This window comes from Salminus brasiliensis, chromosome 6 (genome assembly GCF_030463535.1).
Source record: "Salminus brasiliensis chromosome 6, fSalBra1.hap2, whole genome shotgun sequence".
NCBI classification, from domain to species: Eukaryota; Metazoa; Chordata; class Actinopteri; order Characiformes; family Bryconidae; genus Salminus; species Salminus brasiliensis.
This window is the reverse complement of record NC_132883.1, coordinates 40,013,698-40,157,876: the sequence shown is the minus strand read 5'-3', so window position 1 is coordinate 40,157,876 and position 144,179 is coordinate 40,013,698. Positions and strand designations below refer to the sequence as shown.

Here is a 144,179-nt window from a genome sequence, read left to right as displayed (position 1 = left end):
GCTCTGCACATGACAATAAACTCTTGAATCTCTTGAATCTTGAATCTTTTAAGTTATTGAGACTCTTAACTAAACGTGAATTAGGCAGCATTTTATTAAGCAATATTTCTTTAACTATTATTAATCTGTCAGAAACACAGACAGTGTAATCGTGTGTTAATGAAGAGTGAACACAACCCGGACAACAGCAACTTCCTCTTACAGCCTTTAACAAGCTAAGGCCAAGCAGCCAACCGCTACATAAAGCACATAAAGGCATCCATAGGAAAGTGACTGAGGGTGCAGGACACTCCCAATATGCAAATAGATGATATCAGGAGCCAAAGGGAAAACTTTGAGCTGTTACGTGAAGATACTGGACTTGTTGAGAAGCATTAATATGAGAGAAATCAGTGCTGTTTCTATTTTTGTGTATTGTTGCCATGTTTTATACTGCACTGTCCAGTCACTGTCCATTTACCAACTGTCTAAACCCTTTGATTTATAAAACATTATTATAAGCTGATTCAACTCAAACATCCCTTTTAGAATCTGGACACTGTGTCACATTTTCACTGAAGTCAGACTAGTTGAGTAACGTGAGATTTGTCCAGCTTTATCTACAGCAGACTCCTTAAAGAGCCTCTTCTCTTGACTCGAAGAGGAGTGACCTGATGTGACGTCCTGAGGTAAGATGACATTATAAAGCTTATTATTAAAAGCTTTTAATGCTCTTTGCTTTTGGACAAACTGAACAAAATACCGGTTTGAGCTGGAAACCATGTTTTTTAACCAGACCAATGTAACAAACACCCTGTAAATGATGGACATGGTCGCTTCACTTTCAGCGCAGCTGGCCCTTAAAGCTTTAACAGTCTGTTACAGAACACAAAGGTGAGAAATCTGAAGGTGAGAAATCACTGGGCCTTGCACCGCTGTCGTGAGGTCAGTCCTGGTGGGCCTTCAGTTCTCCTCTAGACCAGAAGCTTTTGTACAAGCTCTTAACACACCTGAGCTGAGAAATACATTTTTCTGCTGTGCTTCGGCGCCTCAATTACAGCAACTAGGAGAATGAATAGAGTCGAGAGCGTAAGTTTGAATGTCAAGGACTGTTGAAGGGATTGTACAGTTGGACTAGGTAAAACAGCTACGGCTGTGGAATGAGCCTGTGGAATACGTCAATAGTTCTTGGTTCTCCCAAAACAAGAGGAGCATTGTTTGTTTGTTGTTGTTGTTGTTGTTTTATATATACAAATCATCTTTATCTACACCTGGGATGGAGATTTGAGGGCCTGATTTTGTTGAGGTATTTCGAGAAAAAAAAACTTTCAGTCATTGAAACATCTCTCATAGTCATTCAAGTTTCCAATCAATCAAAGTGCTTCAAAAGTGGTGAACTGCTTTCCAGAGAAACTTACAGAGTTCACACTGTTCACAGTGGTGATGAATGAAACCGGATGTCTGTATAGTTTAAGCTATATAGTTGTAGCTACATCCGTTGGCTACCCTAAGATGTACTGGTGCCATGTCCAGGATCAGTTCCTGCCACCCAACTGACCAGGAATAAGCAGATGAGGAGATAGATGGATGGATGGATGGATGGTTGGTTGGATGGGTCATTAGACCCTGTGTTTACTGGGGCACACACCCCAGTAAAATCGTCAATTTAATCCTGGATTGCTGACCAGAACTACAGGACATGCCACGCAAATTGCCACTACAGGCACTACATTTCCCATAATGCCCCAGCATCCTTTCAATAACTTGAGCAGCTAGCTAGCTAGTTTTCAGTCAGAAAACATTGTGTTTTGGGTTTTTGCACGAAGTAACAGACTTTAAAAGTGGTATTAAAAAGAAAGTCAGCCACCCAACAGAGTAGGCAACAATAGCTCAGCCATTGAACAGATGTTAAAGCAACAGTAAACTAGAGCTGGGCAATATGCTGATGTTTTATCGTATTGTGATTAAGTTTGTTATCATGATATCGATATTGAGGATATAGTCACTGGATGAAGTGCTGCAGATTTGAATGAAAATCACTGTACAAAATGTGATCTGTGATCAAAACTGTCGTTGTAAATCCTGTGTATCGTGAGAATGTCCTTAAATATCATTACATAATATTTTTACTTCACTGAATCAAATTTCCAGTCTGATGCTGATTAATTTCGTTTGCATCCTGAAATAATATGAAAACAACGTTGAGATTTTATCAGAAATCCAAAACTACTCCAATCATCTTTTAAAAAACTTTTTAAAAATCCAATTACTGCAGTAAAATACGGGACATCAGCCCTGCTTTGCCTACAGCAGGAGTCATTTAGTCAAAAGCAGAAAATGGAAAAGAATAGTGAAGAGAGACTCCGCCAAATGTAGCGCTGTCACTATAATCAGAGGATCTCTGGTTCGAATCCCGGTCATGCTGCTAGCCAGCGGCAGCTGAGGCCCCGGGAGAGCACAACTAGCCTTGCTCTCTCCAGGGTGGGTAGATGGCGCTCTCCCCCCACATCGCTTCGCCGCGGTGCTGGCCGTCACTGGCGCCTGCAGGCCGAGTATGCGGCGCTTCCCTCCAGGCGCGTTGGTTCTGTCAGGTCAATCGACTTATAGTAACTGAGTTTATTGGGTTGCCATAAGTAAATGGACAGTAACACAAAAACACAGACTGATGTTGACTCCTCAACAAGTCCAGTGACTGAGTCGGTTGTGCTGGGTCAGTAATGTACAGTGGGGTTACAAACTGTTTGAGTAAAACTCACAACTTTCCCATTGGCTCCTGGCTCCAGCTATTTGCATACTGGGTGTGTCTTTGGCCCTTCACTCACCATCAATGTGAAGCCATTCCTGCCTAATCTAACCTTCCCCTGTTGCCCTGTGATGTTGCTCTGATGTTGCCCTGTGATGTTTCTATTTCAGCTGATTTTTCACCCATTTTCACCACTTACCCAACCCCTATGTACCCCCCCATCACACACGATGCCCCCCAACACTAGTGTTGGGGGGATAAATAGGGGTTGGGTAAATGGTGAAAATGGGTGAAAAATTTGCTGAAATAGAAAAGAAATATCAGTAAACATCAGCACAGAAATACGTTTACATTAATAAATACATTTCTTGCATATATGCCCCAATAAATATTTGTCATTTTCTCGTAGGTTTTTGTACTACTTACTTATTAAAGATACTTCAATGCTGCAAAATGTGAACCTTGAGAAAGAAAACCAGCAGAGCTACGAGGATGTACGAGAACTACATCACATATCCATGTTATATTTTACCCTGCATGAGAACTTCCAGCATGTTCCTCCTCCCAAACATCCTGGAATTTCATAACATCATAAAACCCCACTGGCGGCAGAGTTCAGCTGAGCAAATACAATGGATATGTTTGAGTATCTGAGTTGCAGACATCCCCTCTATTCAGAGGGAAACAGGCCTGGGACCGGAAGGTTGTTGGTTCAATCCCTAGGACCACTTTGAGCAGAGCTCCAGCCACCAATTGCTTCCTGAGCGCTGAAGGTAATGGTGTAAGTGTGTTTGTGTGCATATGAGTGTGTGTGTATGTGTGTATGTGTGTGTTCTCTGCTATTAACTGGGTTCAATGTGGAGCCTGAAATCCTGCTGCACTGGCGGAGCAACGACGGTCGAGGATGATTAATCCTACAAGCCAGAAGACTTTTCAGAAGCACTGCCTTGTTAGAAGGCCTGGATACCTGGCATTCCTATTCTGTCACATAAACAGGGTTCCAATCAGACATGCTGTGCTTAGGGAAATGCACTCTGTGGTAGATAAGGACTGATACTGCCATCTAGTGGATGTGGCAGTCCTCTGCTCTCAGCATACTGCCTGAAAGCCTTTCTGAACACAGCCTAGTTGATTTGACCAGGAGCCTAAGAGTTTCTCAGAGAGTCCCCAACAGCTGGTGCTGAAGATGGCCTTCCGGTCCAGGAGGTCCCGAGGCGTCCAGTGGCTGGTTTTATACCCAAGTAAAAAATTATACTTAATTATATATCTATATATTATATATGAAATATATCTTAGTATAAGATATTGTTGTGATTGTCATAATTCTGTACTTATTATATATATATATATATATATATATATATATATATATATATATATATATATATATATATATTATTACTATATATTTATTGTTATACATATTACTCAACTGTTTGGAGTTGGTGAACGTTTGTAATCATTTTACAGATCTTTCAGTTCAGTCGACTTATAGTAACTGAGTTTATTGGGTTGCCATAAGTAAATGGACAGTAACTTAAAAAAAACAGCGCACACAAAAACACAGACTGATGTTGACTCCTCAACAAGTCCAGTGACTGAGTCGGCTGTGCTGGGTCAGTAATGTACAGTGGGGTTACAAACTGTTTGAGTAAAACTCACAACTTTCCCATTGGCTCCTGGCTCCAGCTATTTGCATACTGGGTGTGTCTTTGGCCCTTCACTCACCATCAATGTAAAGCCATTCCTGCCTAATCTAACCTTCCCCTGTGTGGTCACCTGAAGTTCCTATGGTGTTGTTAACATGTGGCCTCTGTGTTAAAGGCTGTGAGAGTGTGGCTGCGTAATGGCTGCGTTTATGTGCTAGTGTAGACTGCAGGAACTGCACTGGAACTGAACTCCCTCTCTGTACATTAGCTGTGCAGTGCTCTTTCACCTGACCACTGGCTGCACTTATTGTTTTACACCACCAGACTGGTCCACATCAGCATACTCTCCTCAACCTCCTGTTTACTCTTCATTTACATTTACACACACAACACATCCATCGCAGCTCTATGTATTTATTCCATTGTGTTTTTAGTACAGTAACACATTTGCACATTTGTACATATTTGTTGTCTGATTTTTCACCCATTTCCTCCCCAATTTGGATTGCCAATGACCCAACTCTAATACAAAAATGTACAAAAATCTATTTTAAAGAAATATATTAAATTAAAATATTAAATTAAATATTAATTATTTGTATTTTGTATTAATTAAACTGCAAGTAAACCACCTTTTAAAGGTGATTAAAGGTGAAAAAATTACTTGCAGCTATTTAATACAAGCATAATTTGAATGTATTTTTGTATTTAAAATATTTTAAGTTCAGAAATATGATATATGATAATATAATATATGATCAGTATATTTACAACATACTTCAAACCTCAGGATATTTTAACACAAAGTTTTTTATTTTTTAGATATTTTTTTTAACATGACAGTTTATGAACTGCAGTTTCTTAATAGAACTATCTACTTTACTAAAGAACCCTCGAGGAACCTTCTTCCTCCATCATTTTAAGAGTGTATGGGTTCAAGTGCACACTAGGTTTACAAGTTCCTCCTCATACAAAACTTCCACCACTCTGCCCCTAAAAGCAGCAGGAGCAAGTAACTGCAGTTCTGAACTGAACCACTAGAGGCATACTTGCGCCGTTCTGTAAATGCAGCACTGTGGCTCTGGAGTTGGAGACTACAGGAGGATGGGAGGATGCTGTACAGTCATTTTGCCATAGGTACAGCCCCATGATGTGTAATGCATTATGAGACACTTGGCTGTGCAAAGTCCACCCAAGTCACCTCCTGATGCAGCCTCCTGATAACACAGGCTTTCTGACTGTACTTGGTTTGAACGGAGGAATATTGGCCTGCAACTGATGACATTTCATGCATGATTTAGGGCTTGTCAGTGTGTCTTTGTTATCGTAACAATGGGAAAGGTAAAGGCATGTACTGAGTCTTTTAATTAATCATGGGTGTGTTTTTGGCATAACATGCAGTAATAAACCAATCAGCATGTCGCTCACCATTCCCTGGTGAGGTCGGACTTTGGCGGATGACAACTCACTGCCAAGATAGCAATGAACCTCTGACTGTTGACATCTGCCTAGGTTGTTTTTTTAGTCAGTGGAGCTCCTGTGTGTTCTGTTGCAGAGATAGCGATATGCCAGAAATTTACCTGAACACACCTCATTTCGAGACCACCGCGCCCATCAGTGTAGATATATTCACAAGCAAAAACATCGCAGGCGGAAAGAGTGGAAATAGACTGTTGGTGGGGTGTAAGATAGGGCCTCAAATGTCCATATTATTAAATATCTTCAACACAAACAACAGTTTTTCATGGGGTGTCCGATCGTTTACGTGAAAACTGCCGAGTGTCATAGGGTTCAATCATAAGGCCTATGAAGGTTTTGTAAATTAGAATAGTAATGAAGTTGGGGCCTATATACAGGGTTGAAAGATAATTTTGTAGCACATGGTCAATAAATAAATATATATTACAACACTGAAGGCATCCTAAAATATTTTAAAACATATATAAAAAAAAAAAAATCAACTCTTGTCCATATCCATTTGAAGCAGGTCCAGGTTTCTTCCGTCTTTTATAGGGTGTCCACTCCGAGTCTGCAAAAACCTTGAGGATTTATTATCGTAATGAAAAAGTCGGCGACATTTTAATAGTCCATAGTTTTATTGAGGTTTATAGAGCAGATAAATGTACACAAAGCTACAGAAATAATTAAGAATCTTACAAAAACTCTCGACGCAATAAACAGATAAACAATTTATTAAACAGTAATATACATACTTTCATATTCAAAATATCTTTGATCATCGGAATGTAGAAAGAAAGTATTGGATAGTGGGAACAGAGAAGGCACAGGTACGCAAATCAAATGACAGTCTTATTGCAATGACCTTAAAGCCTCAATCAGGGCCTGAGTTGTGGCATCAACGGCAGCCATACACATGCAAGGCAGCGGCCCTGCAGTGGTTTAGCACAGCTCCCTTATAGCAGTACCAGACTTTGGCCTGTTGGTTACAGCGGTGCCTGTGTGAGCACACTGCAAGACAAGCTCTTCTTCACAGAATAACAGGTCTATTCATTTATAGTGTCTGAAAAGTCAAACCTGCCATTTTCTTCAAAAAACCTGGTAACATTTCTGGTAGCTTTTGACAGTGGTGGCAAGTTCAGGTCCAGAAGTAAAAAAAAACGTCCCGAATTTTGTTCCCATTTTGCCTGGGAAGAGCAGCTGGACCTGAATTTGCCATCACTTGCATTTGCAATCTTTAAAGGAAGCACTTTTCCTCAATTGTACACTCTTACAAATGGAGGTGCTACAAAGGGTTATTTGAGCAATGCCATAGAAGAACATCTGCAGTTTCATAACCAATCAGAATTCAAGAAATGGTTGTTCATGGAGCCAACTATGTTTCTTCTTGGTCATGGATTAACCCTTTAAACCCTTCGTTAATGATTAAGGTATTAATCCCAAAGCGAAAACAACTAGGGCCTAAAATAAAAGTCATGTACATTTTAATAGCAACACGTGTGACGACATACAGGGTTTAAAGTGTTTACGGGGTTTAAAAGAACCCTTGGTAGCACCTTTTGTTTATATTTAGAAATATTTCAACTGTCAGTTGGACCAAAATCCTTAGGTTTCTTACTTTCTGGACCCGAATTTTCCATCTCTAGCTCTTGGAATCTTGAAAGGAAGCACTTTTCCTCAATTGTGCACTCTCAAATAAAGGTGCTACCAAGGGTTCCTTGAGTGATGCCATAGAAGAACATATGTGGTTCCATAAAGAACCTTTAAATTAGTAAAGTGAACCTTTATATATACACAAACACAATATTTTAAACCTTGTAAAAGTTTCTATACATACACCTGAACACTTGGTTGTTTATAGAGCCAAAAACGGTTCTTCCATGGCATCACTTAACCCATTAAACCCAAGGCCAAAGATCAGTCATTAATTCCAAAGCTACGACTACTGTAAAGCAGTTTAGTTTACCAGATTTTGGGAGTGCCACAGGGTTCAATCATAAGGCCTATGGGAGTTGTGTAAAATAGAATAGTAATGAAGTGAGGGTCTACATACAGAGATTAACTGGGTTTAACAAGGTTGAAAGACCCCTTTGTAGCATGGTCAGTAAATAAATATATGTTACAATACAGAAAAGGCATCCTGAACAAAGCGATTTCATAAATCAAGATCCAGGACAGCAGTTCAAACAATAAATAACGATAAATGCTAAAATACCTTCAAACACATAAAAAACAAACTCTTGTCCACGAAATTTGCAGCAGGTTTGGAAAACGCCACACAACAGTCAGATTGGAGAAGACTTCCTGGCAAAAGACCAATAACCGTACATGCTCACCATTAGTGTAATTCTACAGCAGTAGTAGTGTAGCCCTCAACTTAGGTAACTGTAACCGTAACACCCATCTTGCAACGGTCACCCGAGGTATGAGGTAACAAGATTAAAACAGCACGAATACAGGCACTGATTCATCTGCTGATGGGCTGACTGTGCTGAAAAGAGGACGCACACAGTGGAGCACAACCACATACTTTATGACCCACAAAGCCATTTTTGGACTTTTTAGAAAAAGCCTCAAATGCAAAAACAGCAGTTTTCACTGACGTCACTGTAACACAGCCCAAACACCTGCAGTGAAAACACAGGCCGTGCATTTACAGCAATGAATAAATCAACTGCTGTCATCTAAATGCAGCGTGCTTTGCATAAGTACATACACAGTCATTTTCCCCAAACAATAATTAAGCCTAGTCCTGGGTTCAATTTTCCTTTCAAAGGACTGGATGGAGAAACTCCATTCAGAATGCTCTATAGTCCAGGACTAGGCTCAATCCCTGTCTGGAAAACCAGCCCACAGCGTTAATGACTAAGAAGAGTTTTAAATTAAGACAGAAGCTTATTAAATTAAGACATAAATCCAGCATAAATCCCTAATCCTTCATTCATCACCCTTCTGTGATTTGATCTTCCCATCTAGAGCTAGGTACAACTAGGTGGACAGCAGATGCACAGCACGGTAGAGATATGGCTAGATTAAGATCTAGCTGCAGCAGTAGGGGTCCAAACACATTCACACAACAGTTTTACCAAAACAAGCTAAAAACCAAAGCCTTGATGTGCCTCCAGTCAGTCAGGTAGAATGAATGTAGAGCCGTAGTGCACAGGTCACTGTATACACTATAAGAACACTACTTGACTGTTTGATTTGACTACCTGACACTACTTGACTTGACTGTACCAAATCTAGGCCTAGTATCAACACCAGCCAGCCAGCCCCCACCTCACTACATCATAGGGTCACAGTGTTTATAAGAGGCTTGAGAAGCCTCACCCTAAGCTTTAGAGTTAAGAGCCAACAGGATGCTGGGTTTCTCATCAATGACGCGCACCAGCAGGTTGTCGATGTAGTCTTCCAGCTCGAGGATCTTGGCGTCTTTCTTTGAGAGCTCGGTTTGCTGCTTCACCACCAGCGTGATCAGCTCCTCCTGAGTCAGCTGAGTATACGGGCCACTGTCCACGGTCTACGGAAAGGAAATGAGAGGGAGAGGTCGTAAGAAATTAAAGGTTAGTGGGGAGTACCTAACAACATGAGCTTTTGCTACACCAAAAGATGGACACCCATGAATAGCTAAGCGAGTAAAAGATGACCCAGTTTTCAAATAACAACAACAACAAAAAAAATAATTAAAAGGGTGCAAATCAAATGTTTGGGGACTCATGGTCAGTCATCAACTATCACCACTTGTGTAGCAGCAAAGAGTCCTTCAGTTCTTGTTGGGATTTTAGCCCGTCCGTCCTTGCACAAGGCTTCTAGTTCTCTGAGATTCTTGGATGCACACAGAACTGTAAGCTTGTACTAGTACTTTTCCCCCATCACACGTAAAGCAGACATTTAACAGACCAGGGGTGCCCAAGCTCTTGCATGCCACTGTACTTGTTTATAGTGTTTGTTTAATGGGGCGCACCTTGGATTTCTCAGCCACTTCTCGGATGGTTGGAGCCTTCAAGTCTTTGCTTACAGAAATGCTGCTGGGAGGCTGGCTTTCTGTCGAACTCAAGGGTTTTACAGGGTGTGGTCTGAGGAAAAACAGAGAAACAGACTTCAGTGAAGAAAATCAGCACAAATAAGCAGGAATTGCTATCTTGAGAGCGATAAATCAAGATTGTTTTCTTAAAACTTGGGTTAAAGAGAATATCTGTGATTCAAAGAATTACACTTCATCATCAAAAGCAGCAAACACATGTGAGAAGGAACAAAAAAGTACAAGATGTGTTAGTTCTCCCATCTTATACGAACCGTCAAAAGACTATTAAGCACATCCCCAAGAGTCAAACTTAGCTTACTGATTCAAACCAGAGTTTCCTTATATTATCACGATAAAATAAGGGAGTACAGACACACGCAACTTATAGGTGGATGTGGTCCAACAAAACCTCCATCAACATATAAGGTCGTAGAAATACAAGCATTGTTTGGCGTACCATTCCCTACAATTTCATTAGTTTAAAAGGTGGTTTCCTGGGCAGATAAGGCCTAATCTTGAACTAAATGGCTTATGGCTAAATGGTTAATAATGGTAATGCTTGGCATAAAACCCTTCTCATTGTAAGACTAGGCTTAATACATGTCCCAGAAACCAACGTTTAGGTCTTTGGGCCTCAAAAGAGAAGATCACTGCGGCCGTGAATCACCAGTAATTCGCAGATTAACCATCACAACCCCAGAAGGGAAAAGAATCCTAATGATTTCACAGAGAGCAGAAAGCGCGGCACCTTAGACATAAGAGCCAGAGAGGGTCCCAGGGTTAGTAGAAGTTGCTTCTTAAAAGAAAGGATGCCATTGGGGGACTGTGGGTTGTTCTCACCTGCGAGGGATTAAAGCCCCACTTCCACCACTCTGCGAGCTGATGGACTGAACCTCGGAGGGTGAGACCCAGGCACGAAGCATGGTCCTGCCCCCTAAACCCGGCTCTGGTGTTGCTGATGTGGACAATGCTTGAGAGGGGGGCGCGAAAGGATCCATTCCCCAAAGGTCTGCTTTTGAGGTGGCCATTGTGTTTTCGCCACTGTGAGGCTCAGCAACACTAGTAACGGTCAATTCAACATCTTCTGGGTCTTGCACAAACTGAGGGACTGGTTTGTCTACAACACGCTTCTGCGATACAGATTTCTCCAAACTAACTGGGGGTTGAGGAGCTTGCCTTTTTCTTTGGGAGTATCCTTTCTGAAACGCTGGACTGGACTCTTCTAAACCACTTTCATCTTTTTTTGATGATCCAACTGCTCCAAAGAATGGATCATTTTTGTCTGTAGATTCGATTGATCCAAAGAATGGATCGTTTTTGCCTGTAGATTCGACCGATCCAAAGAACAGATCTTTTTGATCATTAGAGGCAGACGATCCAAAGAATGGATCTTTTTGATCTTTGAGGGCAGATGATCCAAAGAATGGATCTTTTTTACCTTTGGGGAAAGACGATCCAAAGAATGGATCCTTTTCGTCTATAACAGATCCAGAGAACGGATCCTTTTTATCACTGTCTGCAACAGATCCAGAAAATGTTGGTGTGGATCCACCAAATACACTTTCAAAGTCTTCTGGTGATAATCCCAGACCTTTAGGATCCTTTGCTTTTGGTGGGCCACCAGTGAAGGGGTCATCTTGATCCACGCTTTGCTGTGGCAAGGCCCAAGGATCATGAGAGATTAGCTTATCATTTGGGAAAGGGTCAGAGTTCATCAGTCTTTTCTCAGGATCTTTGGATACATCTGCAACTGACTGCGTTTTTGCCATTTCATCAGTTCTGGCAGTATCAGGTGTACCTGACACTTTCCCAACTGTGTCTGAACCTGTATTTTCCCACAAGCTCCTACTAGTCATGGGACCTTTTTTCCCTTCCACCTGGGCACTTTCTGATAATGCTGAACTTCGAGGGGTAGGCTGCTCTGGTTGAACTGCTCTGACTGGTTCTTTGCTTGATGCTCTTTGTCTGGGTTTGGCTAAAGGCAACTCTGTAGTTTCCTCGTCAGAGTTTGAATTCTCTTGCGAGTTAGATTTTTTTACAGCTCTGGCAACTGGTGTCGGCTTCTCGTTTGTCTCTGGGCTTTGGAAAACATTCTCAGGAGAAGTGTCCAATGTTCTCTTTTCCTTCTCTTGAAGTTCAGGCCCACTCTGGAGCCTTTGTCTGGTGTCAGTACCCAAAAGTTTGGCAGCAAAACGGTTGGACTTATCCACAGTGGCATAGACGGGTTCAGGGGTGTGAACTTTCTCGGAATTAACCTCAAGCATCTGTCTTGTTGGTTTGGGCTGGACAGGAGCCTGTTTGGCTGAGATCAGAGCCTGTTTGGGTGGTACCAGGGCCTGCTTGGGTGGGATCAGGGCCTGCTTGGGCTCAGTTTTCATTTTGGGAGCCGAGGATTTCTCTGGATGATCCTTAGGCTGCTGGTCGAAGCTTGGTGATTTTTTGGGCACTGCTTCATTAGGGCCATCTACGCTCATTTCTTCTCTGATATGAGGAAGGTGGGAATCTATCTTTCTCTGGTTGACTTCTGCTATGATGTGTTCCCAACGAGTGCTAGTCATTACCCCATGCCTCTTTTTGGGAAACAGAACTTCATAATCAGGCAGAGGAAGAGGAGGTCTTTGCTGGGAGGTTGCTGAAACTGCTCCACTTGCTCCATTCTTGGATAAATCTCCAGGGTAGCTAGGCGGTCGAGTGTCTCTATGATTTTTTCCTGACATGTTAGCGGTATATTCACCACTTGCCAGGTTTTCCATGCTGCCACGTGGGGACTCTGTGAAAGTTCTCTGGGGCTTAGGAGGTGCCACAGAAGAGTGAAAGTCGGAAAACGACATGTCGCAAGACTCGAAAGGGTCGCTAAGGGCAGATGGTTCGGGGGAAAGGCTAGAGGCAGGGAAAGTGGTCTGGATGTCTGAGGTATTATCTGTATCAGGCTTTGGACTGAGAGCCAATCTGCCAAGGAGCAAGAACACAAAAACACCAATTTGTGAGTCCCAGTCCACAGTTACCCATCAGGTATATCCTAGCTTTAAACAAACATGCTGATAATCCTATATGACTGAATAAAAGAATACTAAAGAGCTCAGACCAATGCTCTTGCAGTCTCATCATTTATTCATCCCTTCCCCCATTAGTTGTGCTTAATAATGCAACCTTTTGAACAGTATACGTTAGCCATTATACTTAAGGGCTGTCCTTATTTTAAAAGGATCCTTAAACTGAAGCCCACACAAAACCTTGTAATTGCCACAGTGGTTTCACCATATATAAATCTTTATTTTTGAATAATTCATATGCATTACATGCATGAATCAAGTGATAAGTGCAAGTGGATCCGAGACTAAATCACATGAGAATCGACGTGTAAGCCATTTATATTACAACCAATAAAATCAGTTTATATAAACTCATATTTAGAGTCAACTAAGAGCCGTCAACCTCCCTAAATCTGCACAAACCACACTACTGGTTTCTCTACAGTGCACCTAAACGTCTACTATACATCTAGAAAACAGGGAAATGATAGTGTACCTAACCCCAACACAAACACGCAGTACCTAACTCCAAAAAAACACACCACTTAAACATTATAATTATTATTATTATACATTTCCATCTCCAGTCAAGAGCCAGCGACTTCATTTACCTTCATCACTGCAATCCCTACAGCTTGCTTACTCACCCCTTGGAGGAAACTCATATTCCCAAAGTAGAGTGGGACACACAAAGCAAGTAAGTCACAGTCTTCCTCTTGGTGCACAAGACATCCCATCACCCATCTGCAACCTGTTTATCTCCATACCTATGCATCTCAGCTGACACACCAGGCCACATTCCCTCACTGCCGACCAATCAGACAGCCTCTGTCTAACTGGTCCTGTAGGCTAGTCTTAAAAGTCAGAAGGAAAAGGCAAGGAGGAAAATGACATTCCTTTAGCTTGTAAGACCAGGTATGAGAGGATTTAGTTGGTATCACTTAAGGTAAAAGCATTCTTTTAAGCCTCAATCTACTCACTTTCCTGATTCTCTTCTATTATCGATAGATGTAGTTTCCTTCATTTTCTATAATTGTCTGTGATTTAGGTTGAGCGGGACTAAATTTGACCGAATCTTTGACTGACGAACCAAGAAAGAACCAAAGGTTAACGATAGGTTTCCTTTACCTACCTCGAATCCACTAGATAATTCCACTAGTTCATCTAACCTGCGCCTCCCTAAAACACAGCACCACCTCAACGCAAGTCTGCCGGTCACACTGACTCCACGCTTCCTAGTTTAAGCTCAGTGTTCTAGATTATGGTTCTGGAAGTGTAACCATCTCGTCACATACGTAGAATACTTCTGCCTTTTAATTTAGAAGGTGGCGATTTATGTAAACAGACACGGCTGCAACGAGGCTGGAGCTACACTTCACCTTCTTACTGAAGGTAAGGTCATTTTTCATTCCACCTTAAATGGTGCAGAGCTCACAGGAGGCAGAATGGAACAGTGATGGTTTTTAAGGTGGAATTTCAGCTTCATGCTACAGTATGACAATTAATATCAGTCAAATCCAGTGAATACTAGGGATACACCGATCCGATATTAGGATCGGGTATCGGTCCCGATATTAACAAAATTAGCTGGATCGGGTATCGGATAATTAGGTTGATCCACAGAACCAATCCTTTCACTTTAATTTGTTGGTGTGAGACTGCATTAAATGTGCAAATAAATAAATGACAAATGGCAATTAGGTACATTTATATCTATGTTCATTTGTTATATTATATAAAGTCATGTGATGCCTTAAGTCTCTCCCACACGGTGAGGTGTAAGGTTTATTAATTCAGCAATGGTATCGGAGTGGTATCGGGTATCAGCCGATATGTAAAGTTTATGTATCTGTATTAGTATAACTGAAAAAGCCGAATCGGTGCATCCCTAGTGAATACATGAATCAGAGTCAGGAAGGGTCACCGATTTATTAACATGCAAAAACTGTCTATAATAATAAACAGAAGCATTTTAGGTATACGCCTTTTCTTTAACTACACCGGCGCCTCTATTGACAGAGGTTGTTTACGCTGCCATTTTGCTGCCACAGCTTCTTAGAGCATTTCACTATGATTAAACTGTATTAATATATGTTGAATATAACTTGGGGAAATGCTGATTCTCTGGCATAGCTTAAATGTTAGAATTAAAGAGAATTCGTAGATATTTAAAACCACTAGACAGGGGCTGGGAGAGTGAAGAGCCTTTAACGAACCATTAGCTTGGCTTCTTAAAACCTTTTAAATGTTCTTCACATTCACTAGAAACTATTAACTATCTACACCATGATTATTATATTATGATTATGATCAGAGCAGTTCATCAGTTTAGATGGTTTGGTAACTTTTATCAATAATTTATAAATAGTTCTGATCAGAGGAGGACGGGTCGGGTCCCTCGTTTCTTCCTCCAGCTCTGAGGGAGGTTTTCCTTCCACTGTCGTCGTTGGGGCTCACTGGGGGTCTTGGATCCTTCTTGTCTTCATACATTATTTCTTTTTTGTCTGTCTTTTACTAATTACTAATTATGTAAAGCTGCTTTGTGAGAACAACAGTTGTAAAAAGCTATACAAATAAATTTGACTTGACTTGACTTGACTGGGCAATATGACAATATTTTATGGTATCGTGATCAATTTTGTTATCGTGATAGCAATATGCTTTTCTAAGCATATGGAGGACACCACTGATCAGCTGCAGGGTTCATTACAAACAGTGTGATTAGACTGGTTTAATTAGATGAAGAACAGCAGATTTTGTTATACAAATCACTGCACTCAGGATGGGAGAGTCTCTGAATAGTACTTTATAAGAATCTGTGGTTATTGATATTTTTAGTCTGTGATGTATGTATCGAGATCAATATTGTGTATCGTGAAGAAAATCTTTAAATATCGTGATTTAGTATTTTTACCATATCGCCCAGCCCTTCTTCCCACACATCTCTCTCTCAGAAAATGGTTCTTCTATGGAATCACTAAAAGAACCCTTTTTTAGTCTCTTTATTTTTTAAGAGTGAACATGAGGCACAAATCAAACTGATAAATATGAGAAAAAAACATCTGACATCATCCATAGCCGGATACCAACCAGCTAGATCATGTGATCGGGAGAGGAATTTGCCATCAGGAGAGGGAAACAATATTCATCTTTGTCTTCAGCTGATCAGTTTAGATCAACAGAAGCTAGAATTACTAAGAGGACCCTGCTCAGGGCCCTTAATCCAGCCCTGTAGAAACCTAACGGCAGCTCGGGTTTCGAACCACAAACATGTAATCAATAACTCATAGCTCTAACCACAGAGCCGATGTCCCCGAATAACAGAATGACCAGTGAGGACAGGACCAGTTTCATCAGATCTTACTTATGAAACACGATGGGTAAAATACAACAGTCTGACAAAGAGCCTCACGTCAAGATTAGGCTGTTTGTTTTTTAGGCCAAGCAGACAGAGGTTTGGGGATTGGAATTACAGCTCTCTTATCTAAGCTACTAAATGCATTAGCTCAACTTACCATTTCACTATGCAGCCTTGGCTCAGAGATGAGCTGACAGTTACACAACCCTAGAAACTGACATCAGCCTCATTCGCCTCAGAGATTCACCAGACTGCCCAATACTTTTGTGATGGTGTTATCAGGGGATGCACAACAGCAACACAAATATATGGGCAAAATATCAGCGAATAATTGCTCCAAAAAATATTGGCATCAGACAAACGTTTAGATTTGACAGATATTCCACAGTATCAAACAGATCAAACTAATTAAAGCCAAATGTGTTGATTTGATTTTTTAAAATAATTTGTCTATTTTGTTTCACCTTTTTCATCCAACATGCTACTGCCACTTAACCCACCTGTTCGTAGCTCCCCCTAGCACTAGCAATGCTCCAAACACTGGATTGGTAAGCACATAACATCTCCTGCGATACATGCAAAGCCAGCCACTGCCTCAAGCTCAGAGGAAAGTGCCAGGTCCCCAGCTCCACCGCACCAGCCAACGGTCACCTGTACCGCTTAAGGAGTGATGAGGAGTGAGGGCGCCATCTACCCAACTATGCTCTTTCTGACTCCTGCTGCTGGTGGTGGCAAACGGGGCATGGCTCGGGACTCCAACTCGCCACTCCTTAGCCATAGTGGTAGAGCATTAGAATGCTGGGCTACTTTATAAGCTGATAAGTAACCAACTTCAAGCTCAAGTTCAGGAGGGTGTGTGGCGGTCTGTGACTAGTGGCATTTAGTTCTGGGTGTTTCCCCACTTCAATGATCAGCTTCTCCTCATTAATCACCCACAAGGGAGGTTCTTGCGAGCAAAACACACAAATGTCACAGAGTCATCCTACTCCAAGTGAAAAGGTTCTTTTATTATGACAGCTTAAGTTCCATTAAAAGACTCTAATGCTACATCACCTTAACCTCAACCAATCACCAGCATCCACCTTTTTTTTTTTTTTTTTTTTTTTTTTAAAGACCTTTTTTTTTATAATTCTTTACATGCATGCCAGTATCCCTGCTTTTATATGCTTTTGTATTTTCCCTCCATCCTCCCTTGGTCCTGTCTGGTTGCTCAGGGGGTTGGCTCTGCCCCCCCTCTTCTCGTACGGCAGGATCTGCGAAGACCTGGGCTAATAATGGGGCCTACGCCAAAGGGCTTTACCATGCATCATATTATATCAAACAACATATCATATCATATCATATTAAAGGCTTGCCTCTTGTACACTGGAGTCTTCTAAAATAAATTCTTGCATTTTATGTCAATTTCAAGTCAAAAGTCAGTCATACACTATTGATTTTGGTGTATCGTCTTGGTTTTACTTCAATGTAATGATGATAAAAACAATCCTGAGTGGACAGCTGTGACGCACTGAGGAACTGAGCAGGGCCCAGAGTCCATTAGTGTCGCCACACATTGGTGCTGGTGTGTATACCTCCATTAAAAATGATAGTGTCCTGTGTGCAACGCCCTTAAGAGATAGGTTTGAGGTAAGTATGAGCTCAGAGATTTTTGCATGTGCGCTCATCTATTTCCAGTCAGAAGCAGCAAAAAACTTACCGTAGATCCCTGAATTTCCTGTATTTTCCTAATTAAGGATATATTAGACAACCATTACCACTATTTCTACATTTCATAAATGTTATCAGGGGATGAACAGATTCCAACTTCAGATTCTTTACTAATAATTTTTCAATTTTTCATTTTTCAAGTGCTACCCTTCACTTTTGAAGAGCCTGGAGGACAAATGTATCATGTGACGTCAGGAGGGACGATCTTTAGGATCACCCAACCCCTCACGAGGTGACCCTGACGAGGTCATTCAAGTGCAGTAATAAAACATCTGAGAACGTACCTTGGCTTGACTGCAGAAACCTTGGCTGCTGTGCGCCCAGGGAAGACACTGGTTGGTGGCGTCGGGGTAAAGGTACTCCGCGCTCCCTTTTGGGAGTCTGCTGGGCTCTGCTCCAGGAAAGCATTTGCGGTGTCTGGGCTAAGAGGAATTTCCTCAAATGGGTTTGTGGAGGCAGGAACTTCCACATGTTTGGGATTCTCCCCTGCTGGAGGGCTGGGCTCCTCCTTCTTCTTCCCCAGGCCAAAAAGAGAAGTCAGCCTTTCTGCTACTCTGGACTCCTCTTGGCGCCTCTGCTCCTCAGCTTTCTTTGCCTCTTCCTCACGCCTCTTTCTTTGACGCTCTTCCTCCTCCTGCCGCTCCCGCTCTTCCTTCTCCAACCTGCTCTTTTTTTCGTCTTCCTGCTGTTTTCTCATTCTTTCCTCTCGCTCCTGTTGCCTCGTTCTCTCCTGCTCCTCCTGCCTGTCTAGAAGCTCCTGCAGGCGTCCATCTTTCTTGTGCTTCTTCTCTTCATCCTCTTGAGGGTGCTGTGGAACGGGTGAGGCTTTCTCCACTGACTCAGGCTTGTAGGTAGGGATGCTGAGGCCTTTGAAGGAGTCGGCTGAGACATCGGATGCGTTGCGCTCATGGTATTTCCGCAGGTCTTCCACGGAGCCCTTTGCAGAGCTGCTCAGGCTAAGAGAAGATCCAGAACTTGGCTTGGGTTCTTGTTCCTCAGCATAAACGTGGCTGCCGTTGATACAGAGGTTGTTCTGCTCTGGGATGTTCTGTTTAGAGCGGTTCAGCAGGGAGAAAGGGCCCAAAGATACTTTGCTGTCTGTGCTACTGGTCCGCTTGTGGCCCAGAAATTTGAATTTGCTCTTCACTATGAGAGAGAGAGAGACACAGAGAGAGAGAAAGAGAGAGGGAGAGAGCATACTTTATATATATATTGACTTTATAGGGGTCATACATAGAGGGCAGAAAACTATTTTACTATGGTAACAACACCAGCAACTTCTACTGAACAGTGTCTGGACATACCTTCAGGGGACTCAGCATTGAGCCCTGAGGACCGGCTACTGCTTAGCGGGCTATTCTTCTCAGGCAGTGTGCCAAGCGTGGACATGGACTGGGACACGCCCCTGTGAAGATTAGACTTCGGTGCAAAGAGAGACTTCAACTTTGAGGACTTCTTGCTCTTTGTAGATTGTACGCTAGCCTCCCCTTCCCCTTCGCTGTCCGTTAGCACTTGGCTAACCGTAGAAGGCACGATGGCGGAGGCCGAGTCGGACAGTCCTTCCTTCTTCTTGCCGCGCACCTTGTCTTTGAGCTTGGAGATGCGAGACCGAGGCTTGTCCTGCATGGAGAGGTCGAACATGCTGGCTGTCATGTTGTTCCTCATGAACTGGATATCCAGGAAAACCTCGCCTCTCTCTTTATCAGCTTTTCCATTTTTATCCACCAGCTTGTACCAACTGAAAACAGACAAAGCATATGTTGTGTTAAGCTGGCATCTTCACCGTGACCTTCAATTTCACACTGAACTCAGGCTGGTATTTGGGTCAGACACACATTAGTTTATGTCAAAATAAATCTTGATGATCTGCTTGATGCACCCAACTGGTAAATAAAGTATGGAAACAGAATAAGGCTTTTGTGACTCTTCTGGACACAACCGCCAGTTCCAGCAAATCACAGGTCATGAAAGGCAGCGGGTCAATAATAAACACAGACAATTAGTCTTTGTGCAGCCTCTGCGCTGGACTCCTCTGCCCTGTATGGGGATTAGCCAGTGTTCAGCACAACGGGCAGATAGGAGTGTTCTAGAGAGCCCTCTCGTTAAGTAGAAAAACATGCCTTTATCCACCCACGCTGTTGTCATAATACACTCTGACAAACACAGGGAGCTGCAACTGCGCTGGGATGCCACACAGCGACTCCCACGGACAGGCCAAACGAACTGTGGTGTGGACACGAAGGGAGGGACTACAGGGACAACATTCAGAGGAGCGGCCTTGGCTTGTACTGCATAAAGTTTTCACTTATCTGAGGACTACTCCTATTGGTATAAGCAAAGACCTTCATGTATATTTATGATGCACTACATGGACAAAAGTATTGGGACACCTGCTCATTTTGTTAATGTTGTTTCTTCCAATATCGAAGAAAAACAAAATCAATATTTCTGCTTTTGTTGGAGTACCTGTATCACCTTCAGAATCTAGCTAGATAGCTTGGTATATGGGTTGCTATGTGAACCAGGCCTTGTGACTGTGCCAGTGTCTTCTCACATTCAGCATGCGACAAAGCAAAAGCCGGGCGAGCAAGCTAAATGCTAGACGATACTAGCTTTTACCAGCTCTCTTTTCTCCAGCTTCCACTTCCTCACAAACTCCTCTACCTCAGCTGACTACCAAACTGATGCTAAACGCTAGAGATGGAACGACAGATCGGCTATGGATCGGTAGCGGACAATTTTCAATCCAAATATGCCTAAACTGGCCGATCCTGAGAGCTGGTCTGATGATATGATCCATATTGTGCGAGTTACTGGAGCTCTGGGCAAAGTCACAGGGCACTGCAGTTCCTCATTTAACTGCTAGATGTCAATACAGATCTCACTTACAGCTGCAAAAACCCAGCGAAGCCAGTGCTGAAATTCGCTAGTCTGATTTTTTTTTTTATTTAGATTTTTTTATTTATTAAAAGCATCTGACTTAAACTCACATATTTGTAGAATTTATAAGTGACACGCCTCATAGGGGAAGCAGATTTAACACCACTATCTGGACACCCAACCCCCCCCCCCCTCTCGAGAGTACTCTCAGCCCAGTACAGAGAGTATCAGAACCCAGCAGAGCTAGCAAAGACATATGGCTGGCTAACGATGCTTTGAGCTCTACAGTGCGATTCTGCACAGGATTTCGCATGAGTCGCTCAGCTGGTGCTCGACAAGGTTTGACATGGTTTTACATGTGACTGATTCCAAAAGGTAGAGTACATTTAATCTTGAGAGACGATGCAGGAACATAGCAGAAGCGCTGCACAGTGATTTATTACCAAGTCTGCCTGGAAAGTTGAATGTGGCATCCAGTGCCACCCTCGCCTCCAAAACACTGATTGGTCTATCTCCACTAAACACACATCAGAAAGGGAAAGTCTTCGTAAGCCTCTTACTCCATCGGCTTATTTATAATTCCTGTAGGCCACATCATACAAAAATAGCCTCCATAAACAGCATGTAATGACAGCACAATGAACACAGACGGTTGGTGGACTTGTACCCCACACCGCAGGAAACTCAAGGCGTAGATCTAGGTGTGGGAGAAGTAACAGGAAAAGAAAACCGTCAACAGAGCAAGAAAAACCAAAGCTCATGGAATGTACTGGTGATGTCAGCGCTTGGATTTCGATAAGGCTGTACTCTTCAAGATAAGCTCGAGGAACCAGCCAATCTGCTCTGCTGCAGTTTGTTTGGGTGAACTTCAAATGTCAGTTGAGAATCAGCAAGAAACCAAACTCAATATTGCATCAGTGTAGCAATGAGCGTTCAGCTCTGCCTTCAAATCATGGGTCATACCAGCTAGGACACAAACGTCAACCCCCCCCTCTGTTTTTTCAGTAAAGAACAAAGAAAAGGGGGGTGGGGGTGGCAAGAGCAGTGAAAGTCAACCAAATGTTATGTTCCATACTCATAAAAGCATCAGTGCATGACAGCAGAAACGCATTGTAGCCAGTGGAAACAAGTCACAAAAGCTTCCTGAGGGACGTATTTCTTCCCTGAAGGTGAAGGGCATAAGTGCATTGGCCTAGACCATGCTGTTAATGGTGAACAGTCAGGGAACCAGGGCACTGGAAGCCTTCAGGAAGCCCTGACACAGACGAGAAATTGACTGAAAGGTTTCGTATGAGAAGGCCATGCCGTTCTCAACGCTGTGCTATAGATTACAGCGCAGTAACTGTTAGGGGTCAGTAACTGTGATCGTAGTCGTAGTTAAAAGATTGCTGAATAATTGGCCTTATGATGACTGCATGGAAACTGTTTATCAAAAAGGCCAACGTTATCAGAGGTAGAGATAAACTTGAGAAGTTGCTTATCGGTTTGACAGCTGAAAGTACAATCGTAGCTTACCAGCAGCTGTTAGAATATGACCTTGCGCAGTTGACAACACTAGGACATTATTCTCATTCCAGAACATATGAAGAATCGTATTCGGATTGTTGAAAGACAGTAAGAAGTAGCGAGTATTTTTTTGCGTTTTACACTTAGCACAGCAATAGTGGTGGGTGATCTGGAAATACGGTATTGTTACAGGCCTGTGGTGGTAACTTATTTGGGTACCTGTGAGAACAATAACCATGGTAAAAGTCTAAACCAAGGCTAAACCAGTTCAACAACAGGAGCTTGTAACTGCTAATTACTTGGCAATTATTATAAGAAATTATTCAATATTACTAATAATATATCAGTAACTCCTACAAATTATTCAGTAACTGCTAATTACTTGGCAATTATTATAAGAAATTATTCAATATTACTAATAATATATCAGTAACTCCTACAAATTATTCAGTAACTGCTAATTACTTGGCAATTATTATAAGAAATTATTCAATATTACTAATAATATATCAGTAACTCCTACAAATTATTCAGTAACTGCTAATTACTTGGCAATTATTATAAGAAATTATTCAATATTACTAATAATATATCAGTAACTCCTACAAATTATTCAGTAACTGCTAATTACTTGGCAATTATTATAAGAAATTATTCAATATTACTAATAATATATCAGTAACTCCTACAAATTATTCAGTAACTGCTAATTACTTGGCAATTATTATAAATTATTCAATATTACTAATAATATATCAGTAACTCCTACAAATTATTCAGTAACTGCTAATTACTTGGTAAAGACTACATTATAAAGTATTTAGTATTAAAATTACCCATTTTACCTGCTAATGACTCAGTACTACTATCAAATATTCATGAACTAATTATTTGGCAATTACTTTTACTTTGAAATTCTACTATTCAGCAACAGTTCAGCAACTGCTAATTACTTGGTAATGACTATACATTATTAAATAACTTCAAATGTTTTAGTACTACCACACATTATTCAGTATTCAGTCACTAATATACACAAACTAATTAAACTAAACTTTCACAAACTAATTCTTTGGTAATTATAGTAGTTACTGAATATATATTATATATACACACACACATATTTATATTTACTACTGAGGACCAACCTATAAAAACTGAGACGTCCATCATTACCGTGGCTCCTTTTTGCCTCCCCCTAACTGGCCCTCCCAAAACAACCAGAGAATTAAAGATGGAAGCATAAAAGAGCTTTAGCTAATGGCACCAGGAAATGAGAATCCAGAGCCTGCATTCCAACCTAGTGGTCCCAGGCCACTGTGGGGGTGGGGAATGTGTCCATCAGGGGAGGTCAGAAAAACAGACTGTGCTATGCGGTTACTGCCAGCGCCTTATCAGCCCTTATAAGACCTGAGCTGAGCCAAGGCAAACAACCAAACAGCAGCTACGGAAATGAAACCCTGTTTGTACGTATGAACTGAATTTGATACAGTTGAGATGTTTACAGTCTATTACGGTCCAAAGGTCAGAGAATAATTCTGACATACCTGACCACTGTTTGACAGTAATGGCTAATAGATGTGGTTTAACGGTAGTGTAAGGGGTTAACAGGAACGATGACTTCATAAGGATCCCAGTGTCCTCTGCTTCATGTATCCATGTTGACAAAGAAAACACTGAACTGATGTCTCCAGTCACACATGGGCCTTAAACACTGGACCGGTCCATCCAGTCTGGTCAGCCTTTTTATTTAAAAGACCAGCTGGTGAATTCTCGATAGGGCTGAGATGCAATATTTGACGACATCGCTGACGCGAAGCCACTCACAGGTGTGTCAAGCTTTAAGGCAGATTAAGAAAATTAAAAGTACTGACGTTACACTCGCTACAAAGGGTTCTTTGAACAATGCCATAGTAGAACCATCATTGGCTCCATAAAGAACCAAATGTTTGTGGACACCCCTTCTAATGAATGCATTCAGCTACTTTAAGATGTGCAAATGCAAACACACAGCTTGTCTAGTCCCTGCTGAGCAGTATTGCCAATAGAATAGGACTCTCTGGAGCAGATAAACCTTGACCTAATGCCAGGTGGAACAGGCTAGCAGTGGAACTGTTCTCTCTGGAATGATGGCTGGTGCTCCATCCAGTACTTTTGGGATAAACCGGAGAGTTGGTGACCACTTTAACGCTCTTGTTGCTGAACACAATCAAATCCTCACAGCGGTGCTCCTCCAAGACCTAGTAGAAAGCCTTCCCTGGACGAGTGCTTTTAATAAAAAACTCTTGAGTTCAAATGACCAGATGGACAAAAGTATTGGGACACATGGTGTATCTATGAAAAACCCAAGTCAATTATAACATAACATAAGTCAATTATAAGGTTCTTAACCAATCAGCTAGCTTCTAAAATGTGGTTCCTCCATGGCATCGCTCAAAGAACCCTTTAAAGCGTCTATTTGGGAGTGCAGAACCCTACATTCAGGCACATACACACAGGATTCCAGTGTTTTGTGGTTGTTTGGCTGGGATGCACTTTTTTATTTATTTATTTTTAATAAATAAAATCATAGTGGTGGGGCAATATTTCAGAAGGTCTGACCCATACAGAAGGTAAACCCCATCACAAGGGATAAGGACACCCTTGAAGGCAATGCTGATCAATGTCAAGCTGGGCCCTATCAACGTTACACTGAAGTAGGACAGTAACCCTACACCAGTAAGCACCAAAAAAAAAGGAGAAGCAGAATTCAATAGCCTCGCGTGAAACACCTGAGAGAGATAGAGATAGAGATAGAGATAGAGATAGAGAGAGAGAGAGAGAGAGAGAGAGAGAACAAAACTGCACTCTGAACCCTACAATATCCTGCCATATGATAATACGCCTTCAGCAAGACAGGCCTCCACAGCAGACAATAACGCCACAGATTACTAATGTGCTGTAAACACAATGGATGAGCTCATCTACGAATGAGACGCCCTCGATACTCCACCACAACAAACGGGCAGGGACACCTTCCTTCAACGTGGACCTAACGTGATGGAAACCTGTCCTTTTCGCCCTGTGAAAAGAATAAAACACACTGACATTAAACAGGCACGTAATCTCATTATGTAAAGTTCAGTCCTCCTGCGTCCTGCTCCGTTTCAGCTGTCAAATGTCAAGCCTGTTTTAGCTAAAAGGCTGCACCCAAATGGCGCAGAAAATGTCTCACAGCAATTAGACCAACTCCCACGCTATTTTTAAATCGAGCAGCGTAAGCAGCGCTAACTGGGAACCAACCCAAAGCAGACGGACAGGTATCCCCACCCCAACGTCTGAGCAGGGAGGGTCCCAAAGGGTGGGGTGTTTGCGGCCAAACATGAACATCATGACGGGATATTAAGGTTTGAGAAGGATCAGGAGGTGGAAACATCAAACAACTGGTGAAAATCTGATCTATACACCATGTGTCAAATGTTTGTGGACACTCCTAATAAATTCGTTCAGCTACTTTGTGGCTAAGTTCGGCCCACTGAGATGTCTGCAAATGCACGCACACAGCCTGTCTGGGCTAGAGGGTTAGAGAGCCTTAGAGCTGTGGAGCAGTGGAAGAACCGTGTTCTTCTTCTTCTGGAATGATGGTTGGGATGAGTAGAGGACTTAGGGAAGAGGTGGGGTGGGTGATCATTTAACATTCTGACCTCACTGAACGCTCTTGTTCGTCCCTGAATGCAATCAGATCCTCACAGCAGTTCTCCAGAATCTAGTAGAAAGTCTTCCTTGGATAGTAAAGAGAGTTACTCCAACAATTTTTGGGAGAAATCTTTTTGATTTCAGAAGAAACAAAGAATGAATCCCAATACTTTTGTCCAAAGAGTGTATCAGCTCTTTTATCAGGCACACATTTGTTCAGTGTTGTATAAGTACTGGCGACGACTCACTGCGCCATAATTTACATAATTACGTACTTGAAATAACCTACAGCACATCTACTCATATCTCCAATTCAACAAACATTACTGTAGGAGAAAGTCATTTTGGTGCATTTCTATTGGTCCATCACAGAATTCACTTTTCACATTGAAAAAAAAAGTGAAAAATATCAAAACTGGAGATACAAGGATTTTGCATGATGGCGTGCCCCCAGAGGCACCTGAACATGGCCTGAAAACATCATGACCTGAAAGGCAAATAAGAGGAAACTCGCCCACTGATCAGTTTGCATAAAGAGCAGCATTGGAAGACTAAAAGCTTCCAGCTAACAGACTGCATCGGCTGGACACACTTTACCACAGAGCTGAACTTCCTTATATATGGGAAGTCGGCACAGAATAGCAATACAAGCAGTTACAAAAAAAAGAAAAAAACCACAAGGTACGAACTGCTACCGAGACTACGCTCATGTGGGAAGCTGGCACACAGTTTTGGGAACATGGGGGGGGGGGGTGATGAGGTGGGAATGAATCACAGATGATTCAGCACACATACTGCCTATGAACCATCACAGCGCCCTTGAACAGGGTCCTCCAGAGCTCGACACAGTCTGTAATGGCTGACCTTGTCCTCTGATCTTCCATTTGTCAGACGAGAGATGGGTGAGTGCAGCGATTTTCACCGATTTTCGAAGCTGCCCCAGAACTGTGTGGAAGTGACATACCATGAACCTCTGAAAAGAAAATCCAGCATCACTAAAACAGAGCTGTAAAACTTTTTAAAAACATTTTAAAACCCACAAAACTGTGGACTTACAAGGTTTACCAACATCTACATACGCCCTGCCCATTAGCGAAAGCCTTTCGAGGCTAAACGCAACAACTGCTTCAAAAACGGGAATTTGCAAGCAAGGCTAAAAAAGGCTTAAAGCTAATAATAGGCCGATTGAGGAAAGTGCAGTTTACAGGGATTTGCGTAGTCAAGCCGAGAGACTGTGCCACTTAGGGTTGGAGGGTTGGTGTGCAGCTAAAAGGCTATAAACCAATGCAGAACACAGATTAACAGTACGTGCCCACATGCAATCAAATCCTCGCAGTAGTGCTCCAAAATCTAATAGAAAGCCTTCCTTGGACAGTAGACAGTTACTACAGGATGATTTTTTTCTTCAATTCAGAAAAAAAACACAATGAATGGGCAGGTGTCCCAATACTTTTGTCCAAAAAGTGCATCTGCTCTTTCACTGGCAATGATTCACCTAATTACTTACAAGAAATAACCTACAGCGCTAACCATATAATATAAGCATATAATTAGTGAAAGCCTTCTGAAGCTAAGCGCAACGGCTACTTCAAAAGGCTAAAAGCTAATGATCGATCGAAACAAGTGCAGTTCAGAAATTTGGGTATGGAATCTGAGGGACTGCGCTTTCAGCCACGGCAGCAGGTTAAAAGCTAATGCTAGGTAGATGTGAGAAAATAAAGACACCGCACAGAGTGGATCCAAGTTGATGAAAGATTTTCTCGGCCAGCAGAACATGCCGTAGCGGTACGTGTCCACTCCCAGCTTGCACACAAATACCGCGATGGCCCCTATTCCTGCAATAATGCATGCTGCGGTTGTCTTGCACATGCGGAGAACGCACTGAACCTTTCTGACTGGGAATGTAATCAGACACATGTGTAGACATGACTATTATTCTTATTATTTATTTAGACTGGTTTGATTAGATGAAAAGCAGCAGATGTTTAATACAAATCACTGTATTCAGTCTGGGAGAGGATCTAAATAGTAGTTTTTAAGGATCTGTAGCTACTGATGTTTTAGTCTGTGATTACATGTATCGTGAGAAAGTCTTTAAATATCATGATGTAGTATTTTTACCATATCGCCCAGCCCTAACGTACCCTATTGCGATTGAGTCAGACTCTTAGTCGGATTATCAACGGATTATCCGGCTGCGTGTAAACGTTGCTATTAAGAATATATATGGAAATCTGCAAGTAAAGAAAATCGCAGAATAAAACCCAGTGTGATTGGTGGCTTAAGGCATATTAACAGGGTGGTAAATAGGCTTGTACAACAGCATCTGAGCATTTCTTGCCCCCAACCAAAGCTGTTGTCTTACTACTGCTACTGATACAAGTTAAAATACATTCTTAGGCACCTTTTTATAAACAACAACAACAACAACAGTCAGTAAAGTAGGCTGTGTAGAACGTGTCAGTAAAGTCACGGATACATTGGTTAGAACACCACAAGATTCTCTGGGAGCTCCAGCAACTGTATGGGTTTGTTCAGTTCCACCAGCAGCTCTGATTTAACGAAGGACTGATTGGATAACTGATTCTGACTTGGTGTTGAATGGGAACTGGAAATACCGGCCTTCCTCCAGGAGGGCCTGAGAAACGGTTCAGCACCCAAAATCATATTAAACCTAACAAGTTTCACAGTACAGTGTATTTAGTCCTCACTGCAGATGATAAGAAACTGCGCCTGTACACAGTGTTCTTCCTGGACCGTCCACTCTATTACCTTACTACTAAAGACCAGGCCTGGGGGATGCAACTGAGCTGGCCGAGCTGCTGTGATTACAGAACAGAAGAGAAACAGAGTAGATGGGGGACCCATTTTCCATCAAACTTCAACCCAGAGATGCCCACGGCCTTTAGTTCTCATGCCATATGATACCATCACAAAAATGCGCTGGTGTGTCTGCCCCGAGAGGGAAAGTCTGCTGACAATGCAAACAGATGAGGTCACCGGCGTGCACTTTAACCATGAAGACCAGCATGCTGGCTGATTTATTGATCTCAGCGCTCTCTATCTTGATTAAGTGAAACTCAAACAAGACTGGGCACTGCAGAGAGATGGCGTAGCGCTGCGGACACTCAGCAAATAAAATGAACGCGAGATTGATCAAGAAGTCTGGATCAAAGACACAATCAGCAGAAAGAGAAAGACAAACACTAAACTGGCAGCAGGAGTCGATACGGCGCGCGGCTGTGCTAATACGTCAACTGTGAGAACAGTAGAACGGATAAAGGCCTTTCCTTTCAACCATAACAAAACAGATGATGAAGCACAGATCTTGTCCCAGCCCTGTCAGATGGGCTGGAATGATGTCCCTTGTGGCACTGGGCGGGCAGGCCTTATTAAAATACCCGTTTAATAGCTTTTGTCTGGGTGTGAAGCCCTAGAGTACAACTGTAATTATGAGAAAGAAAAAAAAACGAAAACCAAAGCCATGTAAAAATATCCACATCGATTTCATATTCTGGGTCAATGTCATATATATATATATATATATATATATATATATATATATATATATATATATGCTGATTTGGGACACTTCTGGGCCCCATAAAGTGTTCAGTGCTCAGCATAGAGTGTTCAGTGTCTGTCTGTCTGTCTGTCTATCTCTATCTCTATCTGTCAAACTGTCCCAACTGGCTTCGCCTAATGACTATGCTTGTGAAGCAGAACTGAAGAGCCAGCTGGGCTCAGAAGCTCTCCATCCCTGCCCTCCAGACAGAACACAGCCACAGATGTGTTCTGCACTCTCGGGCCAGAGGAATGCGAGTTACCCTAACAGAGAGAAAGTGACGTGTGTGTGTGTGTGTGTGTGTGTGTGTGTGTGTGTGTGTGTGTGTGTAAAACGAAGTGTCCTTCACGCTTCATACTGGGAAGCACAGGCAGCTACATAGTCAAGGGGGTGGGACGAGTCAGGTGGGTCATTCAACCAAGCCCAAGCAAACACAGAGCTGAAGAAGGTCAAAAACTCTGTTGAAATCAACTCTCAGTACAGGGTAAGCTTTAACATAGGCTCATACACTGAGCCATAGCATTTAGGAGGGCACTTTATTGACTTGTTTTTGTGTCAGTCATGTTAGCTGAAACCAACGTTCCTCTTAATGATATTGAGAGGTTTTTTTTCTTAGTCATATCGCCCAGCCCTCCAGTGATACACAGTCAATTATTTAGCGGAGAGCAGCACTACTGGGAGAGATTAGGGGGAAAAGCAGCCTTGGCTAATTGCTGTGGTTGATAAAGTAGCAGTAGTATCAGGTCAATAGCTATCAGGTCAAGATCTATGAATTACATTATTTAAAGGTCCACTTTTGGACCTTGTACCATGCTGGCTACACCCCTCACAGCACAGCACAGCACTTTTTTTTATAGGCTCCAAAAAACCTGATTAAATCCCGTGACCATCAACATATCAAACCACTTGAGAGATGCGTTAAGGCCTCTAAAGGGAAGCATGCTGAATGAACATGCTAGCATTTTTTCCGTTTTGCAGATCGCTGCAATTTCGCTGTACGTTGCACTGAACAGAAAACCTGGTGATGTCTGCACATCTGTTCATTAAATCAATATTAAAGTAAGTGTGTGACCCTGACAAAGATCAATAACAATGACTGAAGAACCGTCGCTGTTCTGCAGTCCAGCATCTCTACCCTCAAACATTTCCACTTGACACACAGGACTCAGCTCACCCATCTGGCTTCAACTTATGACTAGAGGCAGCTGTGCGGTACAGGCCAGGCCTACAGACTTCCTCATATCTAACAAAAGGACACTTCACATATATCCCACAGCCACATATGATGGGTGTCCTAGTTTATTAACCCACGGACAAATAAAGGCAGGGTGAGTTTCAGGTTCTCCAACGGATTCGGAGCACGACTGACAGGATCATTAGCCAATGTTATGACTCAGATGTAGGAAAAACATGAACCCGTGCCATGCAGGTGGGGCCCACACACGCCTGGAGTTGGGAAATACTGTGGTAGAGCTAGTTGTGTGTGTGTATATTAGCAACCCTGAAACCGTGCTATGAGACCTTCCTCCTCACCATGGTCCAGTGACAGTTTGACCATGACTAAGCACAAAAGAGGAAGCATGATCATGCCTTTCATGGTCATTCGGAGTGGTCTGATGGGAAAAGCCTGGTTTGAGAGAAACTTAGCTAGGCAGAATTGTCCACAGCGGAGTGTTGAATGGACCCGGATGTCCGAAAGTTTCATGCTTGTGTTGGTTTGCTCACAGAAACACATTGAGGGCCAGCAGATCCATTCGTTTACATGTATGGCCTAATCCAGCGCGACTCAGGCCTACTTTCGTAATCATGTGGTGCTGAGTGTAGGAGTCTAGCTGGGTCACTTGACCCTGGTCTGCCACGGGGAGGGGATGCTGTTATCCACTACGCTACACCACCTTCAGAGCATTGTGCAGCGTATGAACAGCTCCCAGAGATCATGTATTTTTGCCATATTTACCATTGTTTTAGCATTTTTAACGTTTCACAATACGGGAGAAACCCAGAATACACTGGTTTTGCTGGTGGACTGATTGATTGGGGTAAATAACAATGGCTATATTTTGGTGACTCCTGGCTCCATTCACCACTATTGAAAAAAGAAATCGGTCAAAGTTTATTTGCGATTAAATCTTTCACTTTAAACCATTTTAATAAGTGAATGAACTTTACTCACATCTCAGAGATAGAATTATTGGACTAAATTATATTGAAACATCATTGAAGTTCCCCTTTAATATACACTTATATTAATACATATAATAATGAGTGTGTGAAGCAAATGAATATGGATCACAATAGAAGAAGTGTTACACAGTAAGGGATCTACTCACTCGGTCCTTTTTCGTGCCTTGTTTTCTTGGAGGTCCACCAGGTTGATTACGGCTTGTCCCAGGAGCTTGTCCAGACCCACCAAGGCGCGGTGCATGACGATGATATACAGAGTGCATCGGTCCGCGTTGCCGTGGTGGAAAAGCGGCAGGTCGAAGGTGGCTTCTTCCTTCCAGACGGGCGCCACGCTCTTCTCCACCACCGAGGTGGAGAACTTATCCTTGGCCACCTGCATGATGGCGTACGCGTCGTTGGTGCCATTCTTTCCTTTGAGCCGCAGGTTCCGAGCCTCCAGCACCGTTACCTGGACGCTGGTGGGGTACCACTGCTGGCTCTGCTCAGCCAGAGACATGGTCCTAGAAAACAAAGCAGGTTCTGGAGACGGTCCGCCCGTTTGGTGGATCTCCTAGACTCCCAGGCTTCTCTTTGGCGACCGTTTTCGTAAACTTACCTCGCTAGCAACTCCCTCCCACCGCGCTGGCTGGAGCTTTTCCACCGCGGAGGCCACTCCCCTTGCGAGCGGGTCGCCGTGTGGAGCCTGCCCGCTTCAGGTGATGCATGCAGGTGAGGTAGTCGGTGGCGGAAACGTGGGGCTGAACCTGCCCACGGATGACCGCAGCGTCTAAAGTTAGCCTGTGTCGCTGCTGGCTTATGGTGCACCGGCTAGCTAAAAGGCTAACGTAGCTACACAGGTAGTTTTTGTTCTACACCGTAAATTACAAACTGTATCTATTATTCCAATAAAATACGATATTTACTACGACATTGTGCTCGTTTAGACCGGTAGCTGTTGCAGAAACGTTTGTTATTTCAGCGATAACGCGGCAAATACAGGTCCTGAAAGTAGCAACTTGGCTAATAATCCACTCCAGGATTTTGTTCCAACTGCCTGGGCAGCGCTGCTGCAGCAGCGCTGCCCAGGCAGTTGGAACAAAATCCTGGAGTGGATTATTAGCCAAGTTGCTACGTTGGAGCGGAACCTGGAGCGGATTTTTTTTTTACTTGACATAAATTTCTATTAATTATAGCTTTAAATATTTAAAAAGAAGTGCAAGTAGCTTCAGTTTAGTATTACTGTTTTTTAGAAATAAAAAAAAATCCAGTTCAGGGTTTTGTTCGACTCAGCTTAAAGTCAGTCCAGTCCAGTCCAGTCCGTCCCCCCCCATATTTATTTTATTTTAATTTCATTTAATTTATTTTTGTATTTTATTTTATTTTATTTTATTTTATTTAATTCTGCGGCCATAAAAAAACAATCCCACCGTCAACCATCACATTTCATATGATTTCATAGCTTTTTTTTGGTTCTTTGCCATTATGGCGCAGCCCCGAACGAAAAACCCGCGATACGATTGGACACCTCCTCTGTCAATCAAACTCGAGCGCTTTCACCATTGGCTTAGAGCGGTTATTTACATTCCGCATGGGAACTAGGCTTGCATAACAGTGAAATACAAGCCGTTTGCCTTGTATAAGAGCACCTGCTGCTTCGTTTCCTACAGCCAAAACCAGCTCGATTCAGTGGCAGTGTGGATTTTATTCTTCGCATTTACTGGCAGACAGATTTGGATAGCAAATAAAATGGCTAGCCCAGCACTAGCTATATTTGTGTTCCTGGTTCCATTCTCCACCACTGTAAAGAAATCATTAGGTTTCTTTGTAATGAACCATTTCACTTCAAACCACTCTAAAGGACTTTGTTCACATCTCTGCAATATAATTATTATTTTTAAACATTTTTAAACATCTGTAAAGTTCCCCTTTAAAATGATCTATATTAATACACATTATAGATCATAACAGAAATATTATATACAAGTAGAATTTGGTTCCTTGTTTTCTGGGAGGTTCTCCAACAACTTTTTCTACAGTCACAACAATGAAAACAAGCTTGATTCAGTGCTAATTTGACTTTTATTTTCTTTACTTTGCATCAGAATTTTGATAAGGCACAAAACGTAACAGCAAATATATTACTGAAACTGGAAAAAGGGTTTTCATTTCCATAATCGATGAATCAATGCAGTGTGACACACATAAATACACATAAAACTGATGAAATCTCCCTTTTTTTAAAAAATGTTTGAGATGTCTTTATTATTAAACCGTCCACTGACGTTATACTGACCAAAATGGCTTTTGAACCCGTGGTATTAAAAAAAATGCAATGTAAGATAATTATTACAATAGAAATGCAAATGTGTTGTAGAATTAGAGTGGGACTGTTTTGAAGGAGCATTTCTGCTGTTGCAAAATGCCAAAATACTCCCATTCACACTGTCCTGTCATTTTATTACTGAAACATGCTAGAACCACAGCTACACTGCGACAAGCACAAGCTCTGTGGTTGGTGTGGTGCAACAGATAACACCACTACCTGCCACTGAGTTACAACACCATGTAGGAGACCAGGGTTTGATTCCCGGTCTGGGTGACTGTGGTGCTGCGTTACACCAATAAGAGTCCTTGGGCCAGACTCCTAACACTACATTGGCCCTCCTCTGTGATATGAATAACCTTGTATGTCGCTCTGGATAAGAGCGTCAGCTAAATGCCGTAAATGTACTCTGTTAGAAGTGTTGGCATCGATGAACATTGCTTTCACAAAGCTATTAGTCTTTTAATGCACTTTTGGGGACTTTTTTTTTTTTACATTTTAGGCCCTGTTTACACCTTCATCCTTTATGGTCGTATTTTTGTGACTGGAGGAAAGGGTACCATGCACAATTACCACACCAGTTTCTACAACATGCCATCAGGGACATGTTATGCGTGTTATGTGGTCTTATATGTGCGTCCCTGACCACCTGCGATGATGATGATGATGGTGATCGAACCACAGTTTAAATCCAAAGCACATCAGACCATGTTCACGCTTGTTCTTCGCATTCTCCACTTGTGAGCTTTTGTGGTCACTGCGTATGTCTGTTAACAGTGTGAATGAGGGGAAGGGGAAAGGGGGGGGGGGGGGTTTAGGGAGATTTCTGATGTCTGTAAGGCCAGACAAATAGAGGAAGTAAAATCTGCAAATTCGGTGACCAGAAAGTGTTAAACACGAAGCTTCTTTGGCATAAAAATCCCTGAACATATGTGTTAAAGACAAGCCAGCAGCTCTACATCTAGGACAGACTGAAGATGTGAAGCATGAATAAACAGCTCTTGAAAGCTTGACCTTGCGGTAACACCGAACCGAGCGTTGACATTGCATATGGCATCATAAATAACAATATAGGCTTGACTTGCTAGCATAGTGCAGGACCTGTACATGAAACGATTGTCTTGTGCCTAACACTGTTTCCCCCCTCGAAGCTGGGGTACTGTTTCTGTACTCAGAAGAGAAAACACAGAAAACTCATAGTTGGGTTCTTGAGGAACCTCACTGAAGGTGTTCTAGACCCTGTTTACACCTGGTCACCTCATGCGACTAGTATCTGGATAATATCGTGATTAGATTTTAGCCACATGCGTTTACACTGGGTAGTCAAATACGCCTCCGGTTAGCCAGTCTTCAATCCGATCGCTGTGTGGGACGGACTTGGGAATGCTCTTAGGGATTTTGGGCCTATTAAAAGATATTACACTGGGCCCACAACTCTGCCCAAATACTCAATAAATACATTTTTCAGTCCCAGGCCCTTAGAATCGTCCTAACACCCCCCCTCCATACGGCGCCCCTGGGCGGTTGCTGGCTTGGAGAGTGACGGGTGTGTTTACACTGCTATTACGTGGCTCAAATGAATCTCAGACCACCTCCTAAAATGAGTCTTGGGTGCGTTTACACTGGCATGTTTATGTGGTTTGGCCTAATCCACATATAATCCTGACACTCGAGACGCATGAAGTGACCAGGTGTACACTAGATGGTCCTAGATGTTCCCACTGGGCCAACTTTCCACACACAGCCTAAATGTACTATTTCAAATGAAGCATATCTCAATGGAAATTAGGGATGCATCCATCTACCTGGATCAGCAGTTACAAGAAATTGCAGAATTTTAGGTGCAGTTATTGGCAATGTTGCTTCCAGAGTACAATAAATACGTCGTCAAATAAGAGTCTGATGCGTCATCCAGATCGAAACGTCTGTCATTTTTGCTGATACTCATCACTGTGCATCCCCAGCTATCTTTTTTTTTTTTTAGAATTTTTTAGTCTAAACCAGACTTCATCTTTGTCTAGAAGATCTAAACGATCCAAACCTGTCCCATCATGACTAGTTTCTCCAAAGAGCCCCTTCCAAATAGTACTTTCCATGATGCTTAGGAACAGTCTGTGTGGAAAAGTGAACAGTGAACACATCTTCAGTTCAACGATGCTGATATAGAGTATAAATTACAGACCAGTAATAAGCCTGGAACAAAAAAAAGACCCTGAATCTGCTAATACTGACACTGATTTTATATATATATATAAAAAAGAGGTTAATTCTTTGTCTTCATTGGGCCACACCAGGACATGGTGTGAGGATGGGAAGGGGGCATTTTCAAGTGCTATGGGGAGAACCATGTCTTACATGATTAAAATAGTACAAACTACACTTATCCACACAACGCTTTTCAATAAAGCAGGAACAGAATCACCACTGGTTGGTAGTTAGAATATGGCGACTGCTGCTTTCGTCCAAACCAGAGCTTCTGCTAATGGATTGGATGTATGGCATGAACAATCCACCAGGGGGCAGGGTAGATCCACGCTTGGTCAACATGATCTTGGCCTTCCTCACAAAAGGAGGGACCGTGATGGAACAGAATGGGTTGCTTCCTGCTTTGGAACGGGTCTTTATCAGCAGAAAAAAGAGCAACTTTCCCAGTGCCAGCTCCTACTCGCAGCACGGAAGGGGCACGAATGCGCCACAGGTCCTCCTTTTTCCAGCGTTAATGTTGGAGCGATTAGAGAAGGCCAAGAGGTACTTATCAGTGCTGGAGTTTGAATGGACTTAAATACTGTTATGGTCAATTGATACATCCGTACATTCAGACAGACATACATACATACATACATTCAGACACACACAGTCTCTAAATAACAGACAAAAAAGCAAGACACACACACTAAGTATCAAAAAAAGAATAGCTCTCAGAAGACGAACTTGGAATGCAGCTCGGTATGCATAGAAACAAAGATCAAATTTAAGCTTAAAGATACCTTAAGGTACTCGAAACACTTCCTATAGCTTTAAAAACTCATTTCCGATAATACTGTAATAAAAGACAGACAGGTCACAGAGGAAACAAGGCTGTTGCACATTTCTTCACAAAATACTGAATCGGCAGGATCAGCTTTTGCATATACATCCCTTCAGGCATTCAAACAGAGCAAAACAAGCAGGCGCGTTGATCGCTTTATCCACGTCCTGGCCCAAAACGTAGAGGACCCCCTCTTAAAGCCTCGACGCAAACCTAATCCTAATCCCTTATCTGCCGAACCTTCTGGTACGTTTCAGGAAGGCGCAGACTGTTCAAAGCTCGCTGAGCATGTGTGAAAATAACACTAACAGGAGGCTAATCTTGGAGGAAGCCAGATGTTTCACTTGGCTTTTGGCTCCCGTTGCGACCATGGGGGTACCTCCCCCAAAACCAGAGAATACCAGAAGTCTCTTAGCATCACACTGTGGTCTCACTCTTCCAAATCCCACCCCGCATCCCGACGGATCCCTGCGACTGGTCCGTTCCGCTCGTGTCCAGTTCCAGCACGGATCCTTTCAGGGTTCCGTTTGGCGCAGCGGCTGTTGTCGACGAGGTTGTTCCGGTGACCGTCCCCGTCACTGTCGCTGTGGCAATGTTCAGTGGGAACGAGCTCCGCTTAGAGTCCCTGTCGGCCGAAGCGGCCAGTTTAAGGTTGTCCCTGCTGGCGCAACGCCTCTGTGTGCTCTGCTGCAAAGCCACCCGGCTTGCCACCGAGGGCAGTAGTGGAAAAGGCTTCCTGCTTCCGCTGCTGCCGCCGTCACTTCCTTCCGAAGGGCTTGTCGCCAGCCCTTCCCCGCGGTGCCTCCCGTTGGTCAGCGGCCCATTCTGGCTCTCGGAATGACTGTTCCGGAGGCTTCCGTTCTCGCTGGACGCGTGCCTGTGAAGGTGATGGATGCTGACTTGGTCCATCCCAGGTGGGCCCAGGGCACCCACGCTGCCGCCACCCCCGGCTCCACGCAGGGCTTTGAGCCGATAGTGTCCCCTGCCCTCCCCCCGGTGGTGGTATTGCGTATTCCCTGTCTTAGTTCTACTGTTAGTCTTCCTCCTCTGTTGTTGCTGGGCAGGGAGTGTGGTGCTAACACTGGGAAGCAGGTTGTTAGCAGGCTTGCTGTTGGTGTTGTTCTCTGTGCTTGTGCTAGTGTTGGTGTTTGTGTTGGTGCCTGCCAGAGCGCAGGTAGCGTTGTTGCCATTGTCCTGCGTCACCTGCAAGAGGTTGGTGAGCTTGCAGGGGCCGGTGGCAATGCTGCTGGTGCCGCTAGGTGTAGAGGACGATCTGGCGGAGGAAGAGTAGTTGTTGGGCTCTGCCAGAGGATGGCATCCTACAGAAAGCTGCGAGCCCCTTTCTGGGGTGCTCTGGACCCCAGCGGTAGCGGTGCAAGGGTGGCTGTAGGCCGGTATGGGTTGTGAGCGATGGTACCCTGGGCAGCACCCTAGCCAGGCTGCCTGGACGTCCAGACGCTTGAAGCAGTGATGTAAAACCAAGAAGATTCCCAGCCCGGTGGCCGTTCCCCCATACAAGCAACTGAACAGTTTCCTGTTTCTGTCCGTGTGCCACATCGCCATGGCGGCACAGCACCACAGAAGCAAAAACACAAACTGAGTTGCCACCAGCGCCAAGAACTGCACCTTCAGCGAGTACTGGTCCTCCACTGCAATCCCGGCATGCAGTGGGCCAACCGCAGAGTCAGTTGAAAGCAGACTTGTGCTGCCACTAAGAGCTGGTTGGCCCTCGGGCAAGGGGGTGGAGCCAGAGGCGGAGCACGGAGGGTCTTTGGCCCTCTGGGCGTTGCGGCACCTCAAGCGAGCCACGGTGCACAGGAAGTAGATCCAGGTCACCACGATCACCAGGCCAGCCGGAACGTAGAAAGCGCCGATACTGGGTTGCCATACCAACCAGCAGCTGCAGAAGGGGTCAGAGGCAGTAAAAAGGTCAGTGAGGGCAAAGGCAATGAATCACTCAAATGACAGAAACACAAAAGGAGCTCTGTTTTTAAAAAAGACTCTTGTTAAAGCACTTTTTTGCCGGAATGTGCAATAAATCTAAGGTTGCTGTAATGAGGGTCATGGAAAAATGAAAATACGTAGTTATGGTGATGAAAATACCAGCATATTGTCCCAATTGGAATATAAGTAATTTGGTACCATCAGTTGTCCATTACATCATATGAACATTTTCTAATGAACCGACCAATAGAAATGGGCCAAAATGACACAGTACATTCATTCTTAGTATAATTCTTAGGTGCAGTTTTTAGCTTAAATGTATAAAGGAGTCCTAACTAAATATATGTATATATGTGTGTGTGTGTGTGTGTGTATTTTTACTTTTAAACTGTTTACATAGCTTTGTGACAGATTGCTGAAGCAAACGTTTAGATTTTGGTCTGTATTACTAAAGATGAGATCGGTGACAATCCAAGTCTAGTGGGTGTTAGCAGCGTTAACCTAGCATCTCTTATTCTTTCAATATTGAAGCTTTTCAGGACAAAAATGAGTAACTTCTAATGAATTCATTCATGTCTATAAGGTCACTTTGGCCCATTTCTATTGGTCGATTCATCAGAAAATGTTCATATAATGTTAAGGACGACCGATGGTAACAAATTATTGCATTAAAAATGCGTTTGTTCCTCCAACAGCAGCAATATGCTGGTATTTTCCTCACCATAACTACGTATCTTAATTTCTTGACCCTCAACAACAACCTTGGATTTAGTGCACATTCCAGCAAAAGGCTCCGTTTGTAAAAATCACCAAACATGTCCTGATTGACTGAATCTTAAGTGTTTTTATTTATTAATTAATTTATTTATTTTATCTCTTTTAATACACTTTCATTACAAACATGAAAATAATATTTCTGCTTACTAAGGAATTTTGTCTCCGTAGTTGTTGATGTTGACAGCTGCAGTGATCCCACATATGATGAGGGGAACACCTCCGGCTATCAAATAAAACCTATGGAGAGAAATGGAAATGGAGATGGAGAGGTAAGAACAACAATCCACTGCCAAATACCTGCATTACAATAATGTGAGGGGTGTGCAGTCTACAGCATTGCAAACTGTCTCTAATATGCCTTATATTGACCATTTTCCACACCCATCCTGTAACCCATTATATGAATAAACTGTATACATGGGTCTACACCCATATATACATGTTCACCTGTATATGTTACATGTTGCAGTTTTGGAGGGATACGGCTGTATACTGTAAGACTAGTATATGGAATATATATCTAGTCTAACATAATTACCCCCCCCCCATAAAATGTGTCCATTATACCATTAACTGATATCATTAAAAACTGAAAAGATTGATTTAGCTTTGGCTTTATTAAACTTATTAGTATTGAACTGGTCCGGCTGACCTGCTGTTGTTGGGATGAGAGCGTACTGTTTCCAGTGATATTTCGGAACGCTATGCATAGACCAGAACACTTACTGCCATGTGAGAAATGTGCTGAGCCATCAAACCATTCTGTAGAGGGACCAACATTTAGGCTCTGTGTCACTTAAAGGAATAGTTTGGGGGGAATCCAATTAGCATGGATAAATTAAGGATAAATTATCCTCATGGATGAGCGAGTTTGGTGTAGAAGAACCTGACTGGCCTGCACATTGAGTCCTGACCTCAACCCGATAGAACACCTTTGGGATGAATTAGAGCGAAGGCCACGAGCCAGGCCTTCTCATCCAACATCAGTATCTGACCTCACAAATGCGCTTCTGGAAGAAAGGTCAACACTTCCCATAAACACACTCCTAAACCTTGTGGAGAGCCTTCCCAGAAGAGTTGAAGGGTGGCCCGACATCATATTAAATTCTATGGATTAAGAATGGGATTTCACTCAAGTTCGGCGAGTGAATACGTATGGCAATATAGTGGGTTTGGTGTCTGACATGTGCCTCTATAGCTTAGAATGGGAGATGCTAGGCTAACGTTGCCAACAAACACTGGATGTAAACTGTCACCAATGTCATCTGTGCAAATACACGCACTGTTTCACACAGACCAAATGGTGTGATCGTGGTGCGACCTAGTCTACAAAACTCTAGGAGAACCATTTTGAGGAACCGTTCCAGTTTTTTAGCATAAAAATGTCATTTTTAAACACATTCTATAGTTATTAATGTTTTTTTTTTAGCTTTTTTATGTAAGTTTTTGACAGATTTCTGAAGCAAACACGTTTAGATTCTGGCCTGTATTTAAAAAGATGCGATTGGTGACAGTCCAAGAACAGTGATAGTTAGCAACATTAGCATAGCATCTCTCATTCTAAACTACAGAAGTATAAATCAGGCCGCAGACATCCCAGCTGATCGACAGAATCGTGGGTAAGTGATTATGTTTGCTTGATTTATTATTATTTTCTTTTATTATTTTTTTTATTTTACAGAACTACTCCTTTAAATATGGATGTAAACACAAGATTCGGGCTGGCTGTTGCTGGTTTTAGCTCGCTTGGTCAACTGAAATGAAAAGGTTAAAGAAATTACTGTGTGCTATTATTAATAAAAGATTATTGTGATGCTGTGTTTGTCTGCTCTGCTCTGCTCTGTAGTCTCTGAACAGAGGTTCAAGAAGTGCCTCCATATGTGGGAGAGACAGAAAGAGAGAGCGAGGGGGAACAGGGCAGTGATTTATCCCAGGGAGCAGGCCCTGTGTCTGAGGAAAACCCTGCAGGGTGGGTGGGTAGCATGGAGGTCAGTGGCGAAAAGTCGCGGGGTCAGCGGTACAGTGTGAGAACCAGGACTAGAGGGGAACAGGGTTGTATCTATGTCCAATGTGTGTGTGTCTGCATGCGTGACTGACAGCTAACATTATGCCTTATTAGATTTATGGCCTTCCTCTGCACTTTTATGTAATCCATTCTCCTTACATTCCTCTCCTTTAGTGTCCTCTCTTTCTCTTTCTCTCTCTCTCTCTCTCTCTAACTCTCGCGCTCTCCATACTAACAGATGGCTCTTGGTTCTGCGAAGGACAATGAGCGTCTTTGACCAGTCAGGTTTTGCATGGTGGTGGTCTTTGCACTTGCATGCTTGTCTGTAAACAGTGCTTTATACGCTCCAATCTGTCCCATCCACCTCCACCCAGCCTCTCTCAGAGCTCCAGCCCAAAGTCTTTTCTTTCTCATGGCAGCGCAGAACAGGAAGCCAGTAGGATGAGAACCGCAGTGTCTATTGTCTATTGTGATGCACAGAATTTGATCCGGTATGATGCTGTGTCCTGTACGTTTTCCGATACAGGAAAAATGAAGAGAGGAAAATAGAAGAAAGAAGAATCTGATCCACTTGGACAAGAGCCAAATTGCGTCAGAACATCTTCAAAACCTCAGACAGGTCTAGTGGGGTGTTCCTGGTATGCAGTAGTCAGTACCTAACAAAAGTACTATAAGGAGGCACAATCAGTGAATCGTCAAAAGGGCCACGGACGCCCAAGGCTCATTGGCCTCTTTTCCACTGCAGGGTCGAACGGTCCTGAGCACAGAGGGTGACGGTTCCGGTGGCTTTTACAGCACGGACACGGTTCAGCACAGGGGTTAGCCCGGTTTTCTCAGCACAGCTGGCTAACCGTACTTGGGGCCACAGATCCATTTAGTGGTAATGATGTAGAGATTCACTGGTTGGCTCCTGATATTTGCATCCCTTTTGTGCAGCAAGATAGCTGGGTCAGCGGCATTAGCACACCCCAGCTACCAGACTCGTCCAACACCACCACAGCTGCGTTAGCACGGCCCGACTACTGGGCTCGTCCAATATCACTACAGCTGCAGTAGCACGGCCCAACTACTGGACTCATCCAACATTACGACAGTGGTGTTAGCATGACCCAGCAACCGGGCTCGTCCAACATCACTACAGCTTCATGAGCACGGCCCAGCAACCGGGCTCGTCCAACATCACTACAGCAGCGTTAGCACGGCCCGACTACTGGGCTCGTCCAACATCACTACAGCGACCTTAGCACTTATGCCAGGTCCACAGCAATAGCTATTCGTTAGCATAGTGCTAACTGCATGCCAAAGTCGTCACACGCTCGAAGGCGGTAAACAGACTCATATAAGTGGATTGATGTGGTTTAAGACAGGTGTGCTTTATGCATGCAGATTACACAATGCTAACAGATGAATTACAGCGCTAGCTAGCTACATTAGCATTGTAGTTGTAGTGACTAAAGACTAAAGGACGAAACGGTCCCATAATTATTACGAGATGCCGGGCTTTTCCTGGTCTTGATTTAGCAGCACAGCAAATAAATATAGATTGATGTAGATGCCATCACTGACCTGAGCATGGGCCGCTGGGTGGGCGGCACAGCAGCCTCGCCCTCTGGTTGTCTTGGGGCCCGCAATAAGGCCTCCTTATAGAGCACACGGGCACTAACGCCAATCCACAGCAGAGTGGACAAAGATGAGTAATGCAGGACAATGCCCACCTAAACACACACACACGACAGAAGCAGAGACACATTTACTATGGTTTGTTTTTAAAGGCAGTTTTTACAACTAAATGGTACAGAATTCAGCCCTGAGCTTGGATAGGATGCTTACAGCCTGGCACACGATTGGGTAGCTGGTTAGGGTAATGCCCCCAGTAAACACCGCAGTCACCATAGCGATGTGGAAACAGGTGTTGAGGAGGGTGTGCCAACTCTTCCTGGTGATTCTGATGGAGCTGAGGGCAGAGGAGCAAGAAACATGGTCAAATGATACAGCTACTGATTATAATCTATGAGATTGGTGACAATCCAAGTTTCCAATCCAATTTTCGAAGCAAATAAATTAATCAAGATTATTGCCTGTATTTACAGAGATGAGATTGGTGACAATCTATGTCAAGTGCTTGTTAGCAATGTTAGCCTATTGTACTAAATGTAAAAAAAAGGTTTTGTTGCAATGCTAGTCTATTATACTAAAAAATACACAAAACAAAGCTTTTCGACAGATTTTGTAAACAAACAAATTAAGATGTTGGCTTGTATTTACCGAGATGAGATTGGTGACAGTCCATAGCAAGGTTAGCCTATTTTACTTTTTACATTTTTTTATGTTTATGTAGCATTTTGATTTTTTATGTAGATTTTCGAAGCAAATACATATAGATTGTGGCCTGTGAATACAGAGGTGAAATTGGTGACAGCCAATGTCAATTGTTTGCTAGCAACGATAGCCTATTGTACTGAATCTTAAAAAACTATCCAAAAAACGTAGCTTTTCGACAGATTTTGTACACAAACAAATGAAGATGTTGGCCTGTATTTACAGAGTTGAGATTGGTGACAGTCCATGTCAAGTGTCTGTTAGCAAGGTTAGTCTAGCATCCAACATTATAAACTAAAGAAGCACACGCCAGATATCAACGTGTCTTGGCTGATGGACTGCATCTGAATTTGATTTTTCAGTAAACTTCTTCTTTAAGCCCTGCACCTGGGAATGGCCTGAAGCCCGAATGTTACCGGTACGTTACCTGTGGTGCAGTATGTACGTGAAGATGATGGTGAAGAGGCAGAGGAGGAGTACTGCAGTGCAGGTGTAGACCACCGGGTGGAGCACCTCCACAGGAGCTGGAGACAAACCTGGGAAATCGGGAACCTCCAGAAAAAGAGAAGGAGAGAGATTACTAAACATTACCAAAGCCACATGCTGTGCATTCACACTGACAGACTAATTGCACTAGCCTCCTCTTTGCTGAGTGCTAACTAAAGCCGAGGAGCACATTCCTTGACCACTACTTAGCCAAGTCCTACATGAAACTCATGCTCTAATTAAACCTGGGCGACCATTCAGAATTCTGCTGTATTTCGGGACGTGACATGAGGGATATGGGGGTCAAACTTCGCGCCAAGAAGTAAACAGTTATGATTAAGGCTCCAGCATCAACGTCAAACCCTGTTCCAGAGTCGTTTAAGGCCTAGTGTAACTTGTAATATGGCTTGACCATGGCTTGCAGTGTTAAATGTCTGTTAGCAGTGAGAGCTGGGGTGTCCTCCCCATGTGAAATAATGACTCTACTGCTATGATAGGGCAGGCAGGGCAAGGGGAGCTCATTAGCTAGATATGACTCTACGGCATAACTATCAATCTGCAGCTGTCTTACATAGCTATGAGCTGCTCTACATGCAAGAGTGGGATGAACTTGGCTGTAATAGACGAGGCATGCACCAATTATATGGCCGATTTTGAGTCCTTTAAGAGTTTAACCCCTTAAAATTCATTAGTTTTTAGTTTCACAAAAAATAAGATTTACATATATTAGGCCTTTTCAGCCTACAGCAGCCTACAGCCTACAAAGCTGTGCTGTAAACATTAATTAGGACTATTTTCGGGGCATAAACTCATTAAAAAGATGTAGAATATGGACCCTTTTATTACATAGAGAGACAGAACAGCCGCTTTTCAGCTGTATTTTCAGTTCTTCTCTGTATGAAAGAAATTTAGTCTCCTTTGGCTTTACCTGAAGCACAGCGTAGTTGCTGAGCACGGAGCAGCGTAAAGTAGAGGCGCTGGAGTCGCTGTGGGCTAACTGACAGCCATCTGAACTCCAACTCCCATGATGCTTGAGGGCCTGCAGGCTCCAGTGGGCAGCCACGGGGTCACTACCGGGTGATGTGTGTCGCAGCGACACAATGATGGGAGCGGACTGATTCCACATGGTGCATCCGTCTGAGAGGCAGAGAGAGGGAGGAGTCGTCGTATGAAACAGGTGCTATTTGCATCCCCAAACATTTGATTAGCTGCATTAAGCACAAACAACTGTGCCAAAGTGTTTCCAAAGCTTAACACTATTACGACTATTCCTTCTGTTGTTTCTGTTACCAGGATTCATAATAGTAACATACTATTATTGATCATTTCCCATCAGTATATTCCCATCAATATATATATATATTGATTCAAAAAGAACAAATTTTGATTGAAAAGTTTGATTTGTGCGCTTACCACCCCGTCACACTTTTGTCTATTAATAATGTCCTGTTGCTTTAAATTACATCACAAGGAGGAAGTGACATAATTAGAGCTGCTTCAAAAGAGCTTTATACTATTACTACAAAGAAAATGAGAACTAGGATGAAATTTACCACCCCGTCACATACGTTTTATGGTGAATATGGCTCCTATGTCTACATAAAGACAATAATATTAATAAGGATTTTATGCCTGAGGTGTGAAAATATGGTGTTTTCTTTTGGAGGAAGCACAATTAATTTAATTTAATTGAATTTAATTTTAAAAGGCAGTGTGAGAATGGCACCTGCTCTACAGAGTAGAGATTATTTTGAGATTACTTGAGGCTAATATGTACAGCTAAGAGATCCTCTGAAGGTGTGGATGATTGAATTGACTAAATTGAGTTACAGGGTTTTTGACTACAGGACAGAGTGATGTCACTCTCCCAGGTTTCCAATTTTACAACATTCTTTCCAGCCTAGTAAACTACACTGTGGCCTGTGAGCTTTATATGCCTGTACCCTGCTCTCTTTCTAGGCCGTCAATGAATGTTAATCCACCCTCAATATCTGCTGGTCTCTCACCCTCTCAACACATTGAAAAACAGGGGGTTGTTAACAAGTTTGCAGAGGCGGGGCTTAGGGAAAGAGTGAGTGAAATAAAGGTGCTACAAAGGGTTCTTTTATTAATAATTTAGAAATCGTTCTGACTAGAGGAGGATGGTTCCCCCAAGGTTTCTTCCTCCAGCTCTTCCTCCAGGTCTTAGGTTCTTATTTCTTTTTTTGTTGTTGATCTCCTGTCCTCTTACTCTTACTGATTCTGTAAAGCAGCTTAGTGACAACACCAGTAGTACAAATCACTATACAAATCAATCTGATTTGATTATTTCAGTGATGCTACAGAAGAACCAGTTTTGGTTCCATGAAAAACCCTTTTTCAAATAGAGATGTATGTGTGAATTTATCAGTTTACAAAAATGTTTTTTTTTACGGATCCAAAAGTGTTTTTTCTATGGAAATGCTCAAAGACAACTTTAAGAGGGAACAATCAGAGACTTTCCTGCTTTGTATGTTGCTATAGTGACCAGTTGGAGCATCAACATTCAGAAGGTCCCGACCTGGCACTTTGTAATGTTGGATCGATTAAGGCGGGGTTACCGACGCAGCAGTTATTCACGGTACGTCTGTATCCTCACCTCATGGACATTTTTCTGGAATGGCAGCTAACTCACCCAGGCCCACGTAGATGACAGGCGTATTGACACTGCGCCTTCGAGCGAGGTCCAGCGGCCCGCTGGAGTTTCCGACAAAAGGGAAGAATCTTCCGGTGCGGAAAGCCACAAACTGGAGTTTACAGTCCACTGGAGCGGATGGAGGAAAGAGAGATGGAGGAAGAGAGACTGAAGCGAGCGCTATGGCATTCTGTGAAAAGACAAGGCAAAGAGAAGACAAAGGGCAGAAATGAGATACTGTATTAGCTGCTGCACGCTATAACTAACGATACTTCTATAGTAAAGCCGCTCAAGATTCCCAATAACGCTAATAATAATAATAATAATAATAATAATAATAATAATAATCATGATAGAGGACGCTAGTTAGCATTTTTCGAAGCAGACAATGCTAACTGGTCCTTATTAGCTTTCATTCCTTGCTGCACTGTTAGTATAAAATACTTGCTACAGCACAATATGGCCAGCAAGGAATGAAAGCTATTGAGGACCAGTTAGCATTGTCTGCTTCGAATAATGCTAATGTTACTGGTAATAATAAAAGAAGAGACAAGTTAGCATAATTGTTTCATTGGTGGTCATAGTTAGCTGAGTTGAGCTGCGCCAATGACTTTCCATTTCCTTCTGTTCTATAGAAATGAAGCCAAAAGTGTCCGCCACATTGTCAAATTGTCCCCTTCTCACAAACCAAGCGTGTGTCTCAGACCGCCTTCATTGAGCTTACAGTGCAGATTTTCCCTGATTGTCTGGTCAGTGGAATGTCTCAACAGCTCATGGAAGTTCCCCTACAGCTCTACTACTACTCCATGCAGGTCCTGCAGACAACCAGTAACCTCCAGTCAAGGCTGTCAATCACTTCATTCCTAAGTGAACTTCGCCTGGGTGTCCGAACGGCAGAGTCGCTCACTGTCTTCAAATGCTGAAGACTGAAGACCCACCTCTTCCGAGAGTACTTGGGTGAAGTATAGTGTAGTGTGGAGTATTGTGGTCTCCATACTAACTTTTACTGTATTTAGTAGCATCTAAGCTTAGGGGTCTCTTTAAGGGATCCAAGTCTTTTTACATTTTCTGAGTAAACAGTGAAGCACTGGAGAAGAACATCTGCCAAATGCCTTAAATGTAAAAGCAAGGCTTTAAAATGATTTCTGACAATTTCTGAAAATACAAAACAGGCCAATATTGCCACAGGAAAACTAACTGTTGGAATTTGGAGAATACTGAAGATTCAAAGACAGTTTTAAGGAGTAAAATGAGATGTAAAATGGGCTGTTTTGCTTATTAAAACATACAGGAATTGGCGAAGCTACACATCACACTGCAACCAGCCAGCAGAGGCGCTAGACCTGTAGTCGCTCCACGTTTGAGAGCTGTTCTGCTGAGTTTAATGATAATTTTGTGAACATTCTGGACGATCATTTTCAACATTTCTCTGTAAAATGCCTCTTTTGTCAGTTTCACCTTCAAAGGGAAAGCGTTTAGCGAAGTGTTGTGGGCTCCTGTGGTGCAACGGAAGCGTAACTGCTGCTCATGGATGGAGTCCGTCGCCTCCAAGCCGGCTCCGGCTGCAGAGCTTTCCCGTCTCTGATAGGCGGTGCAGCTCATTCCTGTGAACTGAGCTGGCCGTATCAAGTGAGCTTCCATCACGATGTTCCGAGACATCTGCAAGTAAAACGAGACTATGTGAGGCACAGCGGTGGTCACGGGTGGGTATGTCAGCTTCCATACAAAATAATGTCTTTCTCCTTCAGACTATTTTTGTCATTTTTGTGACGTTCATGAACACAAAAGAAGACTAAACAAACACAGCATGTCTGAACCAACAGCATAACATTCGCATTGTTTTTGATAACCATAAAAGTCCCAATTTCACACATTCTTTCACTGTATTATTTCTCTTGTATGAAGAACACAGCTTATGCTAGTCTTATTGTGGCAGAACCTGCCCTACAGCAAGGCCAATATGAGAAACGGGGAGCCCTGCTAACCCCCCACACTAGCTCCTGAATGCTACCATTGTTCTGCAAGCATGTGTTAGCCCTGCAGCTACAAAACACTGCATCTACAAGTACTAGGAATTTATCAAATTCCATCAATTAAAAATAAAAGGATCTTTACAATGGAGTTTGAAATAACTGGTTAGCATAGCTGGTCATCAGACTCATCAAAACTAGGCTAGTATGCTGGTCAGCTATGTGGTTTGAACATTATCAGAATAAAATATTTTGCACAAAAAGAGCTAACATTACGTACCATTAGATAGAATGATAGAGGCAAGCTAGCATAATGCTAACTGGTCACTAGCATTCAGGCCTGGTTAGCCACACTTGCAGTTCTTGGTCAAGTATTATTTTATTTTTTACAGTTAGTTACAGTAAGGCCTACCATGGAGAGGTCCTGGGCATTGGGGTGGAGTTGTGGCCAGGCCAGGGTCTCCAGAGAGTGGACGATGGAGCTACAGGCTCTCTCCTCCCTCTGAGCCCGGGACAAGATCTGATCATCCACCTGCATCAGGTTACTGCCCATCTCCACCAGCACTTCTGACAGCTGAAAGACCAACAAAGTCTCACAATGTGGTGAAATGGCACTGAGCACTGTTTTTAACCCATCTTCTGGTCTGCTGCGTGGGTGAGAAGATACTAGACACTGATCTATCCATATACACTATAAGTCTAAATGTTTGTGGACACCCCTTCTAATAAACGCATTCAGCTACTTTTAAGTTGCATCAATTGCTGACACCGATTTGCAAATGCACACACACAGCTTGTCTAGTCCCTGTAGAGAGGTACTGCCAGTAGAATAGGACTCTCTGGAGCAGATAAACGTGGACCTATTGGCATCATGCTGCCTAATGCCAGGCGTGGGCTATAGGAGTATAAAGCCACCCAGCATTGAGCTGTGGAGCAGTAGAAGAACTGTGATCTCTGGAATGATGGCTGGTGCTCCATCCAGTACTTTTGGGATGGGTTGTGGAGTTGGGAATGAGGTGGGGTGGTAATCCTAGAGGGGTATGAAGCCCCCACCATTGAGCCGTGGAACTGTGTTCTGTGGAATGATGGCTGGTACTCCATCCAACACTTTTGGGATGAGTTGTGGACAGCAATGGGGACAGCAATGTCCCCAAAATCTAGTAGAAAGCCTTCTTCCCTAGAAAGTAAAGACAGTTACTCCAACAAAAGCAGGATCAACTCTTTTTAGTCCCCTTGATTTAGAAAGAAACAATAAAAGACTAGGTGTCCCAATACTTTTGTCCATATAGTGTATATAAGAATCGCTATCTGCAGCAATATGTGACAACTGCAGTGCCCATATGTTGGACGTCCACGTGCATAGGAGCACATACATACAGATGGACTCTACCTCACGTAGCTGTTTGACGTAGTCCATGAACTTCTGCATCATCTGGGCCACATAGAGAATGTCCACTGTATCTTGGAAGCCTGCTGCCTCCAACGTGTAGGACCTCACCTGATGCGCTAGCGTCACAGCATTGGAGACATTGATTGGCATCTACGGCACAAGAGCACAAACATGGAGCAGTCAGGAGAAGGGTCTTTTTTGAACGTTTACTGGGAGCGCTTTCACCCAGTCACCCGCCCAGTCTAATCAAGGGCGCGTTTAATGGTGAGGGTTGTAATATGGAACTCATTTAAAAAAGGATTAACCTTTGAGCTGTCTTTATATGATGTTTGATTAGAGTGTAATAAAACATATTACACGGCTATAAAGCCGTTTTTTAACTAGGACTGAGCGTGACCATGACTTGATTAAAGTCATTCGTCCGCAATTAAAGCGTCTGAGTTCTGGACTTTTCATGTAATGAAAGAGGTAAGACCACCAGTTGGATAGTAAGGAGGACGATGATGTTATAATACTGTAACAAATCCAGTCTGCAGCAGAACCCACTCCCACTGTGTGAGGTGATGTTCTTAGCTGTGTGCTTCTTTCGGTGGGATAGTGGATTGTCTCTATGTTGTCTGCCTACAGTCAGATGCCCTTACCATACTTGCCACTTGTAACTTTTCTGGAGTTCTTGTAAAGATAGCTCAGATAAAATATCGGATCAGTATCGGCCTTTCTCAGGGTTTTAGAGTCCAGGTTTTGGAAAAGAGTGACTGATATTGTGCCGTTTATATCAGTGTAAATGTATGGAGAATGCTGGTGGTGTAATGCTGGTGGTTTGAGAGGGTGACCAGGCTGGAGGCATCTCCAAAACATGCCCCACATCTTTGGTCTTTCATTGATGAAACTAGAAGAGCATTGGTGATGCATGACTAGTATGAAATTATGGAGATCCTTGATGATGTATTACCAGTGTGAAGTAATGGAGAACACTGATGGTGCATTACCAGTATGAAGGTATAGAAACACTCATGATGCATTACCAGTATGAAGGTATAGAAACATTGATTGTGCATTACCAGTATGAAGGTATGAAGAGTATTGATGATGCATTACCAGTACAAAGTAATTGAGAACACTAATAATGCATTACCAGTATGAAGTAATGGAGAACACTGATGGTGCATTACCAGTATGAAGGTATAGAAACACTCATGATGCATTACCAGTATGAAGGTATAGAAACATTGATTGTGCATTACCAGTATGAAGGTATGAAGAGTATTGATGATGCATTATCAGTATGAAGTAATGGAGAACACTGATGGTGCATTACCAGTATGAAGGTATGGAGAACATTGGTGATGTCATTGGTGTAGAGGCACTGTGAGTAGTCTCCTTCCTCCCAGCGTCCTGAGCGATCACAGTAGCGAGATGCCCGTTTCTGTTCCACACCGCCCCCTACAGCCACAGATGGGTAGCGCAGCTGCAGGCAGTACTGATACGAAGTAATTCCAGCCAGAGTTCTTGGCCACCTAAACAACAGGGAGATCAGAACTACCATCAGACATCCGGCTGGTAATATAAGTCCCCTGGCAAATTGGCACAGAATTAGCATTGTCTAGTTCTTCTAACCTGAACTCTCCTCTGTTATTGGTCACTCTCTGTTCAGGGCAGAAGGTGGCGCTGTTCTCCAAAACCACAATCTCCACACTACGTGAGGTGTTCCCTCGGCCCGTGGATACCACACACTCCCACTCTCCGCTGGCCTCGACATTCATGTTCGACAGAATCAGCTCGCTGCAGAAAAAAGTTGGGTCATAAGAAATAATGTGGTGTTACACTCATAAAAACAAAGGTGCTACAAAAGAACAGAGCAGAGATGTGAGGGTGGGAAGAACCTTTACAGTGGTCAAGAACTTTTTTTACGCCAAGTCCAACAGCCTCATTAAGTCTTTAAAAGGTTCTTTGCAATCACACTAATCTCTATTATAAACAAGGTTCTCTATGGAAGCAAACATGGTTCTTCTACGGCATTATTCAAAGAACAGCTCCTCCATTACCTGGTGATGAAGGTGCAGTCGTGTAGCACGCTTTCTTCTAGATGAACTCCACTCTCAGGGTCGTTGGTGACCAGTTGGCCTTTATGGAACCAGTGCAGAGTGGTGATCTTATCCACCAGGGCTGCAGTACAGTGGAAAGGCAGCCTATCTCCCTTAAACACTACTTGGCGCAGTGAGGGCAATAAAGACAGCGTGTGCAGCTCCAAAGGGCCTTCTGGGAATATAAACATAGAAACACAACAGCTAAGACTATATATCCAGGTAATTCCACACATAATCAATGATGTTGAGGTCTGGACACATTGAGTGATGTTGAGGTAAGACCTTCCTGATCTGACCACATCCTTTAAGACCTACATGTTGCCACAAGTGGTCTGATATTCTTGGGTCATCTTACTGCATAGCTTGTTTATGATTTATACAGAGCTTTTCTATGATGTTTTGGTCCAGTGACTGTGAGGGACACTCCAAAAAGCTTCAGTAAGTGTCTCTTCAGGTAGTCCAGAGTGGGTTTGAGGTATGTTGAGGTTCAGAATCCTGTATTAAAAGCCATCTCATGACTCTCTATAAAGGATTTCCCTTCAACCAATGCCACTGGCAGCAACACAACCTCGAAGCATGATAGATCCTCCCAGTGCTTCACAGTTGGCAAGGTGTTCTTTTCATGAAATACAGTTCCCTTTCTTCTCCAAACGTACCTTTGTTTTCTCATTTCTCAGTCCACAGCCAGCGTAAGTTCCACCAGGAGACTGGAATGCACGTCTCGAGCGATCACCAGTGTCCATCTGTCCTTAAAAGGCCTCTACTCACATGCCTTCTCTGCTGCTTTCAGACACTGGCGTTTAATTTTTCCTCCCTGACACTTCCAGTTTGGTGCCCACCAGGGGGTTGGCTCCGCCCGTCCAGATGATAGGCCGATAACGGGGCCTATTATCGGGGCTCTGATACAACAGCTAATGGACGCCTGTGCTGACCAACATCACACTGGAGCTAGGCCAATCGTGCTCTCTCTGACTCCGGCTGCTGATGGCAAGCAGCATGAGGGACTTCTGTACTTCTGCCACCTTTGCTCAGGCCTGACCCTTTGCAACGTTTAAGGTGTGCACATGTCCCTGACTTTTGCTCTGTACTGTACATTAAGTGCATGTAACCTGGGTAAATACAAATGATTTCATTTACTTCACATTTCACACAGATACGCTCGCTTCCGTAAGAGGATGACACCCTGGTGTTCTCTTTTGTCCAGGAAATATGAAACACATCGGTGGGCCTTGCAAAATCCTAACCGAGCAGCCTATTAGCTATCTCCTTGGGTAATAACCCAAGTAAATCTGATTCCATTCACTGTCTCACACTGGTAGTAGGGGGTGAGACACAGTCATTTTCTTTGGGTGTTTCACTGCTCTGTCAAAGGGCCCCATCAGATTAGCTGTGAGAGAGAGGGAGCCGGGCTGAATCAGAGACGTTTAGCGGCTTTTGGGATATTGGCAGGGACCCTTTATTCATAACAGCAGAACCGCAGTGGAATTACTCATAGGCAGTCGGCTCTATCTGACGCTTGCCAACACAAATATGTTTTAAGAGTCGCGGAGGAAGGAATGGTGACATGAGCTGATATTGAAACAGCAACAGGGAGTCTGGTTTGAGGCCCCGAGACGCCGCTTGGAAAAAAAACAGCCCAGCACATATCCCGCAACGGGATCAGACGAGGTCTGACTATAAGCCACAGGGAAACCGAATCGGACCCCCAGCGACAGAAGATGGAGCGCGGAATGATGAGCAAGGAAAACGGAAGATGTTTGCGTTGGGATGGATGGCATTTGAACCGAGCTCCAGTGGAATTCCACCCAGCAGCCAGAACACCACAGAGATTTGAGGGGGGTGGGATTTCCAGAAAGCAGGCAATTTTTCAAAGCAACGCAAAAATGACATTTTTTTTTCCCTTGAAGTTTCGGAATCCGGGAGATTTCATTTTGTTAAATCGACACTTTCTCAGGATTTGATCTTCCCCATCCTCTTCCGGTGGCCGGTTTCCCAGCCCACTTCGCTCGAAGCGTGGACCCGAGCATATTTCTCTTGTTTCTTTTGGGTGGTCTTTTGTTTGTACAGTATATATATAGTGTATAGGGTCCATGTTGGCCTATGTGCATGTACGCACAGTACATTTCTCTTGTATGTAGCCTTTTCTCACCACAGCTCAGGTCGCTCTCTTGCAGCTCTCGCAGCGGCCTGTTCTGGAACCTTCTGGGGTATGCGCAGAGGGTCTCCTCTCCGAGCCGGGCCGAGCTGGAGCGGAAGAAACCTGGCACCCATCGCAGGCCACAGTCACAGGACAAAAACTCGGAGTCAAAGTTGCTGTAGGGGGCAGGAGGGGAGAGTTGGTTAGTATCAGTATAGACTTGAGGTGGCATTAACTACATCTGTAGCAGAAATGGGAGCAACTTGAAGTAGCTGAATGCATTCATTAAAAAGGGGTGTCCACAAACATTCGGACATGTAGTATATTTGCTTTTTTGACGTCTATATATATATATATATATATATATATATATATATATATATATATATATATATGGGAGTTTCACCAGTGCTCTTTGGTGACCCTCTGGCTACAAACGAAATTCCAGGATAATGCATCATGCTCGTGGTCCCTAAGCGGAGAGTACACTTTCACTCTAATGGCTCAGGAGACTGGGCCAGATTTCAGCCATATCCTCCATAGCCACATTACGGGATTAACCCGTCATACCTGACAAAGAAGCAGCTTTTTTCTTATATGAGTTAAACCACAGCTGGGAATTAACATCATGGATCAGACACGTACGCGTACTATCCGACATATTTATCAGACGTCTCGGAGCGAGGAGCTAATCCAGGATTGGATTTTTCTCTTAAACAAATAGCATTTTTCTTTGCAGGAGGGAAAGAAACTGACCTAAGATCAGCACAATGAAGTAAAAAACTTGTCTGCACTGCCACATGTAGAGAGTAAGGGGTGTAACAGTAAACAGTTCTCAAAATCCATTGGACTAGACAGTAGTGCAAGCTCCAGTTTGCCATACAGTCAGTTTATTCAGCCTGTACACTGTTAAAAGTGTAAAATACTTGAGCAACGTTTGGAGGTTCTTTAGTTTGAAAGTTACGGGGATCTCTTAAAAGCAAAATGTTCCTCGAAGGTTCCTTAAAGCACCCGTTTTAAACTGAAGAACCACCTCAAGTTCCTCAAGGATCTTATACTTTTACCAGTGTAAAAGTCTCTAAAGCTTTGCAACACCACAACACCACAAAACTGGGATGCCACAGCCATCCGTAAGTGCCATAAGGCCCATGAGAGCATAACCGGACTCGCTCTTTCTGAGTGGGCATGACGGCCCTCCCTCTCCCCTAATTGCTTGGCATGATCTTAGCCAATCTGGGCATCTGTTAGATGCAGAAAAAAAGAATTGGGATGACCTCTCGTATAGGTCACTCATATGTAGGCCTGAGAGGCTAAAAAGCCTCTCTTAGGTCATAAAAGTGCAAAATACAATATATTTATTATTAATACAATATAAAATGATTGTTTCAGTTTGCTCTGCTTGGACTACATTTAAACATTCAAGGCTTAAGCCCAACCCTGCCAAATTACAGACAGAGGAAATGGCATAACTCATAATAACTCGATAACTCGCACTTGTGAAATTAGAATCTGCATGACGTTCACAGTATTTCACGCATTACTGTTAATTACTGTTGATTTGATCATGCATTTTCATTTAGAAAGTCAACAAATCATGCAGTTAAAACAGCAGTGACCAAACTTTTCCATACGACAGTAAGCTCACCCACCATTTCTTTCCTAATACTTGGCTATGTCCCCCCTTGCCTTAATAATATGGCAATTAACTCCTTAAACAGTCTATGACCAGCGGGCCAAAAATGTTATTATAAACTTTTATTAGCAGAGAATAGCTCCACCAGTTTGTACAGAAGTCCCTGTAGTTTCTGAGTAATACACCCTAGTGTGTGATAAGCCTTTCTGTGTTAAGCAACGCAGGTGGAAGGAACGAGTATGGTGGTTTTCCTTCCAGCCGTCCCTATTAACATCAATGCAGTGAAGCATGGTTTATTTCAGTCTCCGGAGACAGATCCTGTCCATTTCAATCCACCCTACAGTCATCCTGGAATATGAGAGCATCAGTTCTTTGAAAGCCCAATGTTCTTGAAAGAGTGGGCTAAAATGGACAGGAACCATCTCAAGACATGTAGTATTACAGAAGAAGCGATGTACAATGTGTTCCTAATGTTTTGTCCAGGGGGCTTAGAATCCTGGACGAGCTTAGAGCAGTGTTCACTTTTTTACTCACACCAGCTTTAAAGAGGGAAGCTCATGAAAGATGCTCGGCTCCAACGAGGAGAAGATGTTGCCTGAGATATTCCTAAAAGAGGGACAAGAGGAAAGAAAAAACAACAATAACAGTGGCTTAGACTGAGATGTGACATCATCAGAACCATGTGATGTTTAGGTTCAACAATATGGTTGCTGTCACGAAAAAACCAGTAACCCTCTCGGAAGCTCTCCAACAGCACGACACCACAAAACTTGGATGCCACAGCCAGCTGTATGTTTAGGACCAGGAGCGCATACCTGGACTCCCTCTCTCTGAGTGGGCATGATGGCCCTTCCTCTTCCCTAATCACTTAGGGAAGCATTATCCTAGCCAGTGCGGTCAGTAGCGTTCATCTCGCACCATTTCACTCTGTCCAATTTCAAAGTTCAAAAAAATGCAGTGGTTCTTCATGCGTCTCAAAGAAAGCAAATGCTAGTCTTCACCCTCTCTGCGGCGGTGGTAGCATTGTGTGATAGGTGGAGTCCTAGTTAGTTGGTGGGCATTAGCATGACTAAATTAGGGGTTGGTTTGATGGGGAGGTGTCGCTATGATCTGAGGGTCATTGGTTTAAATCCCGGGTCATGCTGCTTGCCATCAGCAGCCAGAGCCTGATAGGGCCCAACTGGCCTTGCTCTCTCAGGGGTGGATTGAAGGCACCCCCCACATCACTCCTAGTGTGATGTTAGTCAGCACCGGTGTCTGTTAGCTGTTGTATCAGAGATACCTAGCGATGCTGCATCAGCGGCAGTTCGAAAAGAGGCGGTCGCTGGCTTCATGTGTGTGTCAGACATGTGCTAGTCTTCACCCTCCGAGTGTTGGGGTCATGAAACGAATGGGGCTTGGGGATATGGGGATAACTGGCCTTCCAGATTGGGTAGAAAACAATACAGAAAGGCTACAGAACAGCAGCGTAGTGGAATACAGAAGCACAGCAGTCACTGCTCCAGTTGACACAATGTGCTTCTCTGTACATAGCTGTGGTCACAGTGTTGTGGTGTTGTGCTGTTAAAGCCCTATAACGAACAGAACCAACAGAAATGGTACAAAAAAAGTCCCAGATGTTAAATTAAGAACGTTCCTGTACTAGAAAGCAACCATTTCTGAGCTTCAAGATCTTACGTCAGCATCGATGTTCCATATTTCACAGAAAAACTTACAATTTGGTGAGGTTGCTGAGTCCCTGGAACATGTCTGGAGTCAGGCAGCCGATCCGGTTGTTGGACAGGTCGCTGTAAAACAGCAGCAAATGGAACACGCTTAGCAATGTACCTCTCCTCGCCACCGCCACCGCTATCGCCGACTGGCAACAGCATTCCAGTTTGGCAGCAAGCTTCAGCATACGTCCTCTAAAAAGCTTCGCGTAAAAGCAATATGTAAGATATGCAAGCTACTATAAACTCGTCATAAACTAACCCAAACAAGACCAGACAGGACCCCATTAAAGAATACTGGAGAGGGGCTCATCATGACAGCCTCTGCTTTGACTCGCTACGGCTTACCTTCGCGTCCTTTTGACCAGATGCTGCTGTTTTAACGTGACCCTATCGCTGTGTTTATCTAGCCAAGCCTACTGATCCATCTCTGGCTAAACACTGATGAGAGAGCGATAGAAAGGGACCCAGGAAAGAGAGCTGTAAGGTCATGTCAAGTAGTTCAATGGGAAATCAGCAAGTCAGAGTTATTCACAGTGGTGGTGAGTAGAACCAGACGTCTGAAAAGTTGAATGTGTCTAAAAGCTACATCACAGAAAGTTATTACACTCAATGCTAATAAATAAGCTAGCTGATACCCACGGCAATCGTTTACACTAGTTCTGTCATTATGGTTTTATCTTAAAATGTTTGTTTTTTTTATTCTTTCTTGGCGGAAGGGTACGCTCCTCCAGGGTGAGAAAAATAGTCCCCAAAGAAAATGCTTTTTTTAAGGTTTCCTGCTATTTTAATAACATTAACATTAAATAAATTAAAAGGAGGATGAGGAGGAGGAGGAGGAGGAGAAGTTCACAGGTGGTATTAGAAAGTAAATAAAATGGCAGTAGTTATGTTGCAGTAACTGCGACCCTTGGTTTCATTCACCACCATGGTAAAGAAAGTTGGCAATACCAGACCTCGCTCTAAATGGCTTTGCTTACATCTGACCACAACCACTGACGATTACAGAAACTTTGAAACATAGGTGGAATTCCCCTTAGGCCTAAGCCTCCTCTATAGCAGTGTTTCTTAACCCTGGTCCTGGAGGCAGGGGCAGGGGCAGGGGCAGGGGCAGTGGCAGGGGCAGGGGCAGGGGCAGTGGCAGTGGCAGGGGTAGGGGCAGGGGCAGGGCAGAGTATCTGGGCATACTTAACCTGAATGTAGAGAATCAGCTAACAAGTAGGCAGCGTACATACTTTCTTACATGGTCACACTATACGGACAAAAGTATTGGGACACCTGTTCGTTCCTTGTTTCTTCTGAAATCAAGTAGTATAAATCAAGAGTTTATCCTGCTTTTGTTGGAGTTACTGTCTCTACTGTATTCTGTAGCTTTGCTGTGAGGATTTGATTGCATTCAGCAAGTTTAAGAGCGAACAGCAGTAAATAAGACCCTCTGGCTGGACTATCTCTTTAAGACAAGCACTACCATCTTTGTCATCACATAACCATTTAGATTTCCTTCACTGAACCTCATCTCCACTTAAAAAACCTCCCTCTTGGGATGCTCATAAGGACAGACCGCATTGTGACCACAGCTCACGGCCACTCCAAAACACAATGAAAGGCCGGCGAGCGGTTAGCAACCGTCCCGCTGTCACTTCCAGCACCACCCCCAGAGACCTCCACCGCCCTGCGGTTCCCACGACAACAGAATGGAGCTTCTGCCTCACCATAAAAGCCGTGCATTTAGTCCTCTCAGCTCAGGCCTTATTTATTCATTTATTTAGTTATTTTATCTCTCCAGTATGGATCACCAAGTACCCAACCCATAATAAACATATTCTCCCCATCACATGCAAAGCTCCCGACACTAGGAGGGTGAAGACTGACATGCGCCTCCTCCGACACGTGCGCAGCCAGCCAGCATCTCTTTTTTCTGAGTTGCAGTCGTTGCAAAGTCACCAGGCAGCCAACTCGCTCAGAGGAAGGCACTGTGCACCCGGCTCTGATGCGCTGACCAGCAGATACCGGTGCCGGCCAGCACTGGAGTAATGTGGGGAGAAAGCACCATCAACCCACCCTGGAGAGAGCAAGGCCAATTGTGCTCTCTCGAGGCAGCCTTCGGTTTTGAGCTTGTGCGAGTTCGCTGAAATGGCTATGAGAGGACAATAGATAGAGGACCCTCAGGGCCTTCTAGGCTTTCAGAGAAGGCCCAATGAATTCTGGGAACTACAAAACATACATATCTGTAATTTCCAGGTCATTTCTATTAAAACAAATGATCAAGCTTGTATTTAAACACTACATTATCTAGGAATAAAATAATCATGTTTGGACCCAATTTATTGAGTCAAAAATGTCAGTCTATACTAAATGTGTTCAAAAGTGCAATGTTTATGGTGACCTAAAGGGCAAAAAATACAAAAATAAAATATCCATGTAAATAGGAGAGGTCCATCAAATCAGGTAATAGAAATGTATTTTACTACGCTACACTGCTGTACACTGATGTGCTACTAAAATACTCACTAAAATCATACTAAAATCAGAGTTGCCACAACTGACTGGTGTGCTCGCTTATTTACACCTGCAGAAAACCCTGTCTGTGACTTGGCATCCTGGACCAAGTCCATTCCAAACCAGGAGTGGTCTTAATATTCTGATATGACTGTGACAGAGTGCAAAGGGTGGTAGCATCCCAAAAATTGCTAGCTTTGTGAGATGCTCTAGAGCTGCTGTAGTGCCTCGCAACAGCATAATTGGCCACTGATGCCAGGGTGGAATGACGCCGCTGGTGGGTGGTCCAGAGCATTGGGAGCAGTTAACCTCTATGATGAACACCTTCCATGACCTAATATAGTCCAAGCCTGCAAGCCAATGGTGGTTTCCCACTGTTAGGTAGGTGGTCATAATATATAATATGACTGTATATATATATATATGCATTTGGACATTTAAATATATTTAAAGAACCACTAACAGCCCCTTTCTTATCTCTGGATATTAATACATCTCACAAATATTCACAATTCCACATCCTGTCATGGTGTATTCTCAAAGTCGAAACAGTGCAGTTATTGGACATTTAGGTGTTCCCAGTAACTGACCAGTACTTCTGCCTTCATCATCACAACTGGAGAAAGTAACTGGTTCTGACTGCTTGGTTGGGCAGAGGGGAATAAGGCTGTCAGACCGACTGAAAGATCACTCACAGTTTCCGCAGCGCTGTCAGACTCTGGAAGGCCCCGGGCATTATGGTGCTGATCAAGTTGTTCCTGAGGTCCCTGTGGAGACAAGACACTCAGATGAAACTGGAATTGAATCAGTGGGACATGTACAAGGTTACTGGGTCAAAAGGTCATAGTGAGGAGACAAATGGAAAAGCTGGAGATGGAGAGATTTTGATGTATTATGTAAGCATATGTGATATGGACAAAAGTATTGGGACACCTGCTCATTCAAGGCTTGTTAAAAGAGTTTCTCCTGCTTTTGTTGGAGTAACTCAATTTGTTGGAGTCTCTACAGTCCAGGGAAGATTTTCTACCAGATTATTATGGAGCACTGCTGTGTGGACTTGATTGCATTCAGCGACAAGAGCGCTAGCAAGGTCAGGATGTTGAGTGATCACCACCCCACCTCATCCCCAAGACCTGCTGACCTGATGTTTTGGAGATGTTCTCACTCTGAGCCATCCAGCCATGACAATTCGGCTCTTGCGAGGGTATCTCAGATTTCTACTAATGTTCTAATAAGAAACATCAACCACCTAAAAGCACCACCTACGAGTGTGAGAGCTGAAACAGCGAGAACTTGGCGACCACAAGTACTCACACCACAAGGCCTCTGAGCTGATAGGAACAGGGGTCCCTATTCATACCCCCAACCACCATGGAGAACAGACATGACCAGCCACCTGGCCATACAACTCAGAAAGGAGGCAGAAGTGGGAAGCAAGGAAAACATTCAATACCAGAGGAATCCAGGAGTGTTGGAAAGAGGAGATGCTTCTTTCTTTTTTTTTTTTTGAGGAGTTTGAGTTTGAAGAGACTCTTCCCACGATGAAGTTACACCTTTCCCAGCCCAACGATAAATATTCGTTTTTAAAACACACTTTGAAGATACAGTTTCACTCCTACTCACTCTCTCTCTCTCTCTCTCTCTCTCTCTCTCTCTCTTTTTGTCTCTCTCCTCCTGCCTTCGCCCCCATACCCATGTGTTGAAACACTTATCAGTTCAAGCCCCTTAAAATAAACATACTAATGGTCTCCAAATTAACCTCTGAAACTCCTGGCATGATATTTATTGGCCAGGTGGGAATTGGGAGGAGGACAGAGGTCAGCTGATGTCACGTAATGGCCTCCTCTCGTATGACACAAGTAAGGAATCCAGGTCCATCCCACTGGCAAACCTTCCTTCCACAAAACGGCCACAGAATTCCCTGCTGGGATCGCTCCGGGCTGAATCGGTGAGGGAGGAGAGCAGCTTTATTTCCCACACTCCCCTTATTTTACTGGCTACTGCAGGAAGAAGGCCGCCCGTCTCGTTCGTACGCCCGACCGCGAGTGGCTTCTTCAGCCCCTCAAAATGAAAGCCTAGGCATAAAACCACAGCTTCTCCTGGCTGCGTTCCAGAATATGGATTTCCACCAAAAAAAAAAGTCATTTGTTGTTGATCAGATCAGTATGAAAGCACGGATCGACCTCGCTATGCTTGGACCAGCTGTTTTAAAGAAGGCCTAGGGGAACAACATCGAGACCATCATGACGTTCGTTCTCGTGTGCTGCCCACAATGCTGACCACAAAGAACTCAGACCAGGAAGAGCGAGGTGAAGCTTCAAATAAGGTTGAACACTCACTGGCAGTGTCCACACTTTATAGGATAGACCATGTGTCCAAATATTTGTGGACATCCGGCCCTTCAAATGAATGCATTCAGCTGCTTTAAGTAGCACCCATTGCTGACACAGCTTGTCTTGTCCCTGTAGAGAAGTGCTACCAACAGAATAGGACTCTATTCTCTATTGGCAACAGTTCTGCATTGCTGTGAGGATTTGATTGCATTCAGTGTTACAAGAGCGTTAGTGAGGTCAGGATGTTGCATAATCACCACCCCACCTCATCATCGCCTACTCTCCAACTCAACCCAATAGAAATACTGAACAGAGCACCATCCATCATTTTAGAGACCACCGCCCCACTTTATACCCCTCTAGCCCACCCACACCTGGCATTAGATAAGGTTGCAATAGGGTTATGTTTATTTATCTGCTCCAGAGAGTCCTATTCTATTTTCAATACTTCCTTCTCTACAGGGACTAGACAAGCTGTGTGTGCATTTGCACATCTGTGTCAGCAATGGGTGCAACTTTAGTGAAACATTAGAATTAGTGCATCTGCCATGGCAATTAGCCCAGAACCAGCAGTACCTACATCTATTCATTAGGTAACGGATCAGTCCACACATCGGTCAGACACTACATTAGTAGTGAGGAGTGTTCTGGTAAGCACATGGCCCAGCCAGCAGAGCTCAGAGAAGAGCTTTACTCTCTGTAGACACATGTACACACACACACACACACACACATGGCCTTGATCTTGACTTCTTGACACAACACTCCTCCAGTCTCTCTCTGAGGGGAGTTTACGCTGACAAGGTGTCTAGCAGATAAATGCTCCTCAAATCTGCACGCTATGTGCAGGAGGGTTTGTCCAACGCTCTGCGTCGTAAAGCATGTCAGCCTGCATTGCACAGCTGAGGGGTGATACACAGCCCTGTGCAGACGTCTTAGGCCAGCCAGGAAAATGGCTTAAACACAGCATTTAACACCAGAATAAACACCAACAATCAAAAACACGGCAATGAGTAACAAGGGTGGAGAAAAGTTACTGATATGTCATGAGCATGGCTGCTGGAATGTCTGGAAGGCCTGTGGGAATCTCCCCAGCGCTTTCCCCAAAACACTTATTGATGGAGTTCATGCTGGAGGTGGGCGAAATGACGATATCTGATCAATACTGCAATTAACGACATGCTTTTTTCAACTTATCATGAGTATGGTCAGTTTGGTTGGGGTGGAAAATGCTCAGATGTGGTTTTACAAGACACCACCACCCTGTTATTGTATCCCAGAATTAACGGCCAACTGGGATGTCAGATTTTCAGAGCTCCATAAAAACTGGAACGCCCCAACAAGTCGGATTTTCTAGTCGGAAAGCAGAGACAGCCTCACCAACCCCAAGTTTAAAATCCAAGATGGCCATCGACAGTAGTATTGTACAGTTTATCAACACTTTTGTCTATCTGTGGACGTGTTTTCATGTGCAAACCTATCAACTGGTATTGCTAACAATGCTAACCTGGGACAATGCTAACAATGCTAACCTGGGAAAATGCTAACAGTGCTAACCTGGGACATTAAAAGTGGGAGATACTTTGGTTAGATTTGCGTTAAAACAACGGTAAAGGATTTAAAACCATGAGTGAGACAGACACACAAATAGAGAGAGAGAGAGAGAGAGAGAGAGAGAGCAAGTGAGTGAGATAGAAATGAAGAGATAGAGAAAGAGAAAGCAGAATGAGTGAGACAGACACACAAATAGAGAGAGAAAGAGAGAAAGAGCGAGAGAGAGAGAGAGAGAGAGAGAGAGAGAGAGAGAGAGAGAGAGAGAGAGAGGTGAGAAGGGATAGATGGAACAAACAAGTGAGTGAGATAGAAATGAAGAGATAGAGAGAGAGAGAAAGCAGAATGAGTGAGACAGACACACAAATAGAGAGAGAAAGAGAGAGAAAGAGAGAGAGAGAGAGAGAGAGAGAGAGAGAGAGAGAGAGAACAAGAGTGGGGGGCAAAAAAGAGAAAGGGGGAGAGAGGTAAAGGTCCTTGGGGTGAAAGTCATGAGAATATGTTGTGTGTGTGTGAGAGAGAGAGGGAGAGAGAGTGATTGAGTGAGAGAGACTAAGAGTAAATGAGAAAGAAATGAGAAAGTGAATCAGAGACTCAGAGAGTGAGTGTATTACTCGGGGTGTTTGAGTGGGTGCTCATCAATGTGTGTGTGTGTGTGTGTGTGTGTGTAAAGGAGGAAACAGTGGGTAGAGTTGTTCCTTTCATCACACTGCTAATGAGGACTGGGACACGCCAGCCAGGAAACAGCTATTGTTCCCTTTCCAAGTGTATGGCTACTGAAGTGCACATACACACACACACACACACACACACACACACACACATACACACACCGACATGCACCTTCCAGGGGTAAAGGTTAGAGCCGCATGCGTTCTCTCTGTGTGAAGATCAACAGTGATGCACACATACACTCTCTTATCGCCAGGATGGGGAATGTGAAAAAAAAACACAAACACACACACACACACACACACACACACACACACATACACACATACACTCCATCCTCATCGTGCTCTTTCCAGTGAGCACTGAAAAAGCTTTCAAGTACCTTAATGACACACTGCTGGCAAACTGTGCGAACTTTATCAAAAATTCATACACACCTCTATTTCTGTTCACAGAGGTGAATCCCCCCAGTGCGAAACACAGTAGTGGGGTCTTATCTGTCCCTGAGTGCTCTTTTCACACTCTCGCAGGTGGGGTTTGTAACACTGCAGATCGGGGGGCTGCGCCACACCTCAAAGAGCAGTGGGGCAAAATGAAAAGGGCCCAGACACGAGCCAGGACGTTTCTGTTACTGCGCCTTTAAGACTGAGATATAATTAATACAGAGCTCTGTTCTGATTGGCTGTTGTACTGAGCCTCATTTAAAACAATACCCAAAGCAGAATGGCAGTGGGAATGGGTGGAGCCAAACGGTGGTAGGCTGACTAGGCGGAGATATGTAAATGAGCAGTTTCTCTTGTCTGTCTGTTGTCCCACCCCTCAGCTAAAAGACAGAATTCGATTGGTTTCTATGCTGTTTGTCTGTCTTTTGGCCCATCCCTCAGCTGAAAGGGAGATTTTGATTGGTTCTGCTGCTATCTTACTGTCTGTCTGTTGTCCCGCCCTCAGCTAAAGGAGAGATTTTGATTGGTTCTGCTGCTGTTCGTTTGTCTGTTGTCCCGTCCCTCAGCTGAAGAGAAGATTCTGATTGGTTCTGCTGGTCTTTGTTTGTCTGCTGTCCCACTTCCAGGCTGAAAGGGATATTTTGATTGGTTCTTCTGCTATCGTCCCGTCCCCCAGCTGAAGGGAAGATTTTGATTGGTTCTGCTGCTCTTTGTCTGTCTGTTGTCCCGCTTCCTGGCCCAAAGAAAGATTTTGATTGGTTCTGCTGCTGTTTGTCTACTGTCCAACCCACCCATGTGAAACAGAAAGCAAGACTCTGATTGGTTCTGTTGCTTCTGCTTCATTTGCATACAATCAAAGAAGCAAAATCACAATATCAGTTCATCAGTTCATTAAAACTGTCTGAGTAATTTTTGAGTCAGTCTTACCAGAGGCCAATAGGCTGTGGTTATATCTGAGAAGTTTTCTCCATTGGTTCCCCCTAATGTGTTTGAGTCCACTAGTCACCCGTTATACCCAGAGTGCTTTGCTTAATGCTCTGCTTCCCCGTAAGCTCTGTGATTGGTTGTTTGAGGAGCAAAATGCCACTGCCTGGGTCGACAGGACTATTGTCTGCTGCACTCACAGTCGCAGGCTATTCTATTCAGCTCAGGACCATGGAGGCTGTGTGAGAGTGTGTGTGTGAGAGTGTGTGTGTGTGTTCATGTTCAGAGATATGTGTCTACTTGTGTCGTTTCTGTATTTGTTCTTTTAAAAGTCATGTCTGTCAGTGCACCTGGGGCTCCTGAGAGAAGAGAGAGGGGGACAGTGAAAGAGAGAGAGAGAGAGAGAGAGAGACTGAAGGGCCATTAAGAGTTTGCTGCAGGTCCTGTCCTAAGTGGTCTATTGAAGGTTTAAGTGAAAGATGGAGGTTAAGAAATAGAAAGAGAGAGAGAGAGAGAGAGAGAGAGAGAGAGAGAGAGAGAGAGAGAATATAGCATATATAAATAAGGACAGACACAGGTTTACAGGCAGTACCCGTTCAAGGTGCCACTGGGCCACTTTCAAGGTTTTAGCGCTTGAATACTGAAATTGCTATTCGGGTATTCATTACGTTCCATTACAGGATAATGGAGAAAACACACAGGCTAACAGTGATTTTAAAGGGCCAATATCACGTATCGGTTACCTTGATTAGCTCGAAAGAGGCAGCCTCTGTTACTCATTCAACACACATACCAGTCAGCCTGCTCAGCCTACAGCAGTTTAACTCATCAGGTCATGTCAAAATGAGTCCTATTACACTCAAATGATAAAATATGAGTTCCTAAACATGAACCTCCAAGGACTTGTTAAGGACATAGCTGAGAAGGCTGATGGTGCAGCTAAGCTAACTATTCTGCTTTATGTTAGCTAGGTCGAGAAACGAACGTATTGGCACATCGTCCACCGAGGAGAAAAAATGTTGTGTAGAAGATGTGCAGAGTCCTCGTCAGAGACTCTGTTACTAATTCACAGTTAACTTCTTAATATATGCCTCTGTGTGCTGAGAAATGTCTGTTTGTGAACTTTCTGGCTTCTTATCATCAGTTTTGTCACTTAAAAATAAGCCTAGAGTCCTATAATAATCTCAGAAAAAAGAGGTTTTGCTTCTATTTGCTGGTCAATACATGTGATACACTTTGCTAGTATAAAACACAACCATGAAACCTGAGCATGCTGTTGTTAGCCTGGTTAGCTCAGTTAGCTCATTAGCTTCTCTAAAGATGCAGCCTCTGTAACAGTTTCATTTAATATGGAAAACGAACCACTTCTCTCACCTAGTTCTGAATATTAATACATACTTTCTAAAGTATTCATCTGTGTGCTGATAATTCTTTGTGTTCCTGAACGTTTTAGCCTCCGAACATCAGCGCTAATATCTAAACAAGTGAGCCGACAGCTCCTGTGGTTACCCCAATATGTGGCAACTCTTACAGATATGTGATCAACAAAATTATAATATGCATTTCGAAAGGGATGGTGTGTGTGTGTGTGTGTGTGTGTGTATATATATACAACCCCCTTCCATACTTATTCTACTCTGGACATTTACACAGCTGTGTTGGTGGAATGTATCCCCATATTAAAAAGGCATTAGCCGGTTTGATACTGAATGCACCGGCCGTGTGTTATATGGGAGCGTGCTATTATGTTCACATGTACGTGTGTGTGTGTATGTGAGGCCGATGGAGGCCATTTTTGTGCCGCGTGTCATTTCCTGTCTGCAGGCCCTCTCTCGTTTATTTTTACAGTTTCCTTTTTCTCCCTTTTTTTCGCCCTGCTTTTCCCGTGCAGGCCGAACCATGAGGCACTCAGGAGCAGAAACCGCTCTGCGTAATGCCTAACAGACACACACACACACACACACACACGCACACACATGCACACAATGGGGTCCTTATAACTCTGCACCCCAAATGTACTCGCTAACCAAACAGGAAAGCAGCATTCGCCTGCCTTTTGTTTTTCCAGCTAATTTCCTGCTTTCCTTCTCCTCCCTCAGATTATTTGTGTAGCTTACAACCGATCAGTCAAACCTATCACAAGCTGACAAAAGCAAACAGACGTCTTTGCCCTTTCAATCGCAGACGTCACAGTACAGTAGTTACTCACCCAAATATAAGGGTAGCAGCTGAATGTTAGCAGAAATTTGCATATTATGTTTTACGTTTTTAGGTTTCCAAGAAAATGAGATCCACTGAATTGTTGCCTGAAACTCTGGTTTCTCGAATTTTAGTCAGGGCCAACAAAAAGTCGCCCCTTTACTACCAGATTAGTGTAGATTCCCTCATGATTAGCGAGTTATTAGTCAGGTTTTATGGGCAGATTGGCAGATTAGCCACTTAATTGAAATGCATCGATTTTGCTGTTTCCTAAGTCTTGTTTCCTTGCATTCCAACTACAACAACCAAGACAGACTGCAGGACTAACCCACCCAAACAGAGAGTTAGCTATATTAGCAGATCAGCAGGTTCTGAAATCGCTCCCCATGAATTCCTACTGCTCCGTCAGACTGCGGAAAGCTCTCTGAGATGTGGAAGAGAGCTCTGTAAGGAGGTTTGAGGAGATCTTACACTTGTCTTTTATGAGTCTTCGTTTCCAGAGACTGAGGTGAGATCAGTCCGAGCAGAAAGAGAAGAAGCCACCTGTGAGATTGTTCTGATCAAAGTGAGAAAACCCAACGGTTGTTTCTCATGAGCTGAATATCAGAAACAGGAGAACTTTGGTCTCAAACGGGCCTTAAGAAGGAAGAACAGCATTAGTTTTACATGGTGAGGTGGAGTAATGGAATGACAGATTGAAAAAGGGATAAGAAATCGCGAGGAGATGGGAGTGGCTACTCGACCTACGTACTGCGGCCTCCAAAAAACATGATAACCTATCATATTATAATAATAATAAAATGTTAGTGTAAAAATTAGCAGCTACATCTTCATAACACATATGTAGGCTAGGTTAAAGCTGCCAACAGCGTCACACCTCTGAGGAGTCCTTTGGCTCGTCTTCTGGATTTGACTGAAGTTTGCCACAGAAAAGCCACCAAAGAAGCTCCTTTTCCACAGGACACTTCGGATTAATAGAACATGAGGTGATTTTTACGGCTTGTTTTACGAAGCGTAAAAGACGCTGGTAGGTGTACTGACGTGAGAGCGCACAGTCCGTAAAATTCTGTAATCACTTCTAATCAAAAGTCTGGTAATAATTACATCACTCCACCTCACCAAATAATCCTGTCCAAATAGAGCTTAAGAGTAGGGGTGGTTGTTAGGGTTTTAGATATGGCAAAGAATGTTTACTCAATTTAAGCAGATGACAGTATATATCATTTCAAACAAACACTATTAGCTGAGTTTTTGCATATTAGCCTATTTGTGGGCTAATTTTGAGCTGATTATAGCTAACAACAGATCCACTGAATGCAGTTCAGTTGCTATTGCCTCAAACATTGCAATTTATAATGTAGATGCTGAATTCTGAATGCAGTTCACTTGCTATTGCATGAAACGTCATTTTCCAGAGTTCCACTTGAGTTCAACGTCTTTTCATTTGGGCTGTAAAGCAAAAAGCCATCGGTAGATTTGCTACATGCGCCATCCTGGCTGGCATAGCACAACATAGTGAAATCCCACAACCTTGTCGCAGGACTTATTTTGAGAAGTCATTCACAAATCAATCATAATCTGGCAGCGTACGCATTCCACGTCTGCACTGTAGCCTGTGACAAATGGGACTGGCAGGTTGTATATCTAAGAGTAATTTATGGTTGTGTTGCATGAAGATATATTTCAGATTTTGAGGAGCCGAATTAAATACACATGTATCGTCCAGCAACAGAGACCTTTTCTTTCGTTTCCCGGCCAAGCCATGCTGCAATTTCCAGAGTCTCTTTATGATGCTCTTATTTAAAATAGCACTATGCTAAAATAGTCCAGTAAAAAGTTGTATTTTTTTTTGCTGCTTTCTGATTATACCTTTCTCTGGTTTCATTTGATGGTGGAAAGTATATTGGATGCCAAGAAAAACTTTTTACACTCAAATCATGGACTACAACTCAAGGCCTGTCCTAAAAATAAGAGAAATACCATGATAGAATGCGATGATAGAGTCCCAGGGAAACTTAAGTGGGCCAAACATAGTGCCATGGAGAACTATTAGCAAAAGCTTTCATTGTGTAGTAACATAACTCTTCATTCATATCCTATTGAATTTTCTGGATTCTGAAAACTCTACAGAAACATGGTGCTCTGAAGCAAACCAATCAAAGCACACCTTTCTCTAAACCCACCCCTAAATAATGATTCTGGCTAGCAGTGATGGGGAAGACGGAGGGCCATCCTACCCAATTTGCTCTAATGAACTCTTGCCCAAGGATGGCTGTGGCATTTCTGGAGTACTGAACAACTGAAAATAGGGCCAAGACTTAGATGCACAGGAGTTTATTATTATTAATAATGATAATAATAATACTGCAATTATTTAATAACAGTCAGAATAACCTATATCATTGTTGATTTAATATTATAATATTATTTTCTATAATTATATCATTATATCAAATGCCTTTAAGAGCAAGTACTTTTCCAAGTGAATTAGCAAGCAGCTCCCAGCTGTGTGTGTTTGTGTGTATGCGTAAGCATTACTGGCTTCACATCTGATGCTATTCTCATTCTCCCCATTGCCTCATTCTGTGCATGCACTGTTGTAAACCGGTTCCCTTACTCAAACACATCTCCTGCCCAGAGTGAGCTCCACTTTGGGAAAGGGTCTGGAGGAAGTTCAACGCGCTCCTCTGCCTCCAAACTAGCCGCAAGTGAAGCTGCGAGAAGATAACAGGCGTCTAAACTACAGCCCCGCTTTATTAGCCTACAGCACCGAGACTGAGAGACTGAGCGAGGGTCTCGCCGGCCTGTATGAGATAAACAGACAGCAATTTGGGAATACGGCTCTAAGGAGGTCCTGAGTGGGCCAGCGCTGACCGCTGAGAAGCATCTGGCCAACAACACAAACACAGCCCACAGAACATATCAGTGAATGAACCGGGAGACAACGACAGGCTATGTGTGAACGTTCACCCAGTGGGACAACTTCAGCCGGCAGAGAGAGAGAGAGAGAAAGAGAGAGAATAAATGAGAAATCGAAGAGGAGACAGAGTGTGAGAGAGAGAGAAATAAAAAGAGAGGGATAAAGTGGGAGAGTAAAAGAGAGAAAGCAAGAGAGAATGAAATAAAGAGAGAGAGAGAGAGAGAGAGAGAGAGAGAGAGAGAGAGATGGGAAGTGAGAATGAGCGAAAGAGAAAGAGAAAGCAAGAGAGAGAAAAAAATAAAGAGTGAGAGAGAGAGAGAGAGAGAGAGAGGCAGTGTGAAAATGAGAGAGAGAAATAAAGAAAAAGAGTGAGTAATTGGGAGAGAGATATATAGAGTAAGAGAGAGAGAGAGAGTAAGAAAGAGAAAGAGAGAGCAAGAGAGAGAATAAAAAACAGTAAAAAGATAGAGAGACATACTAGTATGTGAAATAGAGAGAGAGAGAGATTTAGAAAGAAAGAGAGGGAGGGAGAGATGGAGTAAGTTTAAGAGACTCGCCCAGGGAGGGTGAAGGACCTTGTTCAAGGGCCCAACAGCAGCCAGCTTGCCAAGCCCAGGTATCGAACCCACAACCCTCTCATCAATAGCCCGGTGCTCTAGCTGCTGAGCCACCACTGCCCCCTCAGCATGGAAGAAAGAGAGCGAGAGAGAGTAGAAGAGACAGAGACATGAGGAGAGAGACAGAGAGAAAGAGAGAGAGGAAGAGAGAGAGCGCGAGAGCTCTGCAGGGAGAGGTCAAAGGGGAAGAACTGGAAGAGGATTTCTTGTGGAAGTCAGGGAAGGAAGCGGCGACGCAAAGTAAAAAAGGAAAAGAAAGAAAAACACGAAGTGAAGCGCAGTTCAGCTCGAGGTTGACGGATGTGGCCAGAACGAAGAACTCCCTTAAACAAGCTGAAGACGTTCTCCTGCTCTCCTCAGCTGCTTTTTTCTGCTTGCACGATCACCCGCCCTATCCAGCCTGTCGCTTTCCGAGCTGCCCAGAAGACACGATCGCATTGAGCCTGCAATACAAATACACCCCCCCCCCCCCACACACACACACACACACACACCCCCTTGCCTTGAGTTTATCTCACAGTCACATCTGGAGTCTATCAAGTCCAGCTCTACCAACCCCACCCCCTCCCACCACCCCCCAAAACACACACACACACACATTCCCCCTTCGTTCATTCTCTTCTCCTGTACTTTAACCCTCTCCTGACCACGTCACTGTTGTCACCATAACTGATTCATTCTGGCCACAGAAGCATTTATTTAGTTTATTTATTTATTTATTTATTTTAAATACATGTAATAAAAAATAATTCCATGTTCATAAGTGCTAAATATATTTATATATTTAAAAGACACATTTAAAATACATTTCTGTATTAAAATACATTTTCAAGTTTGGGCAGAAATACAAAGCCTTCTTCTTAAAACAGGCCTATGTTAAAAAAATAACGTTAGAGGCCTCAAAGAGACAAACAGACTTCTTTAGCGAGCTAACAGATTTCTTCAAACATCTAACAAGCTTTTTTAGCAAGCTATCAGGCATTATTAGCAAGCTAACATGTTTCTTTATCAAGCTAACATGTTTCATTAGCATGCTAACATGTTTCAGAAATCTATCATGTTTCTTTAGCAAGCTAACATGTTTCATTAGCATGCTAACATTTCAGAAATCTATCATGTTTCTTTAGCAAGCTAACATGTTTCTTTAGCAAGCTAACATGTTTCATTAGCATGCTAACATGTTTCAGAAATCTATCATGCTTCTTTATCAAGCTAACTTGTTTCATTAGCGTGCTAACATGTTTCATTAGCGTGCTAACATGTTTCATTAGCGTGCTAACATGTTTCAGAAATCTATCATGTTTCTTTATCAAGCTAATAGGTTTTTTTTAGCAAGCTAACATCTTTAGCGAGCTAAAGCTTATCCTTTAAGTTAAAGTATTTACTAAAGTATTTACTGGAAAACTGAGATATGCACTTTATGTCCAAATGTTTGTGGACACCTCTCCTAATAAATATATTCAGTTGCACCCATTGCTGACACAGATGTGCAAATGCACACACACAGCTTGTCTAGTCCCTGTAGAGAAATACTGTCAATAGAATAAAACTGAAATATTCAATTATTGGCACCGTGCCTAATGCCAATGGTGATCATCCAACATCCCGACTTCACCAAGGCTCCTGTCGCTGAATGCAATCAAATCCTCACAGCAATTTGGAAGACACTGTGAATGTGCAGGCGTCACAATACTTTTGTCCAATCAGTGTACACTGTAAAATGCCATAAAAGTTTCATATCTCCTTGTTGAAGTTGTAGTATTAAACCGTTGGTGTGTGTGTGTGTGTGTGTGTGTGCTGTGGGGGTTAATGAGCTGCTCTGATTGGACAGGGGCTGAAGGGAAGGACTGATTAGAAGTGAGTTTGCTCACAGCTTTGCTTTAATGGAGGAAACAGGGTTCAGTTCCCAGCCTTTGCCACCACCCTGTAACACACTTTTTACGAGAAGTCATCAGCTCAGGTATCCCCTACACACACACACACACACACACACACACACCAAGGTCATTGGCTTACCTACACTGGAAACAATGTTGGTCTCTAACCCAAAGACAGCATCTACACCCCTGCTTTACATTAGAAGGAAATCTCTCTCTCTCTCCCTCTCTCTCTCTCTCTCTCTCTCTCTCTCTCTCTCTCTATTTTGTGCACATTCTCGTGTGCGTTTCTTTTCACTTCTCTTTCGCAGACCATTTCTCTTGCTCTCACCCTTACTTCTGTCTCTTGTTCTCTTGCGCCCTCTCACACTCTCACTTCTGTCTCTCTTCTTCTCTCACACTCTCACTTCTGTCTCTCTCGTTCTCTCACACTCACTTCTGTCTCTCTCGTTCTCTCACACTCTCACTGCTGTATCTCTTTTTCTCTTGATCTCTCACTCCCTTTTTCTCTGACACTCTCACTACTGTCTCTCTCTTTTCTCTCACACACTCACTACTGTCTCTCTCTTTTCTCTCACACACTCACTACTGTCTCTTCTCTCACACTCACTACTGTCTCTTTTCTCACACTCTCACTACTGTCTCTTTTTTTCTCACTCTCACTACTGTCTCTTTTCTCTCACATTCTCACTACTGTCTCTTTTTTTTCACTCTCACTGCTGTCTCTTTTCTCACACACTCACTACTGTCTCTCTCTTTTCTCACACACTCACTACTGTCTCTCTCTTTTCTCACACACTCACTACTGTCTCTTTTTCTCACTCTCACTGCTGTCTCTCTCTTTTCTCACACTTTCACTACTCTCTTTTTCTCACACACTCACTACTGTCTCTTTTCTCACACACTCACTACTGTCTCTCTTTTCTCTCACACTTACTACTCTCTCTTCTCACACTCTCACTACTGTCTCTTTTTTTCTCACTCTCACTGCTGTCTCTTTTCTCACACACTCACTACTGTCTCTCTCTTTTCTCACACACTCACTACTGTCTCTTTTCTCTCACATTCTCACTACTGTCTCTTTTTCTCACTCTCACTGCTGTCTCTCTCTTTTCTCACACTTTCACTACTGTCTCTTTTCTCTCACACTCTCACTACTGTCTCTCTCTTTTCTCACACACTCACTACTGTCTCTCTCTTTTCTCTCACACTCACTACTGTCTCTTTTCTCTCACACTCTCACTACTGTCTCTCTCTTTTCTCTCACACATTCACTACTGTCTCTTTTCTCACACACTCACTACTGTTTCTCTCTTTTCTCACACACTTACTACTGTCTCTTTTCTCTCACATTCTCACTACTGTCTCTTTTCTCTCACATTCTCACTACTGTCTCTTTTTCTCACTCTCACTGCTGTCTCTCTCTTTTCTCACACATTCACTACTGTCTCTCTCTTTTCTCACACTCACTACTGTCTCTTTTCTCACACACACTCACTACTGTCTCTCTCTTTTCTCACACACGCACTACTGTCTCTTTTCTCTCACACTCACTACTGTCTCTTTTCTCTCACACTCTCACTACTGTCTCTCTCTTTTCTCTCACACATTCACTACTGTCTCTATTCTCACACACTCACTACTGTTTCTCTCTTTTCTCACACACTTACTACTGTCTCTTTTCTCTCACATTCTCACTACTGTCTCTTTTCTCTCACATTCTCACTACTGTCTCTTTTTCTCACTCTCACTGCTGTCTCTCTTTTCTCACACATTCACTACTGTCTCTCTCTTTTCTCACACACTCACTACTGTCTCTTTTCTCACACACACTCACTACTGTCTCTCTCTTTTCTCACACACGCACTACTGTCTTTTTTCTCTCACACTCACTACTGTCTCTTTTCTCACACACACTCACTACTGTCTCTCTCTTTTCTCACACACGCACTACTGTCTCTTTTCTCTCACATTCACTACTGTCTCTTTTCTCTCACACTCTCACTACTGTCTCTTTTTCTCTCACACTCTCACTACTGTCTCTTTTCTCACACACTCTCACTACTGTCTCTCTCTTTTCTCACACACGCACTACTGTCTCTTTCTTTTCTCACACACACACTACTGTCTCTCTCTTTTTCTCTCACACTCTCACTACTGTCTTTCTTTTCTCTCACACACTTACTACTGTTTCTCTCAGTCTCTCTCTCTCTCGCTCTCTCTCACACACATTCTTTCTTTCTCTCTTTCCCTTCCTCTGTATTGTATTTTCTCACTCTGTCTGTGTCTCTCTCCCTTGCCCTCTCACTCTGTTTACACTGGCACAGGCTATTAAAGTGTGATGTAGTGCGCAGAGAAAGTCTAATTTCAGTAAAGATACTGTATGTGTGTGTGTGTGTGTGTGTGTGTGTGTGTAATAATCCTGCTGACAATCCTCCATCTGAATATCCACAGTCTCCTCTTTTTCCACTGCCCTAATAAGATTTAAATCCTCGCTTTAGTCTCATTATACCCAGCACAACATTCACAGGGCCAGGACTTACTTATTATGGTCAGACACACACACCCAACACACACACACACAGAAACACACACACACAAACATGCAGGGATTCTTTCCACCGCGTCTACGCACTCTCTTCATCAATCATATACAAGTGTATATTTCCTGTCCAGATCTGAAGTGGGCTCCATTGCAGAAAGACTAGACGAGGAGAGACAGCCTCTAAGTACAGAACGGCTGGGCCTCTCTTTCTCTCTCTCTCTCTCTCTCACACACACACACACACACACACACACACACCAGAGGACTGAGACATGATGTACATTCCATTTGAACAACAATGTCTTACGTACACCCCACTTACTGTCTCAGCAGATCTCCTGTGGACTGGATTATCACTGTGTCTCTCATCAGGACACCGTTTTGGCCTCGAACCAATGTGTGAAGATGCAGGGATGCCACAGCCATCCGTAAAAGTCCAAGAATCCAAGAGTGCATAATTATCCTTGCCCTCTCTGGGTTTGTAGAATGGCCCTGTTTCTCACCGGGGTCGTCCATAAAAACAGGACTTTGGACTTTTTGGAAGATCCAAGATCCAAGATCATCCCTGACTGCGAATAGGAGCGGTAGTCTAACCAGCATTCAGTCAGTCAGGCACAACAGCATTGGCAGCTTTGTGTGTGTGTTTTTTTTTTGGGTGTTGGATGAATGGACCGATAGAAATGCTCTAAAATGACCTGGTCTCAAAATATTGGATAAATGGACCAATAGAAATGCTCTAAAATGACCTGGTCTCAAAATGTTGGATAAATGGACCAATAGAAATGCTCCAAAATGACCTGGTCTCAAAATGTTGGATGAATGGACCAATAGAAATGCTCTAAAATGACCTGGTCTCAAAATATTGGATAAATGGACCAATAGAAATGCTCTAAAATGACCTGGTCTTAAAATGTTGGATGAATGGACCAACAGAAATGCTCTAAAATGACCTGGTCTCAAAATGTTTGATGAATGGACGAATAGAAATGCTCTAAAATTGCCTGGTCTCAAAATGTTTGATGAATGGACGAATAGAAATGCTCTAAAATTGCCTGGTCTCAAAATGTTGGATGAATGGACCAATAGAAATGCTCTAAAATTGCCTGGTCTCAAAATGTTTGATGAATGGACCAATAGAAATGCTCTAAAATTACTTGGTCCTAAAATGTTGGATAAATGGACAAATAGAAATGCTCTAAAATGACCTGGTCTCAAAATGATGGATAAATGGACCAATAGAAATGCTCCAAAATTGCCTGGTCTCAGAATGTTTGATGAATGGACCAATAGAAATGCTCTAAAATTGCCTGGTCTCAAAATGTTTGATGAATGGACCAATAGAAATGCTCTAAAATTGCCTGGTCTCAGAATGTTTGATGAATGGACCAATAGAATTGCTCTAAAATTAATTGGTCCGAAAATGTTCAAGTTCACTGCCATACTGTCATTAGCTTAGTGCTAAAATACTACTCGAATCCCATTCAGGCCTATCAGTAATTAACATTATCAAACAGGTGGTGTTTTGACATCTCCAGTGTATGGGTATAGGGTATGCCTGTGTATCCCAGCATTCCTGTTTACGTAGTTCTAGTGCAGCCTTTATGGACCGAAAGAGTGAGTGTGTGTGAGAGAGAGAGAGAGAGAGAGAGAGTGAGATCGACCAGGCAGGCTTCTTTTCCACCTCCACGAGTTCAGGGGCTGGAATCTAGGCCAAATTCTCTCAGATTCTCTCTCTCTCGCTTCTTTCTGTCTAATTATTCTCATTACCTCAGCTCAAATCAGTGCCGGACAGGCCGCTGTGATCTGTCCACACACTCGTTAGGGTCACCGCTCGTTAGCGGAGGCCTGTCTCATTATAAAATATGTGTGTGCAGCTGTTGGGGCCTGTGTGTGTGTAAGTTCGAAAGCAAATGAAAAGCAAAGATGGTAAATAGGTACATACACAGATCAGCCATAACATTAGCACCACTGACAGGTAAAGCGAAAAACATTGAAGGGTGGGATCTCCGGCTTAGGCAACTGTCAAGTGAACAGTCAGGTCTTAGAGGTGATGAAGGTGTTAAAAGCAGGATAAATGGTCAAGCATAAGAATCTGAGACACTTTGACAAGAACATGTCTCAGATTCTAGACCACTGGAGGCTCAGAACATCTCCATAGCATCAAGCATCAAGTCTTGTGGGGTTTTTTCAGTGCAGTGGTCAGTACCTACCAAAAGTGGTCCAAAAAAGGACAACCAGTGAACCAGAGACAGGGTCATGGGCACCTAAGATGATGTGATCCATGGAGGCTCCATGGAGGCTTATGGATCTGCTGCTAACCACACAGATACACACAGGATATCATCAGGAGTGCATGCCTCGAATGATCAGATCTGTTGTGGCGGCTCAAGGGGTATGAGGCAGGTGGTGTTAATGCAAAAGTTTGGGCACCCCTGGTGAAATAGGTGGGGTTGAGGTGAAATGGTTCATGGTAGCCTTCTTGCTCCCGCCCCAGACAGAGCTGACCAATGAGCAGAGAGAGAGCACCCCCCTACCCCCCCACCCGCCATATGAAACCTACCAAACCAAAGCAAACCAAGGGGAAAATGCTCCAAGGTGCCTGAACATGTGTGTGTACATGGGTGTTTGTGTGTTGGGTGGAAGGGTGGTGGTGGCGGCGGGTGGGGGGGTTGGGGTATCATGTGTTCTAACCAAAGCTCTACTTTGCAAAAATAACATTGTGTTTTTACATGTGCGTGTGTGTTTGTGTGTGTGTGTGTGTGGGTGTGTGTATCAGTCCATGTCCCGTCTGTCCAGATGCAGGCATGGCGTGTCGTGTGTTTCTCGAGAGCTCTCAACACCTGCCCTCAGTAGCACACACTGTAACACGAACGCAGCGGAACACGACTGTTTCCCATTTATATTGTTATTATAACAAATCTACACACACACACACACACACACACTAACACACACACACTAAGTATGAGGTTCAATTTACCAGTTTCCTGAGAACAGTCCCTGACTGCTCCGCCCACTCATACATACAGCACACACACACACACTGCGTCAGTTTGTAGACATCTGCTCACATCTACTGTTTCCTCTGAAATTGGGGGTATTAATAGAACACCCCCCCCCCCCCTTTGCTTCAGTAATCGCCTAAACTCTTCTGTGAAGGCTTTTTCACTAATTACTGTAACACTGCAGTGAGGATTTGATTGTATTCAGCCAAATGCTGGATGCTGGATGATAAGTTCTGGATAACAAATGCCACTCCAACTCATCCAGAAGGAATCTTCATCCAGAATGCAAGCTTTATACATCTCGAGCTTACACAAGCCATCAGGCATCATTACCGTGGCGTTAGCATCGCTATCATGGCATTAGCATCGCTAACGCTGCGTTAGCACTGTTATTGCAGTGTCAGCATCGCTATCGCAGAGTTAGCATTGCAGTGTTATCGCAATCGCAGCAGTAGCCTCGCTACCGTGCCGGCTGTCAGTCTTGCCCAGCAACGCTACCACAGTCTTATCACCTCTATCGCGGCGTTAGCATCACTTTTAGATGGGTAGGAATGAGAGAACCATTTGGCTTTCGAGGACGCTGACAAAATGACATAATGAGTATAACACTAAATAAAATGTAGGCGACAGGTTGGGTTATTGATCGCAGGGTTGTGGGTTTGATACCCGGGTCCACTAAGCTACCACTAATGGGCCACTAATGAGCACGGCCCTTACCCTCTCTGCTCCAGGGGCGCTGAAAGACACTTTAACTGAAATGGAAATCTTAAGGAAATTATTATTTTTGTGAATTATTATTTTTGTCATTATTTTGAGTGCTGGCTTACTGACCGCAAGGTTGTAGGTTCGATACCCGCAGGCAAACTTGCACTGTATGATATGTTTCATCCTGGGGGGGGGTGTTGTGGCGTGTTTGAGCATTAACTCTACGTCCACTGACTGAGTTAGATTTTTTACATAATGTAAAGGTTCTGTAAACTTTTGTAAATAAATGGTTGCATTCAATCAAATATACAAAGATACAACTGAAAGAGAACCAAAAGTGCTGGCTTATAGACCACAAGGTTGTAGGTTCGATATCCGCGGGCAAACTGTATGATGTGATGTTGCTAACTCTGTGTTTCATACTGGGGGGGGGGCTGATGGTGTAGTGGCGTGTTTGAGCATGATGGACGGTATCAGTACCAGAAAAACGAAAGGGCTTTTGAGGGCTTTGAGGTGTGATAAAGAAAATGTAATTTTTATTAAATAATTTTTTTCGGAAAGCTAAATGTCTCCAGACTTTTGACGGTCGGTGTAAACACTCATACAGACCCCACTTTCACATGCATCCATTTAGCTGATGGGTTAATCTCACAAACAATATGCTGCCCCTCCCACACACACACACACACACACACACACACACACACACACACATGTTGGAAAGCGGAGCTGCTGCACTCTTGTAAACCTCTCCAGCAGCCTGTGTGGGTATAAACCAGCGCGGCTGAGCGGCTGCTGGGTTGGTTTGGCGAGCAGTGAAGGAGCGCTTTTCTTTCAGCAAGCCTGGCCTTAATGAAAGAGAGGGCTGTTTGCAGCGTGAGCGGGGACGCAGCGGGTTTGGCCCACCAATCCTCTTCCTCCACCCTCTACGACAGGCACCATGTGTGTGAGAGAGCATGTGTGTGTCTGATGGCTGTTTATAATGCTACTGTTCTGTGGTGCAGCTTGGAGAAACCAGGGGAGAACTCTACTTCCACAGACTGGGTTCGAATTTTGATATAATGTAAAGGTTTACATTTGTAAACTTTTGCAAATAAATGGTCCAATCAAAGAAACAAAGATACCAAAACCAAAAGTGATTGTTCAAAACTTCTTTTTGGTTCTATTTGGAACTTTTCAGGAACGTAGGGACGCTGATTGGTGATTATACATAAGGTTTCATTTTGTTAACGATAAAGCAAAGCCTAGCAAAGCAATCAGGCAGCCGTCCTAAAAAATGATTCTTGCCGGCATGCAGCCTAGAGTCTAGAGTCAAGTCTACTAGAGATTACTTTCTAGGGGAAACCCAGGTTGGGGAAACACACCATCACACCTAACACTACAAGACTCCTAACACTACATTTTCCTATCCACAAAACATCATCCAAATGTAGGTCACTCTGATTAAAAGAAAAGTAATTTGTAAGTTTGCAGCACCTTAAAGATCAATTAAACTCTACATTTACCTTGATGTATGATACATTATTATACCTACATTTATTATTTTACGTACGCCTTGTAGCATGAAAATGACCCATATTTTACCAAAATAAGTAAAGTTCAGAAGAAAAAAAATAAGTACAAAAAAATAAGTACAAATCCTCAGAAAAAATAAAATAAAATAAGTCAAAACCCTGAGAAATTGTCATTATTTCATCAAAAGAAGTACAAAATTGAGAAAATAAATTGGTATTGCAAGAAAATAAGTGAAATTCCTCAGACAAATGGAATTATTTTTATAAAATAAGTCAAAACCCTGAAAAAATATTCTTATTATATGTCATTATTTCAACAAAATAAGTAAAACAACTTAGAGAAAATATATTGGTATTGCAAGAAAATAAGTAAAATTTCACAGTAAAATGTAGTTTTAGAGACTACTGGTATTGCAATTCCTTAGTGAAATGTAATTTCAATAAAATAAGTCAAAATCTTTGCTAAAACAAGTCTAAATTTCAATAAATCAAAATTTATTGATAAAAAAATTCTAAGAAATTGCCATTATTTCAAAAAATAAGAAAAACAACTTTCAATAATGTCAACTTTCAATTTCAATAAAATAAGTCAAATTATTATAAGTCAAAATCTCATGAAAATGTCATTATTTTGTGTGTTGGGTTATTGATCACAAGGTTTTGGGTTCGATACCCATTGAAATCAACCCTTTAAGAAGCATGTTTCAGATGTGCTGATGGGGCGGCAGACCAGCTGCTGCTGAGGGTGGATATACTCTGGAGGTGGCTTGCGTGGTAAGAGCGGTGTATAGGCCTGCACTCACAGCGGCATGTGCAACAGTCACATCGTAAGACATGCAATGTCATGTAAGGCAAGTTGACTTGGTGTTGGTGGCGCTGTGCTGGTTTCTGAGCAGGGGTGAGCCACCGTTCAGAACGCAGTTCACATCCCCATCACCAAGAGCTGATCACGGATCGGTCTCATCAGGACCATGTAGGATCTCACAGATATTTTGTGTTCTCTCCCAATCAAATAAACGCGACAGCAGCGCAGAGGAGCCGCATTCCTGAAGGAGACGAGCAGAAATAGCTGCCTTCTTGTGTCGACCTCAACTAAACTGGTTAAACAGAAACATCCTCCTGCCTGACTCATTCAAAACACACAGAAGACAGACAGACAGACAGACAGGCAGACAGACAGACAGACAGGCAGACAGACAGGCAGACAGACAGGCAGGCAGGCAGGCAGGCAGGACGGGTCGCTCTGGTGTGAACGCAAACAGCCTCAGCGCTGGCCGGCCTGGAAGCGGCAGCACCTTTAGCCAATAAGAAAGGAGAGAGAGAGAGGGAGGGAGGGAGAGAGAGAGAGACTGACAAAGAGAAAGCAAGAAAGAGGAGTGTGAGAGAGAAACTGAGAAAGAGTAGAGAGAGAAAGAGGAGAAAGCAGGAAAGGAAAGAGACAGCAAAAAGGAGAGAGAGAGAGAGAGAGAGAGAGAGAGAGAAAGAGAGTAAGAAAAGAGAGAGAGGGACAGCGGGATAGTAGACTGAATGAAGACAACGAGGAAAAAATACAAAGAGAGGGTGTAAGAAAGGAGAGAGCGAGAAAGAGGAGTGCAAGCGAGAAAGGAGAGTGAGACAGCAAGAAAGGAGAGCGAGACAGCGAGAAAGTAGAGCGAGACAGCGAGAAAGAATAGCGAGACAGCGAGAAAGTAGAGAGAGGCTGTGAGAAAGGAGAGCGAGACAGCGAGAAACGAGAGAGAGGCTGTGAGAAAGGAGAGCGAGACAACGAGAAAGGAGAGCGAGACAGCGAGAAAGTAGAGAGAGGCTGTGAGAAAGTAAAGAGAGGCTGTGAGAAAGGAGAGCGAGACAGCATGAAAGGAGAGCGAGACAGCGAGAAAGGAGAGCGAGACAGCGAGAAAATAGAGAGAGGCTGAGAGAAAGGAGAGCGAGACAGCGAGAAAGTAGAGAGAGACTGAGAGAAAGGAGAGCGAGACAGCGAGAAAGTACAGAGAGGCTGCGAGAAAGGAGAGCGAGACAGCGAGAAAGTAGAGAGAGGCTGAGAGAAAGGAGAGCGAGACAGCGAGAAAATAGAGAGAGGCTGAAAGAAAGGAGAGCGAGACAGCGAGAAAGAAGAGAGAGGCTGAGAGAAAGGAGAGCGAGACAGCGAGAAAGTAGAGAGAGGCTGAGAGAAAGGAGAGCGAGACAGCGAGAAAGTAGAGAGAGGCTGCGAGAAAGGAGACTGCATAAAGACGAGAAAGAAGACAGACAGAGAAAGGAGAAGTGAGAAAAAGAGCCAGCAAGTAAGGAGAGAGAGAGAGAGCGAGAGAGACGTGAGCAAGAAGGGAGAGAGAGATGACAGGGGGAGTGCGCGAGAGAGGGAGAGAGATGTTTGGAGTGTATTTGGAGGCTTGAAGCTCAGCCAAAAGAGTTTGAGAGAGATTTCCATAATAGGATACACAGAGAACACATGGAGAGGGAGGGAGGGAGGGAGCGCGAGAGAGAGGCTGAGTTGGAGAGAGACAGGCAGACAGACAGACAGACAGACAGACAGATATTCCGAAGGAATTTTTCTTTCATTCTGATCAATAACACATGTGGGATGATGATCAATGCTTTGGCTGCATTATCAATGGAACAGGCCTGCCAATAACTCACCCTTTGAATTGGAGATGATTGAAGACAAAGACAACACAACAGCTGGAGAGAGAGAGAGAGTGCGCGCGAGAGAGCATGAGCGAGAGAGAGAGAGAGAGAGAGAGAGAGAGGGAGGACGGGTGAGAGGTGGTTCAGAGGGTGACACAGTAGTCACATCAGAAATAAACCATCTGTAAGCAGCACACACACACACACACCATTAAAGAAGAGCAGTGTGAACTGGAGCCGGGAGGAGATCCATTCATCCTGAGTAACAGGACCACCACACAGTCACACCAGCTGGAACTACACACACTGATCAGCAGCAAAGCAGAGGAACACATCCACACACACACACACACACACACACACAGAGTTTTGGTCTCTCTGCAGGGGGTCAGACCCCGGCTCTGCTGGTGGGTTTGTTTAGGGACATTAGTGATTCCTTTCAGAACGGCACTAAGAAGGCCGGAGCGCAACAATCAAACAAACACCACAAACACAACCCAGTTGAGAGATGGGAAATCCAGGTCCAGAAAGTCAAAAATTCACCCAGGATTTTACCTCTACTTCCCAGACAGCCCTTCCCTAAGAAACGCTCTCCCAAAGGGGCACTTTCCCCAGCTTTCCTAAGCGGTACTTTCCCCAAGCCCCCCCCCCCCCCCCCCCCCCCAATAGTTTCTTTCCATAGCTGTGATTCCCTGACCTAAGGTTAGCTTTTAGCCTAGCATTGCTATACACTTACCTTCCCAGGCAACACTTCACTGAGCAATGCTACGAGTCACTATCCTAAAGTGGTGTTTCCCTAATGGGCACTTTCCCTAGTTGCAATTCTCAGAGTGATGCCTTCCCAAGAGGTACTTTCCCCAAGTTGCATTTTCCTTATGGGTTCTTTCTCTAGTTATAATTCCCCAAACTAGGATTAGCTTTTAGCCTAGTATGGCTATCCGCTTGCCTTCCCAAGTAGCACTCCCCTAAGAAACACTCTCCCTAAGGGGCACTTTTCCCAATGGCACTTCTCTGAGTGATGCCTTTCCAAGGGGTACTTTCCCCAAGTGGCATTTTCCTAATGGGTTCTTTCCCTAGTTATAATTTCCCAAATTAGGATTAGCTTTTAGCCTAGCATGGCTATCCAGCTTTCCTAAGTGGCACTGCCCTGTATGATGCCTTCCTAAAGGGCACCTTTCCCAGCAGCTCTTCCTTGAGTGATGCTTTTAAACTAGGTTTATCATTTAGCCTTTCGCGTAAATACGCTCGCTTTCTGAGAGGAGCTTTCCCTGCCGATGCGTCCTCGAGCAGTGCTTACTCAAGGGGCCCTTTCCCCGGCATCGCTTCCCAAGTGGTGCATCTCTGAGCAGTGCTTACCAGAGGAGCACTTTCCCCGAACTAGGGTTAGCTTTCAGCCTAGCACGGATAATAGCTCCCTTCCCCAGCTTTATGTTCCTGGCTCGTCGACAGTGGAAAAGCAGGATCACTGGAGATGTGCTGCTGCTCTCCAGTGTTACTGAAGCACAATTGCAGAGAACAAAGTCTCAGACAACTGACATCAACTAACAGAAACTCTATTTTCTCCGTACGTGGACCTAGGCCTAGCAGGACACTCGATTTGTGGCTGAAGCACTTCTTGCATGGCTCGTGCTTTGTGCCTGGGTCTGATTAACTGGTGTACCGGCGTGTGGCATGCACTGCTGTTGTCCCACTGACTTTTAAAGACGCTGTAAGTCTGCCTGCACCCCCGGCCCGGCTCCTCCCCCCCGCTGCCCTAACACGCTGTCCCAGGTACCCGCTGGTGTTTGTGGCTTTGGCTCGGGTTTCTCCCCTTCAACCTCTGCAGCTCCCCAGGGGTCCTCGTCTGCACTTACGAAAACAAGCACTATCAGCTCCGTTTACCTCAAACAAACACCTACGCTCTGGTGACTGGCCTTGCCTTGTCTTACACACACGCTGCTAATGACGGCTCACACGCATTCAAGCCATACTCCCACACACACACACACACACACATATGTACACAGTCTTGTATTACTATCTCTATGAGGGCTTTTCTGTGGACGTCCATTGTGGCTAATATGCTCCCTTAGAGATAAGATGACCTCAGATGTGTGATGACTGCTGTTGTACCAGCATCCATTACATGCTAGCTACATTAGTTAGCATTGTAGCTCCCTAAAGAAGCTAACTTCAGGCACCACTGCTGCTTTATTGCATTGGAAATGTCCCCAAATTGTCAGGGCTGTCATGACTGTCATCGTTTGGTAGCACTTGGAGGACGTTTGGCCCCCAGTACGACAGAAAAACAAAGAACACACACACACGGCATTATAAAGGCCATAAATAAGGTGGTCTGGGTGGAGGAGGTGACTCTGAGGTTGTGGCTTGACTCTTACTCTCGCTCTCTCTCTCTCTTGTTGTCATTACTGAGGGAGCCGCACTTAATTAAAATCTGCTTCTCATTCTGAGCGGCTGCTACCGACCCTGCCCAACCATTAAGGCGGCTCTTTACGACTGCTTTCCTTTCCTTTCTTTGCTGCTCTGACTGGAAACGGAGCCTTCTGGGTGCAAAGCCTTGAACCTGCAGAACCGTAATATATATGAATACATAGATGAGAGCCATGGTGCTGCTATCTCTATGACCAATGGACGTCCAATCACTGGTCATTTACTGAGCTCTACCTACTTTACAGATCGCCCATATAGGCGTACAATTACAGACCGTAGGCCAGCTGCTGATGCTCAATCTGTGGTAGCCAGCCTGCCGCCAGTGGCTGCGGTATGGTTGGGGCCTAGTGGGCCTAGGGCCCCTCAATTTCGTTAATCAGCCAACCAAGAATAACTTCCCAAATCAACTTACATACTATTGAACACTTTACTATTGATAAATATGCTAGACATAAAAATGCACTGTCCCAATATGTGGCATATTCGGAATTCCATTTGTGACATTGACCAATCAGAATTCCCTGACCACAACCATGAGCTGTTTCCTAAGCTTTTCAACCTCATTATATGACAAAAGCACTTCATCAATAAACAGTGAAAACCCAAGCATGGCATATAAAATCACATGATCACATCAACCACAGCAGTTATCCGTCGCTTGAGCGTGGAATCATTAAATCTGAAGCCATAAATTCCAGAATAATAGAGATATCATGAGCATGTTCAACATTTTCAGCATCTTTGTCAGGAAGACAGGGCTTCCTTGTATTATGAGTCCCACCGCCTCATACACTATATGTCCAAATGTTTGTGGACACCCCCTCTAACAAACATCTAGTCCCTGTAGAGAAGTATAACAATTAGAATAGGACTCTCTGGAGCAGATAAACATGTACCTAATGCTGCCTAATGGCAGGCATGGACTTAGGGGGGTATAAAGCCCCCCAGCATTGAGCTGTGGAGCAGTGGAAGCGTGTTCTGTGAGTTCTGAAGCTCCATCCAATACTTTTGGGAGGAGTTTGGGAGTTAGGGCTGAGGTCCAACATCCAAAATCCTGACCCTTACTAATGCTCTTGTCACTAAATGCAATCAAATCCTCATAGCAATGCTCCTTCAAAATCTTGTGGAAAGCATTAGACAGTTACTCCAGCAGAAGCAGGATAAACCCTGTGTTAAATGCCCTATGATTTCGGTAGAAACAATGATAGAGAAGGTGTCCCAATACTTTTGTCCATATAGTGTATCAGAGGCATTATTCCAAACCTGTATGAACTGCAGCTGACAGGATCAGTTGTTATCTGTTAACCATGATGTGAAGTGATTGTAGCCGGTCAGACTGGCTACTCCGGGCTACTCTAGCCTCACTACTTTGGTGAAGCGAGCAGGAAAACGCTTGGGAAAACCGTGTAACTCTGCGTAAGTCTACTCTACCGCCTCAGTCCACATGCTTCTCTCACTTTTGCATGTGAAAAGCGCGTCCTTTAGGGGTGTCTCGAAGGCCAAATCCAGGCCTACAATGGACTACCTGCCACTTCAACCCCCAGGAACATGAATGTAGCCGACTTGGCCCACCTAGATGCTGCATCTACATGAGCCACATCTACAGTTGAGGTATGAGGGGAGGAAAGTGGAAAGCAAAGCTCAAATGCTGAGACAACCCGCCCTTCCAACCCCAATGTGTCCCCAGGTCAAGTCCACTAATTAGAAGACACCCACCCCGTAGCATCAGTCCACCAGGCTGTCGTCAGTTTACGACAAAGCCCTGCTCCTCCTCCTTTCCGACCCCACAGCTGCATCCCTGAGCAGCCCGTCTCTCCTCTCCCCTCCTTATCTCTACGGGTGGAGCAGCTTTTTCAGATTGTGATAGATGTAGGGGTAATTAGAGCTCTCTTTACTAGAACTCAGTGATAGCCACACATACCGTCTCATCCTCCCTGCTGGAACACGGCCTGAGAGAGAGAGATAGTGTCCCAATATGGAAAGACTCTCAACTATTGTCGTTGCAGCCATGGGGCAAAAGCAAGAAGAGAGAATGTGGTTGGTTGGTGAGATCTAGTCAAAGGGAAATTGACCCTCTTTATTGACCCTCCAGAACCACCCATAACCCTACACAGATCTATACCCTGCATGTAATCTTCCACCATAAACGCTATGCAAGAAACATAGACCAAAATCTTCTTACAACGATCATAAATCAGACATCAGGCAGCGTGTTTGAAGCCGTTCTATGTTAGAACGTTGTGTTTGGGAGCTTTCCGACACGTTAAACTCCTTCCACTCCATTCAGCACCACTGCCAATAATTCGGACTCAGCACATTTTAGATGGTCCCTAACTTTAAAGCGGCCAGATGAGCCAAAACAGTGATGCTGTGTGAGTTAAAGCTCAATCCTAACTAGAGAGTATAGTTCCTGCAGTGTGTTGCAGTAGGAAGCAACAACGTGTTGCTAGGTGGTTTCTAGGTATTTCAAATTGGTTGCTATGGTATCCCAGGTGGTTTCTGTGGTGTTGCTACGGCACCTGAATTAGTTAATATGGCATTACAAAGTTGTTGTTACGGTGGTGGCTGAGGTTGGAGTCCAAAAACGTTTGGCGAATGCAAATGCGCCTGGAGTAATAAGAGCTGCGTCCACAAACTTTTGGCCAAAATGTAGGGTTCTCTCAGCTGGTGCGTGTGACATCACTTATGAACACTACGCCAGTCATTCCTATGGGGAAATCAGCATAAATCCACACCGTTGCAAGTTGGTGCTTGTAGCTCGAAAACTGTGACCCTTGGGAAGTCTGAATTTTTGGTCAAAAGTTTCCGGACACATTTCAGTGCATTCCTATGGGAGTGTTAATGCCGTGCCGTGATATCTGCCACAGCTCCCACATTCTACCAGTGCAGCTTCGCCGTTGTTTCCATGAACTGTTTTTTTTGTTTGTCTCCGACTGTTGTTACCGTGGTAACCTAGTTAACCAGGTACCGGCCTATAGGCCTACTCAAGTGTGTTTAAAAGTAGGTACTCATGTATAATTTGTACTTTTTACACTCCTGCTGGCACAGACATCCTAGTGCTTCAACTGAGAATCCGGATACTTCTTGGAAAAGGGAAAAGCATCTCTCTGGATCTGACATCACGCTCAGTTCAGTGCAGCGTTTCTAAAGCATTTTCCCAGCACAGTGTGAAGCGCTCAGGGCTATCTGTCCACCTGAAGGTCTATCTGCCAGACCGTGTGCGTTACCAGCCTGAGCTGATGGCTAAGATTCATGGAAAAGAAAGATCAAAGAAGTGCCGCAGAGAGCTCGGGTAAAGCCTTCTGACGGCGATGAGGATGAGGATGAGGATGAGGATGACCACACAGATGAAAATGGCTGTAATTACTTACAGTTTATCCAGCGAGTTCAAGCCGGCGAAGGAGCCGTTTCTAAGCACACGGATGCGGTTGTTACTCAGGTTCCTGCAAGACAGACAAAACGCACACACACACAGGGGTTAAAACCATGGTTCACGGTGCGAACAGCTCTGCATCCAACACCAATATGCTCCTGAAGCAAACAGGCATTTTCAAGGCACCCTTACATAAAACTGAACACACACACACACACAAACACGCATTCACTCATGCATCCAATAAAAACATAACTGTACAGTAAACACCCTCACACACTCCTACATACAAATTAGTCTCTCTCATTCACACACACACACACACACACACACAAGGTTCCCTCACACGCACTCTTAATGTGCTCACTGTAAGCCCGGAGCATTGCGTGATTGGGGTAAGCTCTGTTGTATATCTACCAAACGCCAGGAAAGAAAAAAAAACCCTACAAACCAGAGCAGACGGAAGACCACCAGCTCTGTTAGACGCAGCTCATCAGTTTCCACTCGCATATAAAGCAGTTTAAGGCTAAGTGGAGCGGTTTTGAAGAACAGAGATGTTTAAGAACCGGGAGAGTCTTATGAGCCATTTAGAAGATCCACGATCCGCTCTGCTCTTCTACCTCACCAATACAGGCCGTACATAAACACCCATTACACACATTACACTCCATCTGAGAGCCACGGCCCTACACTGTCCAAATATTTAAACACAGGGAGAGAGAGAGAGAGAGAGAGAGAGAGAGAGAGAGAGAGCAACAACAGCGAAAATAGCAAAGAAAGAAAGAACAAGAGAAACAAAAGCTAAATGAGAAGAGTAGGAGAGGAAGATGGGTGGAAGAGGGTGAGAGAGATACAGAGAGATGCACATACTGAGAGAGAGAAATACAGATAGACAGATAGACAGATAGATTGATAGATAGACAGATAGACAGACAGAGAGACAGACAGACAGATAGATAGATAGATAGATAGATAGATAGATAGATAGATAGATAGATAGATAGACAGACATACAGATAGATAGATAGATAGATAGATAGATAGATATATAGATATATAGATAGATAGACAGACAGACAGATAGACAGATAGATAGATAGATAGATAGATATATAGATAGATAGACAGACAGACAGATAGACAGATAGATAGATAGACAGACACAGACAGAGAGATACAGCTATACAGAGAGGGGTGGGGACAGTAGCTGAATGAGAGCTGGGCGAGTCAGCAGCAGTGGCGGTGGAGGCGACAGCCACATCAACTTCAGTCATCAGAGCAAAAAGCTGCATCCAATTAATCCCCAGCTTAACCAGCAGCTCGCAAGAAAAAAGAGGGGTGAAGGAAAGGGAAGGAGGGAGGGAGGGAGAGAGGGAAGGAGGGAGGGAGTGGAGGAAGGCATAATCTTGATAATCACCGTGGATACATTTTTACATCAAAAGGAAGTCGGCGTCCACATCAAACACACAGCGGCTCTCTGCCACCACAATTATCCCTGACCAGTGGCTAATGGCCCTGAGACCAGGACAAGAGTCTTATCACCAGAGAGAGAGAGAGAGAGAGAGAGAGAGAGAGAGAGAAGAAAGAAATATAGCAAGAGACGAGCGAAAGAGAGAGAAAGAGAGAAGGAAGAAATATAGCAAGAGACGAGCGAAAGACAGAAAGAGACGAGAGAGAGAGAGGTAGGGAAAGAGAAACAGAGATAGATAGAGAGAGAGAGAGGGAGAGAGAGAGAAAGAGAATTCAGTCATTTTAGGTTGATTTGATTCTTTGTGTCTTTACTGAATCATTTTCTTGAACTATCGTGTGTATGTGTGTGTGTGTATATGTGTGTGTGTGTGTGTGTGTGTGTGTGTGTGTGTGTGTGTGTGTATGTGTGTGTGTGTGTCCCTCAGGTGACAGCCTTTAATAACTGCTGTGCCCCTCAGCCTCATGTGGTTTAATTGGCTTTAAATGCTGTTTGTGAGAGGAAGTGTGTTTCTAATGGACAGTGTGGAATGTGGCGGCGGTGCGGAAAAGCGCGGTGAGTCTGTCTGAGTGGACCAGAAAACAATGCTTTCTAAAACATGAGACATAATGATGATTATTATTCTATCATATCTCATTATATCCCACTTAGAACCCATTTATAGTCCATCTCTGAAGGCCTGAGCAGCGTTTCTTGAGTGCTGATAAATCGCATCACGCTCCGAGTCCAGCATGCGGGCTACACGCGGTCCCTACACTGAAACACACTCCCCTAGGGAACGACAGAGCGTCATTGATATGAAATATGGAGATCACCACAGCAACCCCATGGGATACCTTAGCAACGCCATAGCAACCACCTGGGATACCATTGCACCTATTTAGCAACTACTTAGCAACACCATAGCAACCACCTGGGATACTATAGCATCCATCTACCAACTACTTAGCAACACCATAGCAACCACCTGGGATATCATAACACCCATCTACCAACCACTTTAGCAATGCTATAGCAATCACCTGGGATACCATAGCACCCATCTAGCAACCACTTAGCCACACCGTAACAACCACCTGGGATAGCCTAGCAACCACCTAGCAACACCGTAGCAACCATAGCAAGTTTATATTAGCCCACAGAACCCTTAGCTATGTCAGGGAACCCCTGCCATGTCCCTGGACCCCACTTTGAAAACCATGGTTGTAGGGAGCCCAAAGTGGAACCCAAAAAGGTATCATTCTCCAGAACCCTTTTTAATCCCACTTGGATAAAATATGTTAAAGAGTGTATACACAGTACAGTATACGTCCTACTTTAAGTGGGACGTATACATACACACTTTAAGTGTGTGTGTGTGTGTGTGTTCTTGTGCGAATGTGTGTTACGACCGAATCACATCCTTCCTGCCAGAAACTCACAGATCCCCCCCCCACACCCGCAATTAACCCATTTGTTGTGCTGATGAACTGAACTTACTAACCTGATTAACATCTACAGCTCCACGACCATCTGCCCCCAAATGCTTAGTTTATGAGTGACCTTCTTTCTGAACCCCTTTTCTCAGTCCTACCAGTGACCACAATTTCTGCCGTTTCTATAATAATAGCTTGAGGCCTCTGATTGGAGCGTCCACACCGAGACGCATCTGTGCAAATCTGATTGGAGCGTCCACACTGAGATGCATCAGTGCAAATCCGATTGGAGCGTCCAGACAGATTTAATGTGGTTTTAGGCTGTCCAGTCTATCATATATCACTCTGGATACAATCTAGATCTGCCAAAAATCAGATTTGGACTGGACTGGACAAAGTAGATACTATCCGGATACAAAACACATGTTAATGCCAGCGTTTTAAGTGACCGAAAATGGAGGTTTCTGAAAATGTTCTCCAGGGTGGAGATTTCTGAGAACCAACAAGCAAAACACAGCTTTTTGAAAACGCTCACATCGCAGTGTTAACTAGCGCACGGTTGCTACGGACTACAGACTGGGTTTACTTTTTCGTTACACTGTGAGCGAACAACCCGAGCTCAAATTTCGATCCAAAAGCTACAAAACGGCCACCTCTCTGCCTGATCAGGAGTGTGTGGGTGATTCAGGTGGGTATTTAGGTCTACTTTGGCTGTTACGCTGCTTCTTGAGGAATTGGAGGATGTGCTGCACTTCAATGAGCCCGTGTGGATGGAGGTATGCAGTATCATTAACAGCACTGATCAGTGATACAGATGCCTCAGTTTCATCAATGCAATTCTTCATTTGGGAAGAACTTGGTCTGTCACTGTTATTAAATAGGATCATAAGCACCCTGTTATGGCCATCCCTCAGCACAATGCAACCTCTGGCTTCATTGAGTGAACACACACACACACACACACACACACACACACTCAAACTTCTGATCGGTACACCCAGGGAGCATTTGGGGGTTGGGTGCATTGCTTAGGGGCACTCTGGCTGGGGATGCCGGTCCTGGGGATCGAGTCAGTGACCTTCTGGTCCCAAGCCTGCTTCTCAAACCTCAGGGCCACAGCTGCCCCCAAATAACCGAGCTGTCCACAGTTATTAGCTGGCATGTAACTGAATGGAGGCAGAAAGCAACAAAATACAGAGTGATCCTACAGCTCTAACTTCTCTAACTTCTGGCTAACGTCTTTATCGAGTTTGCTCCTTGGACTGGCTGGATCAGCGTCACAGGCTAACTGGAGACGGCCTGGCAGACAAAAGAGGCAGCTGAGGAGGAGTATAATTCAATACATGAGGAGTGATAGAGAGACAGACAGACAGACACACACGCAGGCAGACAGACAGACAGAAAAATTGAGAGGGGGTGGGCGGACAGGGGGGTGGGTAATCACTGGCAGAGAAAGAAACCGCCTAATTGAATCCAGAGAAGACAGACCTACAGATAGTGATAAGTCACTGGTGAGTAACAGTGCACGGCTCTTCGGAAAACCATTAGGGGAAAGTAAGCGGGTGCACATGTGTGTGTGGACAAAGTCTGGAGTCACTGACCGAGAGGCTAATTGCAGAACAGGATAAAGAGGTGCTCTGGGTTCTGCTGCACAAGGGTGTGTGAATATTCCCGACAACTAAATTGGCCATGTTAAGCCACGTCTCGCGTCTGCTAGCTTTCCATTCATATAGGTAAAAAAAAAAAAAAGGGGGCGCTGTTAGAAGTGCTGTGGTAGCATTACTGTAAGAGAACTTGCAGGACAGGGCCTATATATATATTTAAATGCAGAAATTATGTATTTTTAGTCTAGACTAATCTTGGTCTTGGTCCCCTTATCACACCACCAGGGTCACATTAAGTGACACACCCAGAGTGGTGGGCAGCCAACTCCAGCACCCAGGGAGTAGAGAAGGTCAAGGCCTTGCTCAAGGGCCTAACAGTGGCAGCTTGCCAAGCCCGGGTATCGAACCCACAACCCTGTCACCAATAAACAGGTGGGATTAAGTGCTAAGCCACCACTGCCCCACTACAGTTGAGGCAGATTTATGCCTCCGTGTTGAGTCTACACCGTAGTCTACAGCCAAGTCATCAAATCTCTGTGTCTCTCAGTGGCCGCCACTGTTTGGAATACGCCAAGAAAGTCAACACAGTCGTATAGAAACCCCATCGCCAACTAGTGTTTTGGCTGTGTAATTGCAGGGTAATGTAGATGCCCCAACGCACAACTGTAGGCCATGTGTAGCACGGTGTAGGCCCTTTAAATCGGCCTTTAGAAGAATACAGGTTTGGTAGACGATCCAGACACTGTATGGGTTCGTCCAGTTCCACCAGCAGCTCAACTGATTAGATCAACTAGGTGCTGAATGGAAACTGTACATTCTGGCCATCCTCCACGAGCCTGGGCTACGTGATGCATGAGCTGAACTTCCACCTAGAACGTCTTTATAGAGATGTGTGTTTCAGGAGGACCAGCAGCAGTCCAGACCGCTCCGAGTCTCTTTCCAGGGCAGCTGAAGTGAGGGACGCGGAGGTTCACTGTGAGCTGAAGTGAAGCACCTTTTGAAGCGAGAGGACAGGAAGAGCATGCAGCATCGCTCGCCATCGAGCGGAACACACAGAGAGCTCCGAACAGCCCTCGCGCTCGTCCTCCCACTAGAACTACTCAAACATTACAGACACACAATCAGGCTCGCTAACGGTAGCCTGCCAGCGCACACACACACACTCACACACACACACACAGATTCCTGAAGAAGGCTGTTCTGTAAACAGACTAAAATAGGCGCCGCTCCTGTTCCAGCCAAACAGGAAGTGGCTGAAAAAAAAACTAAACAACGGACTGTTTACATGCGGTGCGGCTGCCTGGGGTCAGAGGTCAAGCCGGGAGCACTTCCTGTGGCGGAGGATGACGGACAGACACAGAGAGGAAGGACAGGTGGACGGAAGAATGGGAGGAAGGGATGGAGTGGACGGAGCAGAGAAGGAGAGGAAGTGGAGGACTACAGGAAGGCGGGAGAGAGTTTTCAGTTTGATAAGTGAACAGTGTGCACAATTTTAAATGAATAATCATTAATATTAATAAATAATAAATACTTTAATAATAATAAATATGTCCACTTTAAGATAAAGAGCTTTAAGGTTACAGAAAAACTAGGCAATGTGGTAGTGATGCTGGGCGAGTCGGGAGGTCAATGTGGTAGTGATGCTGGGCGAGTCGGGTGGTCAATGTGGTAGTGATGCTGGGCGAGTCGGGTGGTCAATGTGGTAGCGATGCTGGGCGAGTCGGGAGGTCAATGTGGTAGTGATGCTGGGCGAGTCGGGAGGTCATTGTGGTAGTGATGCTGGGCGAGTCGGGTGGTCAATGTGGTAGCGATGCTGGGCGAGTCAGGAGGTCAATGTGGTAGTGATGCTGGGCGAGTCGGGAGGTCAATGTGGTAGTGATGCTTGGCGAGTCGGGAGGTCAATGTGTTAGTGATGCTGGGCGAGTCGGGAGGTCAATGTGGTAGCGATGCTGGGCGAGTCGGGAGGTCAATGTGGTAGTGATGCTGGGCGAGTCGGGTGGTCAATGAGGTAGCGATGCTGGGCGAGTCGGGTGGTCAATGTGGTAGCGATGCTGGGCGAGTCGGGAGGTCAATGTGGTAGCGATGCTGGGCGAGTCGGGTGGTCAATGTGGTAGCGATGCTGGGCGAGTCGGGTGGTCAATGTGGTAGCGATGCTGGGCGAGTCGGGTGGTCAATGTGGTAGTGATGCTGGGCGAGTCGGGAGGTCAATGTGGTAGCGATGCTGGGCGAGTCGGGTGGTCAATGTGGTAGCGATGCTGGGCGAGTCGGGTGGTCAATGTGGTAGCGATGCTGGGCGAGGCTGTAGTGGCGGCAGTGGCCGCAATGTTAACGCTGTGGTACTAATGCTAACGCCACAATACCATTGCTAAGCAAGGCCAGCAGTCGCCACAATAACGATGCTAAAGTTTCAGTAGCAATGCTAAAACTGTAGCAGCAGTGCTGGGTGAGGCAGATGGTCGATGTGGTCGCGATGCTGGGGGAGGCTGTAGAGGTTAATACAGCAGTACCATTGCTGGGCATGGTCAGCAGCCAGCAGAATGTGGCGCAATAGCGATGCTAACGCCACGGTGGCAATGTTAATGTCGCAGTAGCAATTCTGGGTGAAGCTGGTGGTCAATACAGTAGCAGTAGCACACATTTGTTAGCTTTGTGGCAAAAAGTAGTGCTCAGACCGTCAGTATAAGAAGTAGACTTTTAGGCAAGAAGTTCTTGCATCTTCACGTTTCAACGAAGTCTATCAGTCACTCACTCACTCAGCCAGTCATTTAGCAAAATTGCTTCCTCTAGGCTAGCCTGATGGGTGGTCCGGCTAAAACAGCTCATTTTAAATCTTGAAAAAAATAGGTAGCGGGCCACTTTAATATCAATAAGTAATATCATGTCATCTCTACACTCTTCATGCCAACAAAGGTTTCTTTTAGTGATGCCAGAGAAGAACCAAATTTGGTTCCAAAAAAGAACCATGAGATGTGAGTGTGAAGAACATCTAAATTTATCTAAAAAACTTTTAAATCAAGTGAAAAACCTGAAAAGTTATGGAACCCAAAGTGGTTCTTCTTTGGTATCGCTCAGAGAACCTTTGGTACCACCTCTCCCTTTAAGAGAGGACCCTCAATCTTGGGTTTGTTATTCATGGTCCAGTAAGCACTATGGCACAGTGGCAGCTGCTATGAAACTAATATGTAAATTATGTAGCTCCGAGAGGCCACTCTCTCTAAAAGTAGCCCAGGCCTATGCCAGCAAGGCCTCTAGCTTTAGCCAAGCTCTACCCCGACTGGCCGCTGAAACAGTCGAGTCTGTGCCCAGGCATGCTGGCGGCAGTCTGACCTCTCAGCCCCACCCTGCCCACTCCTCTTTCAGTGGTGGTTCAGCTCAATTTGTCTCCTCTGACCACAGCGGCTGTGAGCAGAGCCACCGAGGCCAGGCCAGCGCGTCCCGGTCCAGGCCGCTCGCACTGACTTCACCCTGGCATGGGGGAAAGGTGGAGGAGGGGGGAGTGGAAAAATGGTGAGGAGACATGGAACAACACCATGGGAAAAGGAAGGTGGTAGTCTGGAGAAGGAAAAGTCTCTACACACAGTCCCTGCGCTGCATTTAAAGAGGCTCTGAGGGTTCTAGCAAGTCTTTATGGTGCCCCCTAATATTTGGTTCTTAATCTTATTAAACTTATTATTGATTAACTAACACAAACTACTAGGACACATATATACAGTCACTGGGCACTTTATTAGGAACACCAGATGTTGGAAACCTTCCTGACCCTGGTTGACATGACTGCATCACACGATTCCTGCAGATTTTTCAGAAGCACTTTTATGCTCTGAATCTCCTGTTCTATCTCAGAGGCGTTCTACTGGATTCAGATGACTGAACGGTGACCACCGAAGACCACTGAGCTGTCACGTTCATGAAACCAGTACGAGACCTTTGATTTGAGACATGCTGTATTATCATGCTGTAATAATGTGCCCAGCTGTGCAACACTGCAGCCTCAGCTTTCTGTTCTTGGCTGACGGAAGTGGAACCCGCCATGGTCTTCTGCTGTTGCAGCCCATCCACCTTTAGGCTGGACGTGTTGTGGACGTGATGCTCCTCTGTTCACCACAGGGGTTTTTCCAACCTACAGAAGCCCTATAGGTCACAGCAAGGTCTGAGCAAGGGATACCAAGTGCTGGGATACCGAGGATCTTTGTAATTTACCATGAGGCCTCAAAACAGATCTGATGATTCTTTAAAAAGTACTTAATTAATCAATTACTTTACGATTCCTCGCAGCATCAAGGCATTCCTTTTCTCGCAGCCTCTAATAAAACACCAGTGACTCAGTGAGGCCTAATTATCCTAAACTGTGTTTCCACAATTAGAGGTAATTAAAGACATTAGCTTGCAAGAAATTGGCCAATAATCAGCATCAGGCCTATTTTGTTGGCACATTTTGCTGAACTGAAAACAGATGAACTTAAAGCATCTGCATTTAGAGACCTACACTTTACACATGTCCAAATGTTTGTGGACACTGCTTGTAATGCATGAATGCAATCAGCTTCTTTAAGTTACACCCATTGCTGCCACAGATGTGCAAATACACACACACCCACACACACATCTTGTCTAGTCCCTGTAGAGAAGTACTGCCAATAGAATAGGACTCTGGAGTAGATAAACATGATCGTAACCTTTATTCTCAGGTTCAGCTGCTAGATATTATTTTGGATTACGCTACATATTAATAAGACATATAAAGAAGATTGATGCCCATAGTACTGTGTGTTTGACCAAATGAAGCTACTTATTTTCAGTTTTGGCTGATACATTTTATTTTTTTTATATATTTTACTATAATATTATATATGTAATATTTTGAATTTGAATGCTGTGTCAAGGTCCGGCACCAATGTTTATTTTAATGACAAATAAATTTAGTACATTTATATCTGTGTTAATTTGTGATATTTTGTTTTACAAACTGATTAATTAATGTTTAAGTCAATCCTGATGCCTTAAGTCTCTCCCACATTACAGTTTGTTAATTCAACAATGGTATAGGATCAGTATCGGGTATTGACCAATATGCAAAGTTTATGCATCTGTATTGGTATCGGAACTGAAAAAGCCGGATCGGTGCATCCTTAGGTGATACACAGGGGCTATAAAGCCATTAAACTCGCATTATAGCCCTGAAACTGCCTGAGACATGGCTGGTATAGGCCTTAATAAGGGGCGGCACATCATATAGTTGATTACGAAGCCAATACTTGCTGTTCACTCCCCACATATGTGCATTTATGGAGGCCAAGCTGCAGACACAGCCCCTTTTTTTATTTGATATGGATGTGATGTCACAACGCTGGACAAATCTACATATAACCCCAGATCCATGCATCCAGTTATGGGACTGGAGAGGGGAAGCAAATGGAATATTGCACCCCTTCAGAGGATGCAGACATCTGAAAGACTGAAGCCAGTGAGAACAAAGCTTGTTTACAAAGAGATGTCACCCAGAGACTGTCCATAAAAACACACAAACATCATAAGTGGACCTCAGGGACACGGGAAAGTTGATGTACGTGCGGCTAATGGACTCATTTTTTTAATTCTGCTAGCAGCTTTCTTTCCTGACAAAAAAAACAAAAAACGGGGCTTTGCTGGTGTTTAAGTGTTCCATGCTCTACTTCTGCTGAGCTTAATTCCGTAACTCTCTCATAACATCACTCGCTGTCTCTGCGTGGCAGCCCCACCATTCCAGAGCCCGAGCCAAACAGGAGAACCGCAGGCACGGATAGGCGTCTTAAAGAGGGATTTAGATTTAATAAGAATACAGCGGTGACTTCAGCCAGCTAGCTCCTATTAGAGGGCTCCGCCTAGCCTTGTACGCCTACAGCGAAAGCCACTAAAGACACCATTACAACAGCAACACAAACAATACCACACACACAAAGGCTCATGCAAAACGCACTAATGCAAAAAAAAAAAAAAAACAAGGATGCTGCAGGCCGGGGATAAGCGTGTGGATAATAAGTTATGAGTATTGTACGTCAGTGATTTTAATATGTGAGATCAGCGTCAACAATAATGATTAAAATAAAAGAGTTATGTTCTCTTCTGTCTGTTTCTCTTTAATATTAGGGGGCCCGGGGTACACTGTGGGCATCCACTGACATATGCAAATACCCTAATGGCAATATCAGACCTAGTGGTGACTAGGATGTTAATGTTATTGGGATAAGATTAAGTTAAGATGAATATTTCATGGTAAATCCTAAATTATTCATGATATTATTGAATAATTCATAGTCGAAACTGTAAGTCATTTAATTATAGTTACTAAATCATTGATAGTGGTTACTCGGAATGTCATGGTGGACCCTGAATAACTGAAAGTGATACAGAATTTCATTGTAGTTACTAAACAATGCACACTTGATAGTAAATAAGCCATAATGGATACTAAATAATTGATAGTATATTTTGAATAATTCATAGTGGACATTGAATATTTCATATTAGATTCTGAATAATTTATAGGTGATACTAAATTATTCATAGCAGATATTGAATAATTCATAGTGGTTATTAAATAATTCATAGATAATACTGAATAATGCATAGAGGATACTGAATTATTCATAGTAGTTATTGAATAATTCATAGTGGATGCTGAATAATTCATAGTAGTTATTAAATAATTCATAGAGAATACTGAATAATTCATAGTAGTTATTATATAATTCATAGAGAATACTGAATAATTCATAGTACTTATTGAATAATTCATAGTAGTTATTAAATAATTAATAGAGAATACTGAATAATTCATAGCAGATATTGAATAATTCATAGTAGTTATTGAATAATTCATTGAGAATCCTTAATTCATAGAGTACTGAAAGAAATCATAGTAGTTATGGAATAATTCATAGTGGATGCTAATTCTTTTTTAGTAGATTTTTAATAGCAGTTCATAGCAGACATTGATGTCTAGTAATTATGAAATAATTCACTGTAAATACTGAATAATTGACAAAAGTGAGTAAATAATGGGTTTTAAATGAAATCTATTAGTCCAGTAAGGGTTCAGGAGGTTAGTGGATTAGATGTAGGTGCTGTAAATCATCGTGGGGAAAGATAAGGTTCAACCTACATGAGTCTGCTGGACTGAGATTTTTAGTTGCAAAGAATGAACAGAGGTTAGGGGAAAAAGTGTGTGTGTATATGAGAGCGAGAGCGAGCAAGAGAGAGAGACGTCCCCTCAGCTTTGCCACTAATGAAGCCTAAGAGCCCAATTACAGCGCCTTCACAGCAGGAGCAGCCCGGTGTGTGTGTGTGTGTGTCTGTGTGTGTGTACATGCCTTTGTAAGTGTGTAGGTGTGCGTGCCTTCATGTGTGTGTGTGTGTGTGTGTGTGTGTGTGTGTGTGTAACTATGGGCATGCATGGCATTATGCATAGTTCTGTGACACTTTTAAACTTGAGCGTGAGTGAGTTTTCCAGATATAGCACATATATATATATATATATATATATATATATATATATATATATATATATATATACATTTATACACTCACACACACATATATGTAGACTGGGTTTGTGTACGTGTGTGCGCATGTGTGTGTGTGTGTGTGTGTGAACAGAAGCAGGCTGCTCTGCTCTTTGTTAAAGGCCTCCTATTCTCTCTGGAGTTCTTCAAGTGCCACCGCCGCTGCTTGACAGGCCGGTCCTAATCAGCCTCAGCCTGAGAGCAGCCCAGTGCTGGAGCTCCAGAGCCACCCCCACCCACCACAGCCTTCAGCCCACAATCACACACCCTTTCTGGGACAGCGCCTGAGGGAAAGGATAGGGACTCGGCCACGGAGCATCAATGTACACTTCCGACAACAAATTAGTGAATACAGCCAATCCTGTTTAACAGATTAGACAAGAAATCATTGATACGTCTGATAACGCCTGTAACACTTTACAAATAATCAATACAGACAACAAATAATCAATACATCTGATAATGTGTAATACTTTAGACCTTAAATAATCAATACATCTGTTTGTGTAAAACAAAAGCAATAATCGATACACTGATTGTTTGTAACACTTTAGACCACATATAGATCTGATCCTGTGTAACACTCAGCCAACAAATAATCAATACATTTACGTTTGACAACAAATAACTGATACATCAGACTATAGAGTATAACAATATAATAATCAATGCATCTGATCACGCATAACACTTTCAGCCAATAAAATACTGATACCTCTGATCCTGTGTAACACTTTCATCAACTTAAGACAACAACTAATCAAGTCACCTGATCTTCAGTAACACAAAAATAATCAATACATTTGATAACACCATAGACAATAAATAATCGATACATCTGATCCAGTGTAACACTTTAAACAAATATAATCAATACATTTGATGACACAACAATAACTGATGCATGAGAATGAGTATAACACCTTAGGCAATAAATAATCAATACATCTGATTAAGCATTGATGCATCTGATCCTGTGTAACACTTTCACCAACTTTAGACAAAAATAATCAATATATCTGATCTTGTGTAACACTGTCATCAAAGAGGTTTTAATACATATGATTCCTTGTAACACTTTCATCAGTTATGTATTGATATATCTGATCCCTTGTAACACTTTCATCAGTTAAGTATTGATATATCTGATCCCTTGTAACACTTTCAAGTATTGATATATCTATTTCCTTGTACCACTTTCATCAATTGACAAAGTTCAAAGTTCAATATATCTGAACACTTTTACTGACTTCAGACACCAAATAATCAATACATCTGATTTAGTGTAACTCTTTCCTCAATTAAGTAGTGATATATCTGATCCCTTGTAACACTTTCATCAGTTAAGTATTGATATATCTATTTCCTTCTACCACTTTCATCAAGTATTGATATATCTGATCTCTTGTAACACTTTCATCAGTTAAGTATTGATATATCTGATATCTTGTAACACTTTCATCAGTTAAGTATTGATATATCTGATATCTTGTAACACTTTCATCAGTTAAGTATTCATATATATGATCCCTTGTAACACTTTCATCAGTTAAGTATTGATATATATGATCCCTTGTAACACTTTCAAGTATTGATATATCTATTTCCTTGTACCACTTTCATCAATTGGCAAAGTTCAATATATCTGAATACTTTTACAGACTTCAGAAACCAAATAATCAATACATCTAATATAGTGTAACTCTTTCTTCAGTTAAGGTTTTATTTTTTATTTTTATGGCATTTAGCTGACGCTCTTATCCAGAGCGACTTACAAGGTTACTCGTATTACAGAGGTGGGTCAATGTAGTGTTAGGAGTCTTGCCCAAGGACTTATTGGTGTAGCGTAGCATAGTCACCCCGACTGGGAATCGAACCCCAGTCTCCCACATGGTAGTGGTGTCATCTGTAGTATCACAAGTCTTCACAAGTATTGATACATCTAATCACACTTTCACCAACTTTATACAACACATATTCAATACATCTGATCCTTTGTAACACTTTAGACAGCGAGTAATCAATAGATCAGATTCAATGTAACACCTTGAACAATAAGTAATCAATACATCCTACGCATCACTTTCACCAATGACGTCCTGATACGCCTCATCCTGTGTAACACTTTCACCAGTGAAACCACCCTTAAAGCCCTGCAGTAACAACCCTCCTTACCACTTCAACACGAGTGGGAGGAGCTAAACTGCTGCATGCTGAGTGGGTGGTCATATGCAAATGACATCACAACCACGAGGAATTCAGAATAGGTTGTTTTTGCAGCTTTTAGGATAAAAATCTGAGTTATGGGCCAACAGAGTGCTGCTCCACACACACACACACACACACACACCCCTCGCCTCCTATCCCTCCCCACTCCCCCAGCAGCTCTCTATGGGGGGGAAAAGCCACTTGAGGAAACGGAGCGATGGGCATGCGTGCCCTCAGGTTCTGGGCTTGTTCTCAATGAAAGGGGTCAAACGTGTGAGTACATCTGCGCGGACACACGCACACACATGTCCACTCACGCACACGGGCTAATTGAATCAAGCTGAGTGTGGGATTGGGCCAGAAACACATGCAGATGGGGATATATGGGTCAGTGCTGGAGAGAGCTAGGCTACGATAAAGCGCACGCTCAGAAAGTGGACCGAACTGGACGCTACGTACGCCGTGTGCCACACGAACACACACATACACACACACAAGCACAAAAACACACACACGAGCCTTGCTGGGCCAAAACCCTCGAGCACAACAAGCACTTAGTGCTTAAATGCATCTTGAGACGTGAATGCAGGTCTTTGTGAAGGCGGTCTACAAAAAGCCTGGGGGGGGGGGGGGGGGGGGCAAAGAGAGAGAGAGAGAGAGAGAGAGAGAAAGAGAGAGAGAGAGAGAGAGAAAAGGAGAGACTCTGCCAGGGCCTTGTCCTTCATTTCTCGGCCTGTCAGTGCTAAAGTGGATGCGTGTAATTGCACAGCAACTGGTTGCTGATTGAGTTATTCAGTCATCAGCAGTAATATACAACTAACTGAGTTCCTACCAGTAACTTAACCCCTTAGTCTGCAGCCATTACAGTCCTTTTAGCATTCTGAGACTACAGTACATCCATAAGATCTCCTGGATCTATGAATTTACAGTAGTTCAATCAGGGGCTGATAACAGATGGATTACAGTCTGGAATCGTAGAGCTTACAAAGTGCTCCTAGATGGTAAGCGGAGCTGAGTGTTGCAACAAGGAGGCGGTGTTAATGATATGGCTGATCGGTGTCTGGCTTGGGTGTTTCTGGAACTGCTGATCTCCTGGGATTTTCAGCACAACAGTCTCTGAGTTCCCTCAGAATGGGGTAATTAAGAAAACACGTCCGGTGAGCAGCAGTTCTGCAGTTCCTGTTGATGCGAGAGGTCAACAGAGAATGACCAGACCGGTTCAAGCTGACAGAAAGGCTACAGTAGCTCAGATAACCACTCCGTACAACTGCATCACACAATAAACAACAACTTTGAAGAGGGTGGGCGACTACAACTTAAGATCACATAGGGTTCCATAAGGTCAGCCAAGCACAGAAATCTGAGGCTGCAGTGGGCACAGGCCCACCAGCACTGGACAGTTAAAGGCTGGAGACTGCCCTTTTACTGCTGGTTGAATGCAATTGCATTAGGGAATCACATTTACAGTAGCATTCTGAGACTACAGTACATCTATAAGATCTCCAAGATGAATATGAATTTACAGTAGTTCAATTAAGGGGTGTTATTTTGTGGAATGGACATTGGATCTATCCGATCAGTCATAACATTATTATCACCTCTACTTACCATATAGTAGCTTTCTTGGCACACTTTCTCGGGCCTGTTCTGACCAATCAATCATCGCTTGAAGGCCACAACCTATTTAAATATTGCTGTTGACCGTGTGCATCCCTTAAAGGCCAAAAGTGACCAATCAGCTACTTTGGCGTGATGAAGCACCATGTTACAAAGCAGCGGTGCTCTCAAACTGGTTTCATGAATCTGACGATAAGTTAAGTGTTCTTCAGTGGACTTCCCAGCCACCGGATGTGAATCCTGAACACCTTTGTGTGTGGGTGTGGAAGACCAGGAGATTTGCAGCACTGAGGTTCTTCTAGAAGATCTGCAGGAACTGTGTGACGCAATCATGTCAGCATGGACCAGAATCTCAAAGGAATGTTTCCAACATCTTGTGGAATCCATGGCTTGGAGAGCAGAGGGAGGCCTTTCCCAGTATTGGTATAGTGTTCTGAATAAAGAGCTTGCTTGTGTGTGTGTGTGTGTGTGTGTTTGTGTAAATAACAAAATTGACCCTCGGTGGACAGAACTCCGAGAAATCCTCCAACTCCCGTTCATTTTGAAATTACAGGCTGTGCTTGGGACACGTGTGTGAGTGTGTGTGTGTGTGTGTGTGTGTGTGTGTGTTTATGCCAACCTTCTCCACAGTCTAAAATTAAAATCTGGATTTTATAAACACTATAATTACAGAGAGTAGGACTGAGCCTTATTTTAGACAACTGCGGCCATGAACGCCCTTACCACACACACATACACACTCCCTGTATACGTCCCCGGGTACTGCTTTTGGGAGCCAACACTTGCAAAAGCTCTCAGAATTGAACCCAGCCATATGAAGCGGCGGTGAGGAGCGCTGGAGTTTGTAAACATGAGTGCATGCATTTACCGTCCGAGTTCATTTAACTACAATGCCTTCTGTGTTCCTTTGTTAACTGTTGATAACTGGAATGGCAATCAACCAGTCCTAATGTTCTAATGGGCCTTGTGTTGTGGGGTTGTGTGTGTGTGTGTGTGTGTGTGTGTGTGTGTGTGTGTGTGTGTGTGACCCAGATAGCTAGACAATGTTGGGTTGAACGGTACAAAAATGGCATTGAGGAAAAAAACAAAGAGAGCTGCTAATGCTGTAATTGTCACGGGTGTCTGGTGCGCTGGAGGACAGTAGGTAAATAACACTGCAGTGACTGACCCTCGGACCACCGGACACAAGGTTTTCTTTCATGAAGGTCATATCTGTGCAGGTGTCGCACAGGGGAACTTGACCTCCAGCCTTCCTGTTAACTGCAGTTTCCCCAGCCAACATGCTCATGCGGGGAGAAAGATGGGCTAGGTGGGTTCCAGGTGGGCATGGGCTCTGAGTGGGACTGTGGGACCGAGCTGGGCTTCCCTAATAGGCCCTATCGATTCAACCCACCTTGATCTAATCTAGGCCGCATGTGCAGTGTATCATCCAGATAGGGCCATGCTTGTATAATAATAAAGGTGCACGTATTTGTCACTGTACAGCCCGGGATATCGATAACAGGGTTGTGGGTTCGATTCCTGGGCTCGGCAAGCTGCCACTGTTGGGCCCTTGAGCAAGGCCCTTTACCCTCTCTGCTCCCCGGGCGCTGGAGTTGGCTGCCCACTGCTCTGGGTGTGTGTGTACTCACTGCCCCTAGTTCACTAGTGTGTGTGTGAGTGTGTGTTCTCTACCACAGATGGGTTAAATGCAGAGGACACATTTCGCTGAACAGTGTACACAGTGATGCTTAACCCCTCCTGGTCCCATCACTGACCCTGGTGGGCATCCATAGGTGAGGCCAACATGTTCTGGTTACTAGTTGGGCTGCCCATCCAGGCCCTAAATGGACACGTTAGCTGGGGTTAAGAGCCGTTTTACACCTATAGTTGGTGTGCTCTGGTCCGAAGGAGTTTCTTAGCTTGGAGCATTTTCCGAAAAGACTGTGCTGTCTTCTCATAGCTTCCTTCTGCTTTGTAGGCATCAGAGCAGATTAGGCAGCTGCTTAGAGGAGCCCATGGCTGCTGATTGTTGAGAGTCAGAGTTTTTAGAAAGCTTTACAATTTGCATGACCTGCCTGTTCTGAACAAGCCTCAGCCCTAACAAGCTAATTCAGGCCTGAGAGCTGGGTCAGGCATATCTGAGAGCTCAAATCTGAGATGGACTAGACAAGAGATATAGGGAGAAGAACATGGATGGAGGGTGTGTGAGGGGGTGAGGAGAGAGAGCGAGAGAGAGAGAGAGAGAGGGAGGGAGAGGGAGAGGGAGAGAGAAAGTGGAGAGAGTGAAAGAGACGAGAGAGAGGGGGGTCAGCATTTTTGGAGTCAGATAAGAGAAGAGGAGTGAAAGGGAAAACTATCTAAACACAGATCCCTGCTGAGCTTCGGGAAGAACATGAGAACTTATGCTCTCTCTCCTCCCTCGTCTCCCTCCCTCCCTCCCTTTCTCTATCTTTCTATTCTCTGTCTCTCTCACTCTTTCACACTCTATTCTTTTCTCTCTCTCTCTTCTCTCTCTCCTTCTCTCTCTCCTTCTCTCTCTCCCTCCAATTCTATTCTTCTTCTTTCTCTCCCTCTCCTCTCTCTCTCCTCCTTCTCTCCCTTCCTCTCTTTCTTTCCCATCCTCTCTGCTCTCTCTCTCTCTCTCTCTCTCTCTCTATCTCTCTCCCTCCAATTCTATTCTCCTTCTTTCTCTCCCTTCCTCTCTCTCTCTCTCCAGCTCTCTCTCTCTCTCTTCCTCCCTCTTCTCTCTCTCTCCTTCTCTCCCTTCCTCTCTCTTTCTTTCCCATCCTCTCTGCTCTCTCTCTCTCTTCCTACATTTCTATTCTTCTTCTCTCTCTCTCCAGCTCTCTCTCTCTCGCTCTCTCTCTCTTCCTTCATTTCTATTCTCATTCTTTCTCTCTCTCTCTCTCTCTCTCCAGCTCTCTCTCTCTCCCTCTTCTCTCTCTCTCCTCCTTCTCGCCCTTCCTCTCTCTTTCTTTCCCATACTCTCTGCTCTCTCTCTCTCTCTCTCTCTCTCTCTCTCTCTTTTTTTTCTCTCTCTCTCCAGCTCTCTCTCTCTCTCTCTTCCTCTTCTCTCTCTCCTCCTTCTCTTCCTTCCTCTCCCTTTCTTTCCCATACTCTCTCTCTCTCTCTCTCTTTTTTTTCTCTCTCTCTCCAGCTCTCTCTCTCTCGCTCTCTCTCTCTCCAGCTCTCTCTCTCTCCTCCTTCTCTTCGTTCCTCTCCCTTTCTTTCCCATACTCTCTCTCTCTCTCTCTCTCTCTCTCTCTCTCTCAGTCAGAGCTGCAGTTGTAAATGAACTCAGTGTTTAGAAAGCCTCAGTAACTGCACAGAGAGACCCGACTGTTACCTTCACCTTAAAGGTCAAACGTCAGAAGTCAGTGTGTGTGTGTGTGTGTGTGTGTGGCAGTGACAGGTGTGAGCAGGGAAGCTGCTGGTGTCCAGTATCGCAGGTTTTTTTGATTTACAGCCGCACCCTTTTGCAACACGTGCAGTGGATTGCTGTCACGCGTGCACACACACACACACACACACACACACACACACACACACACACACACACACAAACACACACACACACACACACACACACCGTTCCCACAAAAATAAAGCGTCTGCTTTCCGAGGACGCCCTTCCACACAATTCCCCGGATGTCTGTCAGGAAGGTTTCAGAAAACACACAAACACACACACACCTCGTATCACACACCAACTCGGACTACACACACACAGACGCGCACACAGCAACTGTACTGACTGTATGGACTCCCTGGCATACACACACACACACACACATATAGTACCCTTGTGTTACACGCTGACCTGAACTACACACACAAACAGTCTCTTTGTATCACACACTGACCTAAACTACACACACACATCCACATACACACACAGCAACTGTACTGATTTTATGGACTCCCTGATGTACACACACAAACACACACACACACACACACACACAAATGCCCATTTGTTGCAGTCACACTGCAGCTGTCTGGGGGAGTACGGATTCACACACTCCAAATTCTTCACACACCCATGCCCACTGCCAAGGACGGCCACTAGAATGTGTGTGTGTGTATGTGGTGTGTGGGCGTGTGCTTTAGCTTTACATACTGAGGTGTTCAGTAGATGACAAGTCATATTTGCCACAATGCCAAAAATGTTCGATACACACACACACACACACACACACACACACACACACACACAGACTCAAGGCCAAATCCCCAGTGTTACATTAACACCTACTGTGTTCATTTAACACACAGGTGTTTATTCAGCTCTGGGGAGTTTATCAGGCCTGAGCTCTCAGTTCAGCTCAGTCAGTTGTATTCACGCAGAGTCGTATGACGGAAGCTGCAAGGCTGCTAACAAAGCCTGGACTTTGACTGTCTCCAAACAAAATCAACATGTTAATTATGTGCTATTAATATTAATAACCGATGCTCAGCACCGCTGCTCATCCCCAAACCTGATAAGTAACAGTCTTGACCTGCTATATTTACACCCCCCAAAATGTACATACACCCAAGACCAAGGCTAAACGCTACTTCAGGGAAATATGGATTCTAATGCTAGACTGACCAGGGGAAAGAGAAGGGATGACCTGAGGAAGCTAGTCCAATTGGTCCATTTAGCATGACATTGACCAGGTCATTTTTGGGCATTTCTATTTGTCCGTTCGTCATGTAATTTGAGTCCAACTCATTTTGGGGCATTTCTATTGGTCTATTTATCATGACATTTTGAGACATTTCTATTGGTCCATTTGTAATGACATTTTGAGACATTTCTATTGGTCCATTTGTAATGACATTTTGAGACCAAGTCATTTTGGAGCATTTCTATCTGTCCATTCATCATGAAATTTTGAGATGATGTCATTTTGAGATGTTTCTATTGGTCCATTCATCAAGACATTTTGAGATGATGTAATTTTGAGACATTTCTATTGGTCCATTTGTAATGACATTTTGAGACCAAGTCGTTTTGAGGCATTTCTATTGGTCCATTCATCATGACATTTTGAGACATTTCTATTGGTCCATTTGTAATGACATTTAGAGACCAAAACATTTTGGGGCATTTGTATTGGTCCATTCATCATAAAATATGAGAGCAAGTCATTTTGTGCAAGTCACATTTGTGTACATCAAACATTTACTTTTCAGAGCAAAAGAAGTCCTGGGGGACAAAAATGAGCCAGCAATTTTTTGCTCACTCACACACACACACACGCACCCACCCACCCACACACACACACAGTTACATGCTCCCTCACACCCACTATTATCTGTTCTCTGTTCCTGCTCCCCTCAAACCTCCTTTCTTTTTCCCACTACCGACCATTTCTCCTCCTCTCCCACCTTCTCTCTCTCTCTCTGCACTGCCCAGTCCCCATGTAGCCGCACATAATTAGCTCTAAACACAGAGGCCCTCTCGTCCACATCTGGAAGGAGTTTGGGCATGGCAGTTTCCTACCAGCACGGCTAAATATTTAGATTCAGCCTCGCTGTGTATGGATGAACTCAGGAGGGGAGGGGGAGGCAGGGGAGAAGCAACAGAAAGAAAGGAAGGGAGAAAGAAGGAGAGAGTGTGTGTGTGTGTGTGTGTGTGTGCGTGTGTGTGTGTGTGTGTGTGTGTGTGATGTAGTCAGTGTGTTGGCTCTACACTAGGCCTTACGTGTCAAGATAATGCCGAACGACTCGTGTATGCAGATTAGATGTTTATGTGGAGAGGATTTATGGGAAACTTGGGCTGTAATGGAAAACTCCACCAAAGTGAAAGCTGATACACAGCCAGGTAGCAAACACACACACACACACACACACACAGAGACAAACACACACTGCAATGCAAGGCTTCGGCATTTACTGCTTCGTTTCCTATAGCAGCAACAAATGACAGCCTGATTCTCCTTCTAAACTGACCCCGTTGGGACCTCGGTGTCCAATGAGGACAGCTGTGAAGCTTTACATCTGGTAAAAGGAGACAAACCCATAGTGACAGATGAAGGAATAACTGGGAAAATACGAGTGGACGGATATGGGGTGGGCCAGAGCGGCTTGGTTACGGTGACAGTTCAGTGCAAAACCACATTTACACAGTTTACCCCAAAAGTAGTCAGTCAGCCAAGACATGTTTGGTGTCTGAAGTAGTTGCTTCTTCTCGTCATTCCAACTGTCTGCCTAAAACCCAGTTTACACCAGATCAAAGTGACCACGCCACTTGCTGGACTGCACCACCTCGGACGGTCCAGACCCTCTTCTGTAAATCTGTGAGATGTGCAACACAGACCTGATTCCTCAGATCCAAGTCAAAATAAGACCTCTTGTGAACTTGTATGGATGTTCAAGAAGAGTTTCAGGAACCAAACATGTGGATAAGATACATTTATGAGATGTGCTATCCAGACCTTAGACCTACTTCTGAACATCTATTAATAAGGTACTATATGGATAAGGCACCTTTATGAGCTGTCCGTTACAGATTTTAGATCACCATGTCAACCTAGGATCACTTCTGAACATCTATGGATGTTCAAAAAGGGGTTCAGGAACCAAACATCTGGATAAGGTACCTTTACAAGATGTGCTATACAGATTTGATATCTCCATGTCAACCTAGGATTACATCTGAACATCCATGGATGTTTAAGAAAGGCTCAGGAACCAAACATCTGGATAAAGTACCTTTATGAGATGTGCTTTCCAGACTTTAGATGTCCATGTCAACCTGAACTAGAACTCCAACCACTTCTGAACATCCTAGGTTCAGTAACGTCTGGGGAATGTCCCTTTTGAAGGTCTGTAGACGTGCAAAGTTGGTTCCACGTCTGGACATCTAGTTAAGTTACTATTATGAGATGTGCAACACAGATTTGAAATCTCCCCATGAAACTAGGACCATAGTACCATTTCTGAACATCTATGGATGTCTATGGATGGACATCTATGGATGTTCAAGAAAGGCTCAGGAACCAAACATCTGGATAAGACACCTTTATGAGATGTGCTATCCAGACTTTAGATCACCATGTCAACCTAGGATCACTTCTGAACATCTATGGATGTTCAAAAAGGGGTTCAGGAACCGAACATCTGGATAAGGTACCTTTATAAGATGTGCTATCCAGAATTTAGATGTCTGTGTCAACTAGAACTGAAACTCGAACCACTTCTGAACATCAGGGTAATGATGGACATCTGGGTAATGTCCCTTTTTTAATGTCTGTAGACGTGCAAAGTTGGTTCCACATCTGAATATCTAATCACGATGTGTAGGTTATCTGTATATGTCCAAAAAAGGTCACATCTGGACGTCGAGTAGTGAGGTCTACGTTCAGTGTCTGGCCGTTTGGACTTGGCTTCAAGACAGTTGCCTCTAGATCACCTGAGATTTCAGGAGGGTTGGTTCTGATGCCCTTAACCCCATTCATTGTTGCTCAGGTTACTGACTACAGAAACACTGTTGACCAGACATTATTTGGGTGGTGGATTCCCATTCCCAGTACAACAGTGACACCGACATGGTAATATGCTCCACCAGACAGAAATATATTCAGCCAAGAGTGGCTCTGAAGCCAGAAGCTGACCACTAATGAGGACAGGAGGATGGTTGCATCAACAGACAGGCTACAGTCTAGAGTTTCATGACTGGAAAGGTCATTGTGTCATGCATAATCTGTGCTCCGGGTTGCAGCGGTGTGTTATCTAACTTATCTGATGAGGAATGCCAGATGCTTGGTTGGTGAGCTGCAGCTGCTCAGGGAGATAACCCTCCACCCTAACCCACTGACCCCGAGCCCCGCAGCCTGAATCCACCGGCCTTAAAGGAACTTGCCCCTCTAACAGCGTCCACTGTTGAGGCCTTCAGCTGGGAGCACTTAACCTCAACTGGCCACACATTACATGTGCAAGGGGAACCCTCGACAGCAGTGCATGGATGGTTGGCCTGCTGGCCGGCTCCTTTATGTGAAGAAGAGGTTGATAAATATCTTCCTTGCATCAGTTCTGCTGTTGCTAGTGCCTTTGTGGCACTACTGCGAGAACGAAAAGGTTCCAGTGGTCAATTACCGTCTTCGTTTTACACTTGAGCTACAGCGCTAATGTAGCTAACAAATGATGTTATTAGCACCAGTTTAGCAAAGTACGTTGATAAATCCATGCACAGCTCCCTCAAACCAGGTTCAGATCCATGTCTGGCCACCATGGCTAATACGATTCCCACTAGTGGTGACCCGTCTTCATTGCTAAATTTCATGTTATGACATTGACTGCACTGCTCCCAAAGCCTCTTGTCCAACTGCCCCAGTACCCCTGACCTCATCCACTGCTGTGTCCAGACTAACATTCCTCCACCCTAGCCAGCAAGAGAGAGCAGCAGGGAAGAGAGAGAGAGACTGAGAGAGAGTGAAAGAGAGAGAGAGAGTGTGAGAGAGCAAGAGAGGGAGATGATCTGTATCCTAAACTGCACCTGGGATGGTGTCTAGAAAACGCCTGAGGAATGTCAGGAAAAACAGAAACATCAACATCACTCCGAACATCCCACATCTGGAGCAGCACCTCGGAACGTCACTACATCCGGGAGAAGGACGCAAGTGTGAAAAACACTCGCTTCCCCAGGCATTACAAGCTCCACATGCGAATAAAGGGGAACAGCCTAATCACGCTCTGCATGCGAACCGAATGTAACATAGTATTTTCTACCTCTATATCCATGTTCGGAATGCTGGGCTGTCGCTATTCCCGTACTTCGGAAATTCAGGAACACTCTACCAAACATCAACACACCTTGCATCAACAAGGGTTTTAGTGAGTGGAGCACTTTCACATTTCACTTGCCTGTTTAAGAAGCAGTGAACACAATCGGGACGCATTGCGGAATTATAATCGGATCACTCGGAATTACATTTGGAATTGGTCAGCGATGGATCGTGACCACGTGGCGTTTTCTCCATCTGCATACAAATACATCCAAATGCACAAGTGAGTCTGACCCATTTGAGCGCAGACTTGTGGATGAGAGGATAAACGAGAAATCCCAAAATGAAGACCACGGAAGGCTGGAAAACATTCAGATATAATACAGTGCTGGTAACAGGTGAGACACCATGCTTACAGTAGGATGCCAGAAGTAATACTGAAACAATGTATGCACTGATGTACTTTTTACATGGGAAAGTGAAATCCGATCCCATCCGGTCACAATCCGGTCCGGGAAGAATTTTAGGGAACAGTAAATGAAATCTGGCCAAAGTATATAAACACACCAGCTGAATGCTGGTTTGCTCATCACTGTGTAGTCAAAGTAGTCAAAGTACACAGTGCCTTCTGGGTACCCCGTTCTCATGCAGGGAATTGTGGGATTCAGAGTACACAGTATTCACAGTTTTCAGGCACCTCTACGAATAGCACACTCCTCTTACAGCACACAGCAATGGTAGCTGAAGTAGCACCGCCTTCAACAGCTATCACGACACTGTGTGTACACCGCTTTCGGTAACTGGTGTCCTTCGGCCTCGGCGGGGGGAAGGGGTGGAGCACTAGAGGCTGGAACTGTTTATCCCATAACCCATGCAAGCGTCGTAAACGTGTCACACGGTGTGCTCAGCACATGCTCGGAAAACAAATAAACGGCGTTAAGAGGTGCGGCTGCCCGCGCCAAGCTCGTCTCCTAGCGCCTCCGCCGTCTGCTGCCACCCAGGCTCGCCTCGGCCCCCTTCCCTTTCTGCTTTAATTCGCTTCCTCTTGCTTTCCGCGGCCCAATGTGTGGAGCAGATGTGGACGCTTATTAAGCAGAACCACCACGCTCTATAAACGGCCTGCCCTCGGCCTCCTCCTCCAGGGAACGGGCCTGTTAGCTCCCCCCCTCCACTCGTCCCTCCACTTCTTCACCATTTTCAATGTTTTCCCTTTTTGTGACGCCTTGCTGGGGTGGGGAGCACGAGGGCATCGTGGGAAGACGGAGGACCGGGGAGGGGGGGGGGGGGGAGCTTTCGAAAGCGGTGCTGAGTGTTAATGTCAAACACATGAAGAAACAGAGGTTTTAATGTTTCATACCTCCATTCTCTTCTCTTCAGTACAGTAGCCAAGTTTAGCCCGCCTTATTCCCTGTAACGGTTCTTTTACTTGGAATTTAAGAGTTTACTTTCCAGACAAAGCAAAAAGCTGGCTAACTAGCTAACAAGCCAGCTAGCAGGTTAGTTAGCAAGTTGGCTAACTAGCCATGACTGTTCTTTGTTATTTTCTTTTCTTTCGAAAAATGCCAGCTCTTTATTATAGCTAATCTATTATATCTTATATTCTATTGTGAGTGCATGTTAGCGAGCTAAGTCAGGCTAACAATACACAAACAGGCAGCTTAGCAAAACATCAAACACTGCAGTTAATGTGGCATAGACTGCATTTATTTAATATTTACAGTAAAATAGTAAGGATGTGTTTTGGTTTGGGTGTAAAATGGGCATATACAGGTTTACAAGCCTATTTACCACCCTGTTACACTCAAGACTCAGAATGAAACATTGAGGCTGATAGCCAAGGTGCTGTTAGCTAGCTGAAGAGATTTTAGCAGGGTTAACTTTTAGCACCCGCCTAACATCTGCTTGCTTCCAGGGTTTTGGCCCCCACAAAAACAGTACTTCCGGCCTCTACTGACGTGAGTTTAGCTCCAGTTAGGTTCAGCTGAGGTAGTCCAGCTTGTTTTCAAGGATGCAGACGCCACTAGCACAGATCTCAGCTCGCTTCCCTGGCTTTTGCTTCTTTGTTCGCCAAATTTCACATCCCCTCCTGCTGGTACTGGCACAGGTAAAGCCACGGTTACGAAGTCTGGTTCCCGTAGCAACCCCTAGTCTGGAGGTGATGAGCTGCTCTCCAGTATCAACAACACCATAGTCTCCTGAAGTCCCTGTCGTGGTTTACGGCATCCCAGCTTTGCTTGTTGAAAGGGTTTCTCTAGTGGGCGTAACTGTTATGTTCATTTGAGTCAAGACTGTGATGTAACAGTTTTGGAGTTTTGGAACTGGCCCGTTTTCAGCCCTGTTTTGGTTATGCTGGATTGTCTTTTGAACGGAGAGACAGCAATGTTTGAAGTTAATGGGTTTTCACTTCCATGTACTGAACTCTCATTACTCAACCATGCCAAGGCAGATATGGTTCTCCATTCTAGAGCCTCTTTAACGTAGCTGAAGGTTCTTACTGAAATATCTCAAGTAAAACACACTGCTGCTATTTTAGCAGTCGCTGTAGCTAACCTTACTTAAGCCTGTATTTTCAATCCTTGAGTCCTTGAGTCTTGTATGTGTGTGTTCAGTGGAACTGCGGTCTGTCAGCGAGAAGCAAAGCCACGAGCAAAAGCTCTTTTTGCTCAGTTTCGCCCCGAATGTTGAAATAACAACAACAAGAAAAGATCTGAATGTCAAAAGCAGACGAGAATGTGAACCCGAACCAAACCAAATATTTTTAGTATTTCATGGACCTCCCTCATCTCTTACTGGAATTACGTGCGTGGGCCAGCCCGGCCGTTATGGACGTTGTGTAAGCAACCCGGAGGAGCCCGAGCTTCATTCATAATCCACGTAGGCTCCTATTTATCCAGGGCAGAAACAATATGGCGTATCAGGCCGAGGCAGAGTCTGGTCAAACTTCCTTCCTGCGCAGAGGGCACTGGAGATGAGCCTGACAGACTGCCGCATTATGAGGAGAGGAAAGAGCCAGGCAGTCATTAAAGTTTTGTAGAGGGGGGAGGAGGAAGCGAGTAAGAGGGAAAGTGTTGGGCAAAAAAATAGAAAGAGAAAGAAACATAAAGCGAGATATAGAGTCAGAGAGAGAGAGAGAGAGAGAGAGAGAGAGAGAGAGAGACATATATAGAGAGAGAAAGGGGAAAAAGGAGGGCAAGCGAGTGAGCAAGTGAGAGAGAGCAAGAGAGAAGCTAAAAAGAGCAGAAAATGTGTTTCTGTTTATCCCCCCTTTAGTATGGCCAAGTCAGCTGAAGATCGGAGAAAGGGCGGAGTGTGTGTGTTGGGGGTGGGTTTTGGGGGTGGGAGGGAGCAGACCAGGGGCACGTTTCCTTTCCCTTCAGACTGGAAGGCAGATGGAAAATGACAGGGCTGTGACAAAGGGGCTGCGCTTCAGGCCTGCTGCTCTACAACCTACAGCCTACTCTCCATAGGCACACACACAGTTCCTCAGACCCAGATTAAGCCTAGATCTAGACTAGACCAGGTGTTTAAAGGAACATTCCAGCACTTTCTCAACATGACCTCTGTTTTTAGAATCTGTAGCACACAGTCGATTACCACAGATGACAATTCCGATACGCTGTTCTGTACTGAGAAAAGACCACCGAACATGCTGACTCAAAAGTACATTCGAATGGAAGTCAATGGGCAGATGCTGTGGCGATCGACTGTGTGCGGAAAACTCTAGCCATTGCCTTTAATTCCAAAACTAGGCTTAATCCATGTTGACACAACTGACCCACAGGCACTTAACCTCTCACACTGTTAAAGGTGTAAGATCCTTGAGGAACTTTTGGAGGTTCTTCAATTTAACACTGTGGAGGAACCTCTTAAGGTGCTTTGAAGAACCTTTAGGTCTTAGAATCTCCAAAAGATCCTCAAGGATCCAAGCAGGTCGCCACGTCTGCAACACAAATATAGCCATTTTATTCACACCTCAAAACCACCAGTTCATCCACAAGTGTTCTGATTTGTACACTGATCAGCCATAACATTAGCACCATTAGCCTAATACTGAGTAGGTCAAAGCATGGACTCCACAAGACCTCTGCAGATCTGGCAGCAAGACTAACGTTGGCAGCAGATCCTTTAAGTCCTGTAAGTTGTGAGGTGAGGCCTCCATTAATCACATTAATCAGTGAGCCCTTAGAGGTGCCTATGACCCTGTCACCGGTTCACTGATTGTCCATTCGTAGAGCTCATGGTAGGCACTGACCACTGCATATCGGGAACACCTCACAAGCCCTGCCTGATGTTTTGGAGATGTTTGACCCTTTTGAAAGTGTCTCAGATTCTTATGCTTGCTCATTTGTCCTGCTTATAACACCTTCATCACCTTCAAGAACGGACTGTTCATTTGCTGCCTAATATATAGATCCCACCCCTTGGATAGATGAGGTTACCCACTTTAGCTGAGGATGCTCCATGTTTTTTTCTAATAAGGCATCAAACTCTTCAGATGTCTGGTTCAATTCAACTATTCTGACTCTGTAAGCTCCTCCAGAATCAAACCTTTCTTTGTTTACATCTTAACCATCCAACCAATGATGCCCCCAGTAAGTGCCCTAAATATCTGAGTAATACACATGCAGTCTAAGGGGTTAAATATCTAACGCACGTGCTGCTGAGCAAGTGTCCACGCCGGACAGGCCAAGCCTCCAAAAATGTACAGCTGGCTGAAATTCAGACTGGGGCCTGCACTGAGATCCACACATCCTCGCACAGCCTGCTGAGACGGTTACAGCAGGGTTCTATCAATACATGCCGTTTCATGACCTCGAGAAGCCCCTATCAGCACCCATCACCCATCTGTCTCAGTTCTTATCAGCAAAAGAGTTGGAGATCCAGCTCCTCCAAGATACCAACCTCATATCTGGTAGTGGGACATGGTTACCCACACGAAAGGCCCAGAAGGACACGGACGGCGGGAGGTTAGGGCGATTCTAAGGGTCTTTGACTGAGTATAGTGGCAGAATTGTTGGAGTTGTGGGGGCCGGTGTAATATCTTCCCATGGGGCCCAAAATCCCCGGCAGAACCCCTCCATGAGGTAACCCATCGTGGTCATTCTAGCAGATAACAATGGGCTTGGTTCAAGATAAATGGCACTATGAGTATCAGGAGATACACTAAATGGCCAAATGTTTGTGGACACCCCTTCTAATACTACAGCTACTTTATGTTGCACTCACTGCAACTTGCAAATGCACACACACGCACATACACAGCTAGTCCAGTCCCTGTAGAGAAGTACTGCCAATAGAATAGGACTCTGGAGCGGATAAACATCAACCTATTTGCACCATGCTGCCTAATGCCAGACGTGGGCTAGAGGGGTGTAAAGCCCCCCAGCATAGAGGAGGTTGTGGAGCAGTGGAACTGTGTTAACTGGAATGATGGTTGGTGCTCCATTCGATACCTTTGGGATGAGCTGTGGAGTTGAGGGATGGGGTGGGGAGGTCATCAGTCATCCAACATTCTGACCTCACTAATACAATCAAATTCTCACAGCAGTGCTCCAAATAGTAGTAGAAAGCCTCCCCAACTACAACACACACTTGTATTCCTCTCTTTGTGGAGTTAGTCCATATTTGTCAGTGCCTGAGTGTGACAGCTAACCCTATCCTACACTCGAACCCAAAAGCTCGAAACCCAGCAGTACCGAATAAAGGGTTCTTTGAGTTACAGTATATGAACAAGAGTGGAACCCTTTTCCGGGTCTACACAGAACCCGTTTTTAAAGGGTTATAGGTTACAGCAACCTTAACCAAGCAAAGAACCTTTTAGAGATCCAAATGGTTGTCATGGAGTTGTCTTAGAACCCACAGCTTTACTAAAGAACCCTTGAAGAACCCTTAATTACTCTCAATTAGTTTACTCATTGAATCCATTCATGAGGAGCAGTCTTCACCTTCATCCTGTGGACACTGTGTCCCTACAAAGGATGAAACACACACACACACACTCACCACAGACACACACACTCACCACACACACACACACACACACACACTGATGACAGCCTCATTTGATTCCCACATTTGATCCTCAAAGAGCTTAGAGGACACACACATACACACCCACCCACACACACACACACACACATGCATATGCGTGTGTGTATATACACACACCTACCCACACGCACATAAACACACATACACGCGCAGCTGACAGCATCCCTAACTTTCCCCTCGTGCCCTCAGCCCCTCTGAAAGTCTTCCACATCAGTAATAATAAAGTGAGTGTCACTCACAGGCTCGCGGTCTTGTTGGGCAGCGCGCTCGCTCCGGGCGGCTCCGTGAGTTCCCTGCCCGTGCAGCTCACTCTCTTGCGACTCCCGGAGCCCTTGGCGCGCTCCTCCGCGCAGTTGCAGCCGCTGGCGGACAGACCTTGGCACGCGCGGGCCAGCGGCACGAGCGCGAGCGCGAGGAGCAGCGCTGGGAGCACGCGGGCCCGGGACGGCATCACAAACCTTTAGAGCGCGGGTCGGATCACCCCATGTCATCAGCGCGAGGACAGAACTCTGCGATTATGACGCAGGCGGGCTATTGTGACGCGCGTGCTTCTGAACTGGAGCGGTTAAAAGCAGCCGATCTCTGCAGCCCGTCCGCGAGATGAGGGGGTCACTCCTTTCGGCGAGTTTCCCAAACTTCTGGGCTTCAGCTCGAGTGCCTCTCCATCACTGTCCCGCTGAGGAACGTCCACGTCCACGCCTTGCGTCCAGGAGGTCAGTTCGTGCACATGTGAGCTCCCACAATCATAAAAAGGTACATTTCCGTGAGTTTTCCCACTCAGCCAATCCGCTGTCCTGCATAAGCCATCTCCAAAAACTTGGGACACGCGCTTGAAAAAAGTTGTCTGAAAGGTTGCAGGAGTGAAGAATCCACTAGTTTTTTGCTCTCGCCCTCGTCCGCGAGCTGTAACTGTAGTTGTAGCTGTGGGCTGTAACAGAAGCAGGAGCTCGCGCCGTGTCCCCCTGCCCCAGCCCCGTTATTAAACCTCTCCTCTGCTGGGCTCCTCTAGAGGCTCCGTTCTCCTCGTTCCCAGCAGCAGCAGCAGCAGCAGCAGCGCTCCTTCCGCTGTCCTCCGCCTCCTTGTCACGATCAGCCTTTAGTCGGGTGGCTTGAAGCGCGCGCGCCCCCGCCTGCTGGGTCCTAGTGCGTGCGCCTCACTCTGCACGGGTAGGGTTTGAGGGTTTTGGGGTGGAGCACGCGGCAAACTCACCAAGTGTTTAATTAACGCCTACAAGTGTTGAAAGAGCACATGCAGTGTTGGATTAACTCTCACAGTGTTGAATAAACACCTACAGTCTTAATTGACCCTTAGCGTTCAACCGACACTTAAAATACTGGATTACATCCTGCTGAACTGACCATTACACTGTTCCATGAACTCTTACATTGTTACATTAAAGCTTATTGATAAATTGTCCTTAAGATTTACCACTGTCACATCAAACTTAACAGTGTTACACTAACTCTTACACTGTCACATCAAACTTAACAGTGTTACACTAACTCTTACACTGTCACATTAAACTTTACAGTGTTACATTAAATCTTACACTGTCACATCAAACTTTGCAGTGTTACATTAAATCTTACACTGTCACATCAAACTTTGCAGTGTTACATTAAATCTTACACTGTCACATTAAACTTGACAGTGTTACATTAAATCTTACTATGTCACATTAACTCTTACACTGTCACATTAAACTTTACAGTGTTACATTAAATCTTACTATGTTACATTAACTCTTACACTGTCACATCAAACTTTACAGTGTTACATTAAATCTTACACTGTCACATCAAACTTTACAGTGGTACATTAAATCTTACACTGTCACATTAAACTTAACAGTGTTACATTAAATCTTACACTGTCACATTAAACTTTATATTGTTACATTAAACTTTACAGTGTTACATTAACTCTTACACTTTTACATTAACTATTACACTGTTACATTAACTCTTTCACTGTCACATTAACTCACACTGTTACATTACCTATTACATTGTAACATTGTACATTGTTACACTGTAACACTAACTCTTACACTGTCACATTAACTCTTACACTGTCACATTAACTTATACACCTTTAAATTACCTATTACATTGTAACATTATACATCGTACATTGTAACACTAACTCGTACGCTGTCACATTACCTCTTACACTGTTACATTAACTCTTACACTGTCACATTACCTCTTACACTGTCACATTAAACTTTACAGTGTTACATTAAATCTTACTATGTTACATTAACTCTTACACTGTCACATCAAACTTTACAGTGTTACATTAAATCTTACACTGTCACATTAAACTTTACAGTGTTACATTAAATCTTACTATGTTACATTAACTCTTACACTGTCACATCAAACTTTACAGTGTTACATTAAATCTTACACTGTCACATCAAACTTTACAGTGTTACATTAAATCTTACTATGTTACATTAACTCTTACACTGTCACATTAAACTTAACAGTGTTACATTAAATCTTACACTGTCACATCCAAGTAAGGTACAACCAGTGAACCAGTGACAGGGTGTACCCAAGGCTCACTGATGCACATTGAGGCCTCAGCTCACAACTTACAGGTCTTAAAGGATCAGCTGCTACGATTAGTCTTGGTGGCAGATATCACAGTATGCCTTCAGAGGTCTTGTGGAGTCCATGCCTCGATAGGACAGAGCAGTTTTGGCAGCATGAGGGGGCCTACACAATACTAGGCAGGTGGTTTTAATGTGATGGCTGATCAGTGTACTTAGCGTTAGTAGATGTAATGCCGCTGCTGAGTAATGAGGGGGAAAAAAGCCCCTCCCCCCCAGACTGACCTGGCAAGGTCTCCGGTGTTCCGTACATAGTATGCTATTCTGAACACAGTCAGCCAGTGTATATGCCTAATGTATTCAAGACTAGTTCATTCAACCATGGAGTTTAATTTGCTGTGCTCAGGCTATTAAGGTTTCAGTCGAGCCTTCTTCTTGTGCGGACCTCGCTAAAACATGCCCAGCTTTCCCAACAGTAGGCCTACAGTATGTTAGGCACTGGACATAATCGTCTGAATCGCCCCGTCTTTGTGTTTATCTAGCCGAAATCAGCTCACCCCTCCCCAAGACTACAGTACAGTCTCCTAAGTACTGAACATTAGTAACAGTCTGCACATTTTAAAAGAACTCTCAGAAATCCTATTATAATTCCTATAAAAACGCTCACTTATATGATTCTGCAAAATCCCCAGTGTTGAGTTAACACCTACAGTGTGTGTCTGTGTCCAGCTGGACTTAAATAAACAGGGTAGGTGTTAATTCCACATTGGAGACTGTCCTGTGATGCCTGATTAATGGCTAAAAAGACCTTTGTGTGTAATGGTGAATAAGCGTAACTCAAATGTGCACATTTTGATGCATTTTCTGTGATAATAGCTCCCATCTTGGAAGTCTTACCAAGTTCTTTCAGCAACTATTTGCTCAGGAGTCAAATAAACATGTGCAAAATGTGTGTGGCGCTAAACCACCACATTCGTCAAACAGCACAGCGCTGACATGAAGCGACGCCTGGTTGTGCACCTCAGCGAATTGCTTGGAAGACTCACTTTTGGCATGCAAACACATACTTTCATACACCATCAACTCCTCATCGTGAGTGTGTAGTTATGCACTTTTGATAGCTGATAAATGGGTTTCTGTAGCTAGCTGGCTAGCAGCTTCTGATGCTTTGTTCAGATAGGCAGCTCAAAAGCACCTTCCCAACATGTTTTAAAAGATAAAAATCAGATTTTGGTGTATTAAGTAGGGATGTCCCAATCCCATCCAGTGGATCAGCATCAAGGCCCTTCCAGGCATATTTGAATGTATCGGGTATCGGCTATTTTAATCCTAGTCTTTGCTGCAGTGCGGACGTTCTCAGAAGGTAAATAAAAGAGTCTAGAGTCTGCAGTGTGGAGCTATTTTACGGTGAAACATGAAAAACAGACCATAATATCTGAACCTTTATAAAACCATAAATGAAACGGAGCCCAGTTTTTGAGCCCAAACAGAACCGAGCGGAGGCTAACACTAATGCTAATACACACACATTAGCTACAGAAACCCAAATCACATTAGCACATTCACCCACTATAAACCAGCTATTACACACCAGTAGACCAACAACAACAGATACCAGTCCAGAGTGTGTACCACTACACACCTCACACACAGCAAGTGATTGGACTGCAGTGTTGTAAAGGAGCTGAGAGCTGATTAGTCAGGGAGGAGATCAGACTGGATTATTAAACACTATAAAACCGTGATTTCAAGAAAAGTCTCGACTAAACTAAATCAGTCAGTGTAGAATGTCTGATTATAGAAATGGTGCTTTCTATAATCAGACATTGCTCAGCATTAAGAGACTGGGATTCGATCGGGGCAAAATAACTGGATCAGGACATCCTTAGTATTAAGTGATTGAAAAAACCTGTTTATGTGAATGCTAATGATGCTATCGCTCAGTGAATACACTCCACTATTCTCAAAGTGTTCATAGGTTCTAATTTCACCATGAAAAAGCTAAATATCACACAGGGGTTTGATGCCCCCTCTGGCCAAATGCCAATTGTTTTATGCAATCAGAAACAGAATCCCATTAGCTCTCGATCCGATACAGGCCATATTCTTCCCCTTAAACACAATGTCCAGGCACTATGACCCAGCTGGTCATCCCCTGCTTGCTCTGAGCGCTTCCTCGGATCCTCGCGTGCGACCGGTCCATCCAAGGCTAAATTAAGGCTTGGCTCCAACATGTACCGTGTGCACGGAGGCTGGGAACCAATGAGGAGAAATCTAATACACGTAGCAAACAGATAAGGAGGCAAGTAGATATAGACAGTTCCTCTCATCTGCCGGTTTCTCATGCACTCCACAACAGGCATGAAGAATCTAATTAGGAATCAGCTGTGTACACTCTGTCCACATACCCAGATTTCACCAAACAGGCCCTGACATACAGATTCACTGAAAAATAACATGTGCTGACATATACTTTGACTTCTCGTTGGGTGAGACATGCTACACCACATGGACAAAAGTATTGAGACACCTGCTCTAATAAAAAAATATGTTGATCTTGTCTCTACTGTGCAGGAAAGAAGGCTTTCTGCTAGATTTTAGAGGAGCACGGCTGTGAGGATTGGATTGCAATAAGCCACAAGAGCATTAATGAGGTCAGGAGGTTGGGTAATCACCACCCCACCTCATCCCCAACTCTCCAACTCATCCCAACAAAAACAGCCATCATTTCAGAGAACACATGTTAATGCTGGGGGGCTTTTTACCCCTTGGCATTATGCAGCATGATGCCAACAGGTCCATGTTTATCTAATAGTCCCATTCTATTGGTAACATAATTCTCTAGACTGGACAAGCTGCATATATATGCTTTTGCACATCTGTATCAGCAATGGCTGCCCCTTAAAGATGCTGAATGCATTCTCTATAAGAAGGGGTGTCCACAAACATTTGGGCATGCAGTGTACTTCGAGTAAACCGCTACTGCTATGGCTACTTTATGTCCAGTACAAAACTGAATAGGTCCACATGCTTGTATTGTGGTATCTTCATGTAAGACTATGAACCCCCCCAAACAAACAAGACAACCCGCTTACGTCACAGCTAGCCTGTAATGTTAGCATAGTGGAAACACTGAGGTACAGTTGATGAAGTGTTGCTTTGTTTCGCAGAAAACCAACAAGCCAACGTAAATTGTTCCACAAATAAGCTCTCAAGCCGGCAATTACACTGGTATTTCAACCTTTAGGCCCCAATTAAAAGAGACCGCCTTGAGCAGGAGCAGCCATTTGCAGCGTGGACCCGCTAAACGCAGGCTAGGCTAGCCTTTTACCAAAAAACTGAGGTAAAAAAAAAGCAGAGACCCCAAAAAAAGGAATAATTCGGAAAGACCGGGAAGCTTTGAAGCAGTATAATCCAAAAAAGGCACTGAAAGCTAACAAAGATTTCCTCTCAGACACGAGAACAATGACTTTCTGTTTGGCTTCGGCTAAAAAATCCTGCTTCGGTGACGGGCAGAAACGTTAACTCAGCACAAGAGCTAGTCAGGGGCGTTTATGGGCTGATACTGTCAAACACACACACTCCCAACACACACACACACACACACGATAAAACCACGTTTTTTTAGCCTAGCTACTCAGAAGTCCACCTTCTTCTGTCCACACTGGTCTCGGGAGAGCGAAAAAGCCAGAGCTGTTTAATTTCAAACCCGCAGGCTTTTTTGAAAGCGCTTGAAAACGACCTCCTTTTTGATACACGAGAAGTGGAGAAAGATGGAGGAAGATGGGGGAAAAACCCACTGAACCACTTTTTACAAATATAAAAAAAAGAGAGGGAGAAAACGGATGGAGAGGCTCAACGGGGGCGCCGGTGTGTTGGGTACAAAGGGCGGGATTGTGCGCTGCTGGAGCGGTTTGTTATTGTGGCTGCAGCCGATACCGTTCGTGCGGAGCTCCAGAGGAAAAACAGCAGAGATTGCTGGAGGAAAAAAGGCGGCTGAGGGGCAGCCTCGCGGCCGGGACAGAGAGGGGCTTTATCCCGCGTGTGTTAAAATAAAGACCCCTAGACCCCTTCCTCATCTGGCGAGCAGTTTCCTTTTAAAATGTCACGTCCCAAGCTGCACATTACATCAAATTGTACTTAATGGCATCCAGACAAACTTTTATGTCGTTCCAACATTCTCTCTCTCTCTCTCTCTCTCTCTGTCTCTCGTATCGCTGTGCAAGCAATCTCTCCCGCTCTTGAGTTCCACATCTGGAGTCCATTCCAGGTGGACTAGAGAGGGAGGGAACAAGAGAGAGTGAGACACAGAGACACAGAGAGAGAGACAGAGAGGTGGATAGAAGAAGACAGAAGGAGAAGAATGAGCTAGGCCTCAACATAAGCCAAGAAGGACAAGCAGGTTTCTGGTCAGGAACAGAGCAGATGTCCACTTTGCTGAATAATTAAAATAAAATAAAAAAAAGTTCACAGTCGTTGGAAAACAGTGGCTAGCCTGGGTGAAATGACCTCTACAGGTGAGTTAGTGGCTACAGCGGTGTAGGCCTACATCCTTATATGAAGGTCACGGCCTGTAAATCAAGCTGGACTGATTCATTGTTCACAGTTTTCTCACTAATCAAGATCACCAAGTACCCGACCCGTACGTATCCCCCTCCCCCTTAACATGCAACACTCCCGGCACTAGTGAGGGTAAAACCAACACGCCCCCTCCGTCACATGCGCAGCCAGCAACACCTCTTGTTCGAACTGCCACAGATGCTACATCACGCAGTATACCCGGCTCTGACACACCAGCTAGCAGACGCCAGTGACGGCCAGGGCCGCACTAGTGTGATGTGGGGGATAGCGCCATCTACCCACCCTAGAGAGAGCAGGGCCAATTGTGCTCTCTCGGGGTCCCGGCTGCTGACGGCTAGCAGCGTGATCGGGACTCGAATCAGCATTGATGACCCATTATTTATGTATGTTCATATGACCTCCCGACCTACGGTAGCGATGATGACTTAACCTGAGGAGGGCAGCAGCTTGCTGGTAGGGTGTAAACAAGTAGTAAAAGAAAGGGATTGGGTGCGTCCCAGTTGCGTAGTAATTACTAATACTGACTACCCAGAGGGCAAGCTGATAAATCATAGATTTTTGAGCAGAATCACCATTTCGGCAAAGGTTGATGACTATGTTGGATCAACAGTGAAGTATTGATGGAACTTTCCAGTTGAGTTATAGATCATGTGACAGAGGACACATTTCATTTCAAGTGACTTTTGATGATTAACATGGGTTCTAAGTGAATGTTGATTATTTCTAAGTATTTATTAAATTGCCTTTATATTATAGAGGTAAACTGCCTAGTTAAGACTGAAGAGCTAGCAAACTAGCGAGCGCTAGCAATGTCTTCAGCTGTTAATGGAAATGCATTACTTTCATTGTTCAGATAATATCAGGCTAGCGCAGCGTATAATCGAGCTTATCTGTTCAGTCATTAGCATGAGGAGCTTGCTAATGTTAGTGTGGGTTGTAGAATTGTAATTAGCATGTGGGAAATGTAACTAGTTAGTGCTATTAACCTTATACCTTTTTATCCGAGTTGTCAAATCCTTGAACCTTTTCACACAGCCAAGCTTTTTGGAGAAGCTTTTTTATGCAGTAGTTACTTTCTTTCTTGTTCCGCTGTGCACTGGATTGCTTAGGTGGAGCAGGTCGATAAGTTCTGCACCTACTGATTTGGCACATGAACTGAGGGCATGAGCATCAGTATATGGGAGCGTGAGGAACATCTTCATGCAGGGTAAAATATAACATGGATATTTGATGTAGTTTAACATGTGATTGTGATTTTGATCGTATTACATCCGCTAAGCTCTGCAGGTTTTCATTCTTCATTCTTTCATTTTCAAGGGTTTCACATTTTGCAAAATAAACGTATCTTTAGTAAGTAAATAGTACAAAAATTAGCGAGAAAGGTTTATTGGGACAAGTTTGTTTGGATAGAAAGTGGTTTTATTTGACTGTGCTGATATTTACTAATATTTAAAAAAAAAATCAATTTCTACATTTGACATTTTGAGTCTCTTTTCACTATTCTTTTCCATATTCTGCTTTTCACTAAATGACCTTTGCTGTAGGCAAAGCAGGGCTGATATTCCACATTTCACTGCAGTCACAGGATTTTTTTAAAGGTTTAAAGATATTTTAAGTAGTTTTGGTTTTAATATTAATTCAGGATGCAAAAGTGATGATGAATCAACATCAGACTGGAGCGTTGATTCAGTGAACTTTTTGTTGGCAGTTGATATGGCATCTATTCAGTGATGGATTGCTCTCTGGGTACTTTTTGAGAATGCAGTAAGTAAAATAGCCCAAACCGTCAAAGTTGAGTATACTCAAATATCAGCAGTGCATACTTAGAACCAGTCGGTTTTAGTTAGTAGGTTAATATGTTGTGAACTAATCTACCAAACCTGCACTACTAAGAGCTTATTAGTATCTTAGAATATTAGTGTGTAGTACAAAATTGGGATGCAGCAAATCTTTGGGATGCTTTCTTAAGGCTAATGCTTTAGGTGAGCCTACAACCGTGCACCGCACAGCTTGATTTAGGGGGCGTGTCAGTGTGTCTCTGATATCGTAACGGCAGTAAAAAGTATGCCCTGCGCAGCTCGTAATGCTCATGTACAAAAGTCATGTACTAAGTCTCTTAATTAATCATGGGTGTGTTTTGGGCGTAACATGCAGTAATAAACCAATCAGCATGTCGCTCGCCATTCCCTTTAAGAGCCAGGTGCGGTCTGACTTTGGCGGGTTGCTATTTCAGTGGCGCATCTCGCTCGGTCTGGGAGGGCCTGCTGAAGCAGTGGAGCTCCTCACCTCTAGAATAATGTTATTTTATTTGTTTCTGTTTATTGATGATGTAAACGTTTGTATAGCTGCCAACTGGCCGCTCTATGGGGTCGTGCACTGCTGCGTGTCCATGTGTGCGTAACAAGCGGGGGTGTATGAGCAGTGGGCTGCACGCGCCTGTGTTGACAATTCACTGCAAAGTACGTCTGACTGTTGACGTCTGCCCAGGTTGTTTTCAGTCAGTGGAGCTCCTGTGTTTTCCATTGCCAAGATACACAGCAACATGCCAGAAATTTACCTGAACACACCTCATTTTGAGACCACCATGCCCATCAGCGTAGATATATACGCAAGCACCGTTGCCTTGCCTTGTACAGGGTGTAAGTTAGGGCCCTTGGGTTCAATGCCCAGTGTTGCCAGAGCCATCCATAGCCTAGAGTCCCAAGGAGCACAACTAGCTCCCCTCTCTCTCTCTCTCTCTCTCTCTGTGTGTAGGATGGCCCTCCTTTCTCTCATCAATCAGTATTATGCTATCCGGAGCGGGGGTGTCTGTTAGCTCAGGTGTTAGTTAGTATTTTGACAGACGCGTGAAATAACACATGTAGCCAATGAAAACCAAGCAGACCTACTAACACACTGAATAGTTTTACTAGTGTGTATAAAAGTGCATTACATTAGAACTGCAGTCTTACATGTACAGTAATGTGTAAAGCATAGAAGTGCAAGGTTTAGGATGCAGCTGTATTTCTTTGGGAACATCAGTTTGTCAGATGTTGCAGGATATTTTAATATTTAATATTTTAAGTGTTTAAATGAAAAATAAGCTCTTTATGCAAATTCATCAGTACAGATTTTAATAAAGATTTTATTCCTTTATAATTTTTATAGCCCTTTACATAAAATAAGAAATGGTTTGATGATTTGCTGATAAATTTCCATGAGTAAGCAAATGTCAGATATTCGTGAAGCCCTGAATCAAGTGTAGTAGGAAAACGATGCACTGAAAATCAGCACTTATAGAGCATGAGTGCTGATGAACAAGCTGTTCTGATTGGCTGCCCTGTCTGCTGAAACACTCCTGAGAACTGCAAACTGAACGGACTGAGATATGTAAATGAGCCGGATAATGTGACATCACAAAAACGATGATTTCAAACCGTCTGTTTTTGCAGCTTATATGGACGATATGGATGATATGGACCGTATGGGCTAATTCAGTTGTCTATGATGGGGAATTTGGTTCAGGTGATGGGATTGACACTGTGTGAAGAATTTATGACATATCACATTTGCATACAAAACAGGTACAGTGTGTTGGGGTGTTAGTAAAGGTGTGGTCAGAGGCCTATGGGAGTCTGCCCAGGTCCCAGAATTGCTTAAACTAGGAGCTGCAGTCATTGGTGTAATTCTACATGACCCACACCTCACTCCTTGCTTGTTCAAAAAGTGCCACATTTGTGTTTGTAGGTAGGAGATATGATCAGCCACAGATCAGCCATAACATTAAAACCATTGAAAACCATGATTAATATTGTGCTGCTCTCGCTCGTGCCACCAAAACATCCCTGACCTGTCGAGGCATGTCAGACTTCACAAGACCTCTGAAGATGTCCTGTGTGGAATCTGGCACCAAGACTAGTGTTAGCAGCACATCCTTGAAGTCCTGTAAGATGTGAGACGGGGCCTCCACGGAACCCATCATGTGCCATGACCCCTTCAAGAACTGACTGTTTACTCGCAGGAGTTCACTTTAATGTTATGGCTGATTGGTGTATGTGTATGGGTAATTATATGTAATTGAACTGACATTATCTGATACGGGATCTGTCTGTCAAACCTGCCTCTTAAAACTCTTATCCTGGGCTGATAAATCCATGTGGTTTCGGAGTGACGGCCAGCGTGGAGTGACTTCATCTCCCATTAGCCGCCTCAGAGTGCTGAGGTCACCGTCTCCAGCTCCATGAGAGAGGAGTATTAGTTAGAGGGGAAAAAAGGCCATGAAATTTGTGAAAGGCATGAAAAAACAAACAGACAGCCAACAAATACATAAAGAGCTCTTTGTTGGTGTTTGAAAGCTGCGCTGGCGACTGATAAAAGCCTATCTGCTTGATCTCAACTCAGAGATGTAGTTGGAGATGGGGCAGGCCTTTCTCCCAGTGCCTAAAAGAACACTGCCACCTGCTGGAGTCTGCCTGTGTTTTTTTTTTTTTTTTTTTTTTTTTTTTGCACTGCATGTATTTCTGTAAGTGTAAGACATTTGATACTGACGATTAGGTTTGTATTGTCACATGATCAAAGCTTCAAAGCTGAGGGTTCATGCAGAGGTTAAGCATGTAGATCTGCTACATACTTCCAGATTCCAAGTAACTTCAGTCAGTCTGAATGTCCTGAAGGCCTGCTGGGAGTCGACGCCTCAGTATTCCAAAAATTGCACAAGATTGCACGCTCAGTAGTTTAATGCAGTCACCTCAGTGTTGTGAAATGAGCTCCCCCAATACCCCTTCATTCATATGTGTTGCTGTCTCCCCTTGAAATATTTACTCTAGGCTTATCTTTATCTACCTAGTCATTCTGGGCTGTTCTGCTGAGCCATTCATCATGAACTGTTCACATATAGTTTTAAAGGTAGCCGGCCTTTTCAAATATTGTGAAAAAAGAAACCAAATGACCTAAAATATTGATATAATGGCAAATATTCAAGTCTTCAGCTTCACTGTAGTGTATGGGTATTAGAACTGTGGGACATATCCAAGCAAATGATAAGAATGGGATGGAAAATTGTCTGTAGTATAAGCAGAACATTTTGAGAATTTTGTAAAGCTGGTTTAATTATAAACTTGTGTGTGTGTTTTTTTATGCTGCAGTAGTTTTAAGATAAGATAAGATAAGATAGTCCTTTATTAGTCCCACAGTGGGGAAATTCCCAGTGTAACAGCAGAAAGGGATAGCAAGACACTCAGTTACAAAAATTTGGATAAATAATTTACACTATATACACAATATAAATAAGAATTACAGAATTTGCATACTGACTTGTATTTTGTGAGTGTGTATGTGTGTGTGTGGGGGTATTTTTCTGTACTGGGGCCATCATGACTTGTCAATTAAAACCAATGAAATAATAAATAATAAAAAACACATTAAAATGTACAGTGAATTAGGGCTTACCATCAGCAGCCAGAGCCTGAAAGAGCACAACTGGCCTTGCTCTCTGCAGAGGACGAAACGGCACTCTCTCTCACTCCCAACATCACTTCAGTGTGATGCGGATTCAGGGCGTCTTCTAGCCGATGCATCAGATGTATCATGGACACCCAGCACTTTCCTCAGAGCGCGTTGGTTGCCCAGCACTGTTGCATCAGCTGCAGTTTTTGTAAAGAGGCAGTGGCTTAGTTGTGCATGTGTATAAGGAGGCATGTGGCAGTGCACCCCATCCTTCCCCCTGTGTCGGAATTGTGTAAAAGTAAAACAAACAAATAAATAAAGTTCCTACGTTTTGCACAAGAGGGCGCTATTAAAGCTGCAGCAATCTTTGTGTTCATCAGTGAAAAGGAAGGAGCTGCAGGATCAGGATCAGCAGGATCAGCATCAGTGTTCCTATCTGTGTGTATATGAAGTAAACGGTCTGGGTCGAATAGCTTTGCCATCAGCTAACAACACAACTATGTGTGATTATTTAGACATGCAGTTTGCACAGTGATAATTAGTGGGCCATGAGCTTCCAGTAGTTGTTAGCTACCTTAGCATCCTTAGTGGCTCCCGTAAAAAACTACAGAACACACCAAACCAGCCTTGGCTGATCGACTCGATTTAGAGCGAGGGGGGGAAATTGCAAAATCTGCTTTTTGGCCAAACCTTGACTTTAAGTGTGGAATTTCTCAGGGGACGTCAGGCAGTCTCATCGGAGAGCGTGTTACTCAACATGAGGGAGTAGCAAACGTCTGATTACACACCCATTTCCCCACTCACTGGAGCATAGTTCCTGTCTTTGGCCGGAGTCAGTCTGCTCAGGCTCTACTTGGCCTTCTGGGGGGAAGAGATTGATTGCAGTGATGTCTGCGCACACATATGGACTCAGACACATGGCAAAGAAAGCAAGCCTTAACCAACCAAGCCTGATTGCCCACAGTAGAAAGCCCAAAAGGAGTGGAAAGTAGGGACAGGCCATTCATCTCTGACTGAACGAGGTAAACCGTTACGGCGTAGAGGGAGCCGGGTTTGGAGGGGTTTATGGGCGTCTGCATGAATAGAAGCACCAGGTTTAAATCTCTTGTAATGTGAATCTTTGGAAAAACGCTGCTGCGGATGAACCTGAATTAAAGTCATTTTTGGGAGCGATGGTGCAAACCTGTCCAACATGTAGATCAGGGAAGATCTTTTATTTATTTATTAATTATTAATTAAGGAGCTGCCATTTATATTAGCTAATAGCCTGTAGGTTGCAAACCTGACTCGGTCATGCAGATTTCTCCTTTATAACATCTGGAGAATTTACCCTTTCCTCTCTAGAGAGGCCACCCAGGTGCTTGCTCAGTCTCTTGTCATTTCAAGACTTGACTACTGGCTGGTTTTCCTATGTGCAGCATCAGGCCCTTGCAAACGATCCAGGTGGCGCTGTGGCACGACTTGTCTTGAACGTTTCTTCAAAGTTTAGCCATGTTACTCCTCTGCTGCATGCTCTTCACCGGCCCACCATCCTTTAAGACACATGGAAGAGAAGCACACAGACCTTTGTTCGGTGCTGGCACCGAAGTGGTGGAACAAACTTCCCCTGGGTGTCTGAATGGCACAGAAGACCCACCTCTTCCAAGAGTACCTGAGTCAGTGCACTCATCTTGCACTTATTAAGGCTCACGCTTGCCCCCATGTCTTACTTGAAGTGTTTGACAGTCAGGCAGAGTGTAGTGCATGTTGAGTATTGTGGATCTAGGCATCCACACTGACTTTTGTATTTGGCAGCGTCTAAGCTTGAAGTATGTTGTGGATTCCAGCCGATACAAACTAGCTATGGGTATTTTCTGAGTAAACAGAGAAACAGGGTCTTTGTAAGTCTCTGAATCAGAGCGTCTGTGAAATGCCTTCAATAAGTAAATGTGTTGTTGGTAAACCACAAGATACAGCAAAACAATAAAATTGCCTTAAAAAGAATACATTAAGCATTAATGTCATAATAATAATAATAACAATAATAACTTTATAATAATTACTTTCTTTTAGTAGTAGTAGTAATTGACTCCCACGTTTCAAACTTTGTAATGAAACGAGCTGCAGAACTGCAGAGCACATTGACTTTGTGGCCCTCTAGTGGTCGCAAGTTGTTCATTCTAATGTTACAATTATTTCCCAAGCCCTCAGTTTCTTTTTTTTAGCCAAAAACAATATATACTTAATATAAACTCATGAAACGTCAATTTAAAGCTACTAAAAGCCTGAATGGTGGTCAGTAGGTGTCCAATGCATCAGTCTTTAAATAAACAATACAAAACCATTAAAAAAAAAAAACATGATATAGAAGTTGAAAATTAGCTTCAGTCTTATGCCTCATGCAATCTTGGCAAACTGCCTGTGAACAGATCTCACACCAGCACTTAAGAAGCTTTATATATATATATATATATGAAATCTGACTGGGCATCAGTCTACTCTTCTTTCCACTGCTCTTAATTCAGAGTTACAGAAATTTACCATCAGTTTCTTAACTAAGGAGTGTGCTGATCTATGGTCAGTCTGCATGCTCACAGTTCTCAATGCTCTTATGCATCCTGAATACAAAAGCAGTTTCATCATAGATTCCAGTTGCTATTTTTCATCAGGAACTGATACTAATGCAGCAGTAATGGAACAAATGAGGCAGTGCATCTGGAAGAACGATGTTTAAAAGCTTTTTTTAAAGACATTGTTCCCATTGGCAAACCCAGCACAGGGTTCCCAAACCCCCTGTTAATCATGTGGTGTTTTTGAAATGTGAGGCTCATTGGTTTCAGGTCGGCCCTTTGAGATGGACAGTCTCGTGTTAGCTTAGTAAAGGCTGTAGAGAAGTCTGCACACATTGGTAATATTTTAAGGATGCGGTCTTATTCATTAGTGATCAATACAGGCACAAATAATGCCTTATTAAAATCTGTTTTAAAAAATTATGAGCAAGACAATCAATGGCAATATAGCAGACTGATGCCAGCTAGCAAAAAAACATTAGTTGGAAAAGTTGCTAAAAGGAATGCTTGCCAATAAGTGTTTGTGTCCCATTTCCAGGAGTAGTGTCTTAGGTATCTATTTATAATACCTCAGCAAATCAACAACTGAACAAATACTGATCATATGTTATCATTGTTGGCAAAAGCTCCTCTTCCAGCATCTCACTTATGTTTTCATAACTCTTTAGCAATTTCTCTCATTTTCCAGGTATTTTCATGCCTGGAAAACAAGCCCGTACAGCTCCAGGTTTTCTAGATGTTCCAGGTTACATGGAAACCCTGCAGCAACCGGTCAGAGAACAGCTGAGATCTACAGTGCACTAATCACTAGTACAGTTCTTATGTCACTTGGCTGTGAAAGGTTAATTACTGAAAGGTAACTGCTACCGTTAAACAGAAAAGACTGTAGGGAATTCAAAACCTAAAAATAAATCAGCATAGAGAATAAAAACACAACCCAGTCATCAGCAAATGTTATATTTGAAAAAGAAAAACAAAAGATGAAGAAAGCATCGGAGCAATTTAACATTCAAGATTCATCAGACTCCACAATTCACCATCGGCCGAGTTCTGCGCCTATGAAAATACCCCACCTTTGTGAAGGTCTATATTACAAACTGCAGCTACATGTCAATATTTCTTTCTTTCAGTCTCTCTTTCATAAGAGAGTGACATATTTAGCATTTAGTCCTCTTCTCACACAGAAAAACATACGACACACCCAAACACATAACCCTGTCCACTCCAGCATGAAAGAGCACTCTACCAATATATATATTTATAGCACTTTAAAGAGAAAAACATTATGTACACAAAATGCTATTAATCATTATTATAATTATTGCTTTAATATTTATATTTTCCCCTTGTTTATTAAAAAGTCAATGAAAAAAGAAAACAAATACGCCCAAAACATGTTCGGCTGTAAGTTTCGGCTGTAAGGATACAGCGTTTACACAGATCCATGGATTAAAGATGAGCTACCTAGGCTGCTGACAACTTCTGTAGATCTGATTGGGGTCACTGTTTGGGCAACCCTGAACAAAACGGGGATGCTTATGGAAGAATGTTTGTGTGTATTTATGCATGTGTATACCAAGTAACTGCAAATACTTTTAATAGCAATAAGGTATGCATTTGATCAAGGCATCAAGACAGTCAGGTCTAGACCAACACCTCAAGAATTGTTCAGATCTCACACATGCACGCACATCTGCACACCCCAAGGCTTTCTAATAATCCCTCACCTGTTTTAACTCCCCACACACACACAGAAAGGAGTCCAGTCCCCTGCATGCTTATCCTCACTGTGTGAAGCAGATCTTGGGCTGGTCATAAGGCAGAGGCTGTATACATTTCAGTCAAATTGACAACAACAAATACATGATATAAAGTCATGGTGAACTATGTAAACAACAAAGCCTAATGCAATGTGAAGAACTGGCAGGCAAGACAGAGATTACAGAGTAGAATATCTGACGCTATAGGAATATCATAAATGTTTTTGTCTTTTTTTTTGCACATGGCCTATATATCTCCACATCTCCCAGCCCTCCCTCATCCAGTCCCAGGGTCCAGAGTTGGCAGGCTGTGGCACAGCCTATGGCTCAAGGAAGGAAAATCATACTGGGAACCAATACGAGGAAGTGGAGGGTTCTGTTTGTTTTCGGTTGCTTCCTCTAAGCCAACGCTGTCCTGCCCCTTATGCTGTGGAGGAAGGAAAGGAAGGAGAGGATGGAGGGCTGGAGGGGGGGGGGGGTGTGGAGGTTGTGCAGAAGGGTTGTGATTTCAGTGCTGAGGGGAGATGGGGTTGCGGTAGCCGGCACCAGGGCCCTGGTAGCGCTCACGGGCATGTTTCTCACAGAACATCTCATCTCCCACCCAGAAGTGGCCACGCATTTTTAGGTTGAGGCCGCAATCTGTGCATGTGTAGCACTCCGGGTGACGGTAACGATCGTCTATGATCCGCACTGCCTGGGTGCTGCAACACAGGGTAGAAGAGATTAGAAAAACAGTACAGGACAGATGACCACTGGATTAAACAGACATTTTACCACATTAATAAAAAATACTGATTAGGTACTACTGCAAATAGCAAAATCTCAAATAAAAAGAACCGAATAAAACAATTCTTCCTCCCACAATGGTGTAAATTTCTGTGTGTAAAGCTCACTCCCAAAACACTATTTTACTGGTAAACAAAAACAGCTGAAAATGGATTTTATTGAACTTTGATTTTCTCATATGCTCAATTTTCAGTCTTAAAGAATATATCCACCCACAGTATCAGTAGGTCTCCTGCCCTCTCAGCATGTTAAAAAATGCTAAAAAATAAAAATAAAAATAATGCTAGTTTGGGGGTTGATAACTAGTGTGCACAGGCAGGACTTTGTGAGGCACATGGAGGAGAGAAAGCAGGAACTCAAGTTTTTTTTTTTCCTTCGTATGTAACTACAGTGACCAGAAGGGGTGTTAAAATTTGGCGGGTTGCTGCCCGCCACCACGCAATACAAAGAAGACCTTCACTATTTTAGGACCTGAGGAAAATGAGGCAGTTACAGCAGCGGAAGTGAGTTTTAGCCTCTTGGGGGCGCACTAACAAGGTGTACTTTTTTGGCATAAAATGTTTTTTGGGTATTTGTTTACGCAAATGAGTACGAGTGTGAAAATGCAGAGCTTAGTCACTGAAAAAGGCATACAAAATATAAAGATATGACCCTATCTATCCCCCTAGCATTTGGAAAATTGGTCAAAAATGTATTTTATTAACTTTCAGTAAATGTTTTTTTCCTTCTTCTATGAAGTAACTATTTGACAGCAACAATATGATGAGCAGCTGTGTAAAGGGTAATCCTGCTACTATTACAGAACTCACTAACAGAACAATAATTATTTTAAAAATTATTATATTAAAAATCTCAAAATTAAGATAATAGATTTGAATAATCATCATTAAATCACTCAGACCTACAACGGACACACACACAAAACTCAATCCACACCTAGTGCTTTCTACACAAACACACCAACACCCACAGGTGCATGTCTCAAACAGTAAACGGTATACAGACACACCCATGCACATAAAAACACATGGTCCACTGCTCCAGGCCATGATGCTGAGGGAAACTTTCAACAGTAAGTATAATGAGGTAATCGAATACTAACGCACACATGTCTGCACGCACGCAGATCAGATTCTCACACCCATAACACAGCTATGGTATATTAGGGTGGTAATGAGGTATGAGGACATCACTTCCCTCAGGGTTAAGCATCTTTGTCTTCTTGACTAGCTGCTTATTAATCTTGCTTGGGTGTTACTGTGCTGTATATGCTGGAGTGGGAGTTCAGTCATGTTAAGTGTTGGTGTCTTACACAATGTTGGTGCCACATTTTTCACAAGTGTGATATTTCTGGACCCCGGCGACTGGAGACACCACAGGCTTGGGAGGGCTTGGTGACAGTTTCCCTGGAAACCTGAGTGCGGCCTCTGTCATAAAACAAACAAGGCAAAAAAACGGTCAAATAAATTACCACCATTACTCATCTAGACCGCACCAAAGTCAGGTTTTTAGGCGTGTTAGGAATGATATAATTACCCATCAGCTCTCATGTGGAAACTGACAGGGAGAACAGAAGAAGCACCTGCACATTTTAGCACGGTGTTCGGGATGCTTCACTCATTAACAATTCACTACACAGTATTATTAGTATTACATACTACATTACATAGGATTACATTATCTGGTTGCAATGTACAAAGCTAAAGAAATACTGCGATCTAAACATACAGGATATTTTCTGTTGCACAGTTCCAAGCCAATGTCTACATTCTAGCACTGTTCACTCGTTAACTAATCACGGTTCAGTAAACTCCCAAAACAACTTGACAATTTACAACTAATAAACCTTGTGTGTGTGAATACAGTGATTCAGACATACAGCATGTCTTTTGGTTGCAAAGTTCTGATTTAAGGAATATGATCAAGATATACTACAATAGAAGTTCTCAGCTATGAATCAGAATGTCAATCTAGACCTACGGTATACTTTTTCTTTTTTTTTTTGCAAAAGTTGCTAAAGGAATATGGCGATCTATACATACAGTACATTCTCTAATGCAAAGTTCTAAGTTAAAGAAATATGCCGATACAGACAAACTGAATTTTCATTTGCAAGGAAAAGTCTACTATTATTAATCAAAGCTTCTACACTCTTTTTTCTTTCCGAGCGAGTGGTTTGTTTTCTAACTATCCACAGACACGCCTGTTACAGCAGGAACATTTGCCGGCAGCTCATTTGCGGATCGTAAAACTGTTAGCACCGCCTTGCCTTGTCTTCTGACTACTGGAGCGGAGTGTGGAGAATGGCTTCACGTGTTCTTACAGAGACCAAAACACTTGGTCATGTTTCAGTAAACATGCTAAACGTTTTCTACTGCGATGTTCTAAGCTTAAGACATAATAAATGCTGAAGGAATATGTCACACATAATCAGACATGTGTATGGCCCCCATGACCAGACATGGTCAACATACCAGTGTGTGTGTATGGATAGTGGCACGTTACTCACCTTTCTCGTCAGCTTCCAGCACTTCCTGAAGCATTTTAAAGGTGTTGGACTGTCGAGGGGCAGATCGCGACTCCTTATTCTCCTGAATCATCTTGTACACCTCTGAGTCTCGGTCAAACCTCTGCATTGCGAAGTCCGAGCTGAGTAACACACACACAAAGTTTAAGACTCCAAAATCCAAATCAATCATTAACTGTTCATGACACTGACAGGACAAAATCCACAGTTTACACTTGTGCTTTGTTTACAACACAACTGTTACTGGTGAAAATTATTCATTTTCATTTAAGGATGAAACAAGCTGCTGTAAGTGAGAACGGAAGATCTGACTGATGCTAAATTTAACAGCAATATATCAGAGGTCTGTGTGATTATGTGGCCTTGATGTATATAAGCCAAATGGAAATGATTACTCTCAAAGAAAAGGAACTAAAACATAGTGACTCAGATCCTTGCAACCCCTTCAAATTCAAAAGTGTCTCACACAGTGGAAGTACTGCATACATAGCAGTGTAGCATACTGCAGATGCATATAGGGAGATCCCTAACATTATCTTGAACTCAAAAGCACATTATAAAGTACTGCTTCAGCCACAGGAGGCTAGAGGGATAACTTACCTTAAATGTTACTTGTATTAAACAAAAGGGGGCTCAAAACCTTCTAGGCATTTAGAGAAGGCCAAATAATTTCTGATAACTGTAATCTTTATTTAATTTTGTATTTCAAAGAATCTTGCTTGTGTTTTAATCACTGCAAGTATTGCAGTAATGTTGTTAAGTTTTGGTTGGAAGCAAGAGAGTAAATTCTTGAAACACCAAAAGGAAACTTACGCAATCACAATTTATCCTGTGTTATCACTGAGCTAGCTCTCCCATTGATTAGGACTTTCAGAGTTGAACAAACATGTAACAAACATCAATCCAACAAGGCCTAGACACATCATTAACTGCAAATATGAGCTGCAGCCCAAGGTCAGCCTAATGGTTAACCACAGGTCAGCCCTCCGATTGAAAATAGTGGTGGCTATTGTCTACACGTGTTCTTTACTGAAGGATTTACTATAAAACAGCAACAAAGTAAAACATGCTAAAAGCTTCACATGACCATATATAATTCATTTTTGTCCAACCTCGATAGTTTGGTAGTCACATAACATTAAGGATCTGACTGGGGCACCGATGGAAATGGTGTGATTAAACAGCTAAGGAATGGCAGGAATGGCAATGCTTGCATCTGGCATATATGTGTACATGCTGTGAAACTGACTGGAATAGCCCATGCCTCATTTCATGTACAGTAGTGTCCGTCTGTTACTAATCTGTCAGTATTCCAGTATTACAATAAGTCAGTATTTAGTTTACCACCAGGCTTGAGCAATATTCACACTCATAACAGTGTGGATTTAATATTTGAGTTCTGGACTTTGTTGACAGAGATTACCATCCTCCATTGGTACAGGAACAGTTCCTCAAGGTCTGTGTTCATGTAGGAAAAACATTTTCAACACTGTGTAACAGATTAGGTCTATTTTAGGGGAAAAGTATGGTGCATTTATCAGAACACACTAATCTGTTTAAAGGAACAATCCATCATCATTAAGCATAAGGTTCATACTGCTTGACATCATACCAAATCCAATACATGTGAAGCCAACGACATTCTTTGATAGTTCTGTAAGTGCCAAGATAAGGACAAACTCTGTTAACAGAGGAGATTTTGAATAGAAGTCATTAAAAAAACAATTCAATTTCCCATCAGTGCTTGCTTATTTGCTCCTGAAATATTCAGAATAATTGTGGAATAGCCTAATGTTTAATTTATAGAGTTTTCAGAGATTAATGGAAAAAAGGAGTTGTGCCATTTCAGTAATAATAATGCATTTATGCATTCATGTTTCTAGACAAATATGTTTGCATGAGATGGTTCTTTTAGCCTCAAGGTCACTAAAAACCTGTCCCAGCAGTACTAACAGTACGTTGTTTTCTTGCAAGGTGAGCAAATGGGGGTAAAGGTTCTCTACACCTGGTGCAACTTTTTTTTTGTAAATTCCTCACAAATGCTGAGTGGGAAAAGATTGAGTGACCTGGCACCTGGTCTGGATGTTTCCGATACTCTGCTGCCTACGTAGTGTCTGTAAATGTTTCACCCACTCATCACCTGTAACATGTCAGTTTGGAACGCACCTGCTTAAAAGACAAAGTAATCTGGGATAAAAGCAAATCTGTATGGACCACAGACATTACCTGCAGGGCAAAATCCCCAGAAACATCCCAGGAATAACTAAAATCTCATTTAATGCAGTTAAGGCATTTAGTGCGCGTTTATACTGGTCAGCTTTGGATCGATTAAAAGAAGCCCTGCTGTGATTACTTTATTAGTGTGGTGCTTGAGAGTAAGTGTGAACACTTTCGAACTGTGGTGTGTACCAAACAAGCAAATCGGGACAGCATCTTTCTGCTTCATCCCAGGCAAGCCTCCATGTAGACCTGCCCATGTTTGTGCTTTAACTTCTGCCTGACATGTTAATTTAGCAGGGATGTGTCCCAAAGTACACACTACCACAGTACACATCAAAAACAGTCACCATTAGAATTGTATTCATTAATGCCTCAGTAAAAGTAAAGACGTGTATAAGTGTGTGTTTTTAGGACTGTGTGGATCATGCAGGACCTGCAGACATCTCTGCCTTACACAGACCTCTACAACATCACCTTTTTACCTTCTGGTTTAATTGCAAATGCAAAAAACTAAACTGCAACAGTGTATAATATTCTTGCTTGATTTAGACCAAGAGAACCAAACTACAAATATAAACACCCCCTCAGTCGGACAAAAACTCAACAAACTCTTTCAAGGGAAAAGGGATCTCACATTGCTTGTAATGGTCAAAAAATGCCTCTAAACAAGAGAACAAGGCACAAATGTACCTTGATTAACAAATAATAAATAAACAAATTGGTAAATTATTATATACAATAT

The 144,179-nt window shown here is 43.7% G+C and overlaps 3 protein-coding genes across 5 annotated transcripts in view; all 3 read right to left on the bottom strand.

The window, feature by feature from the left end:
• Positions 1–6,448: 6,448 nt before the first annotated feature.
• On the bottom strand, positions 6,449–32,567 carry rab11fip1a (RAB11 family interacting protein 1 (class I) a). Of its 2 annotated transcripts, XM_072682393.1 has the most exons (5): positions 31,910–32,567; positions 19,258–19,691; positions 18,238–19,099; positions 9,794–9,905; positions 6,449–9,349 (listed from the first exon to the last, which is right to left on the bottom strand). In XM_072682393.1, the coding sequence occupies exons 1-5, from the start codon at positions 32,257–32,259 to the stop codon at positions 9,161–9,163; spliced, it is 1,947 nt and encodes a 648-aa protein (XP_072538494.1). In that variant the 5' UTR covers positions 32,260–32,567; the 3' UTR covers positions 6,449–9,160. The 2 variants fall into 2 exon arrangements, with proteins under 2 accessions (XP_072538494.1, XP_072538493.1); XM_072682392.1 differs by lacking the exons at positions 18,238–19,099; positions 19,258–19,691; positions 31,910–32,567 and adding an exon at positions 10,694–13,219.
• A 1,235-nt stretch (positions 32,568–33,802) lies between these two features.
• adgra2 (adhesion G protein-coupled receptor A2) lies at positions 33,803–122,097 on the bottom strand. Of its 2 annotated transcripts, none has more exons than XM_072682389.1 (19): positions 121,269–122,097; positions 90,431–90,502; positions 61,398–61,469; positions 58,210–58,281; positions 57,029–57,100; positions 54,874–55,037; positions 52,683–52,896; positions 52,255–52,419; positions 51,956–52,154; positions 50,638–50,787; positions 49,660–49,821; positions 48,736–48,936; positions 47,278–47,467; positions 45,553–45,761; positions 44,566–44,690; positions 43,650–43,773; positions 43,386–43,534; positions 39,962–40,051; positions 33,803–38,993 (listed from the first exon to the last, which is right to left on the bottom strand). In XM_072682389.1, the coding sequence occupies exons 1-19, from the start codon at positions 121,478–121,480 to the stop codon at positions 37,511–37,513; spliced, it is 4,125 nt and encodes a 1,374-aa protein (XP_072538490.1). In that variant the 5' UTR covers positions 121,481–122,097; the 3' UTR covers positions 33,803–37,510. The 2 variants fall into 2 exon arrangements, with proteins under 2 accessions (XP_072538490.1, XP_072538491.1); XM_072682390.1 differs by having other exon boundaries at positions 52,683–52,893.
• A 14,988-nt stretch (positions 122,098–137,085) lies between these two features.
• pdlim2 (PDZ and LIM domain 2 (mystique)) overlaps positions 137,086–144,179 on the bottom strand; it is a 58,031-nt gene continuing 50,937 nt past the window's right edge. Inside the window, exons 8-10 of the mRNA XM_072682391.1 lie at positions 141,200–141,339; positions 140,003–140,117; positions 137,086–138,605 (exon numbers count right to left, since the gene is read on the bottom strand). Of these exons, the coding sequence (XP_072538492.1) occupies positions 138,413–138,605; positions 140,003–140,117; positions 141,200–141,339 (448 nt within the window). The 3' untranslated portion in view covers positions 137,086–138,412. The remainder of the gene's footprint in view (positions 138,606–140,002; positions 140,118–141,199; positions 141,340–144,179) is intronic.

What these genes read in the sequence shown, in the direction of transcription:
- rab11fip1a (XM_072682392.1), bottom strand. Translation starts at nt 12,684, where the DNA reads ATGTCGTTTTCCGACTTTCACTCTTCTGTGGCACCTCCTAAGCCCCAG. An exon ending in GGGGCTTTAATCCCTCGCAG is followed by an intron (nt 9,906 to 10,693) that starts GTGAGAACAACC and finishes GTTTTTCCTCAG; the next exon opens with ACCACACCCTGTAAAACCCT. An exon ending in AAGTGGCTGAGAAATCCAAG is followed by an intron (nt 9,350 to 9,793) that starts GTGCGCCCCATT and finishes TCCTTTCCGTAG; the next exon opens with ACCGTGGACAGTGGCCCGTA.
- adgra2 (XM_072682389.1), bottom strand. Translation starts at nt 121,480, where the DNA reads ATGCCGTCCCGGGCCCGCGTGCTCCCAGCGCTGCTCCTCGCGCTCGCG. An exon ending in ACGTCAAACAGCTACGTGAG is followed by an intron (nt 49,822 to 50,637) that starts GTAGAGTCCATC and finishes TTGGTCTTTCAG; the next exon opens with CTGTCAGAAGTGCTGGTGGA. An exon ending in TAAACGCTTTCCCTTTGAAG is followed by an intron (nt 47,468 to 48,735) that starts GTGAAACTGACA and finishes GTCTTTTCACAG; the next exon opens with AATGCCATAGCGCTCGCTTC.